The sequence below is a fragment of the Dreissena polymorpha genome, chromosome 11 (assembly GCF_020536995.1).
Source record: "Dreissena polymorpha isolate Duluth1 chromosome 11, UMN_Dpol_1.0, whole genome shotgun sequence".
Taxonomy (NCBI): Eukaryota; Metazoa; Mollusca; class Bivalvia; order Myida; family Dreissenidae; genus Dreissena; species Dreissena polymorpha.
In genome coordinates, this window is record NC_068365.1 from 25,965,187 (window position 1) to 26,087,082 (window position 121,896).

The following is a 121,896-nucleotide window of genomic DNA, read 5'->3' on the forward strand; positions in this document are numbered from 1 at the left end:
GTATATGTACATACATAACATATCAATAACTCATCAATAAACGTGTACATAAATGTTAGCATAAAATGAAACATTAACAAGGCTTAACCAGATATAATTACAGCTAATCATTTTAAACATTAATACAATATTCACACTCACACAATAAAAAAAACTCATAATTGCAATATTGTGTAAAGGTTACACACAAACATGTTTAAGCTTTTGTCTTTTAAATTTTTAACAGCTACTCTAATAAAACCGCAGTGAAGTAAATACAACAAATACCAAGGCACGGTCATCGTTATTACACAATGACACCGTGTGTTGTTACGGTTATACAAGTCTTGTCAGTTTACAAAGCTTTTATTTTTCAAACATGAATCTTATAACGTTTGAGAGAAAAACCCAGAACATATTACGGACTTTAAGTCTAGATACTAGTATTAAGGGCAGCTTATTAGTTAATTAATGGAACAGCCTTTTTTATATTTAACTCCAGTAACAACGAACCGTTCCCTTGATATCTGCCAGACATATGAAACACTTCCTCAGAGCGGGGGCGCAGTCTGCACAGGTTACTAGATGACCGCATGGGAGGAACACGATACGGACGATATTTTCCAGACATACCTTGCACAGCGTCTGCTCCTTTATTTTCTCATTCTCCTGCACGACATCCGCTGGGTATGGCTCTACTGATTATACAATACATATTACGCAATTTACCTACTAACAACTCAACAAACATAGTCTCAAACACACGATCGTTTTAATAAGTTTAAGAGAAGATACCATATAAAACGAACTAAAAGTAATCGTGCGGGCATGTCTTTTTGTTAATAATAGGTCAATCGGTTCTGAAAATGCTCAAAAAGGAATACGTTTTAAAGGGACCGTCAACCAGATTGACGAAGAAAAGAAAAGTTCTAAAATACCGTATGTTTTTACAATTATTAGTTTATATTGATTAAAATATCACGACTGGTATATTACATTACTTGAAAAAAGTTCATATTTTCAGTATATTCGGTAATACAATTGCGTGATGTGAAATCGAAAGTGCATCGCAAAAAATGTGACATTACGATATGCACACTATAAATAACGCAAGAAGATGGATCATTATATATAGAATATATATACAATTCACTACACATACCCAGTCAAATTGTATTACCGAATATACTGAAAATATTAAAAATTAACAACTTTTTCAAGTAATGTAATATACTCTTTTTTGTGCAATTCGTATTATGCACAGCAAAGAAATTCCAAAAAATGTTTTTGATAATTATTATTTATATCACAAAACAAATTGCCTCTAAGTCTGTCTTATGTTAACACACTCTGGGATTGACCATATGGTTGAGATTTTACATACTGAACAATATCTTTTTTATCATTTTAGTGCATAATACAATAACGAAGAAGTTAACAAAGTCGGAAACAGACATACGTAGCTTACTAGTATATTTTACCTTGAAATTCGTATTCCACGGATCCATCAAGGGGAATGAAATGTCTAGATTCAGACAACTTTTTCAAAAGTGTCGCGCCGTCAATTGTGACACATTCTACAAATATGATTTATATGTGCTAAATACCAAACACCAACATAGCTTTCAAAAGAGTTTTGTATTAAATACGTAATACTACATTATAAATAAATTTGACAATTTTCTGCACGTACATCGCTTACTTGATAATTTGATATAATTTATGGAAACAATATTTGATTCATGTTTAATTTCAAGTCAAGTCCGGTCACAAAGGAGGTCACCAGATCAACTCGTATATACACGTTAAGCAAGAATTATGTAAGATCGTAAGATCTAATTGAATTATAAGTTTATTTACCAAACTTTTTTTATAATCGTGATCATTCTGTGTTGATGTGAGAAGTGCAAATTTTATATTCAGTATAAATCATTCAATTATCATTAAATGTTGTTCTCCTGCGAAAGACTAATGCAGTGCAAATCATTCATACTACTACTACTCATTCTAACTACTACGAAGAACCAAACACAACAGTATCGTTTCAACCGTAGGCTTTCGGCATTAGCTGCTACTCCCCCCCCCCCCCCCCACCACCACACACACACACTGCAACCCCCCCCCCCTCCTCCCCAAACCGTTAAAACTGCCCCTGTGTTATCAGAGGGGCATGCGTGTACGGGAGCTTAACGGGTTTAAGTGAGGTTAGTTGGAATTTCCTTCCAAGATGGATGTTTGTGCTTTTTGTTAAGTAGTAGCGGATATTTTCACCCTCTAAGCCACTTTGTATTCATATTTATTTTAAATGAATACGCCCTTTCGGCTCTATGGTGTTTTTGCTTCCCTTGGTTTCTTGTTTCAAGATCATAGATGTCGGGATAAAACGTTATTGAATGAAAACCGTCCTCAAACCTGTTGTCTTCTTACTTGACGTTCAATAAATTTGATGTAAAATATCATTTTCTCTTATAATTAACAGTATTGACGCACGTGTACAGTAAAATTTAACTCAAATCAAGATTATTTCATTTTCCCGACGCCGTTTCATTTCTGATAACTCATTTATTGACCAAAAATGATTAAACACCCTTTTTTGGAACTGACTTCTTAAAGCACATTTTTCGGACCTGACTTCTAAACGACAAACAGTTCTTTCCTATGTTGTTTCCTAAAGATTGACACGAAATACCTACCGACCTTTTATAAAGTTTATATGTGTACTTCAATATCATAGTTTTATAGCATGTCATGTGTTGCCATATAAGTGTTATCTTTATCGCGTTACTTACTGTAGACTGATAATAATGCAGTACGAAAAACCTTCCGACCCACTGAATCAATTCACCTTTTTTTCAAGAGGATGGGTTATGGGGTGGTTGATGTACGAGATATAAGAATGTTTATCAGCCATTTCCATTAATTGTTTAATTAATTTAATGTATTTTATGACGTGTCGACCTAATTCTGATAAGAACTTTGGTTTAACCATTCTATTACGGTCTTTCCAGATGATGCAGGTTAGAGGGCGATAATATATATATATATATATATATATATATATATATATATATATATATATATATATATATATATATATATATATATATATATATATATATATATAAAATTAGGAATTTAAAATAAGCCGAAGACTGAGATGCCATGCCCCCGATTCATGGACCACATGAGTTTAAATGTAGAATATGCCAGAAAGAATCCATCAACAGAAGCGGAGTAAAACAGCAAATAAAAACACAAGAACTAAAGTAAAACTATTTTTTTCGACTCAATTTTTTGTTGTATTATATTGTATAACAAATAGACAATTTTGAGAGTTTTGGGAGGGTGATAGAAGCTGGGGGAGGACGTAACAGGGGGGGGTAGCTAATGCATATAGCCTGTGATTCCAACTGCACAGAGATCGTAAACTATGTTTTGTTGATTAATACAATCTTAAATGAACTAATTTTCAACAGATGTATTGTCCTACGGTAGCAAGAACCAAGTGTACAAAATATTTAGACATTCTTTTCATTGTACATATATATATAACATTTTAAACGAAATCGGTTCTCGCAACAAGGTTTTTTTAATTGACTACCCACAAAAAACCCGACCTACATCGATGTATATGTGTAAACAAAATTAAATCTTTATATAAAATTGATCCCAATAATTTGATAGTTTCAAAAGTATTGAAACTCTTCCACAAAACAGTCATATTATGTCCCATAAATGTGAGAAGCTCGATAAAATACCCATCTTTTCCATCTTTTAAACGTTTTCCCTGTACATGTAATTCCCTTTTACCTAACACATAGTCTCATACGAGCATTTACAACTGCACTGTAAATAGCATTTCGGAAGACCCAGCTTAGATTACACAACAATTTACAATAATTTCTTCGCAGCAAATTACAAATCAGAAACTGAAATATTTGTGTTCACTAGAAGGTAATTCCTATTATTTCATGTAAAACATTTGTATTCCTTCTTGACCTTTCAAAGATAACAAACATCATATTTCAAAACATTTACTTGTTCAAAGGAGCTTGATTACATCATGTACAATATACCGACTATTGTGTTGTTTATACCTACACTAATAGGACCGTCAGTAGTGTATCTGTTACATACCAGCATGGAGACTCTCTACCTAAACAAGAAGAAATGTATATACGTAAGTTTATTGTCAAATGTATTTATAACTGCTTTGTACAATATAGTTCAAAATCAATTATGTATATTGAGCGTTAATCTACACTTACTTCTGGAAATTAAGGAATGTTTTACACCGTCGGTTTGATTTGTGGGGCAAATGCACTTTCTTTGTAATATTAGAATACATACGCCTTATCCGCGCCTCTTTGATTTATTATAAACAACATGTTTTGCAAAAAGTAAAAAAAAAAGCATCACAAAAACATTATAATGGTTACTAGAGTTTTATTTTATGCTTTCCAGTGGTTTATAGAGAAATATCAGTGAATAAAAACTGATAATTTCACTGTTTCAAACAGTGAAAATTATCAGTGAACATTATCGATAATTTTCATTGTTTACTGTGAAATGACGTCATTTTTTGACGAAATGACGTCGTTATCCCAGCGAAATTCTTTAGTTAAACTCTTGAACAATATATATAAACTGTGAAAAAAAAGCATAAAATAAAAAGAAAATTTGTTGGATTCGGTGGATTATAGATTTTAAATCACTCGTGATCATAGAAAATATATATTTCACTCGTGGCTGCGCCACTCGTGAAAATATCATTTTCTACGATCACTCGTGAATTACAATCGATAATCCACCGAATCCAACAAATATCCTCTATGATATTTCATTACTAGTTGAGAAGATTTTCACAATCGTGTTTTTGCGTTGAGAATTTCAATTAATGTTTTTTTACAAATAACTGACGATTATCATGAACTAAAATTCATTCTGTTAATTCCTATTAACCAACGTTATTATCATACATTTAATATTTCCCCAATATTGGACGAGAGTACCAGAATAATTATCTTCCTTTTGCGAGTGTATATATGTTTTTGTTGATTAACCGTAATTCTATTAACTTGTTAATCATAAAACTCATTATATAACATACCGCAAGCTCCATCAACTCGACAAAACGACGTCCCTTTTTCTGGATGAGGAAACCGCAATCCGGCGAATATCGAGCATGGTTCTCCCACAAATCATCTTCAGTTGTCCAGTTTTTAAAACCTATCATATTTTGACATGTTCCTGTTATAAGTTAAAGACATATACATTCAACAGCTTTGGTTATAACAAGATTTACTATATATACTGTTGTGCAATACATGTTTTTGTCATGAGAATAATATTAATTTTGTTTTTGTATGATAATAATGCTTTTTATAATAAGAATCATATTTTAATGAAATTATAGTATTTCATTTCAATTTGCTGTAAGAAGTTTGATTCTTTAAAAAAAAAACATGTACTATTTTATTTTGCGAAAGATAGACATACACAGCCAGCTATGTTATTTAGCAACTGTTGTTTCGGCTTCTTTCTAAATTGCAAGCGATGATATGAATGATCTGTTTGGTCTGTATGATCCTTTGTCTCTAAGGCTTCTTTAATATCAAAGATGGTGTGTAGTTGATACTCGTCTTAGTTTCATTTAATCTTGACTAATCATTGAGTAGTTAAATGGTTCTTACAATAAAATGTACGCTCTTCTATTGCTATAAAATATGTAATGATTTTTATTTTTACCTGACTTAAATTGTGTGTGAGTAATTATTGGTCAAGAGTGATGTTTTAAACACCGGTTAAAACTTCAAATGATTTTCTTTTTCGTTCCAAGGCAGTTTTATTCATTGTGTGCGTTTGTTGTGTATTGATGTGTTTTGTCTAGAACATGAGTGTTATGTCGCTCCGTTTGGCAATCGGTTTCTTGATAAACATAAAGAACCGCATATTCTAGTAAGATTATATTCTAGTAAGATTTCTCTCTTGCTGGTGCAGCTTAAGTTACACGGTGTGTATATTTGACAAAGCTTACCTATACCGCATTGGAAACAGCGTACAAAATCCCCAGTTCCTGCAAGGTAAACAAACACATGCAATTCGTCTTACAACAATAAAAATTAATACATAGGGTTCTTAATGCGCTTCAATAACAATTTTATTTCAATAATCACGTTGTTCATACCTTCGGAGTATGCCTTGACGTGTTAGGCCAATTTACATCGAATGACCGTTCTCTCGCTGTTCTATCGCCGTACTGTGTGTATTTTGGTTTTGAACAATTGTTGAGTCTCGGCTCTGGTAGTGGGTGTGGAATGTTGTCCAAATCTGCAACTCTCTCACTTGCCGCTCCTTCAGGAACAGGTGCATTGCATTGACCATTCGTGACGAATTTGCAATTAGGACTCATTCGCCTGTGTTTTTCCATAGGATCGTCGGTCTCAACCCAGCCACTTCGACTTTTTCCACAACAATAACACACGACGCTATCGCCTGTGTTGTCATAATAGAATCCAGCAGCTGCCAATCGAATCAAAAATGGTTTGTTAATTTTGGGGTAATCTAGGAACGTCAAAACTCTTAGCATCTCGTACCTCATCTTGACGCGAGTGCTCAGTACGTTTCCTGCTGCTATTTGGTTGAGGATTTTATCCAGTGATTCTGGGCGATCATTGCAATAAATAAGTATATCAGATATTGGCGAATGACGTATAACTGAAATGGTACTGTACCATTTGCAACCATTGGTCAGACATTCCTTTACTTGCTTTGAACATAACGACGGGATCATTTCTGGTATTTCATCTACATAAAGACTCGGTTTCGAAGACAGGTGACGGGAGACCAATTCAGCTTTCGGAAATGTCAGTACAGCTGATAAAGCTTCTGAAATAAATAAAGGCAATACGAGTATAATATCTTTGAATAGCATTTTAACATTTCAAAGAATTATTATAGATCAGAACAAAACACGCATCCACAGCGTACGCGCAATTTAAAAAAAAAAGTATTTTGAGCAATTAAATTGAAATCAATCGGTTTTTTCCGCCTTATGATGAAAGAAATACAAAATATTTCGCAACACAAGTATGCTGTTAATCATAATATGTTCGCTTTACCTAAGCATTAATGTGATTTTTTCGCAAGAAAAGGTTCTCATAAGAAAATCCATTTGAACCTAACTTTTGCAAATTATTCACAACAGGTATATGCTATGAACAAAATATAAAAAGTACTCAGTCACAATCAAGGTAATTACTATGTATTTTGGCATCATACATGTCGTTTTGCGATTTAAAGATAAGTAAACGGATAATTGTTATACGAGTGCACACCTCTTTGGTCATCGACGCCGCATTGAAATAGCCGCCCTGAATAAAACTGGACCAAGACTAGATGCCCATTTAAACTAAGTGGCATCAACGCGACAATTCGGAGATGAACCAATATATACCGGCCCATTCTTCTCTGAAATTAAATATAAAACATAAATAGAGGTGAAAGTTAAAGAAATAATAGTTTCATCATAGTATTAAGGCATACATGGTTGTGTCCAAAATGCATTCCGTCAACATGTACCTAAGGATAGAACAAAATATGTCTAGTGGTAAATAGGGATTGGGTTCATCACCCAATATGAATATTGAAAAAAGGACAACTGCTTAGAAGTTTGCCAAATTTGTTAGCAGAAGATATTTCGTCCGTTGATATTACATAAATATTAAGTTTCTTCAATAGCCTTTTAATTTAACATTTACTGTCATTTGGCATCTGGAAGGAATCGGTCCTGGTGAATAAACCGTAACGGACTTTGGAAGACAATTTCCGAGTCAAAATCAAATGGTTCCAGAAATTTCCACATAATTTTACCCATGTTTTGTTAAACATCCCTTAACCGCCAGGAATAAAACATTCGGTTGCCAAATTTCTAAACTTTCAACGTCTGTATCCATACCATTCAGGCATCGACGGTTCAGAGTTTAGCTGAAGTAATAAAATCTGACACGAAATGGTCTATGAGCGTAGTGACGAGAGAACGAACAATTACGATTTTGCAACATTCGCTATAGTGAACCATATAGCATCCTTGTGGACGGAAGTTTTAAAGGCCTAAATATGAAGATATGTTAATATATTTGTACTTCAATACAATCTTATGTGGTCTTTGACTAGTGTGTATATTACAAAAGTATTTGCAAGCAGCATAGTAAGCATATTAATGCATGTTAACAGCAGGCACAAGTGGTAACCCTCTTTCAGCCAAAACGACGAGCTAGCGCCAGGATTGGTTTAAGTACGCTCAGTTAAATGTAATTATGTATTATACTTTTTGTAAAACGTTCGTAAGCAAAGTTTGCGAAAACAAATCAGACAATTTTTATTACATATAAAATTTCATTGAATATTGTGAAAACAACACGAATATAATACAAAAAAAATCATTTAAACAATATTATCGTACGATATAAATCAATGCGCTGTTGAAATATGAAAAATAACCGAATTGCAATATACAATCCACATATTGCATGTTTGACGGTTTCCTTCGATGGATTCCCATATTACGTGTATCAAAACACAATAGAATTAAATACAGCATATAGTGCGATCGCTTGAACGACGGGAATGACGACTTGTCAATAAGATTGCATATAGCTTCCAACTTTTTATAATGAGGCATAAAATGGATAATTCACAGATAGTAATTTATAAATAAATTTATCCCACTTTTACAGCGAATTCGGTTGATTAAATTTCTTCTATAAACCACGGCACGTGCCGAATCGGGACTACTTTTTTCCCACGCACCTTGTCACCTGTATTTTTCCGTAGAGTCTAGAATGGATCCGTTTTTTGTAATATTGGATACAACTAAGGTTTGCCGTAAAGGGTTAGGGTTAGGTTGGATCCGGTTGGATCTGTTGTCACAATTTATTTTGTATCTAAAATAAACACGACCGTATTTTTCTGAAAACACCTCAAAATGTCTAATGAATTTAACAAAATCAATTTCTCATTAATTTCGGATGAATTAAATGATGAAAATGAGCAACAAGCAACTGCAACAATGAAACTAACACTGAGCCAGTTCCAAGAACAATATGGGTTTGATATCGAAAGTGAATTGTGTGTGGTATAAGGCTACGTTGTAAACAAATGTAGTTCCTTGTATATAACAACTAAATGTTATATTGATGTTATAAAACTTTTAGATTTGCAATTCAATATGAATACAATTGTAATTAATAACGCCCGACTCTTTGTCACAGAACAATATTATGCTGAGTAATACACTGACCTTGGTTACACTACAGTCATTATCAAAGTACGACACACACTCATGAAAACTAATTTTGTTTAAATAAAAAGGTTTACTGAATAAAAAGTGGGATAAATAGAATAATAGGTTATTTTCTATTATAGATCAGGTTTATAATGCTCGGCACGAAAACGAAAAAGCACTCGCCAAGGCTCGTGCTTTTTGTTTTCTAAGCCTCGCACGATAAACCTGATCTATAATCAATAATAACCTATTATTCTCTATATTTATTGACATAAAACTCAGACTCATAACTGTGAGGAGAAGGAGAAGCAGCAGCAGAGGTGGTAGTAGTAGTAGTTAAATCGTAAAGAATAAATTGTACGTTACGATAAAGACCAGTAGGTACACTATCGATAGTATTGTATTTTTGTGTAAATTTGAGTATGAATTATAGAAATGTACATCGCAAAAAAGTGTTGCATCATATGTTTATTATTTTTTTTCACGATTTAATTAACATGTCTTTATTATTTGATATTAATATCGCTATTCCGTAAAACAAGAACTCAACCTAACATGGTCAAAATAAAACCAATGTTCCATACTGTCGTACTATAGATCACTTATAAATGCGAACAATATAGTTTGCAAAATATCTTAAAAGTGTTTTTGCGGTAGTCGATTTGATGTACAAAAAAGGTAAAAAAGAAAAGTTATGAAGATCAACTTGCCTAATGGAAAGACATCCAACAAATATTTCCTTTTTCGGTATTGATGACTTATGTAAGAGAAGACGCAATTGTTGTTAAAATTAGAACCAAAAAAACAGATTTAGATTATAAATAGTGCAACAAAGATCATTTTCCAGAATATGTATTTTTAGAAACAAGTTATGGAAACAGCGCGTTGAACATATAAATTTAGTTTTGCGATATTTAAAATATATTCGGCGTTGTTTGAGGCACAATGAATGACGAGTTGACTGTTGCATGCATGACTTTTAAAGTACAGGATACCGATTGTAAAAGGGGAAGTGTTCAAAATTTGTCAAACTTTACATTTTCTAAAATAATTGTATGAATGAAAAATGAATTCTCGCATTTTATTAAAAGGAGTAAAATAAAACTAATGACTTGAACATCAGCATCGGTTCGCGTATGGATAATCATCGACTGACATCGGAAGAATATAAAGCGCTTGTAACGCTTTTCGTCAATAATTTGGCAAAGATGTGTGTTACTGAAATAGAGTTTCAAAAACGTACGTCATAGTTAATTATTCGTGCTCCAATCAGCAGATTTTTCATCCAAAGGCTCAAATCCTGCTGTCGACGCATGTGAGCTTGGTTGGTGGTTACCATACTGGATAGATCGGATTTACTCCTCGATTTCCCCATACAGCACAAGACCACGCCTAAATATAATAAATTTCAGTCAAAACTAAGTGCTACAAATTACAGCTTAACTTCATAATTTGTCCCAACTTTCATGAGTCTAAAATAGTAAATAGGAAGGAGTGCATGGACACAGTGTAGGCCCCCATATAATGTACCCGTAAGCGCGAAAAGCCCTCAATAATTCGAAATGCACACACATTTTGCACCTTAATTTCCAGGGTTCGACTCGCGGGGACTTTCTATCTTTATTCTTAAAAAAAATCTTATTTTGTAATTGTATAATATATTTTAATAGTTATTTTGTTATCAAATCCATTTTATGACAATCTCCAAAAAAATCCATTAAAAACTACACATGCATGCTTCGACTATACTTTTTAAATCGTTAGAGCGGCTACTACAGTTTGGGATGTGACTAGCACTCTGATGTTTTGAATATACTCATGCGTTCTTACAATCAATTTGTTAGCTGTCAGACTTTTTAATTTTTGAGAAAAAATTTATACATACAAACGATTATTCCTGATTGTTACAGCTTTCTTTGGCCATATCAGCGAAATTTGTCTAACAAATTGGTCGCGGTAAATTTGAAGTTGAAATACAGCATCCGGCGACAATTAAAATTAAGGTCGAAAACTAGTTTAATAAATTTTATTTTGAAATCTAATCAGCCATGCTATTACACGAAATTTTCACAGTCATGTTTTTGGTGCGTTTAATTTAGTTAATTGTGGCCACCGAGGGAAGCTGATGTTTGTCATACGAAATGCCATTACAGAAAAAGCGTCCATTTTGCAAAAACAGCCGACCATTAAGTTTCTTGTCCCGAAACGACAAGATAGTTTTCAAAGTATCAAATATGCCAACGAAAAACGTATTTACGTGCAGAAAACAATATTCGTTATGTGCCTTCTGACTCCAAATTATTGCAAAAAGAGAGGCAATCTACATATTGAATGATGCATTGTCTCCTTTTCAAAATTATCTTCGAACAAGAGTGCCATGGTAGCCCTGAAGACCTCATCTGAGTTCGAGGTAAACAAACTTTTCAAAAGTTGACCTGGCGACCTAGTTATTAGGTATATATTTACAAGATTCGTACTTGGCTAAGGTTGTTTTAAAATACACATTTTGACCAAATCTATAATTATAGTCATTAATGTGGTACCCCGGGTACGTTAAATATACTTAATCGTACCCGAGTAGTATTTCCGCCCCAAATCAGATGTCGTAAAACGCGCTACCGATTATCTTAAACAAACTTCTCTTTAAAAACAACTGCATCAACATGCTTTTTGAGTATGAGTATCGAGACCATTTTACAGAAAATTGACATAAATGTGGATGTACAATTAATAAAAAAAAAATAGCCGACAACGACCGATTAAGCATTACATTTCCCGGGTACGATTAAGTATATTTACCTTACCCGGGGTACAATTAAGTATATTTACCGTACCCGGGGTACATGCAAGTATACTTAAGAGTACCCGGGGTTCATGTAAGTAGTACCCGAGCCGACAATGACCAATCGAGCTTTAGTGGACCGAAGACTTGACCATAACGACCTTGTTGTCTGACACATATTCACCATATTCGAGCTCGGTCATGTTAAAATTAACTTTTTTACGAAGTCTAACCGATGTTTATACATAGCTGTGGCTTCCAAAATTATTTTTTTTAAGATTTGACCCGATGCTCTAGGTTTGGACGCACGTAACCCAGATTCGAACTCGTCTTAGCTAATGTCTAGAAAAACATTCTGATTAATATTGTATCGGTAATTGAGACATAAATGTGGCTTTTAGTACGGCAACAATGTTTTTCAAACAGCTAGTTTTTGATCAGGGTTGAGTCACATTTCATTGAACAGAGTATTTCATTTGTAGTATACGTTGCATCAGTGAGTATGGATTCAAGAGACTTCATCAAAAGCATGGTTATTCGAACGAATTCGGATGTCTACTGCATTTGGTTCAATTACCATGAATAAGTGTGTGCCAAAGCTGTCGAATAGTGTGATGAAGTATCTTGGATTGATACAGTAGCAGACACTATTCTGTTTTGTTTTATTTCTTTAATTACAGGCCAACGCATAAAAAACTGAAAGTAAAATCAATTTAAACGATTTGCTACTCTCTGTAATGACCCTATGACTATACTTTATCTGTTGTTTTACCGATTTATCAACAAAAGTATTTTAAACGCAAAGTGCTCGTGAACGCTGTACAAGTGGAGATCGTTGAAGTTAATCTATACTTGGTGTTTACATAAACTGATGTGTATGCAATTCACGTTCATTTATTCGGTATTTCTCAGCAATACGTACTTGTTTTGACACATACAGCATAGCGGTACCTTCATGGCGGTTACACACAATATAATAAAATATACTGAAAAGCAATCAAAGTTAAACGTGTTTCTTCGAGAAAACAGCTGCAATGTTTGTATACATCTCACACATGTTTTACTATATCATTTGTTGTGATTATCGGTTTGTGCGGAGGATATCGGAAACATAGGCATACGGGGATTTAGTGGCGGCGGAAACGACACCACGGATCGATTTTTTAGCAGTCACGCATATTTGAATAAAAAATTTGTGATTTGAGGGATGTGATGTCAATTTATTGTACGTTTTATTAAGCACTCTGTTTGTATGGTTTTAGCAGTTTTCAAGCTTGAACGGTAGGTTATGGTTATAGCCAATCCGCCCCACCGACAAACTTATTTTTGGAAACACGTACTCCAGACAGATTCGAACTTGTTTTTGCCACAAAGACACTATGGCCAAGTTTTATTAAGTCAAACATATGGAAGCCATATCACTAGAAGGTATAGTGATAACACGATTTCATAGCCGATTATCATGTTTTTGTACACACGTGATCGATATTCGAACTTGGCCTTGATATTGTAAAGAAAAACATTCTGACCGATGTCGTTAAGATTCACTCATATATTTGGTTGTTAACGTGGTTACAGGGAAGCTTGCTGACATACGTGACCCAAATTAAAAACTGGCCTTGATATTGTCAAAATTTACATTCTGCCCAAGTTTCATCAACATTGAGTCATACATGTGGTTTCTAGAGTGCTTAATATGTTTGTCTCGATTGACACGTTGAGCCTGCTTTTAGGACGTATTCGACCCAGATATGAGCTTTGCCAAGCTAATGTCAAGATAAACATTTCGTCGTTTCATCGATACTTAATTATAAATATGACTTGTATAGAGGTTACACGTTCTTTTAAGATATGACATTTAATTGTTTTTACATGTCACTCAGTTACAAATTTGGTCTTAATATAGTAAAGATAGTCAGTGAGGACTCTTTAGTGGTAAAAAGCCAAACGTTAGCGACGCGCGAATTCAACCGACAATGTTGAAATAATAATAAACCATTTACACATAAACACATTTATTCAAAAGACAAGTTATGATAGAATAGTATAATGTGTGCAAATCATCGAATACCTGTATTGTGTAAAGCTTTTACACTTTAACAGTTAATTATATTTGTAAACACATACATCCATAGAATAATAGGAAAACAGCTGTCAAGATTTCTAAATAAATGACGTTGCCGGAATATTTACTCATCACACAAAACCGGAAACTAAAAACAATTCCCCACCGGAACATATAAATACATACTAATACAGTGCTAGTATCAGTTTGTTATTTACTCATTTGAAAGATTGGAATATACAGCCGTATGAAGTAAACATTTCTTTTCAGAAAACTTACAACTTACCACAGAAAAAAAATGTAATTGTAATTAGCAAAATAAAATACGTCTCTGTTACTAGTTCTATATTAGTGAAATAACATGCAATATAGACGGGTTACATCAATCTTCAACATAACATAGAAACAAAGTTAATAAGACACATATATGAACAGGTATTAAGACATGAAAAAGCGCACCCAACCCTTGCTTAGTCTGCCGGAAGAAAAGATAGCAAACGTTCCTTAAAGTAGGTCTTTAAAACAATTAGGATAATAATAATAATAATAAAATCTTTATTTAAAGATGATAGACTTGTTAAGAAATACATCAGATGAAATTACAAAATATGCAATTCATATAATACATTTCTTATTTTCCACAAGGTCCTCTTACAAGATACAATTTACAACAAATACATCATATTTCATCTTGAGCAATAAGAACAAAACATAAAGAATCATATATGCATGCACATATAATGATATATATTATAATTAAAAACAAATGACAGACATAAAATACAATAACCATTTATGCAAGAACAGTATTTAAACATTAAACTAATGTTACTTACTAAAACAACATGAAGCATGTTCAGTTTATTTCATAAAGTGTGGAAGAAAGATAAGCTTTTAATTTTTTATTAAATGAAATTAAATTGTTTGTTTGACGTATAGATTGGGGTAACGAATTTCAAATTGTTTTGCTAGAAAATTCAAACGATACACATATATTATTACTCGTTGCATCTTGTTATTCTTGGAAATGGTTAAAAGAAGCTCGATTCAATAATTGTATTTTAATTTTTCAACAAAAATGTGTGAAGGTTTATAAAGAAAAAACGACATGCATACTAAAACCGACAATTACTAAAAACGTTGAAAAAAATTACTTAAAGGATCATAAAAGGTGACGATCCGTAATTATTACCGATTTTTAAATATTTGTTGCATATTTTATTTATAAAGGTTATCAAAAAACAATAAATATAGGCTATTGGACATTACCATAAAAATGAGCAATACAACGTGTTTTGAGTTAAAAATACAGTGTCCTCCAAGTCAATTCTGTTTACAAACAATCAGTTTATTAACATCGCGGTTTACTGGTGTGTAGAAATACCGAAATCCCCGTAATAACCGAAATCCCTGTAATTACCGAAATCCCCGCTATACAAACCTTCAAGTGTCAAAAAAATCGTTGTAGTGCTTTCTTATAGTAGAAATCAGTGATACAGACAAAAACGTAACAGCAATCTCCCTTTTGGTAACTTCTGTTGAAAAATAATGACTTATAGCTGGGATTTCGGTAATTCTACATTCGCCCGCCGAGTACCGAAATCCCACATATTTACGCCTTAAAGCGTCAATATGTCATCGGTATGATTGTTTTTTGGCATCGCATAAATGATAATGGGAAAATAGTGATATTAATATTAATTATTAAGCTCTCTTGACAGCATACGTTGCCTTTAAGCGGGGATTTCGGTATTTCTACACAAAAACTTAACCGCGCGTCGGTTACGAAATCCCCGCTGTACAAACACTCAATTTATCTATAAAGAAATATATAAGACGCGGCATTTAACTTCAAGTGAATTAACATTCAAAACATAAATAATTATATTACTTATAGAAAAAAATAAACGATGAATCGTACATATATACAAGTATATGAATGCTTTATCAACACATTAACGTTGAAGCGATGCCAAAAAACAATCATACCGATGAAATATTGACCCTTTAAGGCGTAAATATGGGGGATTTCGCCAGGCGTACTTCATATTAACGGGGATTTCGGTAATTACGGGGATTTCGGTATTTCTACACACCGGTAAACAGCGATGTAAAGAAACAAATTGACTTACAGGACACTGTATTTTGAGCTAATAACAAGTTGTATTGCTCAATTTTTATGGTAATGGCAAATAGCATATTTTGATAACCTTTATAAATAAAATATGCAAAAAATATTTAAAAATCGGTAATAATTACGGATCGTCACCTTTTATGAGCCTTTAACTCAAGCTAGATATGAAATTGTAACTGGACTATTTCCCTAATCTTGGATGAGATGATTTTCGAAAATTTATTAAGTAACTTCGCTCTCAGCTGCATAACTGGAACTTTCTATGTGACACTGTGCACAGAATAAACAATAATTAAATACAGTGCTGAAACTGCAAAAGTAAAAGTTGCCTTTACTTATTACCTCATATGTGCATCGTTTTATTGATTTTTTTGTACGACGATTTAATTAAATGCACATACTACTAGAAAGTTAATTAATATTTTCTACATGTCATCATTTTCAAGTATATTCATAATTAACATAAAATTTATGTTTAAGTTCCAGGGAAAAGGTGACACAAAAACTAAACGTCTTGAAAAATGTTATCAGACAAAACATCTTAGTGTGAACAAAATTATGTATTGTACAATCATTGATGCATTGTACAATCAATATAAGAAAACAAAATCTGAAATAATCAACTACAAAAAAAACACTGACACATACCGTGATTACTCTTAGTTTTCGGACACTTAAATAATAATTGAAAGGCCCAAAGTCGCTCACTTGAGATAACAAGATATTATTGGGACAAATCTTCTGACCAAGTTTCATGAAGATCGGAAAATAAATGTGGCCTCTAGAGTGTTAACAAGGTTTTACTGTAGCCATTTACGGAAAAATACCCCGCCCCCTGGCAGCCATGTTTTTCAACCAAACGGCATCATTTTTGAACTCGTCCAAGATATTATCAGGATTAATCTTCTGACCAAGTGTCATGAAGATCGGACAGTAAATGTGGCCTCTAGAGTGCTAACAAGATATTACTAAAACCATATAAGGAAAATTTCAGCCCCTTGGAAGCCATGTTTTTCAATCAAACATAATTATTTTCAAACTCATCCAAGATATCATTGAGACCAATCTTCTGACCAGATTTCATGAAGATTGGACAATAAATGTGGCCTCTAGAGTGTTAACAAGGTTTAACTATAGCCATATATAGCCATATAAGGAAAAATGCCCCGCCCCCTGGTGGCCATGTTTTTAAAGCAACCAAAACCATTTTCTAACTCATCCAAGATATCATTGTGACAAATCTTCTGAGCAAGTTTCATGAAGATCAGAAAATAAATGTGGCCTCTAGTGTTAACAAGCTTTTACTATAGCCATATAAGGAAAAATGCCCCGCCCCCTGGCGGCCATGTTTTTCAACCAACCGGCATCATTTTCGAACTCGTCCAAGATATTAATGGGATAAATCTTCTGACCAAGTTTCATGAAGATCAGACAATAAATGTGGCCTCTAGAGTGTTAACAAGATTTTACTATAGCATATATAGCCATATAAGGAAAAATGCCCCGCCCCTTGGCAGCCATGTTTTTCAAGCAAACGTAACCATTTTCGAACTCATCAAAGATATCATTGAGACCAATCTTCTGACCAAATTTCATGAAGATTTGACAATAAATGTGGTCTCTAGAGTGTTAACAAGGCAAATGTTGACGCTGCACAACGGACAACCAACAACGTACCACGCACGACGGACAGAAAGCGAACACAAAAGCTCACCATGAGCACGTTGTGCTCAGGTGAGCTAAAAATCGTGTCCAATAATATGGATAAACAAAATTATTCCACAAGTAAATGTCCGAAAATTATGAAACACAATACACATTTCTTTGGAAAAAAAGGATGAAAATGATAATTGTAAAATTCATGATCATCATAATTTTAATCTTCAACACAATCTTAATCATCATAATCAGCGTCATATCCCATACTCATAAGAATGAACTTATACTCAAAAGAATCATATCATAACGGTCCACTGACTTCTTGTATTCAGCTGCTAGATTTTATTACTGCCATGCGGTTGTAACAAAACATGTGTGATGTGTTTCGGGATTAAGGCAAATTGACGGAGCAGCACATACTTTATATTAATTTTGGTACACATGTTCATCATAAAATGATCACATGAATACCAATTATAAACACATATGTATGACAGAAATGTGCTCATAAACACATATTTAATGATACAGTATATGTGTGATCATCATAAGGTCGATGTAGTAAACGTATTTATTGGTAAACAAGTAGTTATTTGAGAATATTGACACTTTTAGTCTGCTAAAAGCATGAAATGTACATGTATATTTGAATAGATTTCATTTAGTTTTAAAGCTCTAAGATTTAAATAATTTTATAAATTTGACAATACTTATAATAGTAATATTCACTAATTAATGTTACATAATTTTCATTTCTGGGTTAATCATTCTGTAACTTCTGTTACTGTAACGCGCAATTTACTACATTTTAAGCCTGATTATGTTTAAATTCTGATAACATATGCCAATGCTATACTGTGCTACTGAACAGCACATAAAATAACAAATATTGCACCTCCATATCAATGTATGGGCTTTTAACAAGAAACAAAGCCTTTTATATACCTGACTCGAAACGACAAATTTAAATACGCATGGAATATTCTTGGGTCACTTTCGGTTTTTCGTTAAACTGGCCTAAGAAAGAGGGAGGCGGAAAACTACAACGGGCGAGGCATGGTCAGGGGCGATAACCCCAAAAAAGGGTTAGGGTAAGGGTAACGATTAGGGGTCGGGTTAGGGATGGGTTAAGGCTAACCCAAACCCTAACCCGACCCCTAACACTAACCCAAACCCTAACCCTCTAACCCCCCTTGCGCAATACCATACCATGCCTCGTCCGTTGTAGTTTTCCGCCTCCCTAAGAAAGATCGAAAAGATTATTTATTGATTAATCATAAATGCTTCCCTCAAAGTCCTCTTGTATTTGAATACAAGGTCTCCATACGGGGAAACATACGTGTAAGTACGTTCATACACATATTTATAACAAAAAGGTAACATTTAGACACACAGCGCTTGTACGGTTAAGACTAATGTATTTTTAAACGAACTACTCTGATTTATTAAATGAATACTAACCCTGTTTTTTCTGTAACTATGTATATGTAAATCAAACGACATTAATCATGGTGTATGTTAGAGATAACCGTGAATCAATATATAGGATCTTGCATGAGTGGTCGTTTTGTATTGAATTTATTAAACGAGTCATCTAAATGAAGATAAAAACGAGGCTTGCCGAGTTTTTATCTTTATTAGGATGAAGAGTTTAATAAATTTAATACAAAATGACCACGAATCTAAGATTCTATTTATAACATGACCAACACATTTTCTTTTTATTTTATGCTCTTTTCACCGTTTATTCAGATTGTAAGAGTTTAAAAACTGGAGAAATTCGCTGGAATAATGACGTAATTTCGTCAAAAAATTACGTCATTTCACAGTTATATAACTAGTGTAATAACACCCGTGTAATAAACATAACTGAGCATTACGTTATTTCACTCCTGGAGCGTAAGTCATGTTATAAATGCTAGTACTACAGTCCTAATGTATCTTGTCAGAATGTCACTGAATCTATAGCTTGATCTTTTTTTCTATGGTAGATTATTATACTAAGTACATTTACAACCATTTATAAAAGCATACATGGTAAACTATCAACATTCAGCTATCCGTTATTGTTTTTTTTTTCAAACTTATTTTATAAAGTTAATACTAACAGCCGCTGACTAAAACTATCTCGTTTAACATTTGTATCAACATATCTTGTTTGTTTTTACAATTAAAACACAAACGAAAAGGATTAAAAACTGAATGCGTGAATAAAATAATTATAACAAGATGTGTTTGTGAAACACAATGTCCCCCTATATGATGTTTGACCTTGAAATGACCTTGACCCTTCACCACTCAAAATGTGCAGCTCCATGAGATACACATGCATGTCAAATATAAAATTGCTTGCTTCAATATTGCAGAAGTTACATTACATGAGCAATTTTGACCCATGTATTTGACCTAGAAGGATGAACTTGACCTTGACCTTTCAATACTCAAAATGTGCAGCTCCATGAGATACACATGCATGCCAAATATCAAGTTGCTATCTTCAATATTGCAAAAGTATTCATAAAATACGCGATTTGGGCCACTTATATTTGACCTCTGACCTTGAAGGATGACCTTGACCTTGACCTTTCACCACTCAAAATGTGCAGCTCTATAAGTTACACATGCATGCCAAATATCAATTTGCTATCTTCAATATTGCAAAAGTATTCATAAAATAAGCGATTTGGGCCACATATATTTGACCTCTGACCTTGAAGGATGACCTTGACCTTTCACCACTCAAAATGTGCAGCTCCATGAGATACACATGCATGCCAAATATCAAGTTGCTATCTTCAATATTGCAAAAGTATTCATAAAATGAGCGATTTTGGCCACATATATTTGACCTCTGACCTTGAAGGATGACCTTGACCTTTCACCACTCAAAATGTGCAGCTCCATGAGATACACATGCATGCCAAATATCAAGTTGCTATATTCAATATAGCAAAAGTTATTGCAAAATGTTAAAGTTGGCGCAAACCAACCAACAGACCAACCAACCAACCAACCAACAGACCAACCAACAGACAGGGCAAAAACAATATGTCCCCCACTACTATAGTGGGGGACATAAAAAGCTCAAATGAAATAAAATATACCAATCTTGCTACTCCGCCACCGATGCATGGTGACTGTATCTTTTTATATGAATAACATATTATGTGTAAAATAGCTCGTATATAAAACAACACTGATTACAATATGTGTAACACATAGGCTTTAGTTAAATAAGAATATGACGATAGTATGTATAATATTAAAATTCATAATAACAATGTGTTATGTTATATTCTAACACGGCACGCGACTTATTTTCTATAGACAAAGAAGGAAATCAAGCGTGGGTTATTCTGCAATAACTTATGGGCGGAGCTTAATGTTTCGAAAATAGTTCCGAATAAATAAAGAAAATGTTGCAGTAAAATGCACGAGCTAAAACCCGCTCTAAAAGAAATGTAATAAATGTAGCATGTATACAAGTGTAATGAAACAACAAATTGTATATTTGGTGATAAGTGGCATAACCACGCCTACAAAGAATGCTATTTGTTAGGAAACGTAATTCAGAAAACATTTATAGCATGTCAGCTTTTCAGTAGCATCAATACACGGACGTCATTAAGTTTCTTCAATTGTTGTTTTCAATGAAAGTGACGTCATTTGCAAAATATTTATGAATGAAAATGACGTCATATGTTTGTAAAATTCAATGACGTCACTAAATAGCGAACTTAGTACTAAGAAGGGCGGGGTATTGAAAAATATAGTTCACGTCCTAAAGCTTGAACCAAATCAATCAGAATCGTGTTAAAATCGAAATAATATTTTTATATGATGGTTTGTTGTCGAATAACCCACAGTAAGTTGTATAGATGCGTGTTTACAAATCACTCGTGCTTCGCACTCGTGATTTAATTCCTACGCATCTATACTCCTTACTGTGGGTTATTCGACAACAAACCATGATAGAAAAATATTATTTCTTAAATGTTGTTTATTGACATGATTGCATGTTAACTATATATGATATAATTGTGACAATGAAAATGATGTTTTTGCCAATTTCTGTGTGTATAACATTTTAAGGTATTGCTATTATAAGGTATGCACAATGTAAACAGGCCTAGATTTTGTAATGATGTAAATATTATATTGTCATATTAATTGTCATTTTTTCGACGGATCCTTGATAAAAAGCAACTATTTTTAAAAAATCTTTTACCTATCCTTTTTTATTTATTTAATACGCGCCTTATGCCAAGACTTAAAATGTATGTTAAAGTTTTTACGCTGGAGGTAAATGGTAACATTTTAAATGGGTGTACTACTAATAGACTCGTGGTGGACATTCATAATAATATCACAACATGACAAGCTTAAATATTTGTACATTTAATGTCAAAGGGCTGGGTGCCAAAGATAAACGCAAACAAGTTTTTACATGGTTAAAAACAAAATCAATTGATATAGCAATGTTACAAGAACTGCATTATGATAACAAACAATTAAATACTGACTGGGCTAAAGCATGGGGAGGGGACGTTTATAGCAGTGGACAAAGTACAAACAGCTTAGGCATCGGAATTCTATTAAAACCCAACCAACAAATACATATCCTCGATTATAAAGAAATTATAGTAGGAAGGCTACAGGTCCTAAAAGTAAAAATATATAATTCTCAAATTGCTTTAATTAACATATATGCCCCAAATAATGACGACCTTGATTTTTTTAATACATTAGAGAATACAATTACCAGTCTAGATGAATACTCTTTGATATAAGGAGGAGATTTTTATGTGGTTCAAGATTTTAATTTGACAAGTTAAATGGGAAGACAACTACGAAAAATAAATGCTCAAATAAAGTCAACTTTTTCATTTTGAGAAATAGTATAAAGCCAAATCATTTACCATTAAATCCTCATTTCTAAAAGAAATTTTATTTTCTTGGGCTAAACTAAATATCCAAAGAAATATAGATAATATAGGAAAAGAAATAATTTTGAATAATTCACATATCAAAAACAAACACACTGGTCTTCTGTTTTACAAAAAATGGCATGACAGGGGTATCGACCTTGTGGAGCATTTATATGACTATAGAGTTCAAGATTTTTACACTTTCGATCAAATTAAACAACTATATGATTTAGAAAATACCGAATTTCTGAAATATTATACATTAATTCAAAGTATCCCACTACATTAAAAAGAGAAGCTGAAAACAGAAGCTTTCAGTTATCAACAACCCGAACGCCTTATATCACTGATCAACACAAAAACAAAAATATGCAAATTTATTTACTCCAAGTTAGTCCTATTAAAAAGTCCAGATACTGTTAAACCCATTATCAAATGGGAAACACATTTCGAAAAAGGACTTTATTTTAAGACTATCTTTGTTAAACCTCTATTGCTTACAAACGATACTAAATTGAATTTCAATATAAATATATAATGAGAATTTTTCCTAATAATAGCTTTTTACTGAAATGCGGGCTTATACCATCCAATTTATGTGATTTTTGTTGCATGACGATTGACTCAAATATTCATATGTTTTGGGACTGCACAACAATACAAACATTCTGGCATGATCTTAAATTGTACATTAAAACATCAATTAATACACGTAGTGGAATTGACTACACATACGAAAATAATAGTTTTTGTAATGTTTTAGATGGTTATTAACCAACATTTTTTTCTCTTTTTTCAAATATATTTTTTTTAAGGCTCTTCTTTCATTCCCTGTTTTTGGTCCTTACGTGATTAGCTACATATTATCTCAAAATATATATGATCTCTGTGTTCCGGTACTTGTGTAAAGCTTGATGCTTTTCGAGAATAAAATAATAAAATACTCAAAACCCAAAAAAAAAAAAAAAAAAAAAAATTCGTGCTGTTTAACTCATGCGGGTTCGTACAGTGCCCTTGACATCTGCACGACATATGGGGCACTTTCTCAGGGCTGGGGCGCAGTCTGCACAGGTAACTAGGTGACCGCATGGAAGGAACACGATACTGACGATATTGTCCAGACATACTTTGCACAGCGTCTGCTCCTTTAATTGCTCATTCTCCTGTTTGATATCTTCTGGATCTAAAATTAATGACAATACCCTATAAAAGTATAAAGTTCTTTCAATTTTCTAATTTCAGTGATTGTATAATACCTTCAAATTGCAACATGAAAAGCTGTATGAAATGTTACTTTGGGGTGAGATATTGAATAGTAATACTATGAAATAAAATAAAGCAACACGAGACATGTGTTCATATGGCACAGATGCCTCCCATCCCACATTCAACATCTTTCTATTTGTTTCAATTATGTAATTGTAAAACAAAAAACAGTTTATGTCCTTCACATTTGAGGGAGACAGTTGCAAAAAACAGTTTATGTCCTTCACATTTAAGGGAGACAGTTGCAACAGTTTAAAAGTTGCATGAAGTGCTAAGAAATTAATACAAAATTACTTTTAAGACGCGCAATTATTTGCGAAACACTATTATATTGTAATTATCCCTATAAATGAAAAAAGCAACAGCAAAGTAGGTTAATAAACCTAAAAGATAGTTCATTAGTGAAATTAAATTAAAACAATGAACTTAATTCTTTTCCAAATTACATTTAAATAAAGAATAAAAACAACAACATTCAGACAAAAGTAAGAAATAATTGAAATATGCAAACAGTATCCAAATAATAACCTTATATAACTGCACAACACTGTCATTTTTTACCTTTACAATACATGTACTATAATTCTTAAATATTAAGATTTTAACCTTTACAGTACAATACTATAATGCTTAAATATTAAGTAAAAATGCATTATTTATTGTATAATTTATCGAATGTCTAATTAAGTGGAAGAGGTTGTGATTAATCATTCAGTTTGAAAGCAAGCATTGCAATATGCTATACATTTAAAAATCCAGCACTTTTATCTGACTTATAATGCTTGTTTTACCAACCATGTTCGTCATGATCAACTAAAACACACACAAAATACCAAATTATCACGTATGCACCAGATAATGAATGTTACAACTTAAGAACAAAAGGTGTTTTGGGTTTGAAAGAAAAAGATGTTTTAGAAGTGTGTACAGAAAGGCTCTGAATGAACGGTAATGGATGCTTACTTAGATGCTCTACTCAAAAACCTTACTGTTATTAACACTACCAAACAAAAATATGGCCACTATGAACTACTATAATTCCAACTGAACAAGTTCATTTTGATAGTAGATTTTTCTTTTTTTGCATAAATTTCAAAAGTTACACACACACATTTTATAACATATATATATAATTTTAAACAAATACATAAATATATGTATTCCACAAATATTCCATATTCCAGTTTCACTTCTTTATATTTTTAAAATGACATTTTTTTTAAAGAAACTCGTGTGTCAGAACTATTTTTGTAATGTCTAACTTACAAACTTTCTAACAACTAAAAGCATCCTTCCTGTTTCTTAAGACAGCAAGTAAGAAATGTTGGTTTAAGAATAATCAAGTAATTGAGTGGTTAAAAGAAGGGTTAAAGCTTAAGTTGTAGGGGATAAGGCACGTATTAAGATACTTAAATAATAGGCTTGATAGATAGGGTGGATAAATGTGATGGTAGGAAACTGAGTACAAACAAGGTGCTCCAATGCATAGAAAAATAATTATTACATTTTTTTAAGGAAACAAGGGCTGTTTGTAAAACATGCATGCCCCCCATATGGGCTGTCAGTTGTAGTGGCAGCCATTGAGTGAATACGTTTTTGTCACTGTGACCTTGACCTTTGACCTAGTGACCTGAAAATCATTAGGGGTCATCTGCAAGTCATGATGAATGTACCTATGAAGTTTCATGATCCTAGGCCTAATTATTCTTGATTTATCATCAGGAAACCATTTTACTGTTTCGAGTCACTGTAACCTTGAACTTTGACCTAGTGACCTGAAAATTAATAGGGGTCATCTGCCAGTCATGATCAATGTATCTATGAAGTTTCATGATCCTAGGCGTAAGCATTCTTGAGTTATCATCCAGAAACCATTTTACTGTTTCGTGTCACTGTGACCTTGACATTTGACCTAGTGACCTGAAAATCAATAGGGGTCATCTGCCAGTCATGATCAATGTTCCTATGAAGTTTCATGATCCCAGGCGTAAGCATTCTTGAGTTATCATCCGGAAACCATTTTACTGTTTCGAGTCACTGTGACCTTGACCTTTGACCTAGTGACCTGAAAATCAATAGGGGTCATCTGCCAGTTATGATCAATGTACCTATGAAGTTTCATGATCCTAGGCCTAAGCATTCTTGAGTTATTATCCGGAAACCATTTTACTATTTCGAGTCACTGTGACCTTGACCTTTGACCTAGTGACCTGAAAATCTTTAGGGGTCATCTTCCAGTCATGATCAATGTACCTATGAAATTTCATGATCCTAGGCCTAAGCATTCTTGAGTTATCATAAGGAAACCATCTGGTGGACGGACCGACCGACGGACCGACCGACATGTGCACAACAATATACCCCCTCTTCTTTGAAGGAGGGCATAAAAACAATGCAATCAATATCAGGGAAAACCCTGTTTATATGTTTTATATTCCATGTACGTTATTAAGGTATTAGCACTCTAATGAACTTCGGGCAATATCGCCTTATTTCGTACATATCCGTCAATCCGAACGTTATCCGGATATGTGCAGAAAACCACAAATATTCGATAAATACGCTATGAAATACTAAATGCAGGACCCGCAAAATAAATAAAATGACAACAAATATGGCCGACATTGTACCTGACAGATTGGGTCGTTTAAAGAAAAGGCAATTTGCTATCTTGAAAGAGAAAGATTCATAAAAGTGTTATTGTTGTTCATATTAATGTGAATGGAGTTAATGATAAACGTCAACTAATGCACGGCAGTGTTGATATTTATGAAGAAAATGATTTCTGGAAATACGACTGTCAAAACGCTTGAACATTTTGACCAGTCAAGAATAACGTTTAGAACCCGTGTCACTTACAAAATTTAATATTGTTGGTGAGCAGTAAAGGGGGATAAAGTGGATTTATGCTTGTGTGATGACTGTAGCCATGTGAACTGGTTATCGTACGGCAAAACCCATCAGTAAAGAAGAGTCTTCAACTTTTCAATCAATACAAAGCTCAGAACAGGAAGGTACATGGATTATGCATTTTTTGTCAAGTAGATCTATAACAGTTTCATTATTCATAATTGGAGTAAAGTAGATTGTGCAGGAAAAGTGCACCCTGTCAGTGATTTTTACTACATAATCAGGCTAATATTTGCTTTCATTTTCAAAAAGAAAATATGCCATGTAAGGAAAAATGTGTGTTGTAAATGCATAGAAATGAAGGACAGCATATTTGAATTTTATGACAAAGTAATGATGTTTTCCTCAAACAAACAACAAAAGTATATTATGTCCCAAATACTAAAATTACTATTCTGAAAATGATATGCCAATGACTGCTACTTGTGTGATCTCCTAAATTATGTATTATGGTTATCCAAATTAAAATGCTGCATATTTATTATCTTTTCAGCAATGATCAACAACATTGGTGGTCCAGGAAGGGTTAATTAATTTTTTGTCAGCACTGAATGTTCCAATGATCAATTGAACTTAAAGAAAATGGAAATACATGCAGGTATGACCATACATCAAGTGTCAACCATCTCCTTTATAGCATAAATACTTATAAGATGTAAATGAACTTAGGTATTTCACTGATTTATGTGATTGTTAATGTAGAACCAATGTTTTAAGTAATAAATAAAATGTAACGTTAAAAGTCGGTTTCATATCCAGTAGGGATAATACATGTCTTTGGTATAAACATTTGGATACAGAATGTATACAGTGTATATGTGGTGTTTACACTTACTTATTAATCCAGTTTAAAAGGGCATATCATATAAAATACTAGTAATGACATGCTATGTAGTGAATGTCTGAATAAATAAAAACAATGATATATATAATAATTGATTTTGTCACACTTCCCATGAAACACTAATGTCAGTTCTTACTCCTATATAAGTGCTTGTGTATTTGACATCTGTATTTTGTTAAATAACATGAAGAAAATGTTGTCAATTTATAGCAACAACTTTGAGAAGGCTTATTGAAGTCAAATAATTAAGAAAAGACCAAATATTTTTATTTTAATAAATGAAAATGGTTTAAATTATTCATACACAATTTGCAATTATGCATAATTTTCTTCGACTGAAACTTATTGAAGTTCTTATGAACCTGCCTGAATATAACTACTAGGCAAATACATGTATCAACTTCAAAGGAACAATGGTGTTATCTTTTCAGTGATATGCTGATTACCTGTGCAGGAGGAAAATGAAACCAAACAGATTATGGACTCAAATTCAACCCAGAAACAAGCTAGGAACTTGCAGTCACTGAGTGTTCTTGTTTACAGTCATGTGTTCAATGCTGCAACAATATAAATATTATAGCTGGCCCTGGACTCAAAATTATGCATCTTAAAATGATCTTTGAACGCGATGGTCTCAAGAACATTTTCATAATAAATAACTCTGACAGTCAGCCAAGGGTCACCAATGCCAAGCGTCTTTTGGAGACACTTATTCCAACCTGTCGAAGTTCTTCAAAAAACTACCATGACAATCATGTATTTGTTTTGTTTGTCATAATACGTTTAATGTTATCACTATTATCATTACTCATTGATAAATTGATAAATCTATTTTCCTTAAAACGTGTATAATTGAATGATTAGATGTGCCTTGTTACTTAATTATTAATGTTCTTATTTCCGTGTAACATTTTCAAGTCTTATTTATAGAAGAATGCATTTCTCCTGCAATTTCAAACTAGGTTAGCAAATCTTACTGCACTGAGTAGGTTCCATGTCACAAATGATATATGAGATGTATGAATGTTAATATGTTTATGAGTTTATTATAGGCTTTTGCTCTTTTTTTTTATCTATTTATTATAATCTTTTAACATTTAGCTCATCTTTAAGCTCACATAAAAATCTCAAATTCAGTATGGCGTTTCTGGAAAATGGGGGTACCCTTGATTGTAAAGCAGGAACTTTTCGTTTTCACTGGTGACCCCCATTTTTTTCTTTATTTTTCATTCAAGCATACATTGTAGATGATTTCTATGTTGGAAGATTGTAATTTCCTTTTGCCATTTTTTTTTACAATTTATTTAAAAAAGGCTCGTGACTAGAGATTGCAATTTTTCTTGTTTTCGGAAGGATGATGACATCACTTGTTTGTTTATATTTTCTTTATTCCTTTTCTCACATGTTATAAACTATCATATTTGTATATATAATGCATTTATCTATAAATACATACTAAACAAGAGCTGTCTCCATCGGAAGAAATATGCGCCCAAAAAATGCTTGTTCGAAAGCTAAACGCAGATTTCGAAACCTAAACGCGGACCCTAAGTTCAAGGTCAAGGTCAAAGGGGCCAAAATTTGTGTGAGTATGGAAAGGCCTTGTCCATATACACATGCATACCAAATATGCAGGTTACATCTGAAGCAACATAGAAGTTTTGAGCATTTTTCGAGCGGAAACGCAATTTTTTTATGGTTCAAGGGCCGTAACTCAAGAGTGCCTGGGTAAATTTGGCTGATTATCAAACTTAACCTAGATTTTATTGTCTTACACATTTTTATGAAGTTTAGCGGAAACGAGAAAAAAACTAAATTTTTCGATGATTCAAGGACCGTAACTCAGGAGTGTCTTGGTCAATTCGGCTGATTATCCAACTTGACCTAGATGTTATTGCCTTACACATTTTCATGAAGTGTGGCGAAGATCCTATGACATTTGCGTGAGTTATTGAGTGGAAACAAGAAAAAAACCAATTTTATGATGATCCAAGGGCCGTAACTCAAGAGTGCCTGGGTAAATTTGGCTGATTATCAAACTTAACCTAGATTTTATTGTCTTACACATTTTTTATGAAGTTTAGCGGAAACAAGAAAAACTCAATTTTTCAATGATTCAAGGGCCGTCACTCAGGAGTGTCTTGGTCAATTTGACTGATTATCGAACTTGACCTAGATGTTATTGCCTTTCACATTTTCATGAAGTGTGGCGAAGATCCTATGACATTTGCTCAAGTTATTGAGCAGAAACAAGAAAAAAAACAATTTTACGATGATCCAAGGGCCGTAACTAAGTAGTGTCTGGATCAATTTGGCCCATTATCAATTTGACCTAGATATTATTGCCTTACACATTTCCATGAAGTTTGGTAAAGATCCTATAAAATTTGCTTGAGTTATTGAGCGGAAACGAGAAAAAACCGAATTTTACGATGATTCAAGGGACGTAACTCAGCAGTTTCTGGGTCAATTTGGCTGATTATCGAACTTGACCTAGATGTTCTTGTCTGACACATTTTTATGAAGTTTGGTGAAGATCTGATAACAAGTGCTCAAGTTATTGAGCGGAAACGAGAAAAAACCCAATTTTACGATGATTCAAGGGCCGTAACTCAAGAGTGTCTGGGTCAATTTGGCTGATTATCGAACTTGACCTAGATGTTATTGTCTTACACATTTTCATGAAGTTTGGTGAAGATCGGATGACAATTGCTTGACTTATTGAGCGGAAACTAATCCGGACGGACTAACTGACTGACTGACTGATGGACGGTGCGATTGTAATATGCCCCCAGAACCTATGTTCTGGGGGCATAAAAAGTGTTGTTTGTTCAATATTTGGATTAATGAGAGTGAATTTTGTAAATACATGGTTCAGACAAAATGTCAAAAAAAAATTGGAGGGTTCAAAACTGAAAATGTAAAAAAAAAAATTATTGTACGGTGAATTGTATTTAAACTTTAATGATCAATGCAGAATGCCACAACACTAAGAAATATGTGAAGAAAAAAGAGAAAATCAACATGTCCCATTAGAGTGCTAATACCTTAATATATTGCACTTACTGTCTGACGGCTCATTGGTTACAACAGAATTCCTGGCAGGAGGTTCTGCAGCATCTCCCATTCCCTCACTGCGTTTAATACTTGTATCGGATGCAAGTATTTGCTCGGCAACTTTCTGTTTCAGTGAAGTAACTGTTACAATGGTGTTGCCTAAAATGGATATTTAAGATAAACAAACATTCAAAAAGGACTAACATTAATATGTGAATAAACAATTATAAAATGAATGTAAAATACGCGTAAATGTGTTTGCAAAACAAAATATGCTTCTATGTGTGGCTCTGCAAGTATAAATAAGTATTATTGTTTAACAATCCATTTATAAAAGACAGAAAACGAGAATAAAACTTAGACTTTCTAAATTCCTTTAATGTGTTATTTAGGCATATAAATACTCTTACTGTCAATAGCTAACATAGCAACAATGGCTTGTTTGATTTGTTGTGGTGTGTATTCAGACTGATCCAAAACTTTCTGAGAAGCTTCACTGACCAGGTTCTTGTACAAAGTGTTGGATGATTGGTCTGAAATGTAATTACAATATCTTCTTTGACTGCATGTTTTATTACTGTTTAATACAATTCATTAGTGAAAAATCCAAATATCAACCCACAAGATCTAGCGTCACTAATATATTATATTGAAATAATAATTAAAACCATCAATACTAACAACAGAAAAAACTATCCCAAGACAGAGTGCTGAATTCTTCCACTTTGATAGTACATGTATAATGCAAGTTTTCTGTTATTCACCAAATATAGTTTCGACAAAAACATATTTGAAATCAAACATCAATATATCACACACAATTACAAGTATACATGTTTGTAATCAAAAAAATTTTTTTTCAACAAAAAAAAATTGTGATAAGGCCAAGAAATTTTAAATTCTTTGTAAAAGCTTTGTGAGCAAGGTTTGCATTCAAGTCACTGACAAAAAACTACAGCACATAACCTCCCTCCTGACTTATGTTATTCAGCATAAACAATTTTTCTATTAAAAATAACAGAGACATTGACTCAAGTGGCCCAAAAAGCAATACCAATCCATTACCATGTCAGAGAGTTGGGATACTTTGGCCATTAACCCAATATAATGACCCCTAATATATGGGATGTTTCAATGGAATACCTGTTGTAGAATCAGTAATATGGAGATGTTGCACGTTTACCTTAACCAATTTTCTAAGAACCAAAAATGGCAATAATCATGCATTATTATCTTCTATATATCTACTATATATAATTTGTTGATGTACACAGTCAAGAAAAACTAAAAACTACACTATAACAACATACATGGAAAAACAATTACTTTTTACATTCATACATAGAATTTGCACATAAAGTAAAATACATCATAATTATTTAGAGAACTAAATTGCAATCTTTGTAAAAGATTTTTTGTAGCTATTGAAATACTGGGAAACAAATACAGAATTTGTTGTAAGAACAGTAAATAAAGTCACGAAACAGATTTATCTCTCAATATTTATTAATAAGGACTAGTTAACTTTCTAGCAAATGTTCTTTTATTAAAATTATGTTTTTAGTTTAAAACTCAAAATAGAGAAAACTCACATTACCTCTGATATTACTACACCCAAATGAAGTAATAATCTTTCTAGAATAATTAATATAAATCTATTAAAATAAAAACTTTACCGGAGTCATCAAGTTGCTCAACCTAAAACATCAAGACATAATCAAATGAAGAAAAACCCAATCTATAAAAAGCACAAGCAATAAAGAAATATTAACATTTCTTTTGAATGTTTCCCTCATTGAGCATGTAGACATGTACCCATGTAAACTAAAGTCTTAAATGTGTCTGGTTGTATTAAAGTGTTAATGATCCTGTAAACTTTTTTTTTAAAGCATGATTATATAACAAGTTGTACACAAGTCTATCAGACACAGAATCTTTAGCATATAGATAAATGAAATAATTTCTCTGTACATACTAAAAAGAGATCTATTATCCAAAATGAACAAAAGCAACTTGTTTACCGCAAGCTGAACCAAGTCGACAAAGTTCTGTCCTTTTTTCTGTATGAGGAAAGTGCAGTTCTGTGACCAACGTGCATGTTCAACCCACATGTCGTCATCTTTGTCCCAGTGTCTCAGTCCTATCAACACATGGAAAATGTGGTGCGTGATTGTGTGTTATAGCTTAAAACATGACATTAAGTTAAGGTTTGTAATGTGGTTTATTTGTTAGAAAAAATAAACTGAACTATTTTTGTGATATTTTCTTTTGTGTTCTTCATCCCAATACATTATTCAACATCAAACGCTCATTATTTTTGCAGTTCACATGGGGAAAAAAAGCTGACATCCCTTTTAATATGCATATTAAAAAAAATTCTGTATGGTCAACTGTCTGAGGAAAGTTAGGATCGCTGCATACATAAACAAGAAACCGCCGGAGACGGGTGATGCTCCCCAAAGGTTGACTTTGTCACAAAAAATATTGCACTGTATATTCAGATAAAAGGAAACGTCTTGAGGGGCAAAACTTTGGACAAAATAATACGATGGATGGTTTAGCAACTTAAAAATTTCAAAGGGCCATAACTCTCTGAATAAATCATCTAACCAGAACCCACAAATAACATGCGCATCTCCTCAAGGTAGTTAAGCTTCCCATTAAGCTTCATTGTATTCCAGTCAGTAGTTGGGGAGAAATAGCCCGGACAAGAATTGCACTATATGTACAGTTTATGGCAAATTTCAAAGGGCCATAAGTCTGTGAAAAATCATCTGACCATCACCGGCTGATAATATGCACATCTCCTGTTGGTAGTGAAGCTTCCCATAAAGTTTCATTAAATTCCCATAATAAGCTGCTGAGTAATAGCTCGGACAAGAATTGCACTATATGTACAATGGAAAATTTCAAAGGGCCATAACTCTGTGAAAAAATCATCCGACGGGAACCGGCTGATAATATGCACATCTCCTCTTGGTAGTGAAGCTTCCCATAAAGTTTCATTGAATTCCAGTCATTAGTTGCTGAGAAATAGCCCGGACAAGAATTGCTCTATGTAGTTAATGGAAAATTTCAAAGGGCCATAACTCTGTGAAAAATCATCCGACCGGAACTGGCTGATAATATGCACATCTCCTTTTGGTAGTGAAGCTTCCCATAAAGTTTCATTGAATTCCGGTCATTAGTTGCTGAGAAATAGCCCGGACAAGAATTGCACTATATGTACAGTTAATGGAAAATTTCAAAGGGCCATAACTCTGTGACAAATCGTCCGACCAGAACCGGCTGATAATATGCACATCTCCTCTTGGTAGTGAAGCTTCCCATAAAGTTTCATTAAATTCCAGTCATTAATTGCTGAGAAATAGCCCGGACAAAAATTGTGCACGGACGGACGAACACACGGACAGACGAAGCGGCGACTATATGCTCCCCCCAAAAATTTTGTTGGGGGAGCATAATAAACAGGCGTGGCCTTTTGGATTACATAAAAAAAACTAGTTTATTTTAATGGGGAATGGTTTTCCTTGAATGTATATAGCCTAGGTTAGGCATAGCTGACGGACATGCTAAATATTGGTCAGTTTTACCTTGCTAATCAATTAATGATTTTTTGCGAATTTGCTTAATATTGGGATTAACTGTGGGGATTTGTTAACATCGCGATTGACTTTGCAGATTCCCTTATTAGGTAATAATTTTGAGTGGAAAAATCAGGATGACTATAATCATTCCAGATACACATTTAGGTTCGTTTTCTTTGTAGTTAACTAGGAAATTATTCTACATTAAGAGTTATATTCTTTCTAGGCATGTAGAGAAGTATTATACTTTAAAATGTTGATGTTGTGACTCAAATCTCTCCGACTATAAATTAGAGTTGTTTCGTTATTCATACTGATCAGTCATTATATCATGTACAGATTTTTTCAGCATTTGTAATTGCTATGAAAGGAGAAAATCATACAATAATCAAACTTAAATGTGTGCTTTTTCTTAATAATAAATATATTAAAATGATTACCTATGCCGCAAAAGAAACAACGCACACAATCACCAAGGTCTGAAACAGAAGATGAGGGAATGATCTATGTTTCCAATTCTGCATCAACTTGTGTTATGTTTTATTAAGATTGACATAAGAAAGTATGTCTAAAAGCTAAATGCAACACTATTATTTAATATGATCGGCAATGTCTGTAAAAAAACAACAGGTAGTAAAATCTCATTAGGTAGCCATTGAAGTATACCTGTGAAAAAGAATCCACCATCAGCCAGTTGAACAGGTGAATATTTTGGTGTGTTGGGCCAATTTCCATTGAAGGACTGTTCTCTTACAGTTTTAATAGCCATGTGGGGGTGTTTTGGTATCGCCATTTGGACACCTGCATTATACAAAACAAGACTGCATTTAACATCAATAAAACATTTAAATCAATATGATTATATAAAGAATTTCATGCTAAAAATTGTGTTCTTATTAAAAAAAATAATGTGTGTATAACAAGAAGTAAAAAATACATATATTACAGCATTTGCTTCATGATTTTCATTTCAAAACTTACCAGTTCTCGTTCTCTGACTGTTATTCACATCTTCTCCTGGGCTTGGGGATCGAATACAGTCAGGAATCATGTCTAAATCTGCAACTTTTTTCCTTAAAGGTCCATCTGCCATGGCTGGAACATTGTGCTCACTGTTGTTTATAATAAATTTGCATCTTGGATTGATTCTTTTGTGAACCTCCATTGGATCATCTGCTTCCACCCATCCATAACGACGTATGCCGCAGCAGTAGCAAACAACGCCATCACCATCAGAGGCGTAGTAGAACCCTGCAGCTGCATATTTTATCAGAAAGGGCTTGTTATCTCTTGGGTAGGTTCTGAGGGTACATAGACGTAGCAGTTCATACCTCATGGTTACCTGAGGTCTTGGTGACTTCCCTTCCGCAATCTGGCTGATAATTAGGCACAAAGGTTCAAATCGGTCAGTGTAAAACACTGTCATCTCTTCAAGTTTTGGTATTGGAAGATCTGTGAACATCCAATCGATGCCTTCTTTAACAGGCACTGGGGATGAATAAGGCTCTTTGAAGGCAAATGAATTTGCCTTCAAAGAGCCTAATACACCTTTGATAGAGCATGTCATCTTCCCTCCTCCTCGATCGGTATCATCTAAACTTTCTGAAGGACTTGGGGCTACAGACAGCCTCAGTCTGTTCGGTTTTTCGACAGTTTCTGAAATTTAGAGGGAAACCGGCACTTCTTATTAACATGCATTTATTTAAGCTTGATTGCATCAAAAGCCTTTAACAGCCTCATATAATTTAGAGTTAAATTCCTTAGAAGAACCAGTACTTGATTTTTTTAGAGTGGGAATCAAACCCAGAACAGTCTGATCGCCATGCATACACCATATTCCAATTATATTATCTTAAATATGATTTAAAAAAAATTTAACACCACCATCAGAACTAAAATCAGAAACAACATCATAACAAGAAGTTATTCCATAAGTAGACATAATAATTTAATGGAAACAATTGTACACAATAACGACTGATAAAATACAATTCATGCTTTGCTTCTAAATTAATGTCTGATAATTTCTTTATTTTGTATGTAAAGAGGGTGACTGAAATGTAATTCAAGTATTTTTTTAAAAAAAACGGGCAGTTTTTTTTAAAGAGTGCATGCTGTTAAAATGATGGTGACCAAACAAGAAAAACTACAAAGATCACTTTATATAAAGCAAACCATTTGAAGTTCATGTTAGGCAAACTACAAATATGTATATGAATGAGTATTCACACTCGGTATGTGAACAAAGTGCTGGCTTACATTGTATTATTATGTTCAAGACAATAATAAACATTTTAGCAATACCTGTTTTATGGACAGATCCCCCCTCAGCATCTTTGACTGAAACTACCAAGCTGGATGGAGTTGGCATATCATACAATTGTTTGAATGGATAATCCTTAAAAGCATGTGCCGGTTGCAATTCAGTTGTTGGTTTGTGCAATTTGTGGGTTTTATGAGGGTCCTCAATGACTTTTCCCCAATCATTCATTGAACTTGCTTCATCTACTCTCATCTGATGACCATGTGCTTGCATTTCGACCATTGCTTTATCAGAATTGAATGAACGTGAAGAACTTTCTGAAGGGCGTATCTTTATACAGAGCTCGTTATAAGTACTGTCTTCAGGTGTCAGTTGCAATTCATTGGATACGTCCAAAGATCCATCAGGATTTTCCAGAGTTCTGGTTCTCAAGTTGACCACATTTTTCTCTTTTTTTATGGCTGGCAAAATAAAACAACATAAAATATACAACATAATACAATTTTATATTGTTGACATGTTTGACATTTGACCCAAGTGACATTGAGCAAGTTTGAACATGTTGTCTCCACAAGATGTGAATTTTTAGTAAGTTATTTAAAGAGGTGTTTTATAAATGATGATATAAAAGGTTGCAATGAAGTTGTAATAGTCTCATATCTGACCTGCAAGTTGACATTGACCATGTTCTGACACAGATTTTTAACAAGCCATGACATGTCTCTGTATGCAATTATGGAAGGCAAATTATTAAATTGCCTCAAATGGATAGATTACAGGTGACACCTATCACCCCTTACTGCGGAGGGTATACAAATAATGTCTTAAATACAATATGCAAAATCAATTATAATACCTTCATTATTCATGATTTCAGTTTCACACTGCACTGGCAGTTCATCATCTTTCTTAGAATCAAGTAGATACCTGTCATCTACAAAAATAGAAATGTTTTCATGCTGCAATCATTCAATTTTGATACAAAAGATTTATCAACTTAACAACTACCAGTTTTTCTTCTGATGAATAATACTTTATATGCAATTTTACATAACGTATAAATTACTTTTGACAAATAATAAATCAAAAAGATGCCAGCCTATAAAGTTGCATCATTTAAATTGATATTTCCACAAAACTGTATGTTTCATTGGATTCAAAAAAAGAATCTCACAAAAATGAAACATCCATTTGTGCATGAACACAATTGAAAAATACAGTGCAAATTATCCAGCACAATCACTTTTAAAGACAAAATTATTGAACAAGAGCTGTCAGAGGACAGCGCGCTGGACTATTCGAGTGCTTGACATTATAACGTAAGCCATCATGGGGAAATTGTTCATATTCAATAATTTATTAGACAATCTTTCAAAAATAAAAAAAGGACAAAAATTCTTTTTTTGGGGGGGAGGGGGGTTGAGAGGGGGTATAATGTGGGGTGTGGTCATTTATTAGACGATCTTTCAAAAATAAAAAGAGAAAAAAAAAATTATCGGGGGTAGGGGGGGTGAGAGGGGGTATAATGTTGGGTGTGGTAGTTTATTAGACGATGTTTTAAAAAAAAATGGGGGGGAAGGGGGGGTGAGAGGGGGATATAATGTGGGGTGGCAGTGATTTTTTTTGCTTTAATTTGTTACAGCCTGTGCCTTTTGAATTGGGAAAATTAGCGCGATAAACCGTGAAATTGGGAAAAATAGCGCAATAAACCATGAAATTGGGAAAAATTAAGCATTATAAATAGGATTATAAGTAACAGAAGTGATATTGTGTTTAAGTGCATGTTCAGGGAGTTTTCTAGAAAAGGAGTCTGGTCAAATTGTTTTTTTTTTTAATCAATAAAAGTGGCAAGTTTGGGAATGATTTATGGACAAAAATGACTAAATTCAAGTTATATATTTTGTAAGATGTTTAAAAAATAAAGTTGAGACCTAGATTTAAGAAATCATAATTAAGTTATATGAGACTTCTTTCTAAAAAAAAAAAAAAAAAAAAAAAAATTTTTTTTTTTTTTTTTTTTTTTTGAAGTTGGGCTTTTTTGGGGAAATTTTGGTCAGAATTTTGGGAAAAAACGTGTATTTTTGCGATTGGGAAGCAGCCGAAATTCGGCTGTAAATTTGAGCAAAAAAAATCACTGGGTGGGGTCATTTATTAGATGATGTTTAAAAAAAAAATGGGGGGGGGGGGGGGGGGGGGGAAGGGATTCTGGGTAGGGGCGTGGGGTATTGTTTGGGTGGAATCCATTGTGGTATTCAGGTAAGTGTTGTTTTGTCAAAGTAATAATAAAATGTGATCATAAATAAAGAAGTTATGGCAATTTAAGCAAAATGTTCAATTATCTAAGTGTAAAAGGGGCCATAAATATGTAAAAATGCTTGATAGTTTCTGCTCTTGTTTATAGGTTGGGGTGATGTTGGTAAACAAGTATGCAAAATATCAAAGCAATATGTCAAGGAACAATGAAAATAAATGGGGTAGTACGAAAACTTTAACATTTGCTGCATATTCTAAGTGGAAAAGGGGCCATAATTATGACAAAATGCTTGATAGAGTTGTCTGCTCTTGTTTATAGGTTGGGGTCATGTTGGTTAACAAGAATGCAAAATATGAAAGCAATATGTCTAGGGGCAATGATAATAATTGGAGTAGAACGAAAACTTTAACATTTGCACGTTAACAGCACGGCATGGAACGGAACGCCGACGCCGGGGTGAGTAGGATAGCTCCACTATATATATTTCATTTATAATAGTCGAGCTAAAAAGTGCTTACCTGTATTTATAACAAAATTATAGAAAGAATATAACAAACATACATTGTACATATAGAACATTAAAGAAATAGTTTTGTGTGAGAAAATCAACCTAATTATTTCAATTCATAGTTTGGTAATTTATTCCAAATTCCAATAATACAGTGATATACCATTTTAATCTTTTACCTGATTGACTTCTCAGCAATTCTTTCAGACATGAAATGCGTCCACACAGTCTTGAAACCATTCCAGACAGTAAAAAAATGTCATTCATCACACGCAATCCTTTTGCACACTTCATGTTCACAGTAAAGCATAAATCAATATGATACAGATCAAAAATGAAAACAGTCTTTTTACAATTTACAGGTGTATGAACATTATTTCTTTTGCGTTTCAGTTCAGTTGTGTTTTTCAGCTGAATTTGAATCATCAAAGCACCATCTGCAAAGAAAAGTTTTAAGTTATTATGAGATGTTTTGCAGAATGTTTATAACTGTATTGTTCATATCCTTTCATATACTTTTTAACATTCACCAGCTGATGGACCTCAGGCAAAAAAAAGGTTGTGCATATAACCTTGTGCCTATACCTGTCATACAGCTAATCATGTGCATACCAAGTTTCATGATTATATCTTACATAACTTTTAAAAATGTGCATTATTTCATGCAATTTTATTTTAATTTACAGTCACCTTTCATTTGAATGTGCAGACATGAAGTGTTAATCTTAATCCTCTCATAACTTTTACAATGAATATCATGTTCTAGGATCCTATTCTTTTTACTTTACAAGTAATTTTATTTTTTAGCAGAATGGCAGATTGACAGACCGTTAAACAGCAGAAAGGAGTGACCAACAGGTAAAAGGCAAATAACTAGCTAAATATGTGAACCATCTTTAATAACTATATCTGATGTAATAGTTTTGTAATAACAATATTTAGGTTTTATTATATTTTTAGAAACAGTGGCCTGACCTTTAACGTGCGAAAACCAAAGGATAATGCATGCATGACCCATTAGAAGTATACTAAGTTTCATATAATAATCTTAATAAATTCTGAACAATTTCAGAATCCAGTTATATGATATGTAGTTTTTCAGTTACATTGTATTTCAGTGTTTGCAGACAGACAGAGAGACAAACGGACTGAAAAACTGACTGACAGACAGGATGGGCTGTGGGTAAACCTATGGTTCTATCCAGCCAAACCAGTAGAAACTAATAACTAAGATATAATATGATAAATATACATTTTGTATATTTTTAGAAAATCATACCATTGAGTCCCTCCACAAGCATGTTTTGCTTTCCTGTTCTCAACAATGAGACAATCTACAAATGCAATAACAATACATATAAACAATAACTAACTAGATCAACTACACCCCCAAGACGCTGCATGTCGTATTTTCAAGCAAGTAAAACAAGAGGACCATTATGGTCCAATATAGCTCACCTGTGTGAGGCCTTGCGAGTTTCAAACAAAGGGGTATAACATGAACAATCTTTGTAAAAGGTCCAAAATCTATTGTCTCATACCAAATTTATATGTATTGAATTTAAACCATTTTCACACCTTTACATCGAGCTTTGTTGATGAAACACAATTCCCTCTACTGCACTTTAAAGCCACACAGCAGCTTTAACACAAAAGAGTTATTTTAGAGAAGAAAAAAATTCAAGGCCTGTATCTTTGTCAAAAATAAACGGACCGGAATCAAACTGAAACTTGAAAGGTCAGTCATGTAAGTAGAATCACACACAAAAAATAAGGTCAGTTTATGAAAACCATTAAAAACAGGAAACCGTCGGAAACGGGTGATGCTCCTCAAAAGTTTTTTTGTCACAATATTGCACTATATATTCAGATAAAAGGAAAAGTCTTGAGGGGCATAACTTTGGACAAAATAATACGATGGATGGTTTAGCAACTTAAAAATTTCAAAGGGCCATAACTCTCTAAATAAATCATCTAACCAGAACCCACAAATAACATGCGCATCTCCTCAAGATAGTTAAGATTCCCATAAAGTTTCATTGAATTCCAGTCATTAGTTGCTGAGAAATAGCCCGGACAAGAATTGCACTATATGTACAGTTAATGGAAAATTTCAAAGGGCCATAAGTCTGTGAAAAATCATCCGACCAGAACTGGCTGATAATACGCACATCTCATTTTGGTAGTGAAGCTTCCCATAAAGTTTCATTGAATTCCGGTCATTAGTTGCTGAGAAATAGCCTGGACAAGAATTGCACTATATGTACAGTTAATGGAAAATTTCAAAGGGTCATAACTCTGTGAAAAATCATCTGACTAGAACCCGCTGAAAATATGCACATGTCCTCTTGGTAGTGAAGCTTCCCATAAAGTTTCATTGAATTCCGGTCATTAGTTGCTGAGAAATAGCCCGGACAAGAATATCACTATATGTACAGTTAATGGAAAATTTCAAAGGGCCATAACTCTGTGAAAAATCATCCGACCAGAACCGGCTGATAATATGCACATCTCCTCTGCACTATATGTACAGTTAATGGAAAATTTCAAAGGGCCATAACTCTGTGAAAAATCATCCGACCAGAACCAGCTGATAATATGCACATTTCCTCTTGGTAGTGAAGCTTCCCATAAAGTTTAATTGAATTCCGGTCATTAATTGCTGAGAAATAGCTCAGACAAAAATTGTGCACGGACGGACACACGCACAGACAGACAAAACGGCGACTATATGCTCCCCCCAAAAAATTTTTGGGGGAGCATAAAAAATCCAGAAAAGTGTAATTGTAAGTCCAAACTGTTTCAAAAATCCCTGGACCATAACCAAAAACTAAAATTAGTCAGATAAAGAGGACCTGATTACACCAACAAATCTTTTCAAAAGCATAAATTAACAAGGGACAAAATTGTCACAAAACCAGGTTTTCATTGTGAAAAAAAAATCTGATAAAGGGAGAAAACTCAAACTGAACTTTTGAAATGAACAAACAACATTAACCCCCTTTGTAAGTTTGTTTTTAAAAATTTTTTTTAGTCGTGGCGACCTTGACATTGGAGATATTGACGTGATTCTTTCGTGCGACACATCGTCCAATGATGGTGAACAAATGTGCCAAATGATTTTAAAATCTGACAATGAACAACATAGTTATGGCCCGGACAAGCTTGTTCCGCCCGCCCGCCAGCCCACCAGCCAGCCAGCCAGCCAGCCCGCCCGCATTCCCCAATCTAATAACCAGTTTTTTCCTTCGGAAAACCTGGTTAAAAATATGACAACAGGCCATTATTCTGTTACAACTGCTAATATTAAAAAATATATTCCCTTAAAATCACTTTCAGGCTGTGCCAAAAACGTAGTACCGTAATCACTCTATGTTTTCGGACACTCTAAGTTTTCGGACACCCCCTTTTTAAGCAAAAATAATTATTTTTCGTGACTCTTAATTTTCGGACACACGAGTTTTCGTCCATAATTAATGTCTCTAAGTTTTCGGACAGTATATTTTACAGCGCTATTTTACCAAATTTCGGTCCTGTTTTCGATATCAAATGACACTTCGATCATGGGGTTTTACAACCAGATTAACATCATAAAACATGGCAGGTGCATGCCTGAGGGCAACGGACCATTACATATGCTATTGGGTAAATAACCTTGTAAACCGGTATTAAACAATGGTTTCGCCCGATAGCATAAGCGTTATGACAATTACCAGGGGTAGTGCCAATTAACAGTTCCATTATATACCGCAATGGTACTACCCCATCTCAGTAATATAACTGTGACAAAAACTAAACGCTTCGAATTGTGATGCACCCTATTGCAAGTTTTACGAACAATGGAAGGTGTTAGACAACAAATATCGGAAATGAACAAACAAAGAATTCATAGTTTGCTTTTGTATTGCGTTAATTACAGGTTCATACTAGCGTGTATCGGTACATCACATGCTCATCTTTGAACTCGTTGGCCAAAGTACAAACTTGTAATAACTTTCAGTCACATAAATGAAGCATTTAAAATAATTTAAAATGCAGTGCAAACATATTTAACTGTAATTTATACTTTGCGGCATGGTATTTTACAAGCGCGTGCTATTACCGGTAGTCGTTGATACAATTGATGCTATTTTCGGACACTTCAATTTTCGACTCTTAAGTTTTCGGACACCTGTATTTTGTGAATATTTTTCGTATCTAAGTTTTCGGACACGAAAAGAAATCATTATTTTTACGTGTCCGAAAACATAGAGTAATTACGGTATAGTCAGAGTGCATGGCTATAAAGTTCCAATCAGTCTATAAATTATCGACCTTTTGTATTCTGATTATGCTATACAAATAACAATATTGCTGTGACTTAATTTCTAAATCCTTTTAACAGCAACTAAACAGTCTTCTTAAGTCTGCTTCATGTAGCTGCTGATTCAAGCAATGGATACTATTCTTGCAATAAAGAATGCCCACAAGGTAGCGCATAACAGAGCTAGGCATATACAGATAAATAAATTACAAGTTCACAGTTAAATTATAATCCCTATTTATGAATGACATTAAAACATTTAACTCTGCTATAGACAATTGTTAGAGATTTAAAGTGGGCTACTCATTTTTTGCCAATAATGGTGTGTGCATTATATTTTGATATTTATGAGGTCTTTTCCGATCCAGAGGCTAAATTATGTGTGGACCCGGAGTGTGTCCCTGCAGCACTTCTACCTAATTAACTTACTAAACTCACGAAAGTTGGGAAAAATATTTGAATTTAAGCTGCAATTTGAAGTTATTTCGTGGTTACTGAAAGATTATTTTGATTTTGGTAAGGTTTGTGTTGTCGTGAGAAAAAAAGTAAAAATTCTGCCCAAACTGTTATAGTCGAAATGCTACATGTATAACCAAATTTTGGGGCTTATATGTTCAATATGGGAAAAAACAGACAAAGGGCTGTGAAGAAAAAGGTCCTGTGGCTATTATATCAACAGTTGGCAAATTATAGATGTCTGACCCACAGCTGTGAAGAAAAAGGTCCTGTGGCTATTAGTATTATATCAACAGTTGGCAAATTATAGATGTCCGACCCACGGCTGTGAAGAAAAAGGTCCTGTGGCTATTATATCAAAAGTTGGCAAATTAAAGATGTCCGACCCAGCTCTGCCATATATGATTATCTTAAAATTGTTCATATTTACATCAACATCTGTAATGACTTCATTAAAATATATTTAGTGCATGTCTCATTTTATCAGAGTATAATTTTGGCAAAGTTTGCAAGGCAACTTAATTTTATAAGAATGTTTGTTAGTGACAGATTAAAAGAATTGGTCTAAAATTATGTTAACAGTAAATGTACAATACCAATAACAATATTTACACTTGAAACAACATAAAAAGTATCAAATAAGTTTCATTGAATGACATATTTTCATAAAACATACCTTATTCATATGCCTGCTTTTGACATTGATACATACCATTATATGGTTTGAAGGGCCACAATCTCCTCCGGGTAACAAATCACTGGATGCCACTAAAAACACAAAAGAATATCAGTGAAACTGACGCATCTCCCTATAATGTGCCTTGTCAATGTTATTGTTAAATAGAAAGAGCAATAGCTCCCCAAATTTTATTGAGCAGAATAATCTGTCAATATGTGCATGTCCACTAATTTAAGGACGCAACATAAAACAAGAGTTCAGCGGTCGGAGACATATGCCGCCCAAACAGTGCTTTCAACTAGTTCCCCAATTTCAATAGGGGTCATCTACTGTCCAAGGCCAATCCACATGGAAAGTTTCAAGCGAATCCGTCAGTTTGTTGACGAGTTATTGATCAAAATCGATTTTCCCACTTATTGTGACAGTGACCATGACCTTTGACCTAGTGACCCCATTTTCAATAGAGGTCATCTACTGTCGAAGTCCAATGAACATGGGAAGTATCAAGCCAATCCTTCAATTTGTACACAAGTTATTGATCGGAAACGATTTTCACACTTATTGTGACAGTGATGTTGACCTTCGACATAGTGACCCTAATTTCAAAAAGGATCATCTACTGTCAAAGGCAAATGCACATGTGAAGTATCAAGCCAATCTATCAATTCCTATATGAGTTATTGATCACAAACAATTTTCACACTTATTGTGACAGTGAGGTTGACCTTTGACCTAGTGACCCCAATTTTAATAGGGGTCATCTACTGTCCAAGGCCAATGCACATGTGAAGTATCAAACCAATCGGTCAAATTGTGGATGAGTTATTGATCGGAAACAATTTTCACACTTATTGTGACAGTGACCTTGACCTTTGACCAAGAGACCCCAATTTTAAAGGGGTCATCTACAGTCCAAGGCCAATGCACATGTGAAGCATCAAGCCAATCGGTCAATTCGTTGATGAGTTATTGATCGGAAACAATTTTCACACTTATTGTGACAATGACCTTTGACTTAGTGACCCCAATTTCAAAAGAGGTCATCTACTGTCCTGGGCCAATCCACATGTGAAGTATCAAGTCTATTGGTCCATTCGTTGATGAGTTATTGATCGTAAACTAACTGGTCTAACGACAGACAGACCGACCAACATCCAGCAAAACAATATATCCCCTCTTCTTCGAAGGAGGGTCATAATTATCGAGTTATTTGCAGCTGTACACTAGACCCTATCTTCCACAAGTTGAGTCAACCATGCTTGTAATTATTTAAAAAGCTACAACTGTACATGCCCAGGTTAGACCTTGAAGCTGCAAGTATGACGTGGACCTTTAATTTCTAAGGGGCACATAGATTGCATATGACACACCTTCACTATTGATGAAGATTTGCAGCAATAAAAGTGTAGGAACTTGTAAAATTTACATATAAAGTTACAGTCTTGACAAAGAGCATTATTTCTTAATTAGACATTTGAGCTCTATAGGGAAAGATACATGTACACTGTGCTCCAAAAAGGAAGCAAGATAGAAAACCTCATCAGAGTGGTGACATTTTCAACTAAAACACTATACTAATAATACTCAACAAATTTCTTATCCAAACACTTGTAATAAAGGCTTTTAAGCATAGTTTTTTCATTGCCATTAATTATTTGCATTAATCTCACATTTCTAACAATTTTCTTACCCAAGTTGAGCAGGCCAGATGCACAGGAGGGAGAGCAAACAGAAGCAGAGCACATCACTCTGATATTTTCTCTAGATCCTACCCTACTCTTAGTGTGACATTTGAGCAAAGGAGAGAGGTCTTACAAGCAAAACCCTTTTTGGTGAACATTTGTGGCAAGTTATTTTACAATTGCACGACAAATAATTCAACAAACTCGAATGGACTAACACATGCAAGTTCATGGTTAGATTGGACCACTGTGATAGCTGTATCAAGCCTAACACATGACATCTCACATTGGCAAATTATTATTCAAAATTGCAGCATGAATGATGAAGTTACAGTTTGGCATTGACCGTTGTTCTTTAAGTGTGACCTTGACGTTAAAGTTAGGGACGTGGGTCTCACAAGGAAAATGTGACACTCCATCTCCAAATGGACAGCATCACTTTTTGGAAAGTAATTTTAAAATTACATGATGGATTTTGAAGTTACAGTCAAGTCTGACTGTGTTTACAATGTAGCTCAAAAATGATGTATGACTAGTTCTTATTGAATCCTCTGAGCTTTTATTAATACATACATACAGCTCGAAGTTTTTCTGGTAACAGCTTTTTTCATGTAAAAAAATGATGTTTCACATACGTCTATAAAATCAAGTTCAATCAACCTCACCCATCGTAACAAAAACACTTTTGTTACCATGTTAATATAAAAATCAATTTACGTGTCTTTTGTGGAGAAATGTTGAAAAACAAAAGCTTACTGTTTAAAAAAATAATCATATTTTACTAGAAGCCATGTTTTACACTTGAGACTGGTGTTCTTGCTTTATCTCTTGGAGATTTTGATAGGGAAAGAATAAATGTTCACTACTAAATCCCACAAGTATGATAAAGTTAGTGACTAAAGAATACACTTGACACAATATATACAGACTTCATGAAGGCATTTGACAAGGTCCCCAACAAAAGATTCATTTATAAATTGTAAAGATACATTATTAGCCCACAAACATGTAAATGAGTACAGAACTTTTTAAGCAACCGTAAACAAAGAGTACAAGTCTATGAGAACTATTCCAAATCGCACGATGTCACCAGTGGCATCGGATCCCCCAGGGATCTGTTATAGGACCCATCCTATTTCTGGTGTTCATAAATGACTCACCAAAATGCGTGGACTCTAGCATTTTCATGTTCGCAGATGATACAAATATATACAGTGAGATATCCATCGAGGCTGATCAGTTAATTTTACAAGAAGATATAAATAAACTTTTCGAGTGGAGCCAAATATGCAGTGTTCTCCAAAAAAAATTGAGTAGCCAGTTATATTTTCAACGTAAACAGCGACTAAGAACTAAAACAGGTGATTTTTGCGCTGTTGTGTTTTGATATATTGGGAAAAAGTAGCCAGTGCCAAGATTGTTAGTAAGCGATGAAATCGCCAGCTGCCGGAGCTTCTGGAGAACACTGAATATGGTTGTCAAAGTTTCACCCTGACATATTAGTGCAAAGTTATTGCCAATATCAACAAAAAAAATCAGTGACAAGATCATAAATATGAAGGAGGCCAAGTTTCTCTAGAAAGGGTTGCAGATGAAAAGATGTGGCAGCAACAATAGACACAAAATTGAAGATTAAAGTACACATACATGTACAAAACCAAGTATATAACCCAACAAAATGATGAGATCTATCTCAATCTTGCTTTCAGCCCTGGATAATTCTAATGTTCATTCTTCTTCAAGTAGCAGATACCCAATCATGCCAGAAATTACCATCTCGGTCAACAGCGTTCTGAAGCTCCTTTCCAACCTAAAACCCCACAAAGCTGCAGGGCCAGACAACATCAGGCCACTAGTCCTTCAAAATCTTCGTCATCAAATCTCACCTATACTATCTCTTCTCTTTCAGAAATCTCTTGACACAGGTATCTTACCAAAGATTTGGACCACTGCAAATGTCATACCTCTGTTCAAAAAAGGAAATAAAGAAGATCCAGTCAACTATAGACCCATCTCACTAACCTGTATTCTTTGCAGTTTTAGAGCATATTGTAGCTTCCAACCTCATAGCACATTTTAACAGACATAACATTTTGTATGATCTCTAACATGGTTTCAGGGAACGTCAATCCTGCGAAACTCAACTTATTCAACTTGTTGACGAACTGGCTCGCAATCTCGTAAATGGTCATCAAACAGATCTTATACTTCTAGACTTCAGCAAAGCTTTTGATAAAGTCAGCCACCTTGAATTACTTTTTAAATTGCAGCATGCAACATGGAATTAACAAATCTACAGTCTCCTGGATCAAGTCTTTTCTCATAGGTAGATCGCAAACAGTTGTACTGGAAGGAGAATGCTCATCAGAAGTCCCTGTAACATTGGGCGTGCCACAAGGTTCAGTACTTGGTCCCTTACTCTTTCTTTTTTACATAAATGACCTTCCTAACTCTATCTCTTCTCAAGTTCGTTTGCAGATGACACCGCTGTATACTTGGCTATAAACAACTTGCAAGACTGCGCCTCCCTTCAAAATGATTTAGACAAATTAGTACATTGGGAAAACCTGTGGGACATGGAGTTCAACCCTAGTAAATGCGTTGTCCTTATTATTTCTTAGAAAAAAGCATAAATTCACCTTCAATTACAGGCTACATGGACAAATCCTTGAAGTCGTAGACAGTGCTAAATATTTAGGTGTTTCTATTTCAGATGATCTTTCTTGGAACAAACATATCACCAACATTACAACAAATGCTAATAAATCTCTTGGTTTCATCCGCAGGAATATTCAAACTAAAAATGAAAACATCAGAGAAGTAGCTTATAGACCTTAGTTAGACCCCAGGTAGAATACACGTCCTCTGTCTGGAGCCCACATACCAAACATAAAATCAGGGCTCAACATTAACGGTAGTCCTATTGCCGCTGGCAAGTAAAAGTTGGGTCCGGGCAAGTTAATTTATAACTCGTTGTCCGCCCGGGCAAGTGCAAAAAAAATAAAAGCTGCGCCATGAGCGCATGATACGCCCGTCGTTCGCCAATGAAGTAGTAAGGTAATAAATAACCCTTTGAATCATTTTTTATACGCCCGTCTATGACGGGACGTATTATGGTATACCCCGCGTCCGTCTGTCCGTCCGTCCGTCCGTCCGTCCGTCTGTTAATGTCGTACGCTACGTCAAATATCCTTTGACAGATTTTCTTCAAATTTTAACACAATCTTAATATTGATAAACCCTGATCCCCTTTCGTTTTTGACGGAATTCTGAATTGTCGTTCCAGAGTTATGGGACTTTGTTCGTCAAAATTTCGTGATTTCATTGAATGTCCTACTGTAGCTCAAATATCCTTCGATGGATTTTTTTCAAATTTCAACACAATCTTAATATTGATAAACCCTGATCCCCTTTCGTTTTTGACGGAATTCTGAATTGTCGTTCCAGAGTTATGGGACTTTGTTCGTCAAAATTTCGTGATTTCCATGCTCATGTACTTATAAAATAAACCATGTATTCAAATACAAATAAACTGAAGTAAAAAAATGATTCAAAGGGTTATTTATTACCTTACTACTTCATTGGCGAACGACGGGCGTATCATGCGCTCATGATACGCCCGTCGTTCGCCAATGAAGTAGTAAGGTAATAAATAACCCTTTGAATCATTTTTTTACTTCAGTTTATTTGTATTTGAATACATGGTTTATTTTATAAGTACATGAGCATGGAAATCACGAAATTTTGACGAACAAAGTCCCATAACTCTGGAACGACAATTCAGAATTCCGTCAAAAACGAAAGGGGATCAGGGTTTATCAATATTAAGATTGTGTTGAAATTTGAAAAAAATCCATCGAAGGATATTTGAGCTACAGTAGGACATTCAATGAAATCACGAAATTTTGACGAACAAAGTCCCATAACTCTGGAACGACAATTCAGAATTCCGTCAAAAACGAAAGGGGATCAGGGTTTATCAATATTAAGATTGTGTTAAAATTTGAAGAAAATCTGTCAAAGGATATTTGACGTAGCGTACGACATTAACAGACGGACGGACGGACGGACAGACGGACGCGGGGTATACCATAATACGTCCCGTCATAGACGGGCGTATAAAAAATCCATCGGGGGATATTTGAGCTACGGTAGGATACATGAACAACAATAACATTTAAGGTCACAGTGACCTTGACCTTAGAATGAATGACCTTGAAATGACCAGTGGTCATCTAAGTGTGCTTGCAAACCTTCATGTCAAGTTTGAAGACTCTATGTCCAAGCATACCAAAGTTATAACAATTTTAACATTTTAACATTTAAGGTCACAGTGACCTTGTGTGACCTTGACCTTAGAATGAATGACCTTGAAATGACCAGTGGTCATCTAAGTGTGCTTGCAAACCTTCATGTCAAGTTTGAAGACTCTATGTCCAAGCATACCAAAGTTATAACAATTTTAACATTTTAACATTTAAGGTCACAGTGACCTTGACCTTCAAATGAATGACATTGAAATGACCAGTGGTCATCTTCTAGTACTGGCCAATCTTTATTTCAAGTTTGAAGACTCTAGGTACAAGCATACCAAAGTTATAACATGAAATAAGAACTTTAACATTTTTACATTCAAGGTCACAGTGACCTTGACCTTCAAATGAATGACCTTGAAATGTCCAGGGGTTACTTACTAGTTCTGGCCAACCTTCATGTCAAGTTTCAAGACTCTAGGTCCAAGCATACCAAAGTTATAACAACTTTAAAATTTTTACATTCAAGGTCACAGTGACCTTGACCTTCAAATGAATGACCTTGAAATGTCCAGTGGTTACTTACTAGTTCTGGCCAACCTTCATGTCAAGTTTCAAGACTCTAGGTCCAAGCATACCAAAGTTATAACAACTTTAACATTTTTATATAGCTACAGTAGGACATTCAATGAAATCACGAAATTTTGACGAACAAAGTCCCATAACTCTGGAACGACAATTCAGAATTCCGTCAAAAACGAAAGGGGATCAGGGTTTATCAATATTAAGATTGTGTTAAAATTTGAAGAAAATCTGTCAAAGGATATTTGACGTAGCGTACGACATTAACAGACATACGGACGGACAGACGGACGGACGGACAGACGGACGCGGGGTATACCATAATACGTCCCGTCATAGACGGGCGTATAAAAACAAAGAGCATGTAATTTAGACTTTCATAAGACTTTAATTGCAATAATCATTTTGTTAAATGTTCAAAAATAAAAAAGGTTTTGTGGTGTATCATTTTGATCTTTATTGAAAAATATGAGGTTTACAGTTAATGTGATATTTCATGTTTGGGCAAGCGGCTTTACGTTCAGGGCAAGTAGATTTTCTGAGTACTTGCCTGGCAGGGCAAGTTGGTTTTTTTGGTTAAGGTTGAGCCCTGAATATCGACAAAGTAGAAAAAGTACAGCGAAGAGCAGTCCGATGGGTGAAAAACAGCTATTCATCCTACAGCAGTGTCACCAGTATGCAGACTGAGCTTTGCTGGCAGACTTTAACTGACCGACGTGACCTCTACCGAATTACTATGTTGTATAAGATTGTGTACGGCCTGGTAGCCATCTCGCCGCCATCATATCTTGAGAGGCCCACGAGGATGACTCGTCATATGCACCCACTCTCATTCAGACAAGTCCACACATCAGCCAACTATTTTAAATATTCCTTCTTTCCTTACACCGTAGTTCTTTGAACAGCCTACCTGCCTCAGTTGAACAGCAGTCAGACTTAGAGGGGTTTAAGCGTTGCTTTAGCCCCACTCTACTCCCCAGTTGTCCCTGAATGCACAAAACAGTGTTTTTAACAACTTTTAACCTATAAATATGTTTCCTCTCGTTTAACACTAGCACACTTTTTCTCCACCTCACTTTCATGCTTTGAAGTCTCCCTTTCAATGCTTTTAAACCACTTTTATCTTGCACTGACACGCGCACCTGCCAGTAATACCCGCGAGGGGAGTCCTGCAGTATTTAAAGATAGATAGATAGAGATTAGTAAGATGTTGATTTGAGTATCTATATAACAGAAACTTCACACTATTATTCCAGTCCAGTGTTAGACCTTAAGTTGCAATAATTCAACTCTCAGCTTTATAATCCAAAAGGTTGCTGAGAGTTGCAATGACTATTGTCCTAAGGTGCAAAATTTGAGCACCATTGCAAGGGCAAAGGAACATTGATACTGCAAAATCTTATCAAAGTTTACCTAGCTAAAGCACAAACTCATGCAAATGGTACCATTAACGCAAGAAATAATTGCTCTTAATTTACTTTGTTATTCTTTTGTACGCTCTATCAACCATATTGGAAGACTGGCATAATGTTGCCGACTTAAAGTATTGCCATCGGTAAGGTCACAGAACAACAATCTTTTTCACACCGTGATATTTGATGATGTTGATAACGACGTCGAACAGATTTCGAATATTTACACTCAGTGATTTTTTCCCTTTCTTATACAGTACCCATAAAAGGTACTTTACCAAATAAAGAAAAACTACAAAATTCCCAATTGCCGTCTGAAAAATTCCCAAAGGGAAGGAAAGTTTCGTCCATGTTTTTCCAAAAGTGTATTATCTGCAAGCTAACAAATAAAATGAGCACTGACACTGAACATTTCAAGCCAAAATGAATGTAAATCAATATTTGAGTTGATTTGTGCTATTGATACCAAGCAATTAAAATAACACATAATTCCCAATTTAAGATTTTACAATGCAACTTTTCCCAATTACCGCAATTTCAAGGTTTTTCGCGCTAATTTTGCCCAATTGGTATGGTACAGGTACTTTTCCCAATTGGGGGAGAAAAATCGCTGACACTGTTCCAAATACTACATAAAACTGTCAACAAGAATAGTGTGTTGAAACATTTTTTTAGGGTGCATGCAAAGAATAACTTCTGTAGGTCGCCATTCAGGTAAATTTAATGTGTTTTTGAAGTTCATTCTTCGCTTTCCTAAATTGGCGACGGTAACGTCTGTTAAATAATGCGCACAGAATCGCTGCGCAGAACTGCGGTTGTGTTTATAAAGAGGTGTATATGGACTCCCAGAGATGTTATAGCTAAAATTATCAAAGGCTCTGGGAGTCTGTTAATATTGACAACGTTAGACAACACCTAGAATACACTGGTGGCGTATGGAGTCGATAAAAAATTAAAGACATTGATAGCTTTGAAAATGCAAAATTAGGAGCAACCCAACTGTTACCAAAACTTAAGCCATTCCTACGATGAAATACTTAAATTTATTTAACTACCCACTTGGAAATTTCGTCGAGTTTCGACGGCGCTGAGATAAGATAGAAACATACAATTTATATATTGTTTAAATTCTTGTATATATATATTCTTCCATATATATATGGGACACACGAACAAAAGCTGAAATTTTTAATCAGAACATTAACACAACGATAAGTCATCCTTTGAAACTTATCAAACACATGTGCACGCTATGTTCGCAAGAAATTTTGCTCAAACCGTATTGTAAACGTGTGGAATAACTTACCAAGGCAAGTGCGATCGTTACAGCCATGAACGAGTGCTAGGTTAACCCGAGTGCTAAGGCATGCCAACACCAACACTTTTAAAAGACGCCTGGACAAATTATGGAGTTATCATCCTATGATGAATGACTATTTATAAGTGTGAATATAATACAATAATAACAGGAAGGAACACATCGATATTAATAACCAGTGATGACAAAGAAGAGGCCACTACTGAGGCTCGCAAGACCTGCGGTGGTAGGTTCCGGTGGTAAACCACGGGTCGTTTCGCCCTAATTCCTGTTCGCTCCTGAGTCGTTTCGCCCTAATACCGCTCATTGGGTCATTGTCGACCTGTAATGGCCCACAAATAACCGGGGGTGACTAGAAGCCGATTCATGTCACCCTGGGGTGACTTCAAACCCCTGGGGTGACTTCAAGCCGACGCTAGTCACCCCGGGTGACTAGAATCGGCTTTATGTCACCCCAGGGTGACATGAATCGGCTTGAAGTCACCCTAGGGTGACAAGAATCGGCTTCTAGTCACCCCCGGGTGACTTGTGGGCCATTTCAGGTGGGTGCGACAATGACCCAATGAGCCCTAATACCCGTTCGTCCTGGGTCGTTTCGCCCTAATTTCTGGGTCGTTTCGCCCTAGTTTTTATACATACAGCGATTTAAAAGGATTTATCTTTAGCGTGTCACAAGCTGAATTCCTACTTCCTTTTGAAATTTAACAACGATGTTTGGGCTCATTGGGTCATTGTCGATCTGAAATGGCTTGAAGTCACCCGGTGGTGACTAGAAGCCGATTCATTTCACCCTAAATGGCTGACATGAATCGGCTTGAAGTCACCCTAGGGTGAAAAGAATAGGCTTCTAGTCATCCCCGGGTGACTTGTGGGTCATTTCAGGTCGACAATGACCCAATGAGCGATGTTTGGGGATAAGTGGATAAAAAGAAGCACATACCAAATGTTTATATGCTATTAATCAGCCAATCATCTGATCAAGCGTCTTCCGATCTACGTTTTTTGGACGTTTTAACCAATTTTAAAACTGACTTTGGGGCCATTTTGACCAAAGTGGGATCGTTTTGACTTGGGGACGTTCTAACCTGTGGCCGTTTTGACTAGCTACCAGTACCACATTCCACTACGAAGCGGCCGGAATAAATAAGTTGCGAAAACAGTGGATTTTTATTTGCATCAAGTTCTGCATTGGGTTGAACATGACATTTCTTTTGTATTGCTTACATCGATTCAGCTTAGAATGCACTTTAAGAAAAGGTATTGTTATGGGGGTCACTATGTGCAAAATGTTGCATTTATTTTCGCTTAAAGTTGTCGCTTTTGAATTGAATTATACAGGAACAAAATAATTATTATATTGGGACCATAACAAACTGTTTGGCGGATGTTGAGAATTGTCGTTAAGAGCAAAAAGAAATAAAAAGTTACACTGCATAACTTGTTGCCCCATATTCTCTTCATTTATCAAATTAAATGTAAAGTTATTGATTTATTCATTCTATACAGAGCGATTAATTCATTTAGTACCTTGCAGTTGTTTATCCGTATGACCGTTCGTTAGTGGAGGAAAGTGGAATAAGATATACGTTTAAGAGTGTTGAGTGCTTGAGGCGGTCGGTATTTAAGACTTTATTGACTAAAGAGATGGATGAAAGTGTGTATAATGCGTTAGGGAATGTTCCGTTTCAAAGAAATGTACTTATGTGAGTGTGATCTTTGTAAGTATTGTTCCAGGCGCTCTGCAAAATGCGGATGTGTTTGGTTTAAACTTATTTACTACGACATAGTAACATATTCATAAGTTACATGACATGGGCATATGATTGGGCTGAAAGGCGAACCTTATTGAAGCCCTCTCCCGATAAAACGATTGGTACGGCGTTAGGATATTGAAGTCATGCAAGTAATTGAACGTATGCCTGAAAACTATTATTTTGAAGGTTTTTCCAATTGTATTTAGTAATGATATTGGACGGTAGTTATTTACAAGACTCGGATCGCCGGATTTAAAAATTGGACAAACATTGGCGTCTTTCCAGATTGACGGGAAGGATCCCGTGCGAATGTAATAGTTGAAGAGCGTACTCAGAGGACCAGACAAATCTAAGGACAATTCACGGAGCAATCGATTATTTAGTCCATCAGGACCAGAAGCTTTTACTAGAGGCAATCCCTTTAGAACTAGTTCTACTTCATATGGTTCAAGAATAAGTTGACTGAGGCTTGATTGGGTTCTGGTTGTGACTCTCGGTAATGTGGGTATTTAGCAGTGGTCAATACTTGACTGGAATGTAAAACAAATGTTTAAAATATTAGCTTTGTCGAATGCATCATCAACTATTTTGTTGCCATATTGGATTGGTGGTATTTCGGAGTTCCCTGGTGATTTAATGAAGAATTTTAATGTGGCCCACCAATTTTTGGAACTTTTGCTGCTTGATTTTAATGTTTCGGTAAGTTTGTTAAAATAATTCCCTTATGAGGATTTTATAACTTGTGTCGTTTTGTTTCTAAAAGTTCTATTTTTTTTGCCAAAAAATGGTGTATTAATGTTTTTTGCTTTACGATAAGCACGTTTTCTTTTCCGAATATAACGCCGTATATTATTGTCTAGCCAGGGTGGGTCATTATCACAAATGAGGACATCTCTGTTGGGTATACATTTACTGGATAATTTAATTATGTTGTCAGTTATGTTTTTTGCATAAATGTCAATATGTTCGTTTTGTAATGAGTCCCAAACAAAATTGGAAATATCATGACGCAGTTTAGAAAAATCGCCCTTGTCAAAGAGCCAGACGTGTCTTGAGTAAGTACGTTGAAGATTTTTATAAAGTTTTAATAGAGCATAAACAGGACAATCATATCTTGTCGTTTGGACTAGAAATGGGTCAGCAACACCACTAGAAAGAATGTTGTTTGGGTTTGATGTTAATATGAAATCAATTAAGCTTGCCGAAGATTCTGTAAAGTGCGTGTTTTCAGAAATTACTTGTGTAAGTGAGAACTGATCACATATGGACTTAAGCTTAGATGCTGTTGTCGTGGCAATTTCATTCAGGTTAAAATCGCCAGTTATAATAATGTCTGGGATACCAGTATCGAAAGCTAGGTGTATTGAGTCTGTGAGAGCGGAATGTTGTTGGGGTGTGGTATTTGGGGGTCTATAAAAAGCTCCAAACAGCAGAGGCCGGTTCGAGACAGTAATTTCAATCCAAATACATTCAACACCGATTATTTCTAAATCATGTCGCCGCCTATGAAAAAGGTTTTCTTTGATATATACCGCTACACCCCCATGTCTATCCGGACGGTCTTTGCGTTCGGGAGCTTTGAAAGAGTTCATCAGAAGTTCTGTACTCGGAATATGATCATTAATCCATGTTTCAGTGAAGGCAAGAATGTCGAAATCGTTCAATTCAGTATAAAGGATATCCAGCTTGGGAAGTAGGCTCTGAACATTGTAATGGGCAAATGAGAAATAGCGTTTTAGGTCAATGTCGGAATCGACAGAAGAAGTGATGGAGGAGATTGACGATGTCCGAGACGTCAATAGTGGGCCTGGATTCGGATGGATATCGCCTGATAGCATCAGGATAAGAAGAACAACCAGTGAGTTCGCTAGCAAGCATGTACAAATCAACCGCTTTGCAAACATAGTGTTTTGCAGCTGTAATTCACTTGGTGGAAATCGGGATCGCCTGGAGTTTGTCTGAAACTTGATATTTGCATGCTGCGTAGCACCAAGATATATAGAAAAGGCAGACCGGTGATTTTGATTACAGTGAATGGCGATAATAAAGAGTGTTAAAAATCTGAAGTTACATTTCGGGATACTCAAGCTGGCTTTGACTTTTCTTAGTTTCATGTGACTCGACTGGGGATGATGTAGGGAAAGAGATGAGCCAGCATGAGTATGATGTGATCGAAAAGAGACAAGAGATAATAAGCCGCCATACGAGAGAAGAAAGAAAGGAAGTAGATGAAGTAAATGATGAATGACAATATTTGAAAAACATTAGAAGTGTACAATACATGTATTTAACACAAGCGCATTCAGTCGTTTATTATTTGAGTTGCTTCAAATTAATGTTGTTTTAATAAGGGCATATTTTAGAAACGTAAGTGAATAGGATGCTCGTTGAGTATATAGAGAACCACATATTTATTAATGTTAGGCAGTGAAATTTTATTGTAAATTAGTTGGCGAGAAGAAGTCCTTATTTACCTTTAAACAATTTATAAAATTTTCAGGACGCGTTATTTGTAGATAATGGAATGTGTATTTCATAAGCGGACAACTGTTACTTAGTATCATTAAAAAGTTTCATTTTTCCATACTAAGAAGCGCCCTGTCAATACTTAAAACACTGGGGTTGACATATTGAATATGTTTTAGTAAGAAATTAATGTTTTTAATTTAAGAGAAGATGGCAAAATATTTGGACACGGCAGTTAATTTCGTTGTAAGAGAGCCAGTTAATACTTGTTCAATAACTAGGACACAAAGTATAAGTATAAAAATGTCGGCTTGTAAAATACTTGTACATTAGGGAGGACACAGAGTAAAAGTACAAAGAGGGTTGCTTATCCAATACTTGTTCAGTGAGAAGGACACGAAGTATAAGTACAAAAAGGCTAGCTTATACAATACGGGTAATATATTTATCGCATACTAACGATGTATACACATAAGTGGGCACGCACAAAGTATAAGTACAAAAAGGTTAGCTTATACAATACTTGTTCAGTGAGAGGGACACAAAGTATAAGTACAAAAAGGTTAGCTTATGCAATACGGGTAACATATTTATCGCATACTAACAATGTCTACGCATAAGTGGGCACGCAGGCACAACACACAATCGCACAGTAAATCGGAAACAAAAAGGTAAATGCCACACACTTTTCAAATAAAATTTTTTCGTATGAAGACCCATCATGGTAAAAAATTATCACTTAAACGCAGGGCATAGAGTGTTAATGTAAACAAGGTATCTTATACAATACGGGTGATGCATGTATCGCAAACGGGCGATCTTTACGTATATACACATACGCAAGCACAATACACACGCACGCACGAACGCAAGCATGCCGCACACACACACTCTCACACATTGTACATATTTTACATATCATTAAATTATAAATATCATAATATTGTCACAAACACGCACCATTCAGTGAAAAGGCGTAAGCAGAGATAACTACAATAGGTACATGTACATGTTATAAGTCACTGTGTAGGTTCAGCACATATGCGAAGAAATAGAAATCAAAAAGTTACATGCCGCGCTGCGCACATATAGTCATTTTCAGTCTTGCGCGAATAAAATCTATTTGGATATCAACTTATTAACAACTGCTAACTGTTACGTATGAATACTTATGAGTTGCATTTTCATTGCTCAAAAGATCAAGTCTAGATTGAAGACCCTGAACCACGCCATCAACGACCGGTTTGATAAGGCCTAGAATATCATCGTGGAATGCTGATTTTAGTACAAGTGCGATTTTCTCTAAGTCAGTGTCTGATAGTGCTAAGCTATGAACAGCACTAGTGTTGCCATCAATTTCCATGATACTGTCCAAGAATCGACCCTTTTTTAAATCAGCTATGTCTTGCGGCGATGACAAAAACCTCTTTTTAGTGGTGTTGACAGTTGGTGTCGAAGGGGTTGTTGTATTGTTATCAGACACACGCTAGTTTTTATGAGTAGTATACCTTGTCAATACTAACACAAGCCATATAAGGATATGTGTTTGCCCCGAGGAAGAAAAACAGTCGATTTCTCGTGATCAGCCTGAGAATTTTGAAAATCGTGGAGCGTGTACAGTCAGTAGAACAATACTGTAATAGGATCTTTACTTACTTCACTAATGCCTTAAATAAAAATCCGTACCACTTTATTTTCCTTGCATAATACACTTTAATATTGTTTCCATTTCATTCAGCGCTCATTTACCATAAAAACAACATCATTTTTCGTAAGATAAACAGTGAGTGCCTATAAACATGTTGCGTCTCATACAAAGTAGCCATGTGGTTCTCTAGACATGCCGTGTCATACAAGTGCACATTTGCGCCAAGTTATTTCGAAGTCCCGAAAGATCTGGGCAATTTATCCCATTTATGCCTAGCGTCTAGAAAAAAAGGCCTTGGCAAACAGCGTAGACCAAGATGAGACGCCGCATTATGCGGCGTCTCATCAGGGTCTGCGCTGTTTTCTTAAAGGAATTTCTGTAAGAAATATTCTAAATATAGAAGTAAATATCCTAGACATCCCTAATTTTGGAAATAAATTGATCCAATTTAGAAGGATTTGAGAGTCCACTAGGCATAAATGGGTTAAAGTCTAGACAAGTTTCGGGACAGACAAAAACATGATTTAATTTTTTTTGAAACGGTTACCAAGGATCATTCCGATAAATAATAAAATCTGCCAAGCAAACAAATTGTTTGAATGACAAGTTGACATACTTACCCAACATGCATTCAATGGCGAAATCTGGCAAACAATGAGCAATTGCAAAGCCAAAAATTACTAAACACTTTGGACGGACAGACGCACAAGAGTCGGTAGAGCAGGTGACTTGGGCGAAAATATTAGCCTAGTCAGCTAACTTCGCTTTGTTCACAGAGCAATCAGATTACATGCATCCATTAAGTAGTGTTGATTGATACCTTTTGAACTGGCCACGTGATTATCATGTTACACCCGAACCTCATCATTTTAAACATCACCATACCCGCCATTCACATAAAATAGCTTTTACGTCAGACCGACACACTTGATAAATTTAAATAACAGCTTGCAAATGTTTCAGGCAAACGTTTATGGATGATGTAATACGCAATCAATCCGTAATACTGGTGTGATAATCAAGGAATTAAAAAAATATTATTGCAAGGTAAATATAATGTTTTGTTAAAAACACACTTACGTTGATAGTATTATAAACTATAACCTCTAAAAGGAAATGTTTATTTTTGCGTGGAATGGATGGCGTGTGGATGTAAATACATGATTTACGATCGTGTACACATGAAAACTGAAAGAGATTTGAGCTGTTTGTTTTGTTGTTTTCTTTTTACTTTTTTGTCTTATTTCATTTATACTTTCAAATGTTTATAATCCAATTTATCAAAAGATACGTATTAAACATTACTTCTCCTTTATTTCTCCTGACTTCTCTCCTTAATCCCAGTCAAGGGAAGTATTTTTCTCCAAATAATTTCCCCGTAGGCCGACCCCTGACACAATCGATTTACTTAAGCAAAACCATTTGTCTTTCCATCGAAAATATTATTTTGTTGTGTTGTATGATAATATATGTTTACCTTTTTTGTCCCCCGTTTTCCACTGTACATAGCTTATGAGGCTGCCCTTCTCACTAAACCCATCTTCCTTGACCTGGAAGGCAAACAAATATTCTTGTGCAGAGCAAATCACTCAGCAGTCTAAACAATTATATTGCGTATTTAAAATTTAAGGGACCAATTCATAGTCTGCTGAGATGACGATTTCTCCAACGTGTAATCGATTCCAAATACAGTGCACATATCTGTATGAAGGACGCATTTCTATCATTAATTTGACTGTTTAGCCATAGGACTCATTACCAAATACTGTATAAAAAGACTTTCAATATTATAAAAACACAGCCATACTAGAAGCTACTAAAGTTTGCCATCTTTGAAAAAAGTTGTCGCTTTTTTGGTCAATCAAAGTGGGCCAATGCAGGGTCAATATAAACTTAATTCAGATGATTAATTTCATACACAAAGCATTTTGACTGATTTTATAGCCGTTAATATTTTCATGGTACAAAGTTTCTGTTTTTTTTTCCAACAACCAGTCCTAAAATTCCCGAATGATAGTTTGAATTTAAGATGTTTGGAAAGGGAACTGTTAAGTATTTGAAAGCTGTAATATCCATTCAAAGATTTTATGACATAAATTTTCTGTTTACCGTAAATTTTACCAATAATTATTACAATGTAATAAATCAAAGAATATAACCATTTCCAAAATAAACTGAATGCACCCGACACTGAAGCTCCCGATTGGATCAAGGAAATGTCAATGCAATTTCAGTATTTTACCCCAAATGAACCACCAGATGTATTTAAATATTATCATACTATATTGTATGTGAAAAATAATTATTAACGCTTTGCATTACATAGGTCTGCATTAGCATTGTTTCGTGCTTCTTCTGCAACTTTAGATTTAAATCGACTGTTCATGCTAGTATAAAACAATTTCAAATATGTGAGACATTTGAATATTTTTTTATGTAATTACAATAAAAAAAAGTCAAAATACTTGAGATACTGTATATTTCCTTTAGAACAGGGCAATTCAGAAGAAATGAACAATGGCATAAATCATTCAATACTTCTTAAAGACCAGTGTTGTGTTTTTCTAAAAATAACCACCGATATTCAGCTGTCTCCATTTGCATCCACACGGCAAATTCATTTACGAAAGTTTATGCATCGATTTAAAATATATTTACGTTACATTCATACGTGAATCTATAAGAAACATTTGAAGACATAATTAAAAAACACATTGTTTAAGATGAACAACGTGAAATAAATTCGTGATTATAATTGTGAACTCAAAATTAAAAATAAATCCTTAATATTTTAAATATATTTACCATGGAAACTGTTTCCGGATAAACGTAGAAACATTTTTTATTTGTTATATTTTTTTGGTAAGAAATTGACGAATCATTATAAATGTGTTAACCTCGAAAGGATATTATGCGTGCTATTTAATATTGAATTCTTTGTAAAGGCCTATCATAATATGAGTGTTTTATAAAAAGTAATCATCATGACTGTTCAATTGATACTACCTATATAACTAAACAGTGAATTATATGCTATCTTTTATCATTACCTAATTTCATATTTTCTTTCATTCCATTCAGGTGTGTTGTTACAATGTGGCTAGAGCAAATATTTGGTTAAGATATAATACATTTTGTTTTTGTTGCTGAAGTCATTTAATATAAAATATATTATTTGTATCTATATTTTTTCAACTGACTTCTATATCTGTGTTTTCTGTACGGTTGTACAAAATCTTGTAAGTACAACATCTGGTAAGCAACAATCTAACATTATTTACGCTGATAAAGTAGACTCTAAATATAAATGGCGCAAGTAATTAAGCACTTACTTCGTTAATCTGTAGAAGTCTTCTACCTCTCCATTCCTCTTTATTCTGTCGTTTGATAAATTTCCGTCTCTCTCGAATCTTTCTTCGCAGTTTTTCACTTTCATTTTCAATTTTCTGAAGAAACTCCTGAAGTTCTGTGGAATAATTGAAAGTTGTCATTTAAATATGATGCATACTTAAGTCAAAGTGTCTGAAGCGTTGTAAATTAATAAAAACATGGTCCAAGTGTAAGTGCGGATGAACTATTTGACAATATTAATTTTTCATTACTTGCCGTTTAGTTTGTATAAACAACACATTTTTCAACCATAGTTTGTGAAATACTACCGGTATATGCTTTCAGCGAAATGATTGCCAAACGGACCAGAAATATGTTTTATTATTTCTGATTTGTTTGACATCATTGTTAAAACAAACTTCAGTAACAAATGAATGTTGAATTTAATCTATTTATTATCAAACGTTTGCGTTTTGTGTACATGTCCGTAATACATACAATAAACGAATTATATGGTAAAGTATGCCGGTTGCGGCCGCCCTAATTTTATAAAAAGTGAAAGTTATGTAAATGATAAAATCTTCATTTATATTACTAGAGTTGATAATTAAGAGGGTGCCAACATGGCACTTGGGCGCTAATCTGAGTCTCTATTTAGCACTCTAGAAAATGTCATAATGTTGAAATATGACCAAATGTTATAGCCGTGTTTTAATGAACCATCATCATTTGATATATTTTGGAACATGATCATCAAAGGACCAATGGTCTATCCTAACTATAAGATTTTCAAAGTTTCTATAAATTAAAATAACCAAACAGGACAAGATGTTTAGGAACACAATTTAAATAAATACAACGTAAGTATTTTGAGGGCGCGCAACTGTAAGAAAATAGGGGTAAAGTTTAAATATTTGTTAATAAGTTGAATTTCCTCCATGTGAATTTATTTTAGACGATGTTCATGTTTAAGTGATGATGACAGTTATTTACTCATCCTGTTATTGGATTTTGTATGGGGTACGCGTAAGAACCTTAACTCGAAGTGCAAACACTTTGCAATGTTCGTTTGTAGAAGTAATATTAAATGGTGTATCCTTTGTCTGTTGTGAGTGTGTTTGGGACAAAGCACTTATATAGGCATCTTTGTGATAAGTGAACATTTATAGTTGTAGAGATTTTAACCTGGGCTTTCTTTAATACTTATATGGGCTTGCCTTACGTTCAAATTGCATTGATTAATGTCCGGAAACGATCGTCGACCTATTTGATCACAGCGTAGACGCCATAATGACAACACAGACTTCATTGCTTGTGCAGGATATGCACAATTATTTTTCCTTCGTATTTATAATGTTTTAGTGATTTATGATCTTCGTCTAGAAGTTTACCTAAAGTATCAACGTACACATAGTTATGTGATATCACTCAGTTTATATACCGAATTAGGTGTGTTGCTGTCCGCAAAACAGAGGCGAATCTGTCAAGCAAATTGTGAACGTCTTCTTATATATTTGGCAATTCACATTTTGGTAATTTGACAAAATTTAAAGAAAATTTTCGATTTCCAAATTTGCGATGTAATTATGATATTTGCAAGGAAACAGTAAAACTTGTTAATATAAAGTATAAAATGTGAGAACGGATGTCCGAGTGGTTTAAGCGCTAGCCTTTTACTCCAAGGGTCAGTGGTTCGAGCCAAGTGGAGGTTTCCTTTTTTTTTCTTAAATTTTATTCTTGTTCTATTCTGAAGTTATTTAGTTCGACTGTTTACATTTATCAATTTCAAAGATTTAATGACAAACTTTTAAACATGCCAAAATCTGTGATAAAGTCCCTTTGATCTCACACGAGTCGTTCGTGGACTTGCAGTATTATCCGTCAATATTGTTTTATTCAATTCTACTTTATTCAATGTGCACATATTTTTATGGGAACACCTTTTTATTATCAAATTTTTTATAGATTTGTTCAACGCTGATTAAATGCTTCGAATTTATGTTCTGTCGTTTCTTCTGTGTGTAGTTTTGAAATTTGTCTTGACGAAATCTTCAAGTCAAGTCAATAGTCGGTTATTCTTAGTAAATTCATTAAGTGACCTTTTTTAAATTACAAGACGTGTAGTTCTTATTGAATTATCAGTTTTATACAATGTTTTACATGTACAGCTGAAGCAGCGTAGATTTCTCTTAGTTTAGTCCTGATAGTTTTACATATGAAAATAGACACTAAATAGGTATATTTATTCGAGCTTCACTCATGAAGCATAAACTCTGAAGCAATTCTTAAAATAACAATCCAAATGTATTAATATTTTTGTTTTCGATATCCGAGTCCATGGAAAATAAAATATTTTACAATTATTTATGTTCTTGAGTCTTGATTACGTTAACTTAAAAGTAAATTTTCAACATTTTTATTGTCAATATTGTAGTACATTTTTTATATAGAACAGATCAAGTATGAAATTGAACCGAATAGTTTTAACGTCATAAAACTTACAAAGTGATATTGTGCTTTCAGTGACCTTTCACAAGGTATATTAGAAAGAGTTTTGTAAATCACCGTTTAGCTTCTCAACACTTGAAAAAAGCACCCTGTGATCATTCCGGTTTTACCGTTTTCCTTAAATTAAATTAAGTAATTGAATTATTATTAGACGTATATTAAGTAATTAATTAACACTTCAATATTTAAATATTGTGCTTTCAAATAATCGTGTGAAAACCTACTGCGATCGAGTTATAGTAATTTGTTTTTAAAGTCACAGAGAATAGTGAATGTAATAAAATATCAATAGCCATTTATTAGTTTATATTAACAACACAATTGAATTAATAAGTTGATTAACATATCAAGTTTGTATATCAAACTTAAGTTAATGTTAAAGTTCAACATTATTAATTGCATTTAAATAGGTATATATTGCATAATAACAAATTATTATGATTATTGATTGATTGATTTTTGTTTCGAAAACAAACTGAATTGTAAAAAAACAATCAAATAAATTAAACGTACAAAGGTTATTTAAAATGTAAGTATTTAATAAGATATATAATTTGATCGATCAGACGTACACATCTTGTAGAAAATAGATGGATTAAATTGTGAAAGACAATTGAATCAATCGGAATCTATTACTTTCGAAAAGTTGCGTTGTCATTATTTGTTAAACTGAAATAAACAATTTTATTGATTGCTATTAGAAACATTAAGCATTAATTGTTAAGGGCGACACATGTATTTCTAATATGGACAATACTAATTCTGCTGGTTTGAAATAGCAATTAACAAGGCTTATGGTACAGGTAAATGTACCTTTAGTTGCAGAAATATAGATTATACAGCTACTAACATAACTAACATAGCTATTTATATAAGTTCTAATTCGATAACTTAATAAACAAGAGCTTGTCACAGTAGTGCCAAATCCTCGCCGATATGTGTTTGCTTGTATAACAACATTTGTTTAAGAGAGTAGAATAATATTTGTAATACATGGCACCTGTGTTATCTATTTATATTTCAAGGATCAATTCCCGGTAGTTATATAGTGTTGGAGTTATGCTATAGAGAATAACATATATGGAAATGAAAGAAAGGGAGGTAATTAAAAAAGAAGACTATAAACAGTTACTGTTTTTGATCACTGTATTTTTCCTTAAACTCATCTATTCATTTTAAAGTGAATACTTCAGTGTCCAAATTTAAATATTATTGTAAAATTATAAAAAGGGAAATATTAAAAATTGAAAAGCTGAAATATTTATATTTATGAAATTAAATGAAATATAATTGAAAATTATAAATAAATAAATATAAATGAAAAAAATAAAGAAATAAATAAAAAAATAAAGAAATAAAGGGAGATAATTCAAAAACTACGTCCAAAAGAGTTATGGTTCATGTTCACTGCACTTCTCCTAGTTGCCATCTGTTTATATTTCAAGTTTCAAGTAAATCCCTTAAGTAGATTGATAGTTATGCTCCTGACAAAAATTTACTTTGAAATTAAATAAAGGGAGATAATTCAATAACTAAGGTAGATAGAGTTATAGTTCTTAGTCACTGCACTTCTCCTACTTGCCAACTGTTTATATTTCAAGTTTCAAGTAAATCCCTTCAGTAGATTTAGAGTTTTGCTCCGGACAAAAATTTAATTTGAAATTAAATAAAGGGAGATAATTCAAAACTAAGGTAGATAGAGTTATTGTTCTTAGTCACTGCACTTCTCCTGCTTGCCATCTGTTTATATTTTAAGTATCAAGTAAATCCCTAAAGTAGATTTAGAGATACGCTCCGGACAACAATTTACTTTGAAATTATATAAAAGGGGAGATAATTCAAAAATTAAGCTAGATAGAATTATGGTTCTTGGTCACTGCACTTCTCCTAGTTGCCATCTGTTTATATTCTAAGTTTAAAGTAAATCCATTGAATACATTTGGAGTTATGCTCTGGACAAATTTTTGGACGGAAGGACAGATGGACAGATGGACAGACGGACGGACGGACGGAGACTATTACTATATCCCCTCCGAAAAAAAAATCGGCGGGGATAATAATAGATATAAAGGTAAATTTGATATCGCCTCGTTAGGTATACCTGAAGGCGAACTAAAATGTTTAGAAACAATTAAGCTGATGAGAAGTTATCTTAAAGTGAACAACTCGAGGAACATGGAGATATTTGGAAATTCGGAGTAAAAGACGAACCAGTACCTGAATTTTAAGCAGTTTCGACAGGCTCTGATAAGACTGGAAACTATCAATTTTTAAGAATATGGACAGTTTAAGAAGATAATATAAAGAGCGGCGAAGTGAAGTATGATTCGTTGAATTCGAATTCGATAAATCTCAAGAAGGCTTTTGATGGAATTGACATTTCCCAGAGAGCATCTTAATATCGCTTACATCATATACTGTCCTGGGGTTAAAATAAAAACTTCTTCGGAAGAGAATGCATAAAACAAAACTACAAATGCACATTAGACTATGATTTATTTACTAGTTATACAATCAAAACATAATCTAAGCTATATATACTACGTATATACACTCTTAATATATCAATCACTCATGGCTTTAGATATATCCGCTTCGCAAATTCAGATTCTTTAAGACATCCAAGGTGAAAATGAAGAAAACGCTCAACACAATTGCGGTTTATCTGAAAATAAGGGGAGATATAAAAATATAATATACATGTAATATAACATCATCACAGCAAAACTGTTATTATCATAAGCAAACATTATTACATGAATAATACCATTTGCCATAGTGTTTCACTACAATTATTTAACAACATAAAACATGTTAATGTGCTATACACTTTGCAATAAGATTTGAACATCTATTTGTGTTTTCTGTGTACACTATAGATCAGACAATAAGTGAAGAATATAATGACAATGTATCACACTGAACTTGGGACTGTCAACCAGACTGACGAAAAAAGAAAAGTTCTAAAATACCGTATTTTTTGCAATTTATTAGTTTATATAGATTAAAATATCACGACTGGTATTCTTTTTTTTCGTCAATCTGGTTGACGGTCCCTTCAATGTTATCTTCACCAACCAAACTGCTTCACGTGGGTCATTCTCTGGAAAAGTATGACGACCGGGATTTAAATGGCCTTCTATCAATCCGTATCCGGTGGCGTGACATTTTGGTGGACAGCAGATAGTGTTTGACTGAAAATATATCATGTGTATAATTTAAAGTATAAATATATAAAAGTATTTTGAAACATAATAAATTTGATTTCAAGAGTTCACTATAACTAAATTAACAGGTTAATCCGTTACCACCCAGCTGATCTGCTTATCTTCACTGCTGATCAGCAATCAGTATCTGTTGTCAAAAGGCATCTATCAGATAGCTAATTGTGCACTGTATTGGTCCATATGGTACTAAATGGTTTTATAGCCCTTTGTGTTTATTGTACTACCCGAGTGTGATGTATGTATTGCAGGCACATTTTAAAAACGGATAAATAACAGGGTAAATAGAAAAAAATGGAAATAGGGTACACATGACTAATAGTTTTACATTAACTGTTTTCGTGGTATCGGGTAAGCTTTAAATTTTGTTGACAAGTGAGAAGTGTTTGATGTATCTATAATAATAATAATCATATCAAATTACATTTTGCCTCTTCTCGGTAGAAAGCACACTGTCATTATCCTGTTTTTAATCCGTTTTAGCATCATTTAATGGTGTTGCTGTGGAAATCTGGGCAGCAAAGAATGGTCATCCATCTGTAAAAAAAAGCTTTTGGCTGTCAAAAATATTCTCAAAACAAAGGCACAATACATACGTTAAATTAATAACACCATTTACACTTTCTTACTCAACAACCACGTTAAACAATACATTTTATTTTTATTAAATGCAACAATATGTTCACTCTTAAAAATATTGAAAACATAAGACAGGAGTTGTTGTTTTGGTCCCGATGCAATTCAATTAAAATGTCTATACAGAGCAACCGAACAAAACAACACGAATCAACCCAGTATTACATACTGTTTCATCGATATTGAAGTTGCACGGCAGTGTTTACTTCGGTGAAAAATGTGTTCCAGTGTAACGGCATCACGAAACAGTATTTCAAATAGCGAAAATAATGTTGTAATGTCTTATATAAATAAATATACATATATAATTCGTCGAAAACTTAATTGTTAAAATATAGACCAGTACAAACCCTTTTGTGCGTACCCCAATTCCACAAATACTGTTGATAAAGTATATTGTCAAATAATAAATCTGATCTATTTACGTTATCGGCATACAATCGGGTTTCCTCGAGTGACGTCGCGAAAGGAAGGTAAATACAAACGGCGAATGACTGAAAACGCGAACAGACAAGATGATGCGGGAAGAAAAGTAGAAGATTCGGATAGGGCAGAGAGAAGTTCAGCGTGTATACAAATACAATAAGAGCGACTAGATAATCTACTGCGCCATCACCCAAAAGATCAACCAGAGCAAGGCATCCACATGCAAGATTGAAAGATTACTATATTAATTTGATATATTGAAACAAAAATGATTATGTAAGTAATGCTTCATAAGTTTTGATAATAACGTAGTTCACAAGGTTATTGAAGCTTTTACAAAAAATCCTAATTTATAAGACGCATAAGACGCATTTATAAGAGTTATAAATTGATTTATATTTAAAGCGTTCTCACTCGCTGTTTACACTGTGGCTGGGTTGCAACCTTTGATTACATATAAACTTACTGCTTTGTAACCTTCTAATTTAAACCGGAAGTTCCATAACTTCCAGAATTTCAGAACAAAGCAGTTTTCATTGTTATCAAATCGCATTTTTAACCACCATCCCACCCCTTCCTCCTGCGTCGTTATGATTTTCAGATTATTTTTTACAGTCATTTTACTGTGTTGTTATTTCATTGTACATTTATTACTTGCATGCATAATATGCTTGCCATGATGATATTATGTCAAACTTTGTTGATGGACTTTGTTGTTCGTCCAACTTTATGGGACAATTTTGCCCATTTTTGATGGTTTATTTCCATTATTGCTTTATTATATAACAATTAATAAATGCCGGTTGGCGTTTCTGCGCCAGCCCTTTTCAATCCACTCATTTGTTGTAGTGTTCTTATGTCCCACAAATGAACTAGGAATTTTTGAGAGCGAAATATAAAGCAGTTTACTGATTAGATTGATTGTGAAATAAAGGGAACATTTATTGCGCAATAAAAGTGCTAATATTTTAACTTGTTTCTATAATTATCAACGTTTGACTTTGATCTTTGAGCATGAGATTAAATGATTTTAATTATGAGGTAATACTTTAAAACTTGTGCGTTTATGTGTGTGGGGGAGATAAATAATTGTTGTCATAACTGAGTAAGGTAGTTCGTGTTCATTGGACACTAAGTTTTTGTAAAACTCACATAGTAGTAAGTATAATTAGGTAGTTGTAAATGTAGCATAGGAAATATAGTGTAGATACTAAGATATGTGTATATATTGGTATTATTGGATTAGGAAAATATTATTATCACAGATAAGACATACATGCTGAAGAATACTGAACGACGAGTAGTCATTTAGAAACGAGCAGAAGAATGTACCTGTCCAAGTTTCCCAGCAAATGAATAGGTATTGTGTAACATAATTATTGATGTCTAATTACTATCGGGTGCTTGTCATTGCGGGTTGCTAATAAGAGCTTTGCAGAAGATTTGATTTTCACTATTTGCTTACACCGATAAGTTAACGAAGGAATGCGAGGTCGACGGGTAGAAACCATTTGAATCCACAAACTTGAAGAAATGTGTTGTCTGCGAAATAATATCTTCCTTTAACTTTACCGTGACAAAACAATTAATGCAACCATATACGGTATACCCACGTTAAACCTACATCGTCCTAAAGATATAATATTTTCGCTACTATAACGTGAAATATCACATTAAGAGAACCTCCTGCATAATCGTCTGTATAAGATTTTGTCTTAACACAGAATTATGTCAAAAGTTAAAACTGATTTAGAGAAAGATACTCGTTAATAATGACACATTTTATGTTGTGTCTGATTGAAGAACATATATTTTCATACATGCAAAGACATCAATTGCAGTGCACATATAGGTAAATAGCTAGAACTACATTTCAAGACGGAAAATACTGAAAAGAAAGGATTGTGTCGGATTAGTTTAATTTTCTATACAAAAGTAATTACAATATTGTAATTCAAAACTATTATATAATGTGTTATATGATGATTGTATATTGCACAGAGATCTCAAAGGTATGTAATATGACACAACTGGTATTGATATATTTATTCTAACAGGTCTGCCAGTCATACAACCAGATTTCAAACAGCGAATTATTTGATTTCAATGAATATTTGCCGTATATTTCAAACGTTATTTGTTGTGGCTGTTACTGGCCATACTAATAGGCATGACGACTATGCCCACCTTGGTTTCAGTCGTCTTGACCAGAGCAGAAACGATGCATACACAACCCTATATACAATTATGTAACACTTAAACAAAGGTAACAGCGACGGTCACAAACGTTTCTGGTCACAAAATGGAAACGCAGATGTGTTTGCGTAAATAATATGTTAACATATACTCAGATCTTTAGAATGTAAAACTGTCAAAGGAAACTTTACTTTTGAAGAGTGTTTAAAGTCGAGCAACTAAATTTGAGTTCATGCACACGGAATTTTAAAATTATTTTTATACCACGAGGACAAGCTCCACAGGCTCGTCGTTTGAATATATACCGGCGAGACATTGTCTGATAGTCACCTTGGATTAATGCGCATGAGGGAGACCGAAAGGCAAATCCGTGATAATAAAGAGATAAGGTAGCGTAATTAAAAAATATTGATTGTTAGCATTTATTTAAAGTAATTGCCTTTTCTCTGTTCGTTTTGATGATTTACTATGATTAGCAGTGAAAAGACATGCATTAAATATTCTTTCTAGTCAATATACATGTGAAAAGTATTCCCTAGTCAGGCTGGTAAAAAGATTATTGTGAATAATTTCTTTAATATTTTATCACATATCATTAAACAAGTGCCATACTATTAAATGAATGCTGTATAAGTGAAATAAACACATGCAAATGCAATAAATCGTTCACCATGTTTTAAACAATTTTAAGTTGACCTTAAAATAATACCAATACTAATTATATTTATACTTATACTAGTATAATAATAATGATAATGCTAATAATAATAATAATAATAATCATCATCATAATAATAATAATCATAATAATAATAGTAATGATAATAATGATAATCATAATAATAAAAAGTATAATGGTGAACACGGTAAATTACAAGAAGATGAAAAATAAATAATTATATGGTGTTAACAATCATGGTCGAGCAGACGCAAATCAATTTATATGCATCTGATCGTATGTTTTATTATAATTTTATTTGTGTTTTCTATAGGATACACCAATTTATTTCCGCGAAGAGAGCATGAACGTTTTTAGATATTAAGAAAATTATTTTCATTTCCATTAATCTTTGGAAATAGCAAATTCAAAAGAATGTTTATAAACACTTAATATTTAATATAAAAGTATTGATGTGAGTTTCACACAAAAATTCTTCTAATATGTTTGTTTCAAACAATTTCAAAACACAAACGTGTGATTTTTTCTAGTTTACACTGAATTCTGCTGCCCCATGACATATATACATATAGTTTTAAGGTAAAATATGTTGCCGTGAAATCATGATTAAACAAATAACGTTCACTAAGAATCCTTTTCCGTCATCATCGTTATCGTGCACGAATGCAATCACAAACAGGAAAAAAATTATAATTAAAGTTAGTAGACCTACTATGCACTAGTTTAATGGCGCAAAGTGTATTAACTTAAGATCGGTAATGCTTGTGATTGGCATGTTTCTTAGTATTTAGAAAAAGTCTGTCTTTAAAAATAGTTAGGAACATTTATATTTATTTATACCTTTGTTACTTTAACAGTCATGTACACATCTTCCTTCTATAAAAGTCATGGGTTGTAACATCTAAAGTACAAAGTGAAACTCCCATTCGAAGGATATAAATCTTATTACCACGAGTTTATTTGAATATTTAAAAAAACTCAATATAAGATAAGTAAAGGATCGTCTCTCATGTCTTATTTCTAAAAAGCTTCTAGCTTGCTTAACTTGCATATAAATAATTATAAGGCAAACACACAATCTCATGTTAGTCGTTTACATAAATGTATCTGCTTTGAGAAACTTTCAAACAGATTGTTGACGTTTCTTTAAACCCAGTATTTAGTATAAAAATGAATAGTTAGGAGCCATTAGTTTTAATTGGGCTGTGCTTTGAAATGTTTCGCATTCAGACACATTTTATAGCGATTAAAGGGGCCTTCTCGCGCTTTGGTAAATTGACAAAATTAAAAATATTGTTTCAGATTCGCAAATTTTCGTTTTAGTTATGATATTTGTGAGGAAACAGTAATACTGAACAATTACCATGCTCTAAAATATCCATTATATGCATCTTTTGACGATTTAAAAAACCTGAAAATTATAAAGCGTTGCAACGAGAAACGAATGAATAATTTGGAGAGTTCTGTTATTGTCGTAAAATTGAGTGATACTACGAGGATAGCTTATATATTTTTTATAAATACATCACTCATGGTATGAGCACGGATGGCCGAGTGGTCGACGCGATAGACTTTTACTCCAGGGGTAAATGGTTCGAGTCCAGTTGAGGGTTATTTTATTTATTTCTTTAGTTTTATTCTTGTTTTTTTTTTACTTTTAACAGCCAATGTTTACATTTATCGATATAACGCATTTAATGACAAACTTCATTACATGCAGAAATCTGTGAAAATGCCCCTTTAAATAATACTACTATTCAGAGCTATATTTAAATGAGCAATAGTGCATGTACTATAAAACGTAAATGACCTTATTTATGTAAAGTATTACACAAATCATATCAATAAGAAAATAGCATTAAGTTGTGAAAATTGTTGATGATATTAACATGATGTAAACAAATCTACTTCTGAAATAGTGTTGATACCTTACAGAAACCACTATTAGCCAAGCGGATTACTCCTTTATTATTTATAGTGTCTAACATCCGCACCGCACCATGTCCCTAAAGATTAGCAAACAATATCAATTAAATGTTGAATCCATAAACCCTAGTCTTATTCATATTTTTGTTTCGGGATTTGATAAAGATGATTTTTTGTATGAATGAAAATAATCACTTTGCAAACTTAATAAATTGTACAATAGTTCTTTACTGTTGCTTAAGCTGGAGTTTCACTTTGTATGCACATGTATGCGATTCAATGGCAAACACATACCGTCGATCATTTCGCGGAATTTAGCCCACCAGTGTTCGCTTAGATCTTCATTTCTGTGTGGATTTCTGTCTGGCATCTTGATTTACGAAATCATAAATAAAGATGGTGACGGTATATAGAAAATCTAATGATATTTTGAAAGTGTATACAAGAACTTAATTCCCGGGGGGGGGGGGGGGGGGTAACTTCCTATATACTGGTATATAGTGGTGTGCCGATTTTATGGGGTGTGATTTTCGACTAAAATTATAGATATGGGTATGTTTTTGAGCATCTAAGTATAGATATGGGTATTGAAATCAGAAATTTGCTTGTATATAAATAAATATAGATTTGAAAGTATCAGTATCAAAATGTGTATGATAAATGTCATTCATGTATATATAAATGGAATGGGTATCAAAAATCGAATTTCAGTAGCGGGAAAGATATAATAGCAAATTCAACAAGAGCTTTGTCACAGACGTGACGGATACCCCCACATGCCGCATTGACACAGAATATTTTGCGTGTTGTCTTCACAAAAAACAGCGGAGACCATGCTCAATGTTTAAAAATTAAAACACACTAAGTGACCCCCTGACCTAGTTTTTGACCCGGCATGGCCCATGTTCAAACTTGACCGACAAATTATCTAGATACAACTTCTGACCAAATGTGGTGAAGATCGGATGAAAACTACTTGCATTAGAGAGCGGACACAATGCTCAATGTTTAAAACGCACTAAGTGACCCCATGACCTAGTTTTTGACCTGCAATGACCCATGTTCGAACTTGACCTAGACATCATCTAGATACAACTTCTGACCAAGTTTGGTGAAGCTGGGATGAAAACTATTTGAATTAGAGAGTGGACACCATGCTCAATGTTTAAAACGCACTAAGTGAACCCGTGACCTAGTTTTTGACCCGGCATGACCCATGTTCGAACTTGGCCTATACATCATCTAGACACAACTTCTGACCAAGTTTGGTGAAGATTGATGAAAACAACTTGAATTAGAGAGCGGACACTAAATACGGACCGACAGACCGACAGACCGACCGACCAACCGACAGACAGACAAGCTCACTCCTATATACCCCCTAAACTTCGTTTGTGGGGGTATAATAAGTATACTGTATTGATATGAAAAAAATTAAAATTCTAGTATGAAATGTGTCCACTTTATCAAATTCTAGTATTTAAATGGGTCCAGTTTATCAAACTTCTTGTATTGAAATGGGTCCACGTTCTCAATGGTATCATATACAAATGGGTATGCTTTTTCAAAAATCTTGTATCAAAATGGGTCTACTTTATCAGAGTTCCGGTATAAAAATGGGTCACATTTCGGAAGTCTCAGCGGGACACCCTTACCCTAAAATGTGGGAAGTTACCCCCCCCCCCCCCCCCGACTTAATTGTTAACTTCAAAACTTCAACTGCAATAAAAATACTTTTCAAATTGTTACGCATATATATGGCTTAAATAAATATATATATATTATATATAATACATACCTTACTATATATAGTAACAAATTTGTACAGTTGTTCATGCCATTATCACCATTGCGGGGTCATTATAAATATTCGGCCCTAGGGCCGATTATTTATATTCGGCCCTCAGAATGTGTGCGCGTTACGTTCAACTGGAAAAAAATGGCGTCCACATCCAGTCTAAGCCATAAAAAAAGTAAAACATCTACTCACCGAAGTTGTGTAATAACCATGTTTATTTTCGTAAAGATTAATTTGCTTCCATGACGAGTTAAAATTTTGGACACAGTTCTTGATCGCCATCCACCTTTTCCATTTTAAAGCACTGGATGTAAGCAGGCAATTCTTTGTGGATAGACATTCTTTGATCGACTGACAAAGGACCTGGCGCCCATTATCACTGCCCGGCCCGGCTCAGCCGTGTATTAACGTCTATAATATATATCTTACTTTTATACTAAATTATAGATGGCCACGGGTTTTGAGTCATAAAATCATACTATTTTGGTCGTTCACTAAAATTTATGAGGAACCAGCTTTCCGTACGTATATTTTCATTGAATTGATTATGCAATTTATGACGTATCTCATGTGACGTAATTTAAATGACGAAATTAGCTAGTCGCTTTGGATTTAAGGACAACAACAAATCGGACTTAAAGTGTTTATATTTAACAGTAAAATATTTTTTAAGCATTGAACGATTAGTGTGTGTGTTAACGATGGATTATTATAATATTATGAATGTGAATAACATTGTTGGGATATAAAACTGGAATGAAACTGGTGAGACTGCATTTTCGATTTCGTTAAAATGTCGAATAACGCGATGTTTTGATTAATAATTGATTGATTAAATTTAAGAAAAGTGTAAGTGAATTGTTCTTTAACTGTTCGAAGGAAATCGATGTTGAATTAAAAGGGTAATTTCTTTGATGAATAAGTCGTTCCTTTGTCAGTCGATCAAAGAATGTCTATCCACAAAGAATTGCCTGCTTACAATATAATTATCCAGTGCTTTAAAATGGAAAAGGTGGATGGCGATCAAGAAATGTGTCCAAAATTTTAACTCGTCATGAAAGCAAATTAAACTTTACGAAAATAAACATGGTTATTACACAACTTCGGTGAGTACAACAATTACCTAGATGTTTTACTTTTTTATGGCTAAGACTGGATGTGGACGCCATTTTTTCCAGTTGAACGTAACGCGCACACATTCTGAGGGCCGAATATAAATAATGACCCCGCAATGGTGATAATGGCATGAACAACTGTAAAAATTTGTTACTATATATAGTAAGGTATGTATTATATATATATGTATATAAATATATATATATATATATATATATATATATACCAATACATAGTGCCAGTTACGCGGTCTCTGTAGTTTTCAGACTGTACTTACGAGGTCAATATAAAAAACGGGGTCTATATACAACCCCGCAATCTAGGCTCCTTTAATTACTATGAGGGGGGTGTAGGGGAGGTAATGCAATCAAATCTCACAATAAGGTCTTAAATCGAAAACCACAATCAGGTCTGAAATTGAAATTGTATATACCTCGCAAATAAGTTCGCTATATATTTCCTTGTATAAGACGTTAAATAAATGACGTATTTATATACAATAATAATAGTAGGTACCCCTATATACCTTAATTCGTGTTTATATCGGATAAAAAAGGGTATGGAGATACATGTATTTAAAGTGGGAACCCCATAACCTATTTCTAAATCAGAGACCCCGTAACTGGCCATATGTGTGAATATATATATATATATATATATATATATATATATATATATATATATATATATATATATATATATATATATATATATATATATATATATATATATATATATATATATATATATGTGCAAAGTTAATCTCGTATATGAACAATTTTCATTCATGTTTGAAAGTAGCTGTTACACGGAAATTAACCATAATTTCCTTTGATGTATCTAGGCCAGATTGGGTTTTTTTAATGCCTGTCAACTTGCGTGCCTTCGGCGTGGTTAATACTGTCGTTACTTCGAATAAGATATCTCGTTCGTATGAGACTTTTCACAATAAGTATATTCTTATAAATTGTTTATATCGTTACTGAAAGAAAGTAATCTCGTTCTTACGCGTTAGTGATGTTGTAACTACGACAAGCTAAGTCGTTCAATTCAGTTAGCTATGTCGTAATAACGACACGCTTTGTCGTTTGATTGAGTAAGATATGTCGTTACTACGACAAGCTTAGTCGTTCAATTGAGTTAGCTATGGCGTTACAACGACAAGCTAAGTCGTTCAATTGCGTTAGCTATGTCGCTAATACGACAAGCCTAGTTGTTCAATTGAGTTAGCTATGTCGTTACTACGACAATCTTAGTCGTTCAATTGAGTTAGCTATGTCGCTACTACGACAAGCTTAGTCGTTCAATTAAGTTAGCTATGTTGCTACTACGACAAGCTTTGTCGTTCAATTGAGTTAGCTATGTCGTTACTACGACAATCTTAGTCGTTCAATTGCGTTAGCTATGTCGTTACTACGACAACCTTAGTTGTTCGATTGAGTTAGCTCTGTCATTATTACGACAAGCAAAGTCGTTCGATTGAGTTAGCTCTGTTGTTACTACGAAAAGCTTAGTCGTTCGATTGAGTTAGCTATGTCGTTATTACGACAAGCTTAGTCGTTTGAGTGCGTTAGCTATGTCGTTACTACGACAAGCTTAGTCATTCAATTGAGTAAGCTATGTCGTTACTTCGACAAGCTTAGTCGTTGAATTGCGTTAGCTATGTCGCTTCTTCGACACGCTCAGTCAAGCAATTGAGTTAGATATGTCGTTACTTCGAAAATCTTATTTGTTGAATTGAGTTAGCTATGTCGTTACTACGACAAGCTTAGTCGTTCAATTAAGTTAACTATGTCGCTACTACGACAAGCTTAGTCGTTCAATTGAGTAAGCTATGTCGTTACTACGAAAATCTTAGTCGTTCGATTGAGTTAGCTATGTCGTTATTTCGACAAGCTTAGTCGTTCGACTGAGTTAGCTATGTCGTTACTACGAAAAGCTTAGTCGTTCGATTGAGTTAGCTATGTCGTTTCTACGAAAAGCTTAGTCGTTCGATTGAGTTAGCTATGTCGTTACTATGAAAACCTTAGTCGTTCGATTGAGTTAGCTATGTCGTTATTTCGACAAGTTTAGTCGTTTAATTGATTATCTATGTCGTACTAGCCGCTCACACGACTTCCGAAGTGTTCCCCACGAGTACTTTATCTCGTTCTCAAGACTTATTACGTCGTGGGAACTAGTTACATAGTCGTGGAAACAAAAGAAAAAAGACTTTTTAATGTGCCTTCAGAAATTTTTAATACTAGTGATGTTCCGCTCAAGAAAATAAAACAGAATTGTCATCGTTCTTTTCGTTTCACCTCATTGTCCTCTATCAGTATAAATTGTTTCATTAATTCGATTCCCTTCAATACTAATGGCGCTATACTCCGCACGATACGCTTGACTGACTGACAAAGAGTGACGTATTATTACTCAAATATAATGGTGACAATAATAAAGTCCGTGTGAAGGTGTTCAATGAACCATATATTTCCTTTTTTTTTTTTCATTGAAGAACATCGTAAGGTGGCCTTAAATGAGAAATATGAGCCATTCCAGTAAGCGTTATCGTTACTTGTGCAAGCGATAGTAATTACGTTCTGACGCAATTGGCATAACTTGCGGCGCACGATCTATCTAGTACGTGCGTCATTATATGTCTGCATTAATCTTATAGGTTTTCTCACTGTTCAGCTATTGCTCCCGCAACTAATAGCTATCGCGCGGCGAGGTACAATATATCACGTGCGAAAATAATACTGTCAGGTGTGCAATAAGGTATCACATTCTCACATAATAGCTATCGCGTAATGACTTTCACATTAACACGTAACATATGACGCCACTTAAACTATTTCATATGTATCCTTTATGCAGACCGTTTAATCGTGACTGAGAAGTCTGGTCTTTTTTATAGGATGATATTATAGAAAAAGCAGGTCATTCGTATGCATAATAACTATGAACGAATATTCCACATTTTTTAAATAATGTATACAGGTTCTTAGTATGCATAATTTATCAATTAAACTTACGTGAGCTTTTATCCTTCTCAATGACGTCAATAGTGATCGTTGTATTTCCGACGTCTAATAAAACATAAAAAACAAAAACAGCTTGAGTACAATACGTAGCCATTTAAATCAAGAATAAATATGTCTTTTGAGATTGTCTAACTACCAGTGCACATTAAGGTCTCATTGGCCACCGTGCACTGGTCTATTTGGATCTAAATTATTTCTTTGGCGAATACCCGGGAAGCCGGGGTAAATTTGACCTACTTTGCCTCTAAATTAATCTTTCTCCCCTGAAAGGTCACAGGGGCAGGTCGGGCTACTATAACCTCGTGAAGAGGCCAGTAGGACCTGTAAATAAACTCTGAAATACACACACACACACTCAAGAATAAATAAATACAGTCATATCGAAAATGAATCGAGCGAATTGAAGGTTAGAACTTAAATCTATAATGCGTGCAAGTTAAATTAAAAAGTTATATCGTGATGAATAAATACAATAGTGCGTGTTTAACGTGTGAGAAACATGTTCATAATTATGTTCAGTTCAATAGTATTTGTTCATAATTTAACTTGAGTAAACAGTTAAAGAGCAAATTGTTATCGACGAGGTTATGAAAGAAAAACAATATTTTTTTATTCGAAGGAATGGATGTGAGTGGCATTTTTTTATTTGAACAAATTTTTAGTTTCTAATTACAAACTTAGACTGCTTGCTAAGAAAATAAGTTGTCAATGCTGAAATATTTTGAAGTAACATGTTCAAAATATAAAAGTCTTAAAAAATACTTACATCAACTTTCATCTGTTCCATTGCATTAAGTAAGAGCCGTTTAGACTTCTCAATCTACAGAAAAAATACAGACTGTTATACAAATCGAATTCTTTAGATAACATTAACAAAACGAATGGTTGTTTTGGTGTTGGTTTTTACTATCATCTAATAAACAACAAAGTTATGGCCCGGACAAGCATTTGACCTTTGAACTCAAAGTGTGACCTTCACCTTGGAGATATCGACGTAATTCTTTCGCGCGACACACAGTCCAATGATGGTGAACATATGTACCAAGTCATTTTAAAATCTAAAGATAAATGACTTAGTTATGGTCCGGACAAAATTTCGGTTAAAAACGCACAAAGTGACCCCGTGACCTAGTTTTTGAACCGGCATGGCCCATATTAAAACTTGACCTAGACATCATCTAGATACAACTTCTGACCAAGTTTGGTGAAGATCGGATGAAATGTTCGGGACAGACAGACCGACCGACAGACAGACAGACCGACAGACTGACCGACAAAGTGACTCCTATATAGCCCCAATTACCAGTAATGAGGGTATAATTATCCACAGCAAGTAATTAAGTTATACAGTATTCTTATTTTTAATTCTGTTATGTGTGACACTTGTGATTTCCCAGTAAATCTACGGTGGAGGTATTATCACCCACCCGTCAGATAGCGTTGTTTGTTTGCTTTAAAAAAGATAAATTCTTGCGTTATTGAAAAAAAATCTTGCCACAATGAGAGGAAAATAAGTATAGAGGCGTTTACTGTCACGCGAAACTACGTGCCATAACCCGTTACTTAAAAAAACTACACTTGTCTATTTGATGAAACACATTTAAAGACTGGTGAGATTCTCGTATTTTTATTATTTCACAATAGATTATAACATAGTCATTATAAGAACAAAAGCTAAGAGCACTGTGTCCACATTTCTCGCACTACTTATCTTTTTGATTATGCGCATCGGAAAGGAACTACTTTCAGAATTTAGGCATACGACGGTAAGCTGTTACGTACAGCTAATTAACTGTGAATTAATACAATAATTTATCGACTTTCATATGTAAGAATTTGATTCAACACAATTTAAAAATAAAATACGAAATTTAACTATCTGGAAATTATTTCATTCTTCCGCGGACTATATATTTTAAGAAAGTATTCCATGCGCACGCAAACGTAAACGTGATCAACATTGCCAACGTAATCCACGACAATTGATACATGAAATATTATTCCAGACTTTATATTGTTGAGTATTGAAACAATAATATCAATGAAACGATATTACGCATTTTTCAAATTCTTTATTCTATAGAAAACAAACGCAGATGCTTAGGTTGACACGCCGACACAAACTCAGACAGCATATATTGACTTTCTTTCGTTTAAAATTATGACTAGACTCAAATGTTTGTCAACACTCGACAAGCCATATTGTATACGGTATAGAACACCAAGGCACTTTCAAATGAATGGCACAAGTGCTACACAATACATATGAAATACGCTAAGCATTTAAATAAGTGACTAAGCAGATTTACACCACAATTGTTTTAATACAGCCAGTTGAAAAACATTTCTTAACATAATAGCTTTCTCTTTCTTGGCGGATAACGATTTACAAATGAGCACCGACCTATCCGGATAACAGAACAAAAAGCTTTCTGCGCCTTCAGGATACACATACAGCATGTACTGACCTTCCGAATCAGATCTGTCAATTCCACTTTACATTCATCGAGTGCCTCCATGTATCTCTGAAAGAGAAGTATTATCAATTTTATTTCATTGTAAAAAGTGTGGTAATTGAAGCCATTTCTTTGTGCACCGAGACTTAACAGAAGTTGCACTAAAATGTTCAAATGTACACCAAAATACAATCTCGACTATCTAAAACAGTTATACAACGAAGTTTTTTAACAGCAGTTATACTGGATGGGGTGAATTAGCACTATATTCCCGAAAACTATCGACGTTTGAACCAAGTAATGATCTCGCTGTTGAACAATATCAGCAAATTAGCTTTTGGCTAGTTATTAATATAGTCACTTAATGGAGACAGGGCAACAACATATCAACAAGTCACATGCTGGTGTCTGGTCCGGTAAATTATCATTGTTTTCGCGGAAACAAATAACTGGTTTCTATAGATACGATCACGGACTATTTTTTGTGTTTCGTTATATAACTTTATGTAAAGATTGCCTCGGACGAGATCGTTAGAACAATAGAATTACGCAATTTCCGTAAAACGTGATATTACGTCATTCCTCCTTTTGCAAACTGCCTGTGCCGGCGTTCCGATCGCCAACAAGTTATAGTATATGAAATGTTTTATCGCTGGTTAAGCGATTATTGGTATTAGAAAGTATGTGAAAAGTGTTATCGCTGGTTAAGCGGTTATAGGTATAAAAAATCGTGTGTAAATGAATAACCACTGGTTGAGCGACAATCGGTATTAAAGAGTCATGTACAGAGTGTGATAGCTGATGGAACGATTCGCAGTGGTCAAGTGATTCGTTGAGCTAGGTCTAGTCCAGTAAAGTAAATGTTTTTTTCCCATTTCGGTCGGTTGTTTAGCAAGAAAATTGTTATTTAAACAGGCGATGTTGCTGCTATACGATCCTTACTTCACGTTTGTAATTTAACGTGTGCTCATCCATCACCGGTAGGCATAATGTTCAAGTAGCTTGGATTCACAAATGAATCGCCAATCGTTCGGGACTCGGGGTTAAAACCGGCTGTTTCTGTTTAACGCTGCGGTCATTATAGCCCACTTTTATTTGCATAATATATGTTAATCATATCTGTTATTGAATATTGTATACATTATATTACATGTGTGTGATGTAAATAAAATGGAATCGTGTCATTAAATTTGTTAACTGAAGTAATGTGTTGTTTAATCGTTGCTGTCGTTAAATAAATAATAAGGAGAAAAAACTTGGCATGAGTCAAGACTGATGGCGGCCTTACCATATTTTTTCGTAACATCGGCACACAATAGGTCTGAACATCCTCAGTAATAACATCTTTTCTCATCATCTCTTTGTTAAAAAGTCGGAAACAAATCAAAAGACGTTGCTGGCATGAGCTTTGTGTTAATGTTAAACGACGACCTTGCAGATTGTTTTTGCTCCAGAGCCGTATTGAGTGCCAACAATAAACAATCTGAAGTTATGGTATATAGAAAAGCTTTTCAGCTTCGTCGTTGGGCGCAACAAATTAAGGTCATGGCTTCGAAGTAATCCTGTTGTAAAAATACGTAAGTTCATTCTTCTGACCTCACTTTGCTGTACTAGACCATAAAATCACCCTCTTATCAGCTTAATCGTCTGCTCCGCAGACACGATGATTGTGGCCGAAACAAGATGAATGACATTCGTCCCAAATCCAATTGTTTTGGATGTCATTTATATTTGGTTAGGTCGATGATATGGATATTTTTAAAGAATTTTGAAAAAGATTTGACCCAGATTTTGTCTTTTTTGACCCAATGATTACATGTACTTGATATTGTCAAGATCAATAGTTCATCAAAACTTAATTATTCATGTGGTAAGACACTTTTCTAGGATTTACCCATGTCACATGTCCAAAATTAGAAGTAGTTCTCAATATTGTAAAGATAATATGTTGATCAACTATAATCACAATTGAAACAAAAACTGGTTTATAGAGAAGAATATTTTTTCATTTATTTCACTCGGTGACCTAATATTTTATACCCAGTTGACCAAATATAGAACTAGAAACTACAGAATAAACAGTCTTTAAATATCAAAAGTGAGCCACAACTTTGGTCTCTATAGTGGTATCAAGCTAAAAGTTGAGGACGAAAACCGCACATCGCCGGGCTAAAATTATTCCGACTGGACAACTTAAAAATGCGCTTGTTATCAATCTATGTGATCTAGCAGTACTGCGACATGTTTGCTTTGCAATCCAGCCAGTAGATTTTATTTCACACACACTTTGTATACAATTGTCTTAATAGATTTGATTTTCCCCTTGCTGCCAGATGGCGAATTACGGAAGACAGACGCAGGACAATGACTGGGCAAAAAAGGCTAAACCTTGAGAACACTCTGCTCAGTGGAGAAATAAATACATTATACACTGACCTTTCGTTTAAAGCTGAGCCATACATCATCGTCTCTCTGAAAGAACAGTTTAATTTGATTAATTTATAGATTATATTATTTAACAGAAAATCGCCAAGTTAGTAATAAAAATTAAAATAGACGTCAAAGTCTACTACACTTGTATTATTACAATTTGATGATATTTTGTCCCCTACAAAAAGAAAACTATTGATGCTGATGGAATACTTTTTAAACAATAACTCTATCCAGTAAAACTGAAAAACTGTTTTAACATGTGCTATGTTTATGATCTAGAGTTGCAATGGTCCATGCTGCTCACAAAAAAAGGTTATTTTCACAATCTAGACGATAAATGTTGAGGTTCGTCTAGGGAGTATTATCAAACTTTAAACATTTCAGTAACATCTTATTTTCAACAATTCAAATTTAAATTCAAGTGAGTAAAACAAAACATAAGTAAGCATGCATGCAACGCAACGTATGGTAAGCTGTTTACAACGCGTTGTATCGATATTCAATAAACACAAACTGATCACATGTCAAATTACAATTTATGACATTGTGGTTAAAGAAGGGATGTTTTATTTGCCAAACGGCACCTGGTGTGCGTCTTTTAATGACTCTTTCAGGTTTGATGCAGTGCGCAAAACAAAACCCGTAAAAATGGCATATTGAGGATTTATTTTCGTAATCTCTTTATTTGAATTTACTATGTAAATTTTGTTGGGTATGATTTGCTAAGGTCCGAAAGCGCTGATCTGAGACCTGAAAGAACTAAAGTATTCTGAAAATGTGGAGTTCAGAGTATTAAAACTACTTTATGAAACATATTTAATTTCTAGGCACATGTGTTTTTCAAACTCGGTGGAGATTAAATAAGAACACATGTTATACCGCGTTTCCTGCATATTTGATTTTCGTTCTGGTGGGTCGCTCGATATATGACGGCAGCGGCACGGCTACTAAACCTTGAACAATTTGGAAAAAGATTATTTATTTAGTGTCATTTCGTCTGTCTTGTAGGGTCTGCCAACCAAGTTCCTGTTGCATTGAGGTGACACTGTCATATGGAGAATAATTATGCTTGACCCAGCGGACTGCTCGACGCTGTACTTTTTCAATATTTTGTATATTTTGTAAAGTGTGAAGACTCCATACGGAAGAAGCATATTCAACCTGTGGTCTAACTATTGTCTTGTATGCCAGCTGACGAATGTTGGGATTTCTTGTCTGTATGTTCCTGCGTAGAAAACCAAGAGATTTATTAGCGTTATTTGTAATTCTATTTATATGGGTGTTCAGGGAAAGGTCTTTTGAGATGTCCACACCTAAGTATTTTGCATTTTCAACAGTTTCTAGTATTTGTCCATGGAGTCTGTAATTAAAAGAGAATTTTGATTTATTTCTGGTTATGTTTAAAACTTGGAATTTACTTGGGTTGAACTCCATGTCCCAAAGATGTTCCCATTACATAAGTTTATCTAGATCTTCTTGTAGAGTATGGCAGTCATGCATATTGTTGATTGTTAGATAAACGGCAGTGTCATCTGCAAATAAGCGAACTTGAGAAGTAATAGATTTAGGTAAGTCATTTATATAAAGAAGAAAAAGTAACGGACCAAGCACAGACCCTTGTGGTACCCCAGATGTCACGGGTACCTCGGATGATAATTCTCCATCTAGAGCAACACGTTGAGTACGACCTATAAGGAATGATTTGATCCATGAGAGAGTATCTTTATCCGCACCATGTTCCTGTAATTTGAAAAGCAGTTTAAGATGGTTCACTTTGTCGAACGCTTGACTGAAATCAAGCAATATTAGATCAGTTTGTTGTCCAGATGACATATTTTGTGCCAGGTCATCAATGAGTTGTAGAAGTTGCGTTTCGCAGGAACGCTTTTCTCTGAAGCCATGCTGTAAGTCATAAAGTATGTTATATTTATTAAAGTAAGCTGAAAGATTTGAGGAAACTATATGTTCTAAGGATTTACATAAAATACAGGTAAGAGAGACAGGTCTGTAATTTGCTGGGTCTTCTTTGTTTCCTTTCTTGTACAGTGGTATTACATTTGCAGATGTCCATACTTTTGGTAGAATTCCGGAGTCCAATGATTTCTGAAAAAGAAGTGTTATTATGGGAGAAATTTGTTTACTTAATTCTTTAAGAACAAGAGGTTTGATGTTATCTGGACCTGCTGCATTGTCTGGTTTAAGATTGGATAGCAACTTCTGCACCCCATTGACACTGACTGTGATCTTTGGCATTGTTGGAAATTTGAAGATGAAGATAAAATTCCATTAAGATTTCTGAAAAAAGAGAAACATGATTGAGATAGGGTAAGGGGGGGACATAGGTGTGAAAACGGATTGGAACTGTTGGTTCAAAACATTGGCCATTTCTTGATTCACAGATGTTGATTTTCCTGAAACATTGTCAAAAAGAGTAGATATACCTTGAGCGTCTTGTTTGGAGTTTTTTAAGAGAGTATACAGTTTCTTCGAATTAAAGTTGGATCTGTCTTCTTGGGCGTCAGGGTCTTCAATGCCTAAAAGGGACTCGATATATTTATTATTAGCAGTTTAAGTATTACGTTTGATAAGGTTTTTAATATTGAGAAACATTTTCCTGGTCTTATGTGTTCCATTGTTTTTAAGTCTGAAATAAAGGTTATCTCTTTTTCTCATTAGTCGTTTTATCGGTTGTGTAATCCATGGTAGTGATCTTCATGTACCTATAGTTTTTGAGGGAATAAATTGTTTAAAACCAGTTGATATCTCATCTGAAAAAATTGACCAAAGTTCTTCTACCGAGGTACTTTCACCTTTTTCAAGAACCCTGTCACTCACTCCTTGCATGTATGTTTTAAAAGAATCCCAGTCTGCCTTTCTATACAGCGGTACAACCCTGGGTTTCTGTTTTGCTATTTTTACTTTTAGATTTAAAGTGAAAGATACAATATCATGGTCCGAAATACCTGGAAGAGTTTTCACAGAGTTAACAAGAGTATGATTAGAGGTCAGGAAAAGGTCCAAGATGTTGTTTCCTCTTGTGTTTTCAGTCACCATTTGAGTAAGGTTGAAATCTGCAAGCAAGTCAATAAAGTCATCATAAAGTTTTACATTATTACATCCAGGTTTATTGTGGGTCTGTGTTCCGTATCCCAGGAGAGCTTGGGGTAATTAAAATCTCCGAGTATCCAAAAATTTCCTTTCAGGTTGGCGGTTAGCTCTAGAGATTTCCTAAATTCTTCCGAACTTTGCACGTCAGCTTCTTTTGGTCGATAGAATGCTGCAATATATAAAGGTTTACACGAGGTTAAATGAATTTTAATCCAGAGTATTTCACAGTTAGTTTTTAGCTGTTTCTGTTCAGTTGCCAAAATTGTGTCTTTCACTAAAATAAAAACTCCTTCACCTTTGCTGCTTCGGTCTTCTCTGAAGGGGGTATATAGATTAACATATTTAACAATTATTTTTTATGTACGTTGGCGGAATGAATGCATAGTTATACTAGAGAGTTGTTCAGTAAACCAGTTCAATATATATTTGTGTTTTTCAGTGATGTGCTCAAACTCACGTTATCACCAAATCTTCTGGTCACGTCTCTGTCTTCAAAGGGCCGCGGTAGGCATTCCTTTAAGGCGATTTTGTCCGCCCAATACGGCATTGATATAAAGCTTGCATTTCCATTGTTTACCATATATCATTATGTATATACAATGTATTTGTTATTTCATGACATTTTAAATAAATTTGGATCCCAACCCATGTCTCGTGTTTCCTTCCATGCTTTGATAAAATCCTAGACCATTCTCGGGTAAAATACATAAACCAAGTGTATGTCTGCTTTAATCTTTTTACAAATAAGAAATACGAATCCTATCCGTACCTTGAGAAATAGCTCTTCCAACGCGACTCTCACTTCGTCCCATTTATCTGCCAAATTCTGAAATACCGGTATCACATTATATTCAGCAGTGTTTGTTGTGCCAATGGATGTTTTAGGCATCCCGTTTTTTTTTAACAATTCTACATAATAGAAATAATATCAGAAATGACACATTATATTCAGCAGTGTTTGTTGTGCCAATGGATGTTTTAGGCATCCCGTTTTTTTAACAATTCTACATAATAGAAATAATATCAGAAATGACACATTATATTCAGCAGTGTTTGTTGTGCCAATGGATGTTTTAGGCATCCCGTTTTTTTAACAATTCTACATAATAGAAGTAATATCAGAAATGAAAGACACAAATTAAGTTTCACATATTTGCATTATCTTGTACTGGCCTTTTTGTCAGCAAGCTCTGCAAAGTCTCCAAGTCTCGCGGAATTGAAGAGCATATATCCCAGGGAGTTCTAAACAAATACACGTATCAATTCAATATCTTATATTAACATTATGTTCTATCAAATACAATAACGGTTTGGATATTTAAAAAGTATTAAGTTGTTTATCAATATTTATTGTTAAATGTGGATGTAAAGGAACCGCTTTTTATAAAATGTCTTGTAAACTTAGCATTTCATACAAAATAAGTATATTCGTAAGGCGTACAATGTGTAATGACAGTGAATAACGGCATTTTATACCATTATTCATTTTTAGTCAAGGTACTGCCCACGTAACTGAGTTTTCAACTGGACCAAAATATAAATGGGGAAATTATTCAAATCATGTTTCATGAAGATTAAGAAATTAATGTGGCCTCTTGTTTTTTTATCAAGTGCCACAGTATCGAACTCTTTCGATTAATTAAGACAAATAAGACAAATGTCCTGACCAACTTTGATGAAGACTGGGTGATATATGTTGACTCTACAGTATTCACGCGTTTATTCTATAGTTTGACTGTTTACCTGTTTTTCGATCCAAAATTACCCAGTTACGATATCGGCCAAGACTTCATTAAAATAAAATTAATGTTCTGCCCAAGTTTTATTTATAAACATGTCGTCTAAAGCGAAAGCAAAAGTTTTCTTTAATTTACGTTGGAAACTGTTTTTTCTCTTCCTGTTTCAGTTATTAACTTGACTGAAATATAACTGGACAAATGTCAAAGTTTCGTTAAAGAGATATAAAATATCCGTTTAAATTTTTGTGAGGAGCAATTCATTCCATTTTAATATTCCGCAACGATATCTATTCATAAGACATACGAACACTAACTTCGTACACGAACATGTGTTTAATATATTGTTCCGCAACAAACCAAAAAGAGCATTTTGTATCTTGTAAAATCTATGTTACTAGACAACATCTAGCGTTGAAATTTTGGCTATTGCTATAAGAAACATTGATTTTGTTTATGTTTTTACTTTATTCTTTCGAAATATTATACGAAATATTCGTTGATTTTGAGTAATTATATTACTTAAGGATATACGGCCTCTAGAGTGTTTACACGATACCTTTTGATCAATCAACACGTCGTGTTCTGGTTTAGATAAAAACAACGCCCCATTTTTTCGGGGTATTCCGAAACGACTTTATTGCACTGTTAGCATTCAATCACTTGCCTTGATGTAGTCGTTGTCACCTTATCTGATTCAATGTAATTTGTGAAAAAAGTCAATAACACATGTCTTAATCTCTTTTTTAACAGATTTGTTTCAATTCGTCCGTTTCCATCGGAGTGTTGTTTCATTGGTTTTGTGAATTCTTCAGTCTTTCCCTCTGCACACGTTCCGACCGTCCTTGCCAGCTGATAAATGTTCATTTTAGTTCCTGTCCAGAATATCGTGTTACGCTCGGCGTATCATACTGTCACATCCTAAGTGTGCGAATTGACCAAGTTCTGCAATTCTGCACAATTTTCAGTAGCTCCACGCACTTCAGCTGCACGATCAGATAATCTTGAAATTCTTCAACTTCAGATATCTCTGCTCAAAATGTCAACAATTATTAAAACACTTCCTTTAACACAAGTTATCAAAATGTCGTTACGATTCGGAGCTTGATGCGCGGCTTTGAAAGAAAGCTCTTGTGGTCATATTATGGCATCACCTTTCGGCCAAAAGTGAATTGTTCAATTTCCCCACTTCAAAATGCACGCTTGCAGTTTCTTCTTCCATAGACTGCATAAGCACAAAATCAAGAACATGCTTACATCAATCCGTTAGCACAACGAGTTCATTTTGGAAGTAAAGGTGCTACTGAAACGTTCGTTTACAGTTATAAATGTGCTTTCAAATTGATCTATAAATTTAAAGCTCACACCTTTGCAAATGAGTGATAGGATCGGTTTAAGAGTATCAGAAAGTGATGGTAGTGATTTATCCGATTTATAGCAGTCCATCTATTCGTCTGAAAAAATGCTTGTTTCCTTAGAAGTTCATCTCGTTATCGATGTCTTTCAATAGGTCATTAATAACTAGAGCTTTGTCACAGATGTGAGGTATACCCCCACATGCCGCGTTGACACAGAATATTTTGCATGCTGATTTTGAACAAATGTACCGAGTAATTTTAAAATCTCACAATAAATGACATAGTTATGGTCCGGACAAGATCGTTTATGACCATTTTTTACCTTTGAACTCACAGTGTGACCTTGACATTTCAGATATCGACGTAATTCTTTCGCATGACACACCGTCCAATTATGTAGAACAAATGTACCAAATGATTTTAAAATCTCACAATCGATGACATAGTTATGGCTCCGGACAAGCTCATTTATGGCCATTTATGACCTTTTAACTCAAAGTGTGACATTGACCTTGGAGATATCGACGTAATTTTTTCGCACGACACACCATCCAATGATGGTGAACAAATGTGCCAAATGATTTGAAAGTCTCACAATGAACGACATAGTTATGGCCCGGACAAGCTCATTTATAGCTATGTTTGACCTTTGAACTTAATGTGTGACCTTGACCTTGGAGATATCGACGTAACTATTTCGCGCGACACACCGTCCAATGATGGTGAATACATGTGCCAAATAATTTTTAAATCTCAAAATGAACGACATAGTTATGGCCCGGACAAGCTCATTTATGGCCATTTTTGACCTTTAAACTCAAAGTGTGATCTTAACGTTGCAGATATCAAAGTAATTCTTTCCGATGACATACCGTCCAATGATGGTGAACAAATGTGCCAAATGATTTTAAAATCTCACAATCTATGACATAGTTATGGCCCGGACAAGCTCATTTATGGTCATTTTTTACCTTTGAACTCAAAGTGTGACCTTGACCTTGGAGAGATCGACGTAATTCTTTCGCGCGACACACCGTCCCATGATGGTGAACAAATATGCCAAATGATTTTAAAGTATCACAATAAATGACAAAGTTATTGCCCGGACAAGCATTTGACCTTTGAACTCCAAGTGTGACCTTGACCTTGAGATATCGACGTACTTCTTTCGCATGACACACCGTCCCATGATGGTGAACACATGTTCCAAGTCATTTTAAAATCTAACGATAAATGACATAGTTATGGTCTGAACAAACTTTCGTTTTAAACGCACTAAGTGACCCCGTGACCTAGATTTTGACCCGGCATGTACCATACCATATTCAAACTTGACCTAGACATCATCTAGATTCAACTTGTGATCAAAATTTGGTGAAGATCAGAGAAAATTTTGGATCAGATCGACATACCGACAAAGTGACTCCTATATAGCCCCTTTTACCAATGGCAATAGGGGTATAACAAAGTTGTGTTCACTGCATATTGTGTTCATGTCACTCAACTGCTTTGCGTTGTCCCGTTATGCATCGTCATTTATATTTACCAAATCAATTAAATCATCCGCAAATATGAATGTACCATGTAAATCCTTCTGAGCTTTTACCCGTTTCGCGTAAATATTTAACTTGAGACGCTTAATCCACCTTAAATTTAAATGTTCAATAATTGTTTAAAATTTACTAGACACTTCATCAAGCTTGATGTGGTTAAAAGCTTCTTTAACATCTAATTTAGCTTACATCTTTGCGTCTTTCAGTTCATGCAAAATGTAACCAAGTTTGGGCATTTGGCAAATTATCAGTTTACAATTGCGCTTTCTTACCATTAGCATATGATTCACCCATTTCGATGGTTGTGCTACATGTTCGAAGAATGTCCAATGCAAAAAGTCCAGCTCCTAATGCACACCAGCTGTGATATAAATTTAAAGTTTCACACTGGTAGAACGACATACATCATTGCATCGTCTGCGACATTTGTTACTTGTTCAAGATCCCCTATATCCTCTTTAAAATTTATCAGGCAATTGATGGTTACAAGATTTAGCTTTTGTACCGTTTGCAATCCTTATAGACACTTAAATTTATCCGGAACTATTACAAACTTCACAAAATCCTACTATACGGATTCTTAACTTTCACTTTCTATCTAAACATTGTTGATCTTATTGCATGTGTTCTTGATGTACTTTTCACCTCTACAAACACACCTTTTCGAAATTTTCCCGATGCCAGACAATTCACTTTACTGAATAACCGTAGCCACAATATGTTCACTTTTGTAATTGTTTTTATATCTACTATGCACATTGTGCTGTGTTTTGTTTTTGCGTTCCTTACTCTTCATCCATGAAATTGTTTCTGACATAGCAGAGTAATCTTTGGTTTAATAGTGTTTGCTTTCAATTTTGTAAATCTGTTGTTCATGTGATCTTCTTAAAACTTCTTAAATATGTATTTTTCGACTGCTTGTATGCTTTTCAGTACTTCTTGCCTACCCAAGTGTCCATTTTCTTCTCTCAATAATAACAGATTGTGTTTTCTAGTGTAAAACATATTATTTCGTCCCGTAACAATCTAGACGTGTTTGTCTTTAGTTTTATCATTATGCGTTTTCGTAATTGTTTCAGAAAAGTATCAACCAAAAAAGGTTCATGTGGGTTTCATATGACCTAAAAGCTAGGAGAATCTCAAGATTGTATTTTTACGAGAAAAGCGATAGCTTTTTTGTCTAGTACTTATGTCGTTTTGACTTCGAAACCGCCATGTGATTTGGTCGAATATTTCAATCAATTTTGGCAAAGAACAATGCAGAAGTACACATGCTTATCTCGTCTTTCTCTTGCAAAATCTTATATTCCATTTGTCTAATCTCTTACTTGAAATTCTACGCAAAGTTTGCCGTTTTCCATTTCTAAATTTCCCACCGATTTTAAGTCTTTAAGTCGTTTATTTGTGGGTTTGAACATTGTTTTGGATGAATTAATTTTGGACATTTTCCTCGTGCTCCTGCAGATATATGTTTGTGCATACAACGTCATACATGTTTTCAGAACCTTCATTTCATTATCAAATACACTAGACGCTGGTTAATTGTTACATACAACTATATTAGAATCAGCGGTCGTCAAAAATGTTCGACCTAATTGAGCCCTATGCCGAAAATACAACCAGACTTCACAATGATTTGGCAATAAATGCGGCTTTAAGTGTTTTCACATGGTAAATTTTGATGATGCACGAAAAACGATCGAAAACGTACTAGTGATAATTGCGACCTTAAAAACTCCCCATGAACGTTTAACAGTGTAGTGATAAATGATCGATGTTATTGCGTTTCTCGTATACAATAATGATTCAAATTCTTACCATTTCGAACAATTCATACATCCATTCTTGTCTTTTTCGTTTCATCTCCTAAACGGCAAATGACATAATTATAATTTTATTCAAATCACGAAGGTTATATGTATACAGCAAAAAACTAAAAGCATATTCGATATTTATACAGTTGTTTATATATTACTCATCAGGGTGAAATATAGATTAGTTGATTGTAACTGTAGCCTCTTCAAATCGTTAATCAACACAACTGATAATTGGGAAACATGCATAAAAAATATATAAATATATACATATACAAATAGTTCGAAAAGGTTGTGGAGCAAAATGTGGACGACGGTCATAAGACAATCGTAAAACTTAAACTCTGGAGAGCTGAAACACAAAAATCGAATACAAACACCTACACGTTCAGTCCAAGTTGACAATTATTTAGTATGTGAGGATGATGTTAAAAGTTGAATCATGTTTGTTTTTTGCATCTATAACGCTCAAAATCGACGAAAATTTCGTTAAGTATTTCGTTCAATAAAATTAACACGCAAACAATCAGTGTTTCTTTTAGCAATAGCCACAATTTGCAACGCTAGATGTGCTATGATTACATAGATTTTTGTTGATACAAATGCTCGTTTTTATTTATTTGACACAATTAATTCCATTTTAATTTCTTGCGAATATATCTATTCATACGACACACGAACACTAATGGTATCATGTTAGTGTTCACATGTCGTATGAATAAATATCGTTGTGGGAAATTAAAATGTAATTACATATGCAAAACAATTATAAAAACGAGCATTTTGTATCTACAAACATCTATTTTACCAGACCACATCTAGCGTTAAAATTTTGGCAATTACCATAAGGAACACATATTTTTAATTGTTTAACTTTATTTTACAAAATATTGTACGAAATGTTCGTTGATTTTGAATAGTAATGGGGCTTAAATAAATGATTATGCTGCACACAATGTCTGAACATTGTTATAAAATTAGTTTTAAATAGACGTCTACGAACATTTATGAATGTTATGTATTTGTATTTTCTAATTTTTCAGCGAGTGGATACTTGCAGTAAAATCATACAAGTATAGTACAACTAGAGCTTTGTCACAGGCGTGACGTATACCCCCACGTGCCGCATTGACACACACTATTTTGCATGCTGTCTTCACAAAACAAGAGAATCTAATTTATGGCGATTTTTAAGAATTGTTATGCCATTATCATTTGTAGCCATTTAGACCTTTGAACTCTTCAATTCTTTCACATGACACGCCGTCCAATGACTGTGAACAAAATTAATGTACAGAGTAATTTTAAAATCTCACAATGAATGACATAGATATGGCCCAGACAAGATCATTTATTGCCATGTTTGACCTTTGAACTAAAAGTGTGACCTTACCTTGGAGATATCGACGCAATTCTTTCGCGCGACACACCGTCCAATGATGGTGAACACAAGAGCCTAATGATTTAAAATCTCACAATAATCGACATAGTTATGGCCCGGACAAGCTCATTTATGGCCGTTTTTGACCTTTTAACTCATAGTGTGACCTTGACCTTGGAGATATCGACGTAATTCTTGCGCGCGACACACTGTCCAATGATGGTGAACAAATGTGCCAAATGATTTTTAAATCTCACAATGAACGACATAGTTATGGCCCGGACAAGCTCATTTATGGCCATTTTTACCTTTGAACTCAAAGTGTGACCTTGACCTTGGAAATATCGACGTAATTCTTTCGCGCAACACACCGTCCAATGATGGTGAATAAATGTGCCAAATGATTTTAAATTCTCACAATGAACGACATAGTTATGGCCCAGACAAGCTCATTTATGATCGTTGAACTCAAAGTGTGACCTTGACCTTGGAGATATCAACGTAATTCTTTCGTGCGACACACCGTCCAATGATGGTGAACAAATTTGCCAAATGATTTTAAAATCTCCCAATAAATGACAAATTTATTGCCCGGACAAGCATTTGACCTTTGAACTCCAAGTGTGACCTTGACCTTTGAGATATCGACACACTTTTTTCACACGACACATCAACCCATGATGGTGAACAATTGTACCAAGTCATTTTAAAATCTAACGATAAATGACATAGTTATGGTCCGGACAAACTTTCAGTTAAAACACACTAAGTGACCACGTGACCTAGCATAACCCATATTCAAACTTGACCTAGACATCATCTAGATACAACTTCTGACCAAGTTTGGTGAAGATCGGATAAAATTTCGGGACATACCGACCGACCGACGGACAAAGTGACTCCTATAGAGCACCCATTACCAATTAATAATAAGCGGTTAAATAATGCCAATGTAATAATCAACAACAGTGTGTGATCTCATAGAATCCTGTAAATTAAAAAACAGTCAGACTTCACGATGATTGGATATTTAATGATGGTTTAACTGCTTTCACGTGGTCGATTTTGACGACGCATAATTGACATCGATTAAATGTGATCTTAAAAGCTCATTCGCTTGTCCTCCACAGTGAATAATATTTATAATACCTGTCGTGTAATTTCTCTTTCGATTTCTTGTATCCTTCGTTCCATCTCCTAAACGACAAATGGAACATTAAGCATTGTATTGAAATCACAGAGATTATATGGATATAGCCATCAATAAATTAAGCAGATGCGATATTTATCAAGTTGTTTTATATATTACGCATCAGAGTTTATTGCAACGGCAACCTCTGGGCATCGATTATCCAAACAGCAGATGTTTGTGAAACATGTATGTTTCCCATACTCAGAAATTCCGTTCACAAATTCGTGAATATGTGCAATTGTTTTCAGGTATTTTAAAAATTAATGTTCCTCTGATTATGACCAGAGAAAAAAACAGTTTCGATATTACATGAAAATTGAATATTAAAATTGAAACCGAAAAAAAAGTTGACGATAAGGGGATCTTAAAACTTACCACAACTACATTTCGCAGGTGAGCTAAAACACACAAATCGTACACCAGCACCTACATGTCCAGTCCATGTTGACAATTATTTAATATGCGAAGGTGATAATAAACGTGAATGCATATTTTTAATGGTCGTAATTATGTTATTACATTATTTTTAAATAGACGTATACGAACATATATGTATGTTTGTAGTTTTATTTTCTCGGGTTTCACCGAGTTTTCAACTGCAATTAATTATATTTCCATTAGCATCTTCTCTTTCTTTGAAGTTTTGCGTAATGATCCCTTATCTTTTATCTGACTTTCCCGGTTGTTCCAACGTTCAGTCATAATTGTGAATCGTTGAGTATGGACAATGATCGGAACAAATCATAAGAGTCCTGCTCCTGTTAGTTTAAACCTATTTATTTTAGCTCGATTGCGCCGAAAGCCTTAGGCTTATATAAACGCTCTCGAGTCCGTTTCCTGGGCCTAGAACCAGTACTTCCTGCTCCTGTTGCATATTTTATGTGTTTCAATACAACGTTTTACACTTTTAGGTATTTCGCGATTTATATTACATTTTCACCGCTGCATACCATTTTTATACGGAACCTCTAAGTGCTCATACAGGGTATCGGAATGGACTTAACAATACCGATGTTCACCATTCTATACATAGATGATGACGTCACTTCGTTATTGTCACCTCTATGCTAGGACGCATCACATTCCCCTGATTTGGGGATTTGTGCTTCCGCCAATATAGTTCCGCGTAGGAATGAATATTTTTCTATAATGAGAAAAACGGTTTTTAATATGTGTTTAAAATGGGATGTTGTTTAAAGAAATGTTATTTAGTATGTTTAAATGCGATTTTGAATCTCTATTAAATCTGATAGCGATTTTCAAAAGCACGATTACTTGACTTACTTTCGCTTTTACTTTTCACTTGTAAAAGAAGTGCTACCCACAATTCCTTGCGCGTCTGTACACAGGTCAGTAAGACCGGTGTGTACACAATGGATGTTCACAGGACGTTCGTTTAATCATCAAATATACCAGACGCTAGTCAATGGTTATATACAACTATATTACTATAGGCGGTTAAATACTGCCTATGTAGTATCAACAACAGTGTGTGAGCTTATAGAACCCGCGTAGAAAATATAGTCAGACCTCACGATGATTTGGCATTTAATGCGGCTTTTACTGATTTCATGTGGTCAATTTTGACGACGCACAATCGACAACGCACTAGTGATAAAATGCGATCTTAAAAGCTCTCCATTAGAATGTTCTCCACGGTGCAGTGATTGATGATATGTGCTAAATTTAGTTTCATTTACAATTATGATTCATATTCTTACCTTTCTTAGTTCATCCCTTTCTTTTTCCAGTTTTATTTCCCTCTCTCTTTCCCTTTCCCTTTCTTGTCTTCTCCGTTTGATCGCCTAAACATCATGGTCAAATAGAAATCAGATTATTACAACGGCAGCCTCTGCACATCGGTAATCCAAACAACAGAAGTTTGCAAAACACGTGTGCTACCTATTCTCGGAGTTCAGAAAGATGTATATATGGTAACATATGTTATGAGGTGTTTTGATTAAACATGAATGCCCGTTTCGATATTGACCTGTGATATCTTGTTCTGAAAAATCTAACCACTCTTGGAACGTTCTCTATAGATTGATATTGTGTGGAAAACTAAAAACGTTAGACTGTGACATTTGACTAGTTTACATAATAATCTGTATTTTAAAACCGTTTACTATCTCCTACAAATTATTAATCAGGTTCTCTATATACCCTGTTAAACCTAATGTATTATGAGAAAACAGTTTTAATGTTATATTCAGATATAATATAAATACTGCTACATTGTTTCCGACAAAAATGTTGACAACGCACGAAGGTCAAAAGGAAATCGCAAACACGCACACAGTGTGCTTTGGTGACCTTTAACACAAAAAGCTTATGCATAAACTTACACGTTCATTCCATGGTGACCAGTTCTTAAATGAAGAGGTGATGTTTACAGTGAATACATATGTTTGTGTTTATTTTTGATATGAAATATCAGACTTAATAGAATATCAGAATATTGTCAACGGCAACAGCAATCACATACAACGTATGGCACATTATTCCAGTGGTTAACGATACAATTGCATTAAATGTGAATAATATGGATTTATTTTAACCTCGCTTAAATCGTCCAGTTCGTTGACGCTCTTGTTCGACCCCTCTTGGCTCTGAAACAGTAAAATTCTGAAATACGCCTCTTGTATATCTTATTCCGACGCTGCATTCATCGACTTTAATCTTTCTTTACCAAATGTAGTGGAAAGCCTTAGGATGTTCATTTCCGTATTGTAAATTTCCTTTTCTTAGGTATGATGTATTAATCTTCCTAAAGCTCTTTCTTTTGACGTAAAAATGTCGCTATTAAATCGCGACGCTTAGGCCTGCAATTTTACACTTATTCAAGAATTGGTAAAACATTATTGAAACTATATTTACAGCTGCATACTGAGTAACACATTTATACGACCGTTACCTTCGTAAGAAATTAGGAAGACACATTCTATATAAACATATCCTTAAAAGGTATGTTCACAAACGAAACATTTAACCTTTTCCATACGTACATAGACTAGTATACTATACCACCAGTTTATGGCTTAATACATGAATTTGTAAAACCGAGGTTGATCAATTTAGTAAAGTTATCAATTATATTAAACAACTAAACCACAATGATTTATTAGATATCCGTCATTATCATCATAGACACCTATCGGCGTGTGCCGACCATTAGACGATCTATACATGTCAAACACATTTTAATACCGCCGGTATCTATGCATAATTTCTCGTATTTATTGAGTCTTCATTTCGTTCTGCGTTAGACTAATGCAATTCCTGAAATGTATCAATCCACCCATTAAAATGAAAATGGCTTATGATAACGTATTATTAAACAAAGTCTTTAAACACACATATTCAAAGTAAAGAAACAATCGATAGTTGCATATGTGTTAAAACATGATCCGGTATTACACAATCGTCACAAAAGAAGATTATGTGAAAGTAAATGTGCAGGTTTTCTAGTGCATAGATTATTTATTTTAACTATACCATTTTTGCAGTTTTTTTTCTTAATTAAACTATCTATCTTCGACGTTGCACTGTCAGTTATTTTTACTCAGTCATGGATAAATTAATACGAATATTATTTATTTCGTTTTCTTCGGATACATATGGAATACAAACAAGATATTCAGAGGGAGTAATCTATGGCAATTGATCCGAATCTTATATTTAGGTTTGTTTGTGATGAGAAAGACACCCGATAAGAATGGGCGGACGTCTCTGTGTATATCTCGAAGTTGATTAAGTCCTTTCGCATTTGAGGCTGCGTAATATGAAGATTCAGTGTAAATCAATCAATAGATCAATCAATCGATAAATCACTCAATCAATCAATCGATCGATCAACAATAAATTAATAAACAACCAATTACAGTACAGGAACTACCACATCCGAGTTACTCATGCCGCCTTGGGGATGCATGGATGGACCCGGCCCCAAGTTGTCATCTAATGTTGGTGCGCATAACTGATGCAGTCAACACGTTTTAGCTATTTGCATAAATCTTATAATGCTGTTAACTGCATTATGTCAAAGCATATCTCTTGAGGATAAAAAGTGGCTCAGATGTGTATTTATCAATGTTTTTTTTAGATTGACAGGCACAGATGGACGTAGAAGAGAATTCACAAACGTAAAAACCAACATCGATATGCCTGTGCACATAAAACAAGCTTGTGTCTGCCGTTTATGTGAATCGCAGAGGCAGGGCTTTTTCGTAAAAAATAGCCTGTTTTGTCAAACATGGCTTGGAGTTTAATATTCCTGATGTTGCTCGCTATCCGCGTCATGTGAATTACATATTACAAATTGCCATGTCATATTTGATAAACTTCATATAGCGTCATGCTTTACGCTTTGTGAATTCGTCTGGTTGACTTGCTATTGTAATAACTAGTGTAATGTTGTAATAAATCAAGTATTAAGCGATATACAAACTTAATTAAAATTTAGACTAAACGTATGCGTTTTCATTTACACGCAATAATATATTATTTGCATTTATCAAGTAACGACATATGCAGGGTTAAAAGTTAGCATAACTGAAAAACCTGAAAATTTTAGATGGGGGCCTGGGGGCCGCCAGGACCCCCGGTGGGTCCAGGGCAAAGCCCTGGTAGGGGCCCAGGGGGCCAAAGGCCCCCGGAAGCTCCTGAGACTTAGCAAAATAAAAATGAAAATAGCTTAGAAATTAACACAAATCTTAAAAATCACACCTGTTTTGCAAGTTCATTTAATAAAAAAAGAGTTAATATATTTTATTTTTTTTTAGTAAGAAACCAAAAATTTCAATCAACAATGAAGGTATGTGAAGTTGGCTGTTTGATGTTAGCTGTTCATCAGATGTTTAAACAGAAATGCACAGCTGTGCATTGGGTGTTAATCAGATGTTTAAAACAGAAATGCACAGCTGTGCATTGGGTGTTAATCAGATGTTTAAAGTAGAAATGTACAGCTGTGCATTGGATGTTCGTCGGATGTTTAAAAAACAAATGCACAGCTGTGCATTGGGTGTTCATCAGATATTTAAAAAAGAAATTCACAGCTGTGCATTGGGTGTTCGTCAGATGTTTAAATTAGACATGCATAGCTGTGCATTAGTTGTTCGTCAGATGTTTACAATTTAAATGCACAGCTGTGCATTGGGTGTTCATCAGATGTTTAATATATAAATGAATAGCTGTGCATTGGGTGTTCGTCAAAAGTTAAAAATAGGAACGCAAAGCTGTGCATTGGATATTCGTCATATGTTTAAAATACAAATGCACAGCTGTGCATTGGGTGTTCATCAGATGTTTAAAACAGAAATGCACAGCGGTGCATAGGGTGTTAATCAGATGTTAAAATAGAAATGCACAGCTGTGTATTGGGTATTCGTCAGATGTTTAAAATACAAATGCACAGCTGTGCATTGAATGTTCGTCAGATGTTCAAAATACAACTCCACAGCTCTGCATTGGGTGTTCATCAGATGTTTAATATATAAATGTTAGATGTTTAAAATAGAAATGCATAGCTGCGCATCGGGTGTTCATCAGATGTTTAAAAAAGAAATGCACAGCTGTGCATTGGGTGTTCGTCAGATGTTTAAATTAGGAATGCATAGCTGTGCATTGTGTGTTCTTCAGATGTTTACAATTTAAATGCACAGCTATGCATTGGGTGTTCATCAGATGTTTAATAACTAAATGCATAGTTGCACATCGGGTGTACGGCAGAAGTTTAAAGTAGAAATGCACAGCTGTGCATTGGGTGTTAATCAGATGTTTAAAATAGAAATGTGCAGATGTGCATTGGATGTTCGTCGGATGTTTAAAATACAAATGCACAGCTGTGCATTGGGTGTTCATCAGATATTTAAAAAAGAAATGCACAGCTGTGCATTGGGTGTTCGTCAGATGTTTAAATTAGAAATGCATAGCTGTGAATTGGGTGTTCGTCAGATGTTTACAATTTAAATGCACAGCTGTGCATTGAGTGTTCATCAGATGTTTAATATATAAATGCATAGCTGTGCATTGTGTGTTCGTCATATGTTCAATATATAAATACATAGCTGTGCATTAGGTGTTTGCCAGATGTTTAAAATAGAAATGAACAGCTATGCATAGGGTGTTAATCAGATGTTTAAAACAGAAATGCACAGCTGTGTATTGGGTGTAAATCAGATGTTTAAAATAGAAATGTACAGATGTGCATTGGATGTTCGTCGGATGTTTAAAATACAAATGCACAGCTGTGAATTGGGTGTTCATCAGATATTTAAAAAAGAAATGCACAGCTGTGCATTGGGTGTTCGTCAGATGTTTAAATTAGAAATGTATAGCTGTGCATTAGGTGTTCGTCAGATGTTTACAATTTAAATGCACAGCTGTGCATTGGGTGTTCATCAGATGTTTAATATATAAATGAATAGCTGTGCATTGGGTGTTCGTCAGATGTTTAAAATAAAAATGCATAGCTGCGCATCGGGTGATCGGCAGAAGTTTAAAATAAATGCACAGCTGTGCATTGGGTGTTTATCAGATGTTTAAAATAGAAATAAATAGCTGTGAATTGGGTGTCCGTCAGATGTTAATATAGAAACGCGAAGTTGTGCATTTGGTGTTCGTCAGATGTTTAAAATACAAATGCACAGCTGTGCATTTGGTGTTCATCAGATGTTTAAAATAGAAATGCACAGCTGTGCATTGGATGTTCGGCAGATGTTTAAATAGAAATGCACAGCTGTGCATTAGGTGTTCGTTAGATGTTTACAATTTAAATGCACAGCTGTTCATTTGGTGTTCATCAGATGTTTAATATATAAATGCATAGCTGTGCATTGGGTGTTCGTCAAATGTTAAAATAGAAATGCATAGCTGCGCATCGGGTGTTCGGCAGAGAAGTTTAAAATAGAAATTGGGTGTTAATCAGATGTTTAAAATACAAATGCACAGCTGTGCATTGGATGTTCGTCAGATGTTTAAAAAACAAATGCAAAGCTGTGCATTGGATGTTCGTCAGATGTTTAAAATAGAAATGCACAGCTGTGCATTAGGTGTTCGTTAGATGTTTACAATTTAAATGCACAGCTGTTCATGCGGTGTTCATCAGATGTTTAATATATAAATGCATAGCTGTGAATTGGGTGTCCGTCAGATGTTAATATAGAAACGCAAAGTTGTGCATTGGGTGTTCGTCAGATGTTTAAAATACAAATGCACAGCTGTGCATTGGGTGTTCATCAGATGTTTAAAATAGAAATGCACAGCTGTGTATTGGATGTTCGGCAGATGTTTAAAACAATAATGCACAGCTGTGCATTGGGTGTCCTTTAGATGTTTAAAATAGAAATGCATAGATGCGCATCGGGTGTTCGGCAGATTAAAAAGAAATGCACAGCTGTGCATTGGGTGTTAATCAGATGTTTAAAATAGAAATGCACAACTGTGCATTGGATGTTCGTCAGATGTTAAAATACAAATGCACAGCTGTGCATTGGATGTTCGTCAGATGTTAAAATACAAATGCACAGCTGTGCATTGGGTGTTCATCAGATGTTTAAAATAGAAATGTATAGCTGCGCATCGGGTATTCGGCAGATGTTAAAAATAGAAATGCACAGCTCTGCTTTAGATGTTCGTCATATGTTTAAAATAGAAATTCATAATTGCGCATCGGGTGATCGGCAGAAGTTTAAAATAAATGCACAGTTGTGCATTGGGTGTTCATCAGATGTTTAAAATAGAAATGCACAGCTGCGCATTGGATGTTCGGCAGATGTTTAAACCAGATATGCACAGCTGTGCATTGGGTGTCCTTTAGATGTTTAAAATAGAAATGAATAGCTGCGCATCGGGTGTTCGGCAGATTTAAATAGAGATGCACAGCTGTGCATTGGGTGTTAATCAGATGTTAAAATAAAAATGCACTTCTGTGCATTAAATGTTCGTCAGATGTTAAAATACAGATGCACAGCTGTGCATTGGATGTTCGTCAGATGTTAAAATACATATGCACAGCTGTGCATTGGGTGTTCATCAGATGTTTAAAATACAAATACACAGCTGTGCATTGGATGTTCGGCAGATGTTAAAAATAGAAATGCACAGCTGTGCTTTAGATGTTCGTCAGATGTTTAAAATAGAAATTCATAGCTGCGCATCGGGTGTTCGGCAGAAGCTTAAAATAGAAATGCACAGCTGTGCATTGGGTGTTAAACAGATGTTTAAAATAGAAAAATATAGCTGTGAATTGGGTGACCGTCAGATGTTAAAAAAGAAACGCAAAGTTGTGCATTGGGTGTTCGTCAGATTTAATGCAGAGCTGTGCATTGGGTGTTAATCAGATGTTTAAACCGATTGGGATCTAATTTACAAGAATGTGTTAAACATAATAATGTATATTAGCATCATAAATTAAATAAATCACGTACTTCAAATTATATATAAATCATTTTAAAATGATTTGTGAGCATATTAGTAATGTGACAGCGTAAAATAACAAATATTTTACATTTCGCAATGTTTGCTACATTAGTAGTGATAGTATTAACTTACATAGAAAAATCCCGTCCACAGTGGACACCATCGCGGTAGAGAAGAACGCAGTGGTAGGCACAATCGATGCTGCAAATGAATTGTACGGTTTTATAGTATTTATGTATCAAACTTTATTTTGTTAACACATACATTTGTATATACGAGCCAATTAATAACGGGGTAATAGAAATAGTTAAAAAGGGTAAATAAATTAAATAAAAAACCAAATTTTCGTGGAAAAGGATTTTGCTTCAAGCTGTTGTGAAGTGCCCAGTATGGTAAAAAATTGTACGGTTAGTATGTGTTACATCCTGTTGGTTGGGTTCAAACACAGTGTCAAGGGCTCGTTCGTATCAGACATTGCGGATTTTTTGTGGATGAGCAAGTTTCCCAGTATTTCCCAAAGCCCAGCCGAATTCAGTCTTATTCGATCGTTACAGTTGATGTTTATTATAATTACGTTATTGGCGTCGAGTTTAATTTTGTTTTGGCATTGCACATTCAATTGTGAAAAAAATAAAATAATCATACAGACGTTTTGACACGCGAGATACATAGGCAATACAACTCGAGTTAGTTTAAATTTTACTTCAAGCCTGTTATCAATAGTCATTTTTATTGTTCTTCTGTCTGTAAGTTTACGTTTATTTGCAAAACAACTTCATGATGTACAGATTCAGCTTTTTGAAGTGCATATCATTACAGGACATGCCAAGTGTTTCGTGGATGGAGGGTTTGAGAATATTAAAATACTCTTAAGATGGACCGAGGGGGGTGCATGGACTAACTGTATTGTTTTCCTCTAAAGTATGCACACAGAACGTATAATTAATGTAAACAACGGCATGTTAAATGGTAGACAAGTACGCAGGGGTTGCCAAATTTCGTTCACATAATTATGTTTTCAAAACGACGACCTTTTTTCTTCACCTTTTATATTAACCATTTGAAACCCACAGGCATGGCCTATTTTAAACCTAGGTACGTGAATTGCAACAATATTGTTAAGGATACTTAATAATGAGTTACATAGCAAAACATATTCTTTAGAGCCTTGCAGTTTCGGAGCAGAACATGCTTACTTCAATTTTTGTGTTGCAAATAAACTATATAAATCATGCGACCCCGCGGCTCGGCCAGTTTTTACCTCACAATTATGAATAATGAGTGTAGATGAAAACTATATGATATAACATACAAAACACTACTCTTATGGACGAAGAGGTTTTGGAGAAAATTATGTTATTTGGCTTTTAAATATACATTAATCAGCTGGTCCCTGGGACAGGACCATTATTGACTCCAGAGACATATTGTTTTACAAACTGTGTAGAGGACTTCTATATGATGTTCAATGAAACATGTGGGCCTTGTGGTTTCATAGATGATGTTTGAATTGATATTTATATACACGTATATAAATCAAAACACACACACACGCGCGCGCGCACGCACACGCACGACTATACGATGTCCAATGCCAAATATTAAACCTCCGGGCCTGGTCGAATACTTAAAGTTATTTTGCGGCAAGTCCAAATAAATCATTTGATCCCTAATGCGTGTCAAGTTTTTTTTTTAGCGACCCCCCCCCCCCCCCCCTTAAAAAACGTTGAAAAGGGCCACTAACAGATGTCAAAGCTTTGAACTCTATGATTTGAGAATATACTCTTAAAGCTGTTTTGCTAAAATGTCAGTAAAGGACATTTCACGGTCAATGTTATACCATGGTCCCGTTATGCACAGAGTAAGTACGCATCGATTAACCAAGTGGAAGTAAAATGCCAATTTTATACTTTGGTCACAATCAATTTAGATTTTTTGTAATGCTTCAAAGTTCTATATGTTTAAGTGATCCATATGTCGTGGGTAGTTTTAATCTCAGAAGCATTATTACAACATAGTATGTAGACAGCCAATATATGATTTATATACCAAATATTAAACATATTAACCTATTGGTCTTTGAGAATATGCCTTGTATCATGATTTTAAACAACTTTTTAGAGGACCTCTAACTGATTAAAGAAAAACAAATATCACTGTGATGCTCTTGTGGTTACAGAGATGATTGTTTAAACTATCCTGCTAATTAACTCATTTAACTGTATACAGATCGTGTTGTCTCTAATGCGTGGCCACTTTTAAGCGCATGGGTTAGGATTTGAACAAATGTGTAAAGGAACACAATATGATTATGATACACCATACCAAAAATCAAAGATTTTGACAGTCCTGTTTCAGAGATTTTTCAAGTTTCGGCTTGTGTGACCTGGATATGCAGCGGACTTTAACGATTTGAGTTAACGATGTAATCAACTGTGAAAGAGGTTTGCCCAAGCATTATGTGTGTGAAGTTTCGTAAAAATATCCCAAGCGATTAAGTTAATGCCGTTTGAAGCAAATTGTCGACGACGGGCGACTGACGACACACGACATTCAACAATCTCAACATGAGCACTTTGCCCTATGGAGAGCTAAACAACATAATGGAGTTGAATACAAAATACAACCAGGTAACAAACTCACGGAAACACTTAAGAAATGGGTGCAAGTTTTGTAATAACTATGACTCATACTACGACCTTTAAACAAACACACTTTTATGACACTCAATTACATTTTCGGATAGTTTTATTTATGATACAAATATAAGAAATAAAAAGACAATTTCGGTGTAAGATCACATTTAAATTTCATCCGCAACTCGTTTAAAGTATGTTCTATTTTTACATGAGCCCTTATTTAATATAAATACAATATCACACTAAACTTAACCAATATCCTCTATATCTCAAACTATATCTTTTAACTGAAAAAGATAAAACTTGAAATATTCACTTACGTAATTGAGTTCTTCCAAATCTCGCCGGAAATGTAGTTCCATCATGTCATTATTTACCAACCTTAAATACAGTTTTACATTTACGGTTAAACACATAATAAACACACGTCAACAAGTGTTTGGTTTCATGTAACCTAGCTAACCTTTGCTTTGGTGACCATTCTGAAAAAAAGGTTTTTACCTTAACAAATGAAAACATTTTATACATTCGACAGGTCTTTTTTATGTTTGTTTGCAAAGGCATTTATAATATATATATATATATATATATATATATATATATATATATATATATACACGTTCCTCAGATGGATTTTATCTATTTAATCAAAGGTGTTATACTGAACTAGTCATCTCCATAAACCTCTACCCATTTCTATCAGTTATGCCATAATCTGACTTGCGCATACTTAAATTATTTCTCTAGGATACCACGCACCTGACATCCTTACAAAAAGCGAAAACTGATCTTTTTTAAGATAACGTAGATATTTGCAAAAAGGCCAGCGTTGCATAAAACGATAGAAGAGAAAATACAGAAATAGATTTTAAAAAATCACATAACTAAGGAACTCATTACTAATGTGTTTCATTTGTATATGTTAACAGTTAATATACATTGTAAGTCAATATTGTAATAACAAACAGTTTTTATTTTAGTAAGACATTTAAAATAAGTAAAACTGTTTACTCCATAATACCAATTTCATATTAATTTGTAATTAAAAATAAACATGGTATTCATTTTCCATTGGGCTATTGTTGAGAAGACCTCCCGGGGAAGACCTTGAATACAATATTTCGGAAATTCGTTACTAAGCTAGCATAAATCGATCTTCTACCAACAAATCGGCGTCGACCGTGATTCGTCGTAGTAACGCGTTTCGACTGTGCGTAATAATGTTAATATTATGAGACCTTTTAAGGTCTAAGTAATGAAACGGAAAATTAGTGTACTCTTATTTCCGGATAACAACTATGAGCTGACTCAAAAGATGTACAGAATGAAATAATGTTTAAATATAAAGCTTTTTTAGTAAATGGGAAACCGATAGCAGGTATAAATAGGACACATCCTTATATAAATAGTACAAAGTTTCCAGTTTATAATTAAATATAGATCCTGAATTGGTTTTTTCCAATCACGTGCTCCTTCATTTCAGGGCATTATAAATAGAAACAAACCACTTTCAAGATGGTATGTATGACAGGGTGCAGGGTCATGTGACTGTGTGTGGTTTATAATAGATTTAATTCGGAACACTGTGGATTTTTCCAAAAGTTCAATCTCCATGCAGAGTTGTCGTTCCTTGCTCTGATGAATGTTATGTAACCGTCGTGAAGAGATTGTTGCAAGTAAATGGATGTAAACACACCGGTACGTGGAGCTTTTCTAAAAATATCTTTTTAGAACGATTTTCTTAAGAATGTCAACTAGTGCAAAAAAGAAAGTTTATATGCTGCTTCTGGCAATGTGAAATACATCTTCTTTTTTTTATTTAATAAGCCCGGCCGTGTTCTTGGCCAAATATTCGACGTGTAACGCATTTATGTACACAACGTGAAAGTTTGGAACCGATTTCAGGTGTATTCAATGATTTATTCTTAAATCTAAAGATATCGGCACAAACTGCAAAAAAAACTGTCCTCAATGCACTAAGGAGTTTTGCAAATGTATTTCAATAACTTTACATATTTCCAAAAAGAAAGTTATTAACGATGTGTTTATATTCTGCCCAGCTCGTTTGTAAACCCCTGTGAACCCCGTTGATTCTGCACCTTAATTACAAACTGCGATATATTAATCAGTGCGCTGGAAGCCATCGTTTTATTTTAAAGGGGCCTTTTCACAGATTTTGGCATTTTTTAACTTATTCATTAAATGCTTTATATTGATAAATGTAAACATTGGATCGTAAAAGCTCCAGTAAAAAATCAAGAAAAAATTTAAAAAAAGGAAAAGAACATTGCCCGGAGCAGGTTTCGAACCAGTGACCCCTGGAGTCCTGCCAGAGTCCTGAAGTAAATACGCTTTAGCCTACTGAGCTATTCCGCCGAGTGCACATTCTTAACGTATTTTATACCTTATATAAGCAATCTTCGTAGTTTCACAAAATTTAACGACAAAAACAGAACTCTCCAAATTATTCAATCGTTTCGCGTTGCAACGCTTTATAATTTTTAGGTTTTAAAATCGTAAAAAGATGCATATAATGGCTATATTAGAGCATGGTTAATGTTCAGTATTACTGTTTCCTCACAAATATCATAACTAAAACGAAAACTTACGATTCTGAAACAACTTTTTTCAATTTTGTCAATTTACCAAAGCGTGAAAAGATCCCTTTAATTCATAAATGCGAATGGTTTGGGAAATTACTATACATGCTCGCTTTTCTGAAATTTGGAATGTCGGATTAGCAGTAATTAATGAAAATGGCGAACTGATCTAATATGAGGTAATCGGTAGCTTGAAAATCGCAAACATTATAAATAATCATACGACATGCAATGGCATGCACCTCTTCGAACATTGTTATTACAATGTGTGTATCTACAAAATATTTCAGAGATGAATTTACTATTTATAAGGAACAAACAATCGACACCCAAACATTTGCACAATTTCATTTAATTGGTTACACAATAAATATGTAGATCGATATATAAATAATGAAACGATAATACAAACTCAGTTTGAGTATCAAAATGGTAAAAGCACTGCTGTTTGCATTTTCTTATTACAGGCTATCATATCTAAAGTAATTCACAACGGACAAAAAGTTTACAGCGAATTAATAGATTATGAACAATGCTATGATAAAATTAATCTTCCATTCCAATTGCCAAAACTTGTCTCACATAACATAAGCATCAAAATGATTAACGCTATTAAAGCGATGTATTCCACTGTAAAATCAGTAATACAAAATAATAACGATATATCAGACATCATATACTCTTATCAAGGAGTTAAACAGGTTGACCGTGGATCATCCTTACTGTTTGATACCTTATACGGGCGATCAGGTTCTATTCGCAACATCACAAGCCGCTTTACAATCCATGCTAAACGATATCGAGTTATACTGTAATACATGGAAATTAAAGACAAATACAGTAAAAACAAAAAAAATGATATTTGAAAAAAGCACAAGGAACGCAAATATTGGCATATTCCCAAATGGCGAAAAGCTTGAAGTAGTTTCATCCTTTAACTATTAAGGAGTTTATTTTTTCAGGAACGAAAACTGGAACAGAACTCAGAAGTGCATATAAGAACAGGCGTCAAGGGCAATGCATAAACTCGTTTCCGGTTTTTAATCAGTATGAAACTCAAACACAAGAAAAAATAACATTATTTGATGTCTTAATAAGCCCAATTCTAAACTACTCAGCTGAAGTATGGAGTCAACATAAAGCAAAAGAAATTGAGCGATTACTTTCGAAATATGAAAGAAAATTACTATGCGTTAAAACATTAACTACCCTTATGGGTCTGTACGGCGAATTTGGAAGACTACCGCTGTATGAACACCGAAAAATTATTAAGTTTCGATACTGGATACAAATCCTTAATTTACATGAAAATAACATCATAAAAAAAGGTTTATTTCATGCTAAAAACGGACGCAGAAAATGGAATAAATTACAACACAAGAGATGTGTTCGTCAGAAACACAATGCCCCCTACTGCGCCGCTTTGAAATAAAATTTCTATTTATCATTTGGCAGGTATAGAAATCATCTCCCTTTAAAGCTTATTACTTCCTTTGGATTTTGTCCAATCCAACCAGGGGGGAGGGGTCTGTAGACAGTCAAAATGACCAAGTCAGACATCACTGACAACCAAGGCCTGTGGTTTATCAAAGAGATCATAGCCAGAGTTCATCATGTACCTATAGACATAAGTCCAGAGGTATGTAATGAACCCAACCATTCACAAATTAGTACGTGTGTATTTCAGAGTTTATTTACTGGCCTCTTCACGAGGTTATAGTAGCCCGACCTGACACAAATTAGTACAGTAAAGAAATGATAATTATGACAAATCATTCGTTTGAGTTATAAATAATCCAATAAAAAATCTGTACAGTAACTGTGAAAAGAAGTAAAATTCTTGGTAAGGAAATATATAATATGCGATTTATAATTATATAAATTACTTCCCTTGAAAATAATTGTCTCTAACAAATCTCTTTTTTTAGTAGCAAATAATTAAAAGCCACTCTCTATTTTTAGTAGCAAATAATTAAAAGCCACTATCGTGACTGTAGATTCACCACTCAATGTGCAGCTCCATGAGATACACGTGCATTCCAAATATTGAGTTGCTATGTTCAATATTGAATAATTATCTCTCTTTAAAGCTTATTACTTCCCTTTGATTTGTATTTTTGACCGTAGACCTTGAAGGATGACCTTGACCTTTTACCACGATTTGTTTGTCAGAAACACAATGCCGCCTACTGCGCCACTTTGATTTATTAAAAAAAAATAATTTGGGAGGTCAGATAATTATGTCCATTTAAAGCTTATTACTTCCCTTGGATTTGTTTTTTCGATCCCTAGACCTGGAAGGATGATGTTCACATTGAAATTTTACCACTCAAAATGTGCAGCTCCATGAGATACACATGCATGCCAAATATCAAGCTGCTATCTTCAATATTTAAAAAGTTATGGCCAATGTTAAAGTGTTTTTTCGGACGGACGGACAGACTGACATACTGACGGACAGTTCAACTGCTATATCCCACCCTACCGGGGGCATAAAAATCAACTGGGCGTCACAAATAAAAGAAATGTTAGAACAAAGAGGCCTTGCGGATTTATGGATAAACTAAGGCACTGCTTAACCATCAGTAAAAACTATAAAACTCAGGAAAGGAAATCAATTCAAACACAACTTGCACAGTAATATTAATCAATCTGGGAGGCTTATCACGTATTGTACATTCAAAAGTAGTTTTGAATTCAAACCATACCTACATATCGTAAAACAAAATAAATATAAAATAGCATTAAGTAAATTTACACAAATTTGAAATTTAACAAGGACGTTAGTTATTATAATATAAATAGAGAAGACAGAAATTGCAAAATCTGTAATTCACATCAAATCGAAAACGAATATCTTTTTATCCTAACGTGTCACCTATATTCTCGACTAAGAAGAAAATACTTAAAACCTTACTATTGCAGACGGTCAACGATAACAAAACTTAAAATCCTAATGTCAACAACAAAAAACAAAAAAACATAGCAAAATGTATATACCACGCAAACAATTTAAGGGAAGAACGTATAAGTGATTAATCAATCAATTACTCATCACAAACTCTGGAAATTATCTTCATATACCTAATATAATATCCATCTTGTTTTTTATTAAATAAAATTTTGTATATCTGCATACTTTTGTCTGTCTAAAGTATACTTTTGATTCATATAAATTACGTGTTTTGTTTTTATCAAATTATTTAATAACACCTATGAGCATTTTTAATATGTCAGAATCAAATCCACATGTAAGTTATAACATTGAATCAATTAACAAATAAACACTTTCATTTTTATATTTCATACTATTAATCAAAGTCATTACGATTATCCTTTATCAAATAATAAATACAATCATCAGAAGCATATTTATATTCACCATTGTAGGCTTGAAGCTTCATTGTAAGCTTTATTGCTGAATAAATGTTGTTGGTGTTGTTGTATATATAAAATGAAAGGTAGGATCAAAATGGTCATAATGATACTACACACATAATGCGGCAGTCTTAGCAGTAAATCACAATCATTTAGAACCCTAACTACATTATTTACATGTAACAACATCAACCAAGTAACATAGTGTTGTAGCATTTCGTATAGTGCGTTCGGTGTTGCTCAGATGTACGCTTAGAAGAAAATACTTACAATCGTGTCAAACTTGGTTATTTCAACAACAAGCAAGGAAAAATGTCATTTTAAACTAAGCATAGGAAGCAAAAACATAACTTCTCTAAATTAATAGTTTATCATAAGACACATATTGTAGACTGTGTGAAAAAGAAGTAAATGAATTTGTTATTCGAAAACGTTGAAATAGTTTTACGATCATTCTTATATTTAAAGCAAACAAGAGGTTCGAAAAAGTCCTAGATCGCCAACGTGCGAAAAGTTTGTGGGCAATTACGATATTTAATCGTTTCCCATATTTATTCTTAAGAATGAGATCCTTACATTTACTCTACGAAAACGTAACGAACTCCGAATGTACTGTAATGACCTATTCAAAGTTGATTCATAATATGACATTAACAGTTGAATATTTATACTTATTGCTTGCCATCTAAACTAAAGTACTTTTATGATTATACCCTACTCTGAACTTACTCGTGGGTAACAAAACTAAAGACATTGACAAGTACGACACTGTTTCTATAAGCTGGGAAACCAAAAAGCTTGGTTTTAGTGAGACGTTGCTTTTAGGGATTCCATTTAACGTGCGCGAATCGAGACACTATAATAACGCAATATACGTGTATAATACTTCATAAGAATAATTTTAAGTCTTTTTTTAATAACAACATTACAAAACTATGCGTGTAGATTTTATTTAAATTGATATTTCAAAGGTAATACGAAAAACTTACTTGATTCTGGTCGCGTTGTTCGTAAATGATTAAATACACAACATTTGGAATCCCATCATGATACATTGAAGAAATGTCAAAAAGGGATCCCAAATATGCGAAGGGATCCCGACCTTATTTTGCCAGGAACCGATATAGACACGATATGTTGCAATATATATCGACATTTAAATTGCAAATATATCGTTATATTAAATCTCCCCGAATATACCCGATTATTAATCTTAACCAATGGATCCCTCTATTTACACCTTTTCAATAAAATCTTTAAATAGATAATTTAGAAATGGAGTCTTGTGTAAGCATCAATTCAATGGATAAAGGATCCTGACATTAAACCATAAGCTAAGGATTTCGATTTTTACTCTTTACGTTAAATATTATACAGGTTCCTACATAAGACGTACATGTATCACAATATTAAAACTTTAGCTAAGGCTTCCGATTTGTTCCATTTAATACCATGGGATCCCAGCAAACACGTTAAATAACAAACAGGTTCCTACATAAAACATAATTATACATATAATGCTTCCGATTTGTTCTCTTTATTAGCATGGGATCCCAGGAAACACGTTAAATAACATACAGGTTCCTACATAAGACCTAAAGCCTATCACAATATTAAAACTTTAGCTAAGGATACCGATTTGTTCTCTTTACTAGCATGGGATCCCAGCAAAAACGTTAAATAGCATAATGGTTCCTACATATCCTGACATAAAAACTAGGGACTCCGCTATTAACTCTTATGTATGGGATCATGAAAGTCCTAAGCAACAGACTGCGACATTAAAGACGTTTCAATATACATTCCTTATCATATTGGCAGTGGATGATAACATTTCCTCTTTAGCAAAGGAATTGAACGTTTACCATGAATCAAAGCAGCAACGGACTGAAGCAGTGACAATGAACAAATATAAGATTGGAATGATATAAAAATACGCACATATCGAGCATATGCTTCATATAAGACATTTTTTTACATAATCATTATTGAAGCAAATTTCGCTCGGGAACAAAATGTTATTCGAATGACTACTGCGAAATTTCGCTTGTGCGTGATTGTCTGACACTATGCGCATATCCTCCCTGTACGAATACCGCATACACTGTCATCAATTTTAGATTAGTCCTTAGTATCTTGTCCAAAATAAACAACTTCATTTCATCATTTGTGATACAAATAGAATGACAGTAACTCTATGAAAAATTAGTTTGTTCGGGACAACTTACAATAGTCGCATGTTCACCATATAAGGGTGTTTATTAAGTTTCTTTAAATTTGTATCATTAGTGTTTGAAATCTTGTTTGAAAATAAACGATTAATAAATGGGTAATAACTTCATAAAAACTCACTGGAACAACGACCTGAATATATGCGCATGTCGACGCTGCATATTTAATCTCATCGAATTCGGATAATTAGTTCTATGAGATCCTACCCATACATATAAAATTCATTAGAAAATGTCATGTTATAGATCAAAATTCGAAAATCCTTTGCAGTTGAACAATCTTAATATGTACAAATGTCCACCAAATATGGATGCTGCATATAAAGTTTCATAAAAGGAGGATCATTAGTGTCCGAGATTAAATGTGGTAAGCAATAAGTATTCAAAGGGCAGTAACTCGCTGAAAATCTACAAATGATCAACATACTGGAAATTCAAATACTACTTCACATAAAAAGCAAAATGCACAAAAGTTTCCTCAAATTGGAATAGTTAGTTCTTGAGATTTCGCGCGGAAACAAAAAATTGACAATAACTCTCTGCAAAAAAGATTGTTGATATTTGCGTATGGTCGCCATATTGGGATGATGCATATCAAGTTTAATCAAATTCTGATTATTGGTGTCTGGGATCTAGAGCGGTCACGAAAAGTATTATGATCAGAATGACGGACGAAAATCTAGTAGGACGGAAACGATTGTTTCCATGAACATTAAAGCGGCCACTATACGTCCCCACCACAGCCGCCACCACGCGATGTATTTGTCTTTAAAATATATGCTGATACATTAGAGACAACAATTAGTGATAAATCAATTTATCATGACGATGTATGTGTGTTATAAGTATTAATGTTGCATATTCCATGCAATTAGTTTTACCACTGTTCAAGTGTGCTTGTTATTTTATATAAGTTCAATCAAGAATGTTTAAAATAAGACGCGTGTTGATATAACATACAAAACTAAAGACATGTATATAGGAGTTAATGTTATTTTTAATGCGTACACATGTATAGACAGTTTATCAAACATCTCGACATCTTAACATACGGCTAAACTTCGTTATCACAATGTCGACGGGAAAGTACTAACAACTTCGAAACACCCATGGTTCGAATATTGCTACATTGCTGACTAATTGCTTCTGCCTCTTCTCCCCCAAAACACTTGTGCAAATAAAAAATAAAACAAATGAACCATAACACGGATGACAAAGCATACATGATGTTACAAATACCCATCTGTAGTCGCACACAATGTGAGGCCTATCTGACAGATGGTGTTCTGATATTAGTGTACAACGTCGTCAGATGGTGTAATCATTTCATGGGTGTCTGACATTTGTCCCTGCAAGCTACCTATAGAACCGCAAGTTAAAATCGCTAAATTTATTTTCGGCTATAGGTTTTTATTTTCCCTTTTACCTGATATTAAAAAAAAGATAAAAATGTTAATTTAACAAGATGTGTTTGTGAAACACAATGTCCCCCTATATGACGTTTGACCTTGAAGGATGACCTTGACCCTTCACCACTCAAAATGTGCAGCTCAATGAGATACACATGCATTTCAAATATAAAATTGCTAGCTTCAATATTGCAGAAGTGACATTACATGAGCAATTTTGACCCATATATTTGACCTTGAAGGATGACCTTGACCTTGACCTTTCACCACTCAAAATGTGCAGCTCCATGAGATACACATGCATGCCAAATATCAAGTTGCTATCTTTAATATTACAAAAGTATTCATAAAATAAGCGATTTGGGCCATATATATTTGACCTCTGACCTTGAAGGATGACCTTGACCTTGACCTTTCACCACTCAAAATGTGCAGCTCCATGAGATACACATGCATGCCAAATATCAAGTTGCTATCTTCAATATTGCAAAAGTATTCATAAAATGAGCGATTTGGCCCACATATATTTGACCTCTGACCTTGAAGGATGACCTTGACCTTTCACCACTCAAAATGTGCAGCTCCATGAGATACACATGCATGCCAAATATCAAGTTGCTATCATCAATATTGCAAAAGTATTCATAAAATGAGCGATTTGGGCAACATATATTTGACCTCTGACCTTGAAGGATGACCTTGACCTTTCACCACTCAAAATGTGCAGCTTCTTAAGGTCAAGGTCATCCTTCAAGGTCAAAGGTCAAATTTTGCAATATTGAAGATAGCAACTTGGTATTTGGCATGCATGTATATCTAATGGTGCTGCACATTTTGAGTGGTGAAAGGTGAAGGTCGTCCTTCAAGGTAAAAGGTCAAATATATGGCGTCTGTCCGTCCGTCCGAAAACTTTACCATTGGTCATTACTTTTGCAATATTGAAGATAGCAACTTGATATTTGGCATGCATGCGTATCTCATGGAGCTGCACATTTTGAGTGGTGAAAGGTCCAGGTCATCCTTCAAGGCCAAAGGTCAAGGTCAAATTTCAAATTTTGCAATATGGAAAATAGCAACTCGATATTTGGCATGCATGCATACCTCATGTAGCTGCACATTTTGAGTGGTGAAAGGTCAAGATCATCCTTTAAGGTCAAAGGTCAAATTTTGTGATATTGAAGATAGCAACTCGATATTTGGCATGCATGCGTATCTCATGGAGCTGCACATTTTGAGTGGTGAAAGGTCAAGGTCATCCTTCAAGATCAAATATATGGCTTCAAAGCGGCGCAGTAGGGGGCATTGTGTTTCACGAACACAACACTTACAACACTTACCTGACATACCACAATGGGCTCCACCCAAACCATCCCCCAGGCCTCTTCCCAGAATCCCCCCCCCCCCCCCCCGAAAACATTTTTTTTCCTTTTTAGCTCACCTGAGCACAACGTTTAATACATTTTTTGTTTCAAGCTTGCATAATAAACACGATGAAAGTTGTGTTGCTGTTGTTGTTGTTTTCAAAAAGAAAGCTTATGAACAACATACTTATTTTTGGTTGTTCCTCATGAACAAAATCCGAAATCTCTTTGCAACAGAATTGAAAAGAGAAGGAAATAATGCCGAAAATAATGCCGATAATAAAACTTAACAAAGGCTTCCTATTTGTTCTTTTTACTAGCATGGGATCCCAGCAAAAACGTTGAATAACATAAAGGTTCCTACATAAGACATATATCCCAATATTAAAACTTTAGCTAGGGATTCCGATTTGTTTTCTTTATTAGCATGGGATCCCAGCAAAAACCTTAAATAATATAAAAGTTCATGCATTAGCAATATATCAAAAGATTTCAATTTTATCTTTTGATTCCGATTTTTACTCTTAAAAATTAGACCCCGACATTGACTCTTTAGCATGGGAACCCGACATTTACTCTTACGAATACGCTACCAACTCCGACATCAGTGTTTTAGAAGAATATTTTTAGTGAGCTATTATTAGTTTATTCATACTATGATATAAATAGTTGATTACTTATTTTTATTTCTTGCAATCTAAACTGAAGTGCTTGGATTAATATTTTCTACTCTAAACATACTCATGCCGTCATGGGTGTGGAAGCCCATTTTGTATTTTATGCGACTAAGTATGACAATTTGTGGTTTTTAAAAACTGGGAAACCAATATAGCGCGACGGTGCTTTGAGGGATTCCATTTAACGCGCGGGTATCAAGACACATTAGTAGCGCAATTTAAGGTTAGAATCATTAAACAGAAATATTCAAAGTTTTCTTAGTAACAACGTTAAACAACTATATGTGTATATTTGACTTAAATTGATATAAAGAATGTAATAAGAACACTTACTTGAGCTGCTTGTGTTGTCCGTAAATGTGAAATTCAATACACCTGTATATGGAATCCCATGATTGAGTAAAGCGCGAGATTGGACACGTCATCAAACAACTACATGCGAAGGGATCCTGATCTGATTAAGCAAGGCAGCCGAAATTGACTCGATCTATTGCAAATTATATCGTACTTTAATTTGCCCCGATATATCCGATTATTAATCTTAAACGATTGATCCCTCTAGTTACCCTATTCTTTTAATAGATAATTTAGTAATGGAGTTCTGTATAATCTTAAAATCAATGGATAAAGGATCCTGACATTAAACCTTTAGCTAAGGATTCCTGTTTGTACTCTGGACTAGCATTGGCTCCCAGCGAAAAAGTTGAATAACATACAGGTTCCTACATAGGACATATATCCCAATATTAAAACTTTAGCAAAGGATTCCTATTTGTTCTCTTTACAAGCATGGTATCCCAGCAAAAACTTTAAATAAGATTAAAGTTCCTTCATAAGCCATATATCCCAATATGTAACCCATTTATGCCTAGTGGACTCTCCCATCCTTGTAAATTGGATCAATTTATTTCCAAAATCAGGGATGTCTAGTATATGTATTTCTATATTTAGAATATTTCTTACAGAAATTACTTTAAGCAAACAGCGCAGACCCTGATGAGACGCCGCATCATGCGGCGTCTCATCTGGGTCTACGCTGTTTGTCAAGTCCTTTTTTCTAGACGCTAGGCATCAATGGGTTAAACTTTATCTTGGGAGTCAGATATTAAGTCTTAAAAACGAGATCCCGACATTGACTCTCAAGCATGGGATCCCGACATTTACTCTTACGAATACGTTACAGACTTCGACATCAGTGTTTAATAGAATATT

General features: G+C 34.3%; 1 protein-coding gene across 3 annotated transcripts; it reads right to left on the reverse strand.

The window, feature by feature from the left end:
• Positions 1–23,619: 23,619 nt before the first annotated feature.
• Positions 23,620–121,182, reverse strand: LOC127850704 (uncharacterized). 3 transcript variants are annotated; one of them, XM_052383969.1, is made up of 30 exons: positions 121,018–121,182; positions 109,349–109,409; positions 106,522–106,590; positions 100,530–100,580; positions 99,693–99,776; positions 97,929–97,976; positions 95,403–95,450; positions 90,111–90,179; positions 89,707–89,763; positions 85,833–85,868; positions 83,409–83,465; positions 81,707–81,760; positions 80,932–80,985; positions 75,295–75,370; positions 63,408–63,541; positions 61,553–61,625; positions 44,994–45,049; positions 40,802–40,856; positions 39,702–39,959; positions 37,617–37,694; positions 36,802–37,221; positions 36,046–36,153; positions 35,479–36,003; positions 35,164–35,298; positions 34,938–34,976; positions 32,932–33,050; positions 32,587–32,608; positions 31,321–31,443; positions 30,920–31,069; positions 23,620–24,016 (listed from the first exon to the last, which is right to left on the reverse strand). In XM_052383969.1, exons 1-30 carry the CDS (start codon positions 121,107–121,109, stop codon positions 23,820–23,822), a joined length of 3,348 nt encoding a protein of 1,115 aa, XP_052239929.1. In that variant the 5' UTR covers positions 121,110–121,182; the 3' UTR covers positions 23,620–23,819. The 3 variants fall into 3 exon arrangements, with proteins under 3 accessions (XP_052239929.1, XP_052239928.1, XP_052239930.1); XM_052383968.1 differs by having other exon boundaries at positions 35,479–36,153; positions 121,018–121,181; XM_052383970.1 differs by lacking the exon at positions 121,018–121,182 and adding an exon at positions 115,996–116,065 and having other exon boundaries at positions 35,479–36,153.
• Between the last annotated feature and the right edge of the window lie 714 nt (positions 121,183–121,896).

Coding starts and splice junctions, on each gene's coding strand:
- LOC127850704 (XM_052383968.1), bottom strand. CDS start 121,109: ATGACGTGTCCAATCTCGCGCTTTACTCAATCATGGGATTCCATATAC. Junction 90,180..95,402: donor TGTATGAATTGTTCGAAATG/GTAAGAATTTGA, acceptor GTATTTGTTTAG/AACTCCCTGGGATATATGCT. Junction 36,154..36,801: donor GGGATCTGTCCATAAAACAG/GTATTGCTAAAA, acceptor TCTAAATTTCAG/AAACTGTCGAAAAACCGAAC.